Source organism: Cupressus sempervirens, chromosome 3 (genome assembly GCF_028749045.1).
Source record: "Cupressus sempervirens isolate cs-2001-9-10 chromosome 3, ASM2874904v1, whole genome shotgun sequence".
NCBI classification, from domain to species: domain Eukaryota; kingdom Viridiplantae; phylum Streptophyta; class Pinopsida; order Cupressales; family Cupressaceae; genus Cupressus; species Cupressus sempervirens.
Window position 1 is genome coordinate 234,929,185 of NC_143120.1, and position 144,179 is coordinate 235,073,363.

Sequence of the window (144,179 nt, forward strand, 5' to 3'; positions counted from 1 at the left end):
AAGCATCATGCACCAGATTAGATCATTGGAGATAAATTAGAAGGAAAAATGACAAGAAGTAAGTTGAAAGGCACTTGTTTACTTGCTAATTGTGAACTTAGAAATGTCAAGATGCATTAGAAAATGAAAGTTGGACTGAAGCCATGAATGAAGAGATAGAAAAAATAGAGAAAAAAAAAAACATGGACTCTTATACCTAGACCTAAAGACAAAAATGTAATTGGAACTAAGTGGGTATTTAGAAACAAGTTAAATGAAGATGGTAAGGTGTCAAGGAACAAAGCTAGACTAGTATGCAAAGGATACTCTCAAGAAGAAAGTGTAGACTATGGTGAGACTTTTGCTCCTATTGCAAGATTGGAAGGTGTTAGAACCTTACTTGCATATGCTGCATACAAAGGATTCAAAGTTTATCAAATGGATGTCAAGTCAACATTTCTCAATGGCATATTGGATGAAGAGGTTTACATTGAAGAGCTTGAAGGTTTTGTTGATCCAAACAAGAAGGACATGGTCTATAAACTGCATAAAGAATTATATGGTCTGAAATAAGCCCCTAGAGCATGGTATGAAAGATTGCATAAGTATCTTATTCAGATTGGTTTTCAAAGAACTAATGATAACAGTAGTTTGTACATAAAGGAAGGACCAGATAATAAGATTGTTTTAGTAGGGATATTTGTAGATGATACTTTGTTTACAAGAAATGATGATCTTTGCAAAAAAAAATAGAACAAATGAACAAGGAATTTGAAATGTCAATGTTTGGTGAAATCAAATTCTTTGTTGGTCTTCAAATTCAATAGAGTAAGAATGACATCTACATGACTCAATCTAAATACATCAAGGAGATACTAAATTTTTTTGGTATAGAAGACTGCAAACTAGTTGGGACTCCTATGTGTGCTAGATTGAAACTTACCAAAGATGATGAATCAAAGGAAGTGGATCAAACACTGTATAGATCTATGATTGGAAAGTTGCAATATGTAGTGTGTACAAGACTAGACATTGCCCTTGCAGTAGGAATTGTGGCAAGATTCTCAGAAAAACCAAAAGAAAATCACATGATGGAAATCAAAAGGATCATGAGATATTTAAAAGGAACTAAAGATTATGGATTATGGTATAGACTTGGAGAAAATATAGATTTAAAAGTGTTCACTGAGGCAAATTGGGCAGGGAATGTTGATGACAAAAAAAGTACAATTAGAGGAGCTTTATTTCTTGGAAAGAGGTTGGTTTCTTGGACAAGTAAAAAGTAGAACTATACATCCCAGTCCATAGTAGAGGCCGAATATGTTGCAGCAACAATAAACTGCTCAAACATTGTGTGGTTCAAACAATTATTGGAAGGTATAAAGCAAGAAATCAAAGAACCTACTGTTATATTTTGTGACAACACAAGTGCAATCAACATATCCAAGAATCCAGTGATGCATTCAAAAACCAAGCATATTGCTATAAAGTATCACTTTGTTAGAGAATTGGTCCAAGAAAAGGAAATCGGATTGGAATATGTCCATACAAAGGAGAAAATTGCTAACATATTCACAAAGCCTTTACCTAAGGATGCATTCTTGTATCTAAGAGGTAAGCTAGGGGTCATTCCCCTATCTAAAGCTCACTAAAATATAGTTTTAGTGATGCATCAATAGGAATAGAATTGAAGATCTATCAGTTGATGCAGCAAAGTAATGAAGACATTGCATATGAATCAATACATCAGGTACAATGATATTCATTTGATTTGTGTTGTCTTTGGCATGTATTGTCAAAGAGGGAGATTATACTGTCATATCTTTCTGAAATTTGCAAGAAAATGAGAGCTTGTGTAGGAGGGAGAGATTATTATGAAAGAGGGAGATTTTTATAAAGTAAATATCTGCTTAGACCCATTTTCAAATTTCATTCTGTTATGACATGTTGTGTTGCCATCAATGCCAAAGAGGAAGATTGTTGAATACAATTGTTCAATTGTGTGTTGTCTTTGATGTTACACAAATGTCATATCAGTTATCAGTCAGAGCCTACTAAGCTTAGATTGTTAGTAAGGCAAAAGACAAAGGTTACCAAGTTTAGAAGGTTAGCAAAGAAGGTTTATAGTGTCCACCGAGCATTCTTAGGCTTTACCTTGCATAGGCAGTTGCTACTGAGCTTTTAAGGTTTAGCAAAGGAAATTTAGTTGTTACCAAGCTCACTCGATCATCAAGAGAAAATAATGTAGGAAATAGTTACTATCAAGCTTTCAAGGTTTAGCAAAGGAAATTTAGTTGTTACCGAGCTCACTCGATCATCAAGAGAAAAATAATGTAGGAAACAGTTCTAATTGAGCTTTCATGGACAGTGAAGGAAATATAGGGCTTACCCAGTTCACTCGGTAGCCAAAGGATTTTGCAAAAATTGAAGTGTTAACCGAGTTGAGTCAGTTAACTCAGGAAATTATTTTTGGATGTAGTATTTACCAAGCAGGGTTGACTAGTGAAGGATTCCATTATTTTGTGAAATAAAGTTTATTTGTTTAATATAATATTTGTAGCCGACTGATATATGTTGTATTGGTAAATGTAGCTTGTGAATGAGCCAACTTAATAATCTAAATGGTATATATATGAGGTCAAGCTGTGAATTCTAAGTGTGTGATGTGTGTGAATAAGAAGGGCTAAGAGAAAATTTTGAAGGATGATCATAGATCATTGAGGAGCAACAAAGCTATATTTGATCGAGAAGGATCTAATAGTGCAAAATGGAGATCTGTTATCAGAAAAATTTTTTGCATCTTATTTAGGTCAATTCATTGTTACTTTCTAACCATTGTAGTAGTGATTTCAAATCTCTTAATAGAGTTGGTTTAACAGCCATTTTGTGAATCCCCTAACAAGGTGACAGTTCAGTTGAATTGTTCTAAAGACCTCTAGCAAGGCCACTCCAAATAGGGTGATTAAAATCCTCTAACAGGATCACACCTAACAGTGTGTATTGTAACCTTTAACAGGGTTGGCTCCTAATAGGGCTCACTTCAAAACAATGAAAAATTGGTAGCTAGTTACTTGGTGGTTTTTCCCATATTGGGTTTCCACGTTAAATTTGGTGTCTCTTGTGTTCATTTTATTTACTTTTGCATGCATATTAATAATTATAAATGCTAATGATCAGTAAAAAATTAATCTACTGAGTTACAACATTCTTACAGTATTTATCGAGTATCAGCAGTAACTAGTTGTTTAAGACATCTAAGGGATCTATGGATTTGTTTTTGTGGTAACTGATTCACCCCCCCTCTCAGTTACTCCATCTATAATTCCAACAAATAGATGACTTAGAATAGGATTTTTTTTAATATTAAGAATTAAGTAACTACAATAACATTTCAAAATCTATTACCTTTCACTTTCCTAAATCTACCTTTCCCCCTAAGTACTCCCCTTCAAATTTTTTAATGGAGTCAACATCCACATTGACCTAGGTTGTACAAGTCCACACAATTCAATCTCCTCAACTTGGTGTATGAGGTAGTATTCTTTTGCATTGAAAAAGTTAAAGATAAACACTTTTGCATTTCACACATTAGTAGACAAATTATTTTTTTCCAATATTTTATATCTTCTTTATGTATTTCTTTAGATAAAAAACACCAATGAATTCAAGATACAAAAGAAATATAAATAAGAGATTTTACAATATATTACTTGTTTGATATATTGAACAAATATCACTTCTTACCTTATGTATTTTCCAAGATCATATATCAATTGTTTGATATTATTGTCAAAGTTGTTTGGGAGTGATAGGGGTAGCACATACTGCAACAACTATCAACTGATCATTTCATTCTTTTCTAACGCAATAAAATAAAAATTGAATGTAAATACAAAATACCATGGCTTACCTTGATGAAGGTATGCCAATCATGAGTTTTCAGCCTTGGGCTAGATTCACTTTTCTTTGATATGAGATTATATTCACAGAAAATCATGTAGGAAATCTCATTTTTTGTATGACTTCTTTTATGGCATTACTTTTCTACTTCGTTAATAACCAAGGAAGGGCACTTGAATTAATCTAGTCTCCACTTTTATTGATTCAGTGATATTTTTCTTCCATCCAATATTTTCCATTGTCTCTGTTACATTCTTTCCAATATGCATGGTATCAAACAAATGCACAATTTATAGCTACTCATAGTAGGGAAATCTACTAAATTCTCTAGGATAACATCTTAGTCCCTTTAGAAGGTGATCAATATTGATGTCTTGAAGACCTCAAATTCTATTATATTCCAACTATCATAGGTGAGGTGTCATTCTTTGTGGCTTTGATGTAGTCTCTTATTTCCCATTGAAAAGATTTTTTTTGGCACTTTGATACTTATGTTTCTTGTGGAGGAAGTGCCTATTCTCATTAAACACATACTTTCTTAAACTTTTGGAATTAAAAGATTTCATCTTTGGACCACACATTGGACATGCAAATTTTCCCTTTGTTTGAAAACCTACAAGATAACAATACAATTGGATTAAATATGTTCATTTTTGGAATTAGTATTATTATGTACAACTAGATTTTAGCATAACATACCATAGAAATGTGTCAACCCTAGGGCATCATGAATTATCCACACAAGCATTACATGGAATTAAAATTGCTTTTGTCTAATTGGTCTGGAGATATCATACATGGTGAAATCATTCTACAACACTAGCAACTCGTTGATAAGAAGCACAATATATACATTCATATCTTTCACTTTGTACTTACCTAGTTGAATGAATAACATCAGATAATTATTGTTGGGATTTACAAGTGGGAAGTATAATTTTGAGAGGGGGGGTGAATCATAAGTACTAAACTTTAACCAATAAAAATTTTAACTTTAAATTATTGCATGCATAAATATATGGAAATAACATGTAAAGAAAATGCATCCACATAAACACTTGACACTAGATATGATTACCTAGAAACCCTCTAATGAGAAGGTAAAACTAGGGTGGGGATGACACCAACAACTCTTCACTACTACAGCAATAAAGTTCACCTGTTAAGGTTACATATTTTGACCATTCTCATGATCTACCCTATGAAAGACCTATCCTATTAAAGGCTTACAAGGATTGTTAGATCCTACCCTATTAAAGGATTTTAACACTCTATAAAAATTGTACTTGACTAAAGGATTTACAAAACATTCACTTGGAATGTCACCCTATTAAAGGATTTAATCAATGGCTATTAAACCAACCTATCTTCATAGGATTTCATTCTGTTGTAACATTTTTTAGAGAGTACAATAGAATATTTGATCTGATACACTTACAATCTAATATTGTTGATTTTAGATCCTTGTCTTGTCCAATCTGATCCTCACTAATCTGGTATGAAAATGCTATAACCTTGATCCTTTGTTCTGATAATTGATTCTTCAATTATGTCCTTCTTCTAAGTTAATTCACCCCTTTCACTTCCTTCAAATCTTCACTAACATTATCTCTTTGCATGTATTCTCTCATACACACTCTAAATTATGGGGCTTCTTCTCCTTAAAAAGGTTTTCGTGACTTAGGGTTAGGTATGAATCTATAATTGAGATTCATCCAACTTTCCTACTCAAATCTTTCCATTTTTCTAATTGGTTACATCTTGATTGCATAGGGAATCCAAATAGATTCAATCTTATCTTTAATCCTTCAAGATTTATCCATATGTTAGCTCAAAAATGATTTACATCTTAGTTTGTGAAGGCACAAACTCTTATGTTAATTATGTGTTGCTCAGCAATTACTGATTGCTAATTCTTGACACATACTAAATTATGTCTCACTTGGCACTTGAACTTCCTCAGCATCTATTATTCACTTAGCACATATACTTGCTCAACACTATTTGTTTGCTTGGCAACTAAATGACTTGGCACTTGTTGAATTTCTAGCTCAGTACATATTGCAACTTGACATCTATATTGTAATCGGCATCAACTTAGAAAATCTCTTAAGTGTGTTGACACTCAATTGTTAAAACGAATCTAAGATCAACAATCTCCCCCTTTGACATGAGGGGCAAAAACACTTAACTATGATGAATATAATCTCTTCGAGTATAATATATATTTTGTTTGGCATATATACAAGACTTCAAAATTTGTTCAAAATTTGTTAAGAAATAAATACCTCAAAATTTTGTGTCTCCCCCTGAGTTGATATGCCTTATTCTTGTAACCAAAATTCTCTCTAATTAGAGTGATTTGTCTTTATGTAATGTATCTTGTTATGCCCTATTTCTTGTTTTGCTCTTCTCCTTTCTTTTCTCTATTTATTTTATCACTCCCCCTTTCATTTTAGCTCCCCCTTTCACATGTTTCCCCTTGCAAATTAAATGTCCTTCTAGCTTTTCAATTTCTCCCACTTTGCTTTTAATTTCTCCCCCTTTTTGACACTTATGTCAAAGGGTCTATAAAATAACTAAATATTTGGCCAAGAAGGTCTTGTTCACTTCCATTACAATTCTTAGAGCAGCATCCTAGTTTTGTAATGCAACTTCTAGGGATTTGATTTGTATGGTTGTCTCTGCTGCAAGGTGAACTAAGCCATCTAGTGTTGAAAGATTGGGATCTTTCTTCAATACATTTTCTACATAGGCTAGTTTCTTTTGTAAAATTTCCATGTGAGAGGTTAGGGTGGATTGAATCTGAACTAATTTGGCTCTTGTCTAAGCCTCTTTTGTTGTTAGTACATCTAGTTCTTTCTGTGTATGAAGCATTGTATGAAAATGCTTCTCACTTTGAGTTGGATCTTTAGGTAGTTGCATGCTTGATATTTTTAAATTTCTTTCCAAGCTCATTATTCTTTGGCTAGTTTCCTATGTGAAAATTGATGGATCACACAATTTTTGAGTACAATGAGAAGATATTCTCAAGTACTCTTTTCACCTTTTCAATTTTCTTGGCCATCTCTACCTGTGATAGTGCTATCTAACTAGATATTCTTTCATTTACCTTTGCTTTAAACTTTTTCTCAGACCATTCCATGAGTTTGAAATTTGTCTCTTGGTCTTCATTGGTCACCTGTTCAACTATTTTTGATAGTTGTTCCAATATGGGTTTGGTTTCATTAGGTGCCTACAAGCTAAATACTTCTAGAAAGATGTCTTTTATTTCAATTAGTGCTTGTTTATGTTTATACTCATTTCTAAGTATCTCCTACTTCTTTTTCCTTTCTAGTGCCTCTTGCACTTCATTAATTTGATCAACGTTCATGGTTGCATAGTCATAATTTGGAATGAGCATTTCTTCATCTAGTGTAGGGTCTCCATAGTGAAGTACCCTTGTAACCTTTGTAGAGCTCGAGCGTAGTGAAAAAATTTGAAGTGGTATTGCTTCAGTGCTTGGCTTTTGAGGCATTCTTGTTGGAGTCGTAATGGTTGGAAAATTAACCAAAGTTTGAATTACTTCTTGCTCCTTTTCTTTTGCAGTCTCCTTCTCCTCCTCTAATATTCCTTGGTCAATTACTATTATTTGAGGTGGTTCACCTTGTACTTGTGTAGTAGGAACAGAAGTATCCATCTATCCTATTTGGTCCTTTGTTGGCTCCTCAACAGTTGTAGTGACTTTATCTATGGAATCAACCTTAGCTAATGTATCTTGTGAGGCTTGCTCTTTAGGTTGTCCACTTGTAGCTATAAGGATGATAGAATATGTTTCTTATGTTGCCATCTTATTCCTAGTCAAGTCAGCTACTACTTTTTGCAACTCATCTACACTGACCAACATTGGATTACTACATAATTGGGCTTATAAAGTTGTTTGGTCAAGGATCTTTTTAAGATCCTCTGAAGTCAATGGATTGATGTTCTAACTAGAATTTTTAGGAACATCCTTCACTTTTATTGTTTCTCTAGGTGTAGAAGTAACATGTAGAGGACTTGGAGGTGGCAATTATGTGTCTTGCACACTTTGTTCTATATGTTGCTCTTCAACAATTACCATATTATCTTGCTTTTGTGTTCCCTTCTCCATGGTATCATCTACCTTTTCTTTTTCACCTTCGCCTTCCTTTTCCTTGTCATCCTCTTCTCCATTGTTTGTTCCCTCAAAGGGATCTTCTTCTCCTTCTTTCATAGTTGTTAGGCCATATATCAATTTTCATATTTGAGTGGACTTCTTAACAACATCTTCAACCTTATTTTGAAGAAATCTAAAGGCTCTATATTTGGGTGCAAATTTTCTCCCATGCTTCTTATTGGCCTTGGTTATTTGTCCTTTTGTGATCTCAAGCATTACTTGAGCCAATGTAGACTCTCTTATTTCCTTTTCCATGTTGAGGCAATAATGCCATTTATTTTCAACAATAGAATACAAATCTTTGGGCATTGAATTGTCAAGTTCAAGTGGGGTGTTCTTAAACTTTGCCATCATGATGTAGACTAATTATTCAACCATGTTTTGTTCTTCCCTACTTAACTTATTAAAATCAATTCTCTTTAAGTCAATTAAGTTTGCATTATCTTTAATATTATCACATATATTTTCTAAAGTAGACTTGGTGGTGTGACTTAACACTCTAAATTGGTTGTTGTCATCTAATTTAGCTCTTTCCTCATCAGATTTAGGAGGTGCTACATATTTCTTTCTCAATTTCTTCTTGGTTGGACCTTGCTACTTAGTAGCCTTCTTCTTCTCTTGCTCCTTAGCCTCTTTTGTTGTGGTTCTTGTACTTGCCCTTGAAGTAGGCTTAGCTAGGCTTGGCTTGGCAGTCTTTTTACCCTTGGGTTGAGCTATAGGATATTTTTAAGCTTTTCTCTTTTTGGACTTTGGTTTGTGTCGGCCTCCCAATTAGATCAATAACTTGGTTTACAAACATAACTAACGGATTAGACATCCAAAATGAGCAATTATATTTCTAATAGAGAAGGCTCATTTAAATTGTCAACCCAAGGACGTATACTTGAAACAAGTCTGCAAAGTATATGCACCATAAAAATATCTAAGCCATTCTATCATTTCAAAATAACGATACTGAAAATAAATCTAAATATACAGTAATGGTTGCATGAAACTGCACAGTAGTTGCTGCAGGAACTGTATATTATCTAAACTATTTACATCTCTATGTATGTCTGCATCTCTCTACTTCTCTACATCTAATTCTACCTCTAACAACACTCTAACTACTTAACAAGTTTCCTCCATCATCCTTTTAAATAAGGAAGAGTCTTTTTACAAAAGTAATGACAAAGTGCTGAATTTCAGTTCCACATTTTCAGCAGTCCACTTCAAGTGCATGGTTCTCCTTCACTATTCTGAATTATACCAAACCACTTTACCATGTTATTCTTCTCCTTTTGAAATTTCCAAATCATTTTTAAAATCTTAATTTCATTAAGTAATGTGGAAGTTATGGTCATTTTTCTGAAAGTGATTTTATGCTGCTTGAAAACGTGCCACTTTTTCCTCAACCAACTTCTAGTTTGTGTTGCTCATTAACTGCTTCGAACCAACTCAAACACTCAAAAGGGTTTATGATCCTTCTTCTTAACTTAAAAAAATTATAAGCCATTCTTAATTTTATTAATAATTAAGCAAGATATGCCTATTTTTCTGGAACTGGCTTTTAACTTTTTCTTTATTTCCTGCACTTGTTGAATATTGACAAGTGTCAACTTTCTTTTCCTTCTTTCCAGCTACATGAACGACCCAAATAACTCACATACAACATGTTAACCACCTCAATAATATTATTATTCAATGTTAACCATTTATCACAATAAATCATCATAATCTAGCATCAACTAGCTACACATGCAATTGTTAATCAATACATTATTTATCATAGTTAATGCTTCATAAACCAAGTTAATACGTGGAAATGGCTTGGATATATATTGAAACCATGGGGTAAAGTGTTATAAAAAATGGATATAGATATGACATTTTATAGGCTCATCAGTTTGGTTGGTGCTTCCTCAACTTGGTCTTCCTCCTTGACACCTTCTTCCTCTTCAGCATCTTCTCTCATGCCTTGTGTAAAGGCAAGTGGCTCTTGGCCCTATTCTTCTTCTTCTTAATCTTCATCATCTTCTTCTCCTACTTCTATTATCCCTTCAAAAAAAAATTTCTTAAGCTTCTTGACCAATTTGACCTTTTTCTTTAGATTTGAAGCAGTTTTCAACTCTATTTCTACTTTAGATTTTACAACATCAAAAGTGCCAAAAGGTTTTGCACTTTTATAAATCTCTTCTACAATCAATGTTGTGATTGTTTTTGATGCCTCATCAATGTTAATTTCATATCCTAATGGCCTTAGCCATCTCACCCTTGATACTGCTACTTGGATATAAGTGTAATCAATGTCAATTAAGAAACAAATGTTATTAGTGTGTTGATCCACTAGGGAGACTGGAATCCTTAGTCTTTTCTTCATGGACTTTTTAAAGTCCTCAAAATAGCTTGTCATTAAGGTTTCAAAATTAGCTCCTATCTACTCTATGTACTCATTCACTTGTACTACTACAGACCTATTGATCTTCCAACTTATCTTACCAAAGGAGAGAAATTCATTTTGAACATAGAAAAATATGCATATCAAAATTGATCCAAACTTACATTGAGCACTCTTGGATCTCCCTATTGCTCCCAAATTCTCCATAATTTGTTGTAGTTGCAGTTATGTTAGATCATATGTATGATCCTTCTTGATAAGTTTGTATCCCACATCAACTGCAATGCATGGTACATTGTTTAGTTGACTTGACTGGTAGAATTTATGGGATATAACACTAACTACAAATTCTACAAGTGGATCTCTGATTGTATCAATGGTCATGCCTATTTTGTTCCACTTTGCCCTAGTGTTCTTTTCTATGGCTTCTTTTGAATCAATCCTTAGGGTTTTTAGCCATTCTAGGGTTGGATATCCTATTACCCTATGTATGATTCTCTTTGATAGCTTAATAGGTCCACCCTCCAACCATAGGCATCCATCATGAATCCTACTCAAAACTATTCTTATCCATTCAGTCTTGAAGACTACAAGGAAATTTACAACATGAGTTAAGCCCTTCCTTTCAACAATCTAAAATTTCTCCTTTAGTACCCCATTCTCACAAAGTTTATCACAGGCTTGTCGAATCTCCATGTCACCTATTACTCCAACTTTACAATTAAAATACTTTTTGACATCTTGCACCATTATAACTTTAGGTGGAATTACGGATAGTGCACTAGCAAGATCATTCTTGTATGCAACTTTAGGAATTGATCTAAAATCTGGTTGTTTAACTTCACTACTGACCAACTAAACCTCAAATAGTTCCTTGTCCTTGGAATTCCTAGAGCTAGATGTCATTTCTAAAAACTAGGGTTTCAAGATGTAAAAATTACGTAACTGCATAGCTTAGCACTTGAGTAAATACTTTGAATCGATGATATTGCTCTGAATCATTGTTGGAATCTGCTTGAATTCTTTGTCCTTTCTTGAAATCGCTTATGTGCTCTTCTTGCTCTTTGCTCTATGTTTGCAATGATGAAAAATGATCAAAAACTCAACCTTATACCCTTCATTACATAGAATTTAATGCTTAGTACATATATAGCTATCCACTCAACTCCTTATGCAATATCTATTTCACTCAGCTTCCATTGATTTTTCAACACTTGGCATCCACTAGAGTTTCCCTTACTTTGCTTCAATAAGAATTTCCTTTTACTTGGCATCTACTACTAACTCAGCTTTAACTAACTTTGGTAGAAAACTCGGCATATACTTAGGATTTTACTTGGCATCTAAAAGCAACTTTCCTTACTCAACAATAATGTGAAAATTTTGAAGATTTAACCTTGCATCTTTATTCATGTTGATCTATCATTTTTCAGTACTAGCTTATTCTAAGAACTGATGTATGATAAAGCATTTAAAATATTTGTCCCACATACCTTTTTTTTGCTTACTTTGATGAAGTATGACCACTTGACCCTTTAGGTGAAGTGATCCCTCCATTTGATGTGTTGCATCCATATTTCTTCTTCCATGTCTTGTTCATCTCTCCTCTAATGTGCTCAACATCTACTTTTCTTTTTCCCTTGTTTGAGTCTGAGTTAGGTGCCTTTCATCTTTTTGGGCAATGCTTGTTGATATGACCAGTCTTCAAAAAACTAAAGCATGTAGTTTGGCATAACCATCTACTGTAGCTTCCACTAAAATGTGTTCTTATGCAATTCTCAGGGATGTGTCCATACTCTTGACAATAGTGATAGTTATGTCTTGTATTGTAGTCCCAATTGTAGGAATTTTCATGGCTTCTTTCCTTGTTTCATGACCATGTGGGCTTGGATCAACATTTAAAGTATTTATGTCCATTCTTTTGACAATTTTAGTAGTGTCCTTCAAATCTTGATGCATGTGTAGTCCTAGTTCTGCATTCATGTGCCTGATGACCTTGTTTGTTGCACTTGTAACAATGTGTCATATTATTTGGCTTGGCATTTTGATTACCATTTTTTTTCCTACAAACATTAGTTGTATGTCCTTTCTTTCCACAAAAATGACAAGTGGGTTTAGAATTCTTACCTTTTTCATTCTTTTGTTTAGTAGTCTTGGATGATTCTCCTTCTTCAGTGCTTGTGTAGCCTAAACCTGATGTGCCTTTACTAGATGTAGGGGATTTTAGTAGTTTCTTAAAGTACTTGATGGCTTCATTTATCTTGTTGAAGCTTTCAAAAAATTCCTTTTCTCTTTTTAGGCCATTCTATAGTTGCTTATTTTTCAACTTCAATGTAGTTATCTTAATGTCCTTAACATTTAACTCATAATGGGTATTCATCATTTGGTTTATGGTATCCAATCGCATGTTTGAGATCCTAGACAACTCTACTATTTTTTCTTTCAATCTATTTGAAAAGATTTTTTTGTCTTCTTCAATCATGGCCTTGTCCTCTATGGCCATCTTCTTTTGTTTAGTCACTTCACATAGTAGAATTGCTTGTGATTCTTGCTCCAACTTGAGATTTCTGATCTCTTCAGCTTGTGCTCTATTCTTATCCATGAGATCTACAATTCCTACATCAAACTCACAAGAGTTACCATCTACAAAAAAATTTGTGATGTCAATCTCATTGTATTGGGTGGTATTCTTAGCTATGGCAATTTCTTTCCTTCTCTTTAGCGAACTCCTCAAAGCATTTATGGCTTCATCCAATTGTTGTAGTAAGAGGTGTATCTCAATCTCCTAATTCTCAATGGTCTTTTCCAACTTGTAGACTTCCATCTCAAGATCTTTTATCCAAGTTGTAAGGCTTCTCCTGATGAGAACTTAGCTCTAATACCAATTGTTGGGATTTATAATGGGAAGTATGCTTCTAAGAGAGTAGGTGAATCAAAAGTTCTAAAATTTAACCAATAAAAATTTTAACTTTAAAACATTGCATGCATAAACACATGTAAATAACATGTAAATAAAATGCATCCACATAAACACTTGACACTAGATATGATTACCCAAAAACCCTCTAATGAGAAGGTAAAACTGGGTTGGGGATGACACCCACAACTCTTCATACTGATAAAGTTCACTTGTTAAGGTTACATATTTTGACCATTCTCATGATTTTCACTGTGAAAGGTTTGCCCTATTAAAGGCTTACAAATATTGTTAGATCCTACCCTATTAAAGGATTTTAACACTCTATCAAAAGTGTACCTAGCTAAAGGATTTACAAAACATTCACTTGGAATGTTACCCTGTTAAAGGATTTTATCAATGGTTGTTAAACCAATCTATCTCCATAGGATTTCATTCTACTATAATAATTGTTAGAGAGTACAAAAGAATGTTTGATTTGATACACTTACTATCTGATATTGTTGATTTTAGATCCTTGTCCTATCCAATTTGATCCTCACTGAGTTGGCATGAAAATGTTGTAACCTTGATCCTTTTTTCTAATAACTAATTATGCAATTCTATCCTTCTTCTAAGTCAATTCACCCCTTTCACTTCCTTCAAATCTTTGCTAACATTATCTCTTCACATGTATTCTCACACACACACTCTAAATTTTGGGGCTTCATCTCCTTAAAAAGGTTTTCATGACTTAGGATTAGGTATGATTCTACAATTGAGATTCATCCAACTTTCCTGCTCAAATCTTTCCATTTTTCTGATTGGTTGCATGTTGATTGCATAGAGAATCCAAATAGATTCAATATTATCTTCAATCCTTTGAGATTTATCCATATGTTAGCTCAAAAATGGTTTAAATCTTAGTTTTTGAAGGTAAAAACTCTTATGCCAATTCTATGTTGCTCAGCACTTACTGATTGTTGATGCTCGACACATACTAAATTATGTCTTTCTTGACACTTGAACTTGCTCGGCATATATTGTTCACTTAGGACATATACTTGCTTGACACTATCTATTTTCTCAACATGTGAATGACTCAACACTTGTTGAATTTCTAGCTTAGCACATATTGCAACTCAGCATCTATATTGTACTCAGCATCAACTTAGAAAATTTCTTAAGTGTGTTGACACTCAATTTTTAAACTCAAAACCAATATGAGATCAAAAAATTATTGTGGTCACTTCACTCCAAGACTTATAATTACATGTAGGTAACAATAAAATAATTAAACAACTGGAACAATAATTACCAACATAATTTTCTCCCTCTTTATTGATATCCATGGACGAAGGTTATTTTTTAGAACAAAAATAGGCAAAACCGAGTAAATGGATCTCATCTCTCCATATAAGTTAACATTTTCAGTTGCCAAAGAAAGCCTGATATTTTAAGGTTCTTCTTTAAAGTGTGGACACTTTTCCTCTATGCCCTTAAATGCTGAACCATCCATAGGCATTCAAATAATGTCATCTTGACTTCTATTGTGTGCATGGTAATCCATAAATTATGCCAAGCTACTACACCTAAATAATTGTTTAAGACACAAAATAATGGCAATGTAACAAAGAACCTTACAAGGCACCTTTTTTGTCACTTGATCATCTCAATATCTTCTCATATGGAATTTAGGGCATTCTATTGCATTTTTTTATTCTTTATGATAAATTACAAGATCTTGAGGACAAGCATCTATTGATTGATACTCCATTCCAATATGTTTCATAGTGGAACATAATTCTCAGTACGAGCAAGGGAGAACATTTGATTGTGGTAACAAATAGTCACCTATCAATCTACAACAAAAAAATTACTCATTAGTATAAACAATATAGCATAGAGAAGAGTTGATTGGGATTCTTCATAAAGGGTCATGTTTGCCTTCTCAAGTAGAGCTATATCATGGATGGCCTCAATGTCATCCTCATCATCATCCTCATCATCATCAGTAGCACCACCACCACCACTAGTACCAAATGTTTCATGGATCAATGCATTCATACCATCATCTTCAAATGTGTTTTCTGCACATGATCGCCACCTTCCATGGGATCATGATCTTCTCCTTCAATACTCACACCTCCATATTCACACCTCCATGTTCCACCATATTCACACCTTCATGTTCCTTTGAGATGTGTTGGTCCATATCACATACTACCCTAAGTAGAATGACCTATATATAAATGATGATAATCAAACCCCCATTCTTTGGTTCATATGTATATTAATTGTAAAAACAATATAATAAACAACTTACCAATGGATGATGATCAAACCCCCCTTCAATGTGACCATTCTCCCTACAATGTCTCTTAGTTTTTTTTATTTTGATTCTTCTTGTCTTTAAGTCATTACAATGCTTGCAAGGAAAATAAAAATTTTCATTGCCTACTCTTTGAAAGTTAGACAACAATATAGTGATTGTCTCCCTATTTTGATTAAACTTACCTGTATTATTTGAGATAATCCTTCTTCATGGGAATAACTTATTTGTATACCTTATTGAGCTTGTTGTACTTAATGTTTATATCTGCACATATGGTTTTGAAAGAAACATTTGGTGTAATTAATGTGCATATCTGCAAAAATATTGGACATATTGTACTTAATATTTATATCTACACATATGGTTTTGAAAGAAACATTTGGTGTAATTAATGTGTATATCTACACAAATATTGGACATGTTGTATTTAATGTCTATATCTGCACATATGATTTTGAAAGAAACATTTGGTGTAATTAATGTGTATATCTGCAAAAATATTGGACATGTTGTACTTAATGTTTATATCTGCACATATGGTTTTGAAAGAAACATTTGGTGTAATTGATGTGTATATCTACAAAAATATTGGACATGTTGTACTTAATGTTTATATTTTCACATATAGTTTTGAAAGAAAATTTGGTGTATTTATGCCTCTTCATTTTGATTTTGTTTAAGGATGTCAATGGTAATGGAAAATAAGAATGCATTTTCTAAGAGTTTACAATTGTTCAAAAAAATTAATGTTTTACAAGAAAATGCACCTAAAGAACTATTAGCTCAAAAGCAAGAACATGGTGTTGATATTAGATCTACCTTGCTAACTCTTAATGGGTTGGGATATTATTATTTGTCCCCATGACATTCACTTTTATAGCCATTATAGGGAGGTGATTTCACCTAGTTCATCCTCATGGCTTTGAAGTCCTTAATCATGATCTTGGGTTCTCAAATTAATGTCTAAGATATTTGCACGTTATGGCCCTATTTGATCATCATTTGAAAGGGCCTCAATGTCACCTAAAAAATGTCTCTCAATATGTTTAGAGGTTTAGAGGTAATTTCATTGTGGCAAAGGATTTTGCAAGGGAATGAGCCTCATGATTATGGCATTTATATAGAATAAAAACTTGCTTTTCAACTCCTTTCACTCAACTCTTCACTAAATTTATTCTTCAACATCCTTGGCTTCCATTGTTGGGCCAATGTATCTTAGAAACTGAAGCCATGTGGTTTCAACCATATATAGTGAATATGTTGTAAATAGAAAATTAATCATATTACTATCCAAATCCTTTATCTTAGAAAATAATATTGTATATAAAAAAAACTTCAGATGTAAGGAGAAGTATCTAATGAAAATCAAGATTTTCTATAGGAACAAGTCTATATTAACCCCACTTGTCTGATGCCTGATGTGGACATCAGTTCTTTATTAATTCTAAGTGTCTAATGTAGGACCATCTTGGGTCTTTGAGCAACCTTATATCAACCAAAAATATTTCTTGTTTTTGTACTAGTTTATTGTTTCTGATGTATTCATTATTTTTGTTGGTTTCATGTTGTGTGCAGTTACCATGAGGATGGGGACCCATCCTTGATCCTCCTCCTAAGAGTACAAGCCTTGATTTTTTGAATTTCTTGATTTATGAGTCATTCTTTGTGCTCTTTGTTCCTACATTTTCCTTCTAACATGGAGGGTTGTTTCTTTTGGTGCAATTTCTTATGTTAACATGACATGTTACAAAGTTAGGATCTTTGATGCAGGAACATCTTGGGTGTAAGAGAAATCTTGCATCACCCAAACATACTTTTATTTTCATACTTTTATATTTTAATAAGGACTAGTAGATAGGGCGGTTACTATTTATGGGAGCTTACTATTTTTGGTAAGTTTTTCATATGGGCTGGAGTGTTCTCATTTTCTGCATAAAGGGTCATTTTAGAATTATAAGTCTACCATAAAATCTCATTGCTCCAGGTTATGTATCAGAGAAGTTATTGTGGATTTTCAATGGAAAAATTTGTAGAAAAATCTTTAGGCTCACCTTTGGAGGCCTTAGAGTGCTCAAATGAGGTCTGAAAACTTGATAGAAGGGCACTAACCTAGTTTCAAGCCTATAGATCAGCAGCTAGCATTTTCGAAAAGTGGTTATAATAGCCAATCAGAACAATGGTTCAAGAGTTATGACCTTTTGATGTTAGGCTATCCAAAATTTTCAAAATAAATGTCAAAGATGTATTTGGCCAACTCTATATGTTTCCTTAGGGCTTGTCAGCCCTAGGTATTAAGTTTGAGCATCTAGAACCTTCCCGAGCGACATAAAATTTCCTATTTAAGAAAGGCCCGAACATTCTCTAGGACAGCTTTAGATGATAGTTCACATCATTGTCTAGCAGATAACTATAATGAAGGCACCCATTTAAGTTAGCATATTATAATTGTGAATTATGTAATTTTGCATTTGCAGCCATAATAAGAAGTCCATATTTTGTTCTTGCATTTGCTATTGTTTCTTTATTTCTATTATGTGTTTATGGTATTAAGGGGAGCACACTTCATCAATATTACTCCTATGACACGTGTGGATCCACCTGTGAGTGCTCAATTCTTTATGTCTCATTTAGTGTTAGTTTTGGTTTACTCTTCCTAGGTTGGACCTATAATATAATTAAATGCTTGACTAGTCAACTTGTGGCTTCTTGCTATATAAGAAGCTTGGTTAGAGATAGAAAGTAGTAGAGGATGATATAAAATATATGGAGAAGAAGGATAGGATGCAAATTTTGATTCTAACTTCATGAATTCATTTCATATGGCCAAAACCTAGAAGGCCTCATAGTCAAGAATATTGATAAACTTCTTTTAATTATTATATTGGTGTGGCTGCCAATTGCCTAGTCATACATGGATCTTATTTCCATTGTTTCATGTGATATTTATACTAGTTCTATGCGTAACTATGAGTAGGGCTTGTTCTATGTTTAAATTTGAGTTTTCAATTTTAATATACACTGCCTTTACATCATTTTCTAAATTGCCTAAATACATGTTCTAAAAAATTATCATGCATACAAATTTTATCATGTATTTTTTTCTCCCACCATATAGATCATTGCAACAAAAATTCATGCAATGTCAAAGGGAACTCTTTATTTGTCAAGATTAAAAATGAACTCCTTTCCTGTTTTTTGATAAACTACTCTAAGGACTAAAAAATGTGTAGACAACATTCCTTTGTTATGATTTCTACTATACGCCCATCATATACTATTTCATACATAGGTCCATGAAGCTTAATGATGATTTCCATACCTAGACCTAATTTAAATTGATCCTATATTATACTGATATATCAATTGTATGTTATACCCATATCTTGTCCAAAATGGGGAAAAAAATGTGAAACAAAACCCAAAGAATTAAAAGGTTGAAAGTGAAAATGGATTAATTAGTTTAAATTATACAAGATAGTCCAAACTAACTTTTAAATAAAGTAAAATCATTTCCTAGAAATATGGATGGTTATCCAAGAATCTTAATACACACAATACCTTCATATCTAATGTAGGCTATACAGATAAATAATCTCTATGAGAGAAGTATATTAAAGGAAAAGAAGCATTCCCTTTCTAGCATATATAGAGAGTTTTCACCCTCACAATAGGACAAAAAAAGGGAAAGGTTTCCATTCTAGGATACAAAAATCCCCATGTACTATCCAAATTGGTCTATTATGAAGATTGATCTTTTTATGATTCGGTCAATATGATCCATGATGAAGAAAGGGAAAAACTTAAAGAATAGATTCTATATTATTAAAATAATAATAGAAAACTATCATCTAACTCTAAAAAAATTAGACGTCAAAGAGACTAAACTTAAAATCTATGCCAGAAGATAAGCTAGAAACATAGAAAATTTGACTCTCAGTGAAAGAGAATACATTGAGATATAATGAGAAATATCCAAGGGCAATCATTTCTAGGGAGATAGTTATTTTTGGGAGTACTTGTCTCAAATATACTACATCACTAAACACAATTACCCCTAACTATAATGCACAAGATTATGTTGTTTCTTCTAAATGAAGGAAAGATAATGCTTATCTTAGAAACTGAAGACATGTGGTTTCAACCATATATAAAATTAATCATATTACTATCCAAATCCATTATCTTAGAACATAATAATGTATATAGAAAATTTAATAGATGTAAGGAGTGATATCTCATGAAAATCAAGAGTTTCTATAGGAACAAGTCATGAAGATAAGATTTCTAATCTGAATTGAAGTTTTCTCTATCAATAATAGTATTAATCCTTTGAATTGAGAGTTTCAAATTAGAAATAATTATTTTCCAACTTGAATTAGAATAGAACCTACCAAAAATTAGATTATGTGTTAAAAAAAAATAATACACATTATCTAAATTATGCCCTTTATTGTTTGTTTTATTGTACCTAATCTAATGATAGTTCTACAAGAATTTTTAATCAACCCAGCTTATCAAAAATTAAACCAATTTAACTCGTAGTGACCATACCTAGTACGAAATGTATTCTTAGGGATATCACTATCCACAATTTTCAACTGATGATAACCTAACTTAAGATCAATCTTTGAAAATACTCAGGCACCCTACAACTGATCAAAGAGGTCATCAATCTTAGGAAGAGGGTATCGGTTCTTGATGGTTACTTTGTTCAATTGTCGATAATCAATACACAACCTAAGTGATCCATCCTTCTTCTTTATGAAGATCACTGGTGTGCCCCAAGGTGACACACTAGGTTGAATATGCCCCTTCTCTAAGAGTTCCTCCAATTGAATCTTTAGTTCATTGAGCTCATGAGTAGTCATCCTATAAGGTGCTCCCGATACTGGCTCCAATCCTAGCACAAGATCAATATGAAAATCCACTGCTCTAGGTGGAGGCCTACTAGGGAGCTCTAAAGGGAAAACATCTGCAAATTCTTGCAATATAGGAAAATCATCGAGGGATGGCCCCCTCTCTGAATCTTCCTCCTTGTCACTGATGGTGATAGCGAACAACTGACATCCCTTTCACATGCACCATCTAAGCTACCTAGTGGAAATCATACGAAGGGATATGGGTCTCTTAACCCCAAGGATCACTCTAGAGATACCATCCTCATCAACACATTCCACCCTCTTCTGTCGATAATCCATCTTGGCATTGTGGGAATAAAGCCAATCCATGCCAAGAACAACATCATAAGAACCTAGAGGGGTAATGCATAGATCAGACATCGTGGACATGTCTCCAATCTGAATTGGGCAACTATGCACCATGAAACTAACTAAAACTCTGGCTCCTAAGGCCAACTCTACCTCCCAACTGACATCCTGTCTAACTACCACTAGCCCGCAACGCTCCACAACAAAGGGAGATATAAAAGAGTTAGTAGCTCTAGAGTCAAATAAAATAGTAACCATGCTATCCTATATACTACCTGTAGCCTCAATAACTGTAGCCTGATGCTCATCTTGGCAGTTATCAACCGCTGCAAAAGCTCTGTGGGATCTGCCTACATCAGCAACTGTCAACTCTGAAAATGCCCCTCTTTGACTAGTGGAGGATTGTCCCTAAGGAAACTCTCTTGCTATGTGACCCATCCCACAAAAAGTGTAACATGGTCCTCATGTGTAAGATCGTGTACCCTATGATCCAGACTGCTATGGGCCTCCTGACTTGCTAGATCCACTGAAATCACCACTAGAAGACTACTGAGTCTTCACTGGATGTGACTGTGGGGTTTTTACTTTTTGATCCTGCCTTGGACCCTATGAATGCCACTGCTTGGGCTTGGAGCCCTGATAACCCTGTGAGGGTTTATACTGCTACTGCTGAGGTTTCTGTTGTTGAGACTGTTGGCCCTTAGAGGACCCTGTTGTGTAGTTATGATTCCCTTTCCAAGGGGGTTTCTGCTAGGTAGGGTTTTAGTTCTGAGACCAATCTCATGACTCTTGTCTACCTCAAGTATCCTCTGCAACCAGTGCAACCTCAAATACCTATTTTAAGGTAGTAGGAAAGGTCGTACAAACTAGACCCTGAAGGGAGAAATTTAGGCCCATGATAAATCGATGCACTCATAGTTTCTCATCCTTTGTGTACTTGACATATGGAAGGAGCTCAAGAAACTTGCTTTCATACTGAGCTACGGTGAGACCCCTCTGATGTAGTGAATGAAACTCCTCTATCTACTTCTACCTGAAGTGCTCAGACAGGTACCTCTCCCTAAATCTCTCTAAGAATGACTCCCATGGGAGGGTATCCATGCTCACTCCTCCTATAGTCTCCTCCTGATGCCACCAATTGGAGGAATCTCCACTCAACTGATGAACTGCAGGACGTGCCTTCAAATTACTCCCATAAGGACATAATCCAAAGCATTGTTGGAGACTCTGTAACCATGCCTCTACTATTGTCCCCTCTATGGAACTGGTAAAGAGTGGTGGTCTAAGTCGTATCAACTCCCTGATATCATCTCCTATATGTCTAGGAGGTCTATCAAGTGGTGGTCCTCTCTGATGTATTGACTCACCCTCATGCTCACCCTAACCCTCGACCTACCTCGGTGGAGGAGTCCTACTCCTCTCTCTTTCTCTAGCCCCATCTCCTTCAAGAAGGTGTGCTTCCCCTTCGAGAATCTGCTAACCTGGTTGTACTATAGGTGCTATCCTCTGCTAAACTATGCTAATCAATGCTTGGAGGGCATCCAAAATATCCTGATTTGGATTCAGTGGTGGAGGAGGTGGTGGTGGTGGATCCTCTTGTCCTGCTCTACTACCTCTCACCCTACGACCTCTACCTCATCAGTTGCTTCGAGTAATAGGAGGCATCCTACACAATTAAAGCTTTAGTTAAGTTTAGAAGCATAGTGGTTTTAGGTTCCTAGTGTTGAAACACGGGCTCTAATACCAAAATGTCATGCCCAAAATATATGGGCAAAAACACACACAAATTTTTTTTTAATTAATAATTAAAAATTCATGAAGTTGATATATTTGAAACAACAAGAACATAGGTACATGGCAAGACAACAACGCGGTTCTCCTAACAGTGTCCAAACATTTCTATTCAAGTTTATAATCAACGAGTATGGCTAGGTCATCAAACTTAAATTACATTGTTTAATCGATTAACTAATTTAAACAATCCAATTTCAATTTATTAAAGAATTTATCACATTGTTACTTTTATATACACTTAAAATTTTAATGAACGATGTGTTTAAATCATTCAGATAGCATTAGTTTTTAAAACATTAATTAAGAAAATTATTAAGTAACAATATGATTGGGTCATTTGAATAATTATAAGTTTAATTATTTTGAATTATTGAAATAAAAAGAGCTTCTAATTAATATAACATTTGAGTCCATAATTAAACTTCATTTAAAATTTTAATTCTAATCAAAATTTATTTAGATCAATGAATTAGTATAATGAACATTTCTATTAAAACAACAATATAAATTAAACTAAATATGACTAAATAATAAAGAAAAATAAAATAACATTATCTATCGATATATACTACATTAATGTTATAAAACTAAGTAAATCCAAATCATCACTAACTATAATAAAATAAATAAATTACAATTTAAATTATACTAATACTAAAACTAATTTAGTACAACAAACTATTATCTATTAAACTTAATGTATATAAACTAGCTAACTTAAAAAGATTATCCTACTTTCTAATACCATGAAACATCTACAAATCTAACTAGAGCTTCAATGTTACTCTTAACCAAAATTAAATATAACTTTAAATCCTAACTATTCATTTAAACAAAAATAGCATATCACTACTACTAATCTAAATACTAAACTACTCATCACATTGACAAAAACAATTAACAATTTAAAAATTGAATTACCCCCTCCCTAATCTACTACCTACTTAGGCACCCCCTTCACCATGCAAGTGGGACTATCCACATGGGATAGTGTGTTGCCCACGTACTTGTCTACTGACGCAAGCCTGGCAGCATTGTCCCATACTCATGATGTGTAAGGGGGTGGGTAAGCCCAAGGTTAGCGCATAGAATAAGTAAAATGTGGGTGGGTGGTATGATAAGGGTTATATATATATAGTTTTAAAGAACTCACCTTGCTTTCCCCATTGACATGATGTGTCATTAGTGGGATGAATGACCACTGAACCCCCTGCCACACCTAGCCTTAGATAGGAGAGTGGAAGAAAATATAAGAGATAGGAATATTAATTTTAGTGGGTGTGATTTAGATTTAGATTTATTTTTTTGATTAATTAAGTAAATGGAAATGATGGCCTAGGCAAGTACCCTGCCCCCTTAGCCACTAGGAGATTAATGCAAAAGTTTTGTTGTTGAGATATGTCAACAAGATGTCCAAATAAATATTTTAAATTTTAAATGCATTTAATTTGTATCTCCTTTTAAAGGATTTAATATTGATTTTTTTGGTTGCAACACAAAGAATAATTTAGGGAATATTTTCTGTGACTTAGGGGGGAATTAAAATTTTCCCCATATATTTTCCAGAGAGGTTTTTCACTCCTGGAGATGCACATTTTATTTTGAAACCAATTTTCTAAGTGATGATATATCTTGTTTCTTGCTATATTTATTTATTTATTTATTGAATGCATTCTAGCCTAATGACAACATAGATTCCTATGAACAATATACTAATACAAAGATGTGAATAAGGTCATTCTTTTCTTCTCTCCTATAATTTATGTTTTATCAATCATCATATATAAGGTGTATGTTCCTTTATATTCATAATTCAAGGTGATGCATAATTCTTAATCAAATTGATTTTGACAATTATGAAACTTAAGAAGGAGAGAGATAGCTTTGTGATCACAATGTAGGAATTTTATTTCATCTTAATGCTTCAACATCGAATTGGAAACTTCAACATATCAAATAGCTTCTCATTAACATAATTGAAAACTTGAACATTCATAATTCAAAGATGTTATCTATCATTCTATTATCTCACATACATATGCATAATTTGAAATCACATAAGAGCGATACAAGGAGGTTTTCATAATCTTTTTCTTTCTCTATTATTCATCCTAGTTCAAGGATCCACCGAGAAAGAACCAGTAAGAAAACTCGACGTCTTTACCAAATACATCAAAATTTAAAATACATTTTTACAAATATTACAATTCAATTGAATTTTCTTCAAGGGCTTTCACCAGAGAACTTTTCCAATGTCTTCAATGCATCAAGGAAATCATGGGAGAGACAAGAGCCAACATGGAGGTAAACCAACACAATAACATGAACAATTCAAGCATGCATTCCCAACCCGGTTTTGCACAATTGGTTCAACAATGAACCAAAATAGGGGGGAGGTGGATTTTCTCAATAGGAGATGTCAATCACCATAACATAGCCCTTCGTGGCCAACATTCAAGAACTTCCATTCTTTGATAAATGCCCTTTTAGGGCCAATATAACAAGGGTATTCATTTCTTCCCTTATTCAAGAATTCACAAAACTTTCATACAAGGTATGGGATGACAAGTAGGGGCCCATATACCCTACCCTCTTTCTCTCCTCCCACCATGAGAGGAGACTCTACACTACTGAGGTCCAACTAAGGCCCTTCCCCCATACATGGCCACTTCTTCCCTATCCAAGGGTGAGTGTTGCCAAAACAATCCCCATGAAATCCTCTCAAAACACAAAACATCAAAGCAAGCTAAGAATAACATCCAAGGAAAGACAAGTTAAGATCCCTCCCAACCAACCCAAACACACAAGCAAGCAATACAAAAAACAACACAATTCCTTATGCATGATTCAAGAAAGATTCAAGCATGAACACATGAAGAAACAATTCAAAAGAGTGAAGAACTCCTACCTTCACCAAAAGACTTATGGCAAAAATGATGGTTTGAGAAGAGCTTATCCTTTTCTTCCTTCAATCTTCAAACTTTCTCCAAAACTAGAGATTGGGTAACAACTCCAAAATGCCTCTAAGTATGATCCTTAACTCAACTAGACTTCAAGTAACCTCAAGATGGAGTTTTGGGTCACCAATTCAAGTAAAGAGACAATCCATTTTCGCAATCAACCAAAAGTAGGGTTTTTGAGTGACCCTAAAAGTCAACCACGGAGGCTAAAGGGGTGGAAAGTACTCCCCACCCATACCCTTACCCCTAGGGTACTTAAATTTAATGTTTTTAGGCCTTAAGGACTTAATAGGAACAATTAAAAGCTAGGAGAATAGTAAGACCAAATAACAACCTTTAAAGAATTACAATACAAAGATAGCACAAAATTAACAAGTGGTTTAGTTTCGTCTTTCCATTGAGTTTTCTTGGCTAATTTTCCTACACACTCATTGCACACATCAGTAGATCAAGAAATCACATGCATTATGTAAATTATGTATCAGAAAAATCATATAAATTAAAGCATCCATTTTCTAAAAATCAATTGTTTATCTAATTTTACTCATATTTCCGACCATTAGAGTTGCATAATAAAAGTGCTAGTTTTGTATTCATTTACTTCATCATTACACATGTTCATAAAGCATTAAATGAAAAAATCAAATAACTGAAGTAAAGCATCACACAATGTAAAATAGCATAATAATGTTTAGTGCATCAAATAATTTTCTGACATATCGAGTCATGAGTATCAAAATAATAATGTATCATCGGTGCTAGGATGGGTTGGGGCGAGGCCTCACAACTACACATTTTCCAAATTTTTCCAATTTGGCTAGAATCTCTATTTAGTTTAATTGGAAACCATAAAAGTGGGATCGATCAATAGTGAAGTATAGACATGATTTTTCTAGCTTTTATTCTACATTTAGGTCCGTGGGCAGCCTTAAGATTTGTTAATGCAATTATTTCATAACATTAAAAATTGTAGAGAAGAATATACATTTTGGCTATAAAGTGAAATAAAAAATTCTAAAATTTATTGGTCTTGTTGCCAACTTTTAGTCTTACCCTTGTAAGACTGAAAATCATTGGTATTTAAGTAAATTTTTATTCAAGTGTGATGTCTAATTATCCTTTAGGTTACTTACTTTTCCTTTTTCTCAAGTACCTTACTTTCTATATTTAATGGGTATCCTTGCATCCCCTTTACCCATCATTCTATGTGGGTTTTCTATTTTTTTGATGTGCAAAGGGCATAGGTGATCTAGGTATGGTTGGGATATGTTTCAGCATCCTCCCAATGAGAAATGGGTTGTCTATGGTTAACTATCTTCTATATTTCCTCAACATGCTTTTTCCTCTGGATTCTGTGCAATTGAACTAGTTTACATCTTTGGTGAACTTAATTAAGTGTGTATACTAAGGTTGAAGCCATGATAGTGATTAACAAATTGTATATATGATAATCCCATGATGGAAAGACCCACAAGGCTATGAATTGAAGCTAGGAAGAGGTTCATTCATGTTGTAGGGGTAGGTTCTACTTATAAAAGGAAGAAGAAGTCTATGGGTTTTCCATTGCACACTAATGGAAGAAAATTTATTTTGTTTTATTTTCAGAGTTACCATGAATCATGCCAAATCTAATATATTCTATATCCAAATAGTTTAAAATAATTACATTGTGGGGGGACATGCTCGAGATCTATATTTGAAGCCATCAGATTGAGATAAAGGAATGAGTGTTGTATGCTTTACTTCATTCTAGGGAATGTTGTTAAAAGAGGGGTTTTTCATCTCTAGGTAGCAAAAAAGGATACTTCTCCAAAGGCTTTAAAAATAGAAACACAAGCAACTTTAAAGTGTGAATATTTTGTAGAGATGATTAGAAGATACTTCTTGAAAGGATAATGGTGAAGATGTGGCCTTGACTTAATAAAAGTAAGTGTTAAATGCTTAGGGGAAAAAGTGCAAAAATCAAGTGCACAAGCTATCAAAGGATCACTTCCTACACTACAATTACAAATGGAGGGAAAATGGGTTTTTGAAAAAGCTAAGATTCTCTCTCTTCCCTGTATATGCTAATATTATCAAGTATTTTTGCATTCCATATTTTGAAGCAAAATGAGGCACTTCCTATGAAACTTAAGCACTTATTTGTTAAAGTGTTTTTTGGCAATATGAATTTACTTCAAGTAAAGTAATAGAGCTTTTAGGAATTTAAGTTTTTATATGCAAATGAATAAAAATTTTAAATAGTCATTGATCATGGAATCAAATGAAAATCCTACCATTATGATCATTGGTTGAACTTAATTTCATTCATGTGGCACCAATGTTCAAATTCCTATACCTATTTCATCAAAATTGCTAGAAATTAATTTCCCTAAGTATTTTAAAATGGCTATTTATCAAGAACTACATCCTATGTAATCATAGAAAATGACAATCAGAGTTGTTGGTGTTGGAATTATTCAAGATATAACAGTTTACTGAGAGGGGAGGGGTGAATCAGTAAACATAAAATCTTAAATCAATTCATATTAACCAGTAAAATATTTAATCACCTAATTCTGCAGTATGTAGACATTCATAACACATAAGCACAGAGATTTTGGTGACCCAGAAACCTTCCAAAATAGAAAGTAAAACTGGGGTGGGGATGAAACCCACAAATCCTCTTTACTGCAGTAGGAAGTTAGCCGGTTAAGGCATACAATGATCACTTCTGGTGATCTGCCCTGTTAGGAGCATAAAGGATTGTTATATCCACCTTGTTAAAGGATTTGAAACATACTTCATAAGTATGCACTCTGTTAGGAGATTTAGTACAAAGACTGTTAAGTCTACCCTGTTAAATGATTTATAAAAACTGATTTACCTGTTAGAATGAAACAGTGGATCTGAATACAACTGATTGCTGATAAGATCTGCTACGCTCTGATTGTCCTTGATATGACATATAAAACATTTCTGCTCCAATGCTGACCTTGCTGAAAACCTTCAAAATTCAGCTTACATGCTTTCGCACACATTCTTCACATACTTCATATATTTCACATACTTTTAGAATGATACAATACATGACATATATATACCATCCAAGTTAAAATTACATGCAATGGTCGGCTGAATAAAAGTAGACAAAATTTAACTGAGTCGGCCAAATAGCAAAACAAACTCGGTAGAACAAACTTCTTTGTTTACCGACTGAGCTCGGTTAACACTGAGTCCTATGTTAACCGACCGAACTCGGTTAACACTGCATCCATCTTTACTCGGTTAATATTGAGTTCTTAATTAACCGACCGAACTCGAAATATGCTGAGTTCTTAGTTAACCGACTGAACTCGATTAATACTAAGTTCTATGTTAACTGACTGAACTCGGTTAACACTGAGTTCTTCTTTACTCGGTTAATACTGTGAGAAAAGTGTTGTCACTAATGGAAAATAACTTTATGCCAACAATCTCCCCCTTTGGCATTAGTGACAAAAACAATTATGTATCAAAGTTTATGTACAGAAATTGACATACATTTCAAAAAGTTTCCAAAATTGTAGATCTTATTAGATGTATGTCTCCCCCATACAATATGCACAATATTTACAGATCAATACATATATCTTTGCACGGATAGCTCTGAAGTTCTGAAGTTTTGTCTCCCCCTTTTTGACAATAATGCCAAATAACATATATTTACACTGAGATTTCAAAATGAGAGAGAAATTCTGAATGTACCTTGAGAATAAGAGCCAAAGTCTTATCCCAATTTTCTTGCAAAATTTTGCTGGAGGAGAGTGCAATTTGAATTTCTGCAGAAAGTTCAATCATATGATCTGCAACTGAGAAATTGTTGTCATGAATCAATGTTCTGGAATGAGCAATATGCTTTTGCATTGAAGTCATGACAGGAAGAATCATATTCTGGATATCTATGAGAGTAGACCTGATTCTTGCTTCCTCTCTCAGCAATTCTGCCTGTTTCTCCGACAAAAATCTTATTTTATGATGATGGGATGAACTTGTACTGAGGTCAGATTGCAGCACTTGGGCACTGACCTTCATATCCTCATCAATTTTATTCAACTTTTCTTTTATATCTTTGGTATACTTAGTAACATCACAGAGTTTTCCAAAAAGTGAAGTTACATTATTAAAAGAATTCTCAAAATTATTCAAAATTGTAGACAATTCTACCTGATTTAATGCAATATGCTGAGCAATGTGCTCAAGCACCTTATTGTCAAATTTCTTCTCTGCCTTTTCAATCAACTTTTCTTGGCCGGAGGTATCCTCATTGAATTTGTTTACAGCCTCTTCCAACTGAATCAAAATGTGTTGAGTAGAATCTACTTCAACACCTATAGCCTCTGTTATAATATTTTTAGCACTCTCAATGATGCTATATTCCAGATCTCTTTCATGCCGTAGTTGTTTCTGCCTAGCCTTCTGCTCTAATAGCTGACTGAGCATTCTCATTTCATCAACTGATGTTGTATCAAGATCTATTTTAGGAAGGATAATGTCTTTATCCAAATCAATTTCCTCATCCAGTGTCTTCCTGGAAAACATGTATCTTTTTGCTTTTCCAGCAAAGACTTCATCGTGACCCTTGTGAATTGAGATGATAGTTGATGAGGCAGGGCTGGCTGATAAGACTGGAATAGGACTATGTAAAGGAAGACTAAGAGATGTGCAAATGGTATCAAAAATTGATGTTGTTGTACAGGATGGAGTGGAAGAGCTAATAGTTGCCAAAATTTGATTAAGAGAAGTCAAAATTGTAGTATCTGTAGGTACACTTATTATACATTCTGCAGTAGAGGTTGATGTGCATGATGAACTTATTGCAGAGACTGATGGAGACTCGATTAATGAAGGTGGCTGCAGCTCAGTTAATGAAGTGATTGGCACTTGCATAGATGGTACACGGAGCTGAGAGGACTTACCAGTAGAAGCTATTTCCATAGTTGATGTAACTATTTTGGATGGAGAGTGTGGAAGAGATGCAATGACTTCAGCTGCAATTTGTACTGGATCTTCTTCCACCTTTTCTTGTTCTTTCTCCTCCATTTCTTTTTTAGCTTCTTCTTCCTCTAATTCTTTCTTAGCCTCTTCTTCCACTTCTAACATGATTGAATGAAGATCCTCTGGAATATCTTCAATATCATCATCATCTTCATCATCATCACTGTTGTCAATGTCCTTGATTTCAACAGTATCATCACTGGATTTGTGTAGATGATAGATGTTTTTCCACATGTTTGTTGCATCATTTACCACATGCTCAATGTCTTTGACAAGTATCAAACAGGTGTGGAATCTAATCATCATATTGCCTTCGTGATCTTTCAGTGATGCTTTCACTTCAGCATTAGTGAAACTCGGCAGGAGATTCTTCAGTGTCTGCTCATAGATGTCTTTTATAGTCTTGGTTGCAGCTTCCCATCTGATTTGCAACCTCTCCAATAGTTCTTTGGAGATCTGGGAGGCTATCTGGTCCGGTGAGTATTTCCATTTACCCATCTTGTTCAGTACCAGTTCCTCAATCTGCAACTTTTCTTGTTCTGTTCTGGTTTCAAACTTCAATGCTTTGAAGTTTGTGAAGCTAGCACCTGCTTCTAATTGCTTCAATCTATCGTCAAATGTGAGTGGAGGCTTAACAAGTACAGGTTCTTTCTTTCCTTGTCTTGTTCTCCTGGAGAAGACTGCAGAGGCTTGCCTTTTAGGTTTGGTGATGATCACCTTGCCTTTCTTTTGTTGAGGCTCCTTTTCCTTGTCTGACTCGATTTCCTCTTCTTCTTCTTCGTCTTCTCCTTTGCCTTCTGTTATCATAAGAGAGCCATCTTCCGTCTTCAGTTGGGTTATCCTTCTCTTTCCTTTGCTAATGGCCTGAGGGATTTTAATTTGGAGCTCAATTCTGGCCTTAGCTTGATCATATGTTCCAAAAATTGGTTTCCTTGGGTCTACTGGTTCATTCACCAGTGCTTCTATGATATCCCTGGCTTCGTCAATTTTTACCTCATAGGGAAGAGGTTTCACCCATGCTACTCGAGGCTTGGCTGCCTGAATGTATACCTTGTCGCAATCTACCATGAAGCATATGTCTTCCTTGTATTCTTCAACCAATTTGGGTGGAATTTGGAACCTATGATTCATCTTTTCCTTAAATTCTTCAAAATAGTTATCCAAAATACTATCAAAATTTTCACCTAGTTCTGCAATGAACTTGTTTATCTGATAAAGAATTGGTATATCTTTTCTCCATACTACTGATCCCTTTGATGGAAAAGATTTCTGAATATAGAAGAATAAACAAATCAAAAGCGAACCGAATTTGCAGGAATTGTTCTTGGAGGTTCTAATGCTTTCCATATTCTTATTGAATTGGGATAAAAGTAATTCTGATAAATCAAATTCTAAATTCTTCTTCACTATTTTGTATGCCAGATCCACAGCTTCACAGGGTACACTGTTTGGATGGCTTGAACTATAGATTTTGTGAGCAATGACGTGAATGCCAAATCTCAATTCGACGTTAGCTACAGTATTCAGCTTAAGTCCCCTACCATCCCATTCTGCTTGGGTCAGTTTCTGCAATTCCTCCCGACCTAGGGTTTTGGTAGACTTGGCTTTGCTCAGCATGGGGAGTCCAGTAATTTTGTTAATCATTTTCTTTGTGATGAGCACTGGTTGCTCTAACCACAATTGGCCATTGTGAACTCGACTGAGTACATACCTAACCCATTTAACTTGAAATTTCCTTGGCAAGTGCGAAATGTGGGTTAACCCTTTTGTTTCAAGATGCTTATTTTCGGGTTTTAGGTTTCCATCTATGCTCATTTCACCTAGGGCATTGTCAATTTCTAGGTTTCCAAGTTCTTGAATAGAGCATTTAAAATGAGATCTTATATCATTGACAAGAAGTACCTTTGAAGGAATTTGAGATTGGGCACCATTAGGGTCCAATGATTCTGCAATAGCTGGTGCTAATTTGAAGTTCGGCGCCTTCCATTCCTCTCCTCTAACCAGCATTTTTGAGCCTTTCTTAGTCTTAGAGCTTCCACTTCCGGATGCCATTGTTACTTGGTAGGTGTAGAAAAATTCTGAATTGATTCTTTCGCTCTTTTGAAAAATTCGCTCGGAAATGTCTTAAGCTCGCTCTGAAATTGTAGAAAATACCTTAGCTCTTTGTTCGCAGTAAAAATTTAGATCAAATTTTGCCCCTTTTGATAACAAATTTGTCATAAATGTTTTGGTACGATGGCTAAAGAAATGACAGGTTGTCATCCACTAGCTCGGTAGATATTATCAACTCGGCTATCGAAAGAAAATATTGAAGTACCGACCTTACTCGGTTAGGTCACGAACCGACCTTGCTCGGTTGACACAACATGGTCAATGAAACTTAGTTGTGATCGACCGAACTCAGCAAAGTCTCTTACCGACTCAACTCGGTAACTGCTACTCGGTTAATGAAGCTTTGTTACATCCAACCAAACTTGGTAAAGTATTGAACCGTCCTGGAGTCAGAGTGTATCTACAATACTAATTTGATCCATCTTCTTCCTTTGGAGCTGCATAGGATAAATCTTGGAAGATGCAGTTCCAATGTTTCTTATATGAATACTAATTGGAAATGGTAGAGTCACCCACCTCTTGAGTGACACTCCTATCTGACTTATCTTGTTCGATAGATTTTGGAATCCATTGCTGCTTCATTTGCTTTCGAATGTTATCTGCTTTGATTTTCTTTTCATCTTCAATTCTTTTGATATTCATGCAATTTTTGGCTATATGACCGAGTTCTGTACATGTATAGCACCTTACAGTTGTGTCCTTTTTCCTTAGGTGATGTCTGGCACAATTCATGCCAGTATGTCCATACTCTCCACAATAGTGACATCTGCACCAGGTGTTGTAGTCCCATCCGAATATGGCTTTGACAAGTTGTTCAGCTAGATTGAATGATTTGGATTTGCACTGGAATGCCTTGTGACCATGCTTTTTGCATTTGTAACAATTGCCTTCAAATTTTGGTTTTTCTTTACACTCATTTGCCTTGTGACCATGCTGATTGCAGTTGAAGCACTTACCATTGAATTTTGCTTTCCCATTGCTCCAGCATTTGTTTGATGTATGACCTATCTTGCCACAATGATTACAAGTGGATCTTTTATTCCTTTGTTCACCTTGCTTGGAGGATTCACCAGCTTCTTTGTATCCAAGACCAGCTTTGCTTGTTTGTCTTTGAAGATTCTGCTCATTCAATTGATTTACGTCTACCTGAGATTTCATCATCCTTTCATTGACTTGCCTTTAAGAGATTAGGTCATTTTTCAAGCTTTCATTGATTTGTCTTTCTGATCTCAAGTTATTCTGTAGACTTTCATTGATTTGCTTTTCAATGTTCAAATCATTCCTTATTCTTTCATTTTGTGCTCTGAGAATCCTGATTTCTTCATTTGTATTGGTGAGTTGGTCTATGAGATCTTCATACTGATGAGTTTGATTGCGGATTTCATGACTTCTATCTTCCAGTTCTTCTTGTGCTTTGTTTCTTTGATCCAAAGCTTCACATAGCCTGATTGACTGTATTTCTTGTTCTCTCTTAAGCTTTCTTACCTCTTCTTGCAGAGATCCATTCTTTTCTAGAAGTTCTTTGATTGCTTGGTCAGCTTCTTCTAAATTGCTTGATGGTAACAGGTCTTCAATCTTCACTTCAACATACTGATGATCATTCATTTGTTTTGCAAGATCCTTTCTTCTTTTTAGGGATTGAGAAAGATGTTCCTTTGCTTCTTTAAGTTGAACCATGGCCATTTCAAGATCTAACTTTTCATTTTCTATAACTTTCTCCAATCTGAATATCTCCATTGACTTTGATCTTTGCTCAAGCTGTCAAGCTTTGTCCTGAGAACCAAGTTAGCTCTGATACCAATTGTTGGAAATATTCAAGATATAACAGTTTACTGAGAGGGGAGGGGTGAATCAGTAAACATAAAATCTTAAATCAATTCATATTAACTAGTAAAATATTTAATCACCTAATTCTGCAGTATGTAGACATTCATAACACATAAGCACAGAGATTTTGGTGACCCAGAAACCTTCCAAAATAGAAAGTAAAACTGGGGTGGGGATGAAACCCACAAATCTTCTTTACTGCAGTAGGAAGTTAGCCGGTTAAGGCATACAATGATCACTTCTGGTGATCTGCCCTGTTAGGAGCATAAAGGATTGTTATATCCACCTTGTTAAAGGATTTGAAACATACTTCATAAGTATGCACTCTGTTAGGAGATTTAGTACAAAGACTGTTAAGTCTACCCTGTTAAAGGATTTATAAAACTGATTTACCTGTTAGAATGAAACAGTGGATCTAAATACAACTGATTGCTGATAAGATCCGCTACGCTCTGATTGTCCTTGATATGACATATAAAACATTTCTGCTCCAATGCTGACCTTGCTGAAAACCTTCAAAATTCAGCTTACATGCTTTCGCACACATTCTTCACATACTTCATATATTTCACATACTTTTAGAATCATACAATACATTACATATATATACCATCCAAGTTAAAATTACATGCAATGGTCGGCTGAATAAAAGTAGACAAAATTTAACTGAGTCGGCCAAATAGCAAAACAAACTCGGTAGAACAAACTTCTTTGTTTACCGTCTGAGCTCGGTTAACACTGAGTCCTATGTTAACCGACCGAACTCGGTTAATGCTGGGTTCTTAGTTAACCGACTGAACTCGGTTAATACTAAGTTCTATGTTAACCGACTGAACTCGGTTAACACTGAGTTCTTCTTTACTCGGTTAATACTGTGAGAAAAGTGTTGTCACTAATGGCAAATAACTTTATGCCAACAGTTGGTTATGATAAGTTAATAGGCCTAGAGAGTGAGTTGAGGGAGTTAACAGATACATTATTTAAATTCTACAATTTTGATGATCTCCATAGGAGACTCAATTCTCAACCTATTCACTTGATCACTCAAAAGCTTAAAGAGAGTGGATTGGTTGTTGTAGCCAATTTTCAAATGGAAATACATGCACTAGAGCTTGTGAGGGAATAAATCAACAGATAAGACCCAAAAATAAAGTAGATTTTGTTTCCTGACCAATCTATTCTCATCTTGATCAACAAGGCACTAATGCAGTCCTCATTTGGTAATCTTGTGAAATAGGAGTATTGTGATATTGACTTTGGCTCTTCTACATCTATGTTCAATGAGAAGAAGACCCTAATATGGGTTGACATGTAGAGGACATGGTTCCAGAATTCTTTCTCAAAGAAGAGAAAAATGCCAAAGACCTTGTTCGACACAAATTTGAAGAGAAAGATAGTAGATATTCTTGCTCTACTACTCAAACTCAAAGGAAAAGAGGAGATCTTAGACCTCATTAAGAACCATTTCTTCCTAGTGCAAGCTATTTGTGTTGAAGGTATTTTAATTGATTGGGTGCAAATCATTTTTTATGAGCTTGCCTTATGGATGAATTCGGCCAAAGGATTCAATCAATTTTACATGTCCTCCTACCTAATTTATGCCTTGGCTACTCACCACTTGTGGATCGGCCTCCCCAGCATATAGAACTATGATGAGTGCACTGAGGTTTATGAGTTCTACCTACATTTGCAACTACGAAAAAAAATTTGAGGAGTTTGTGGCCGTAAATGATGCCTTCACAATGAGACTATGTCGAGAATTGCAAGGATGTCCTAAAAGGAGATTCTCACAAAAATAAATCTAACTCATATGCTCATTCATCCAATATCTAAGCTTTTCATATCTACAAATAGGTTCCTTTGATCGTTTTCCCAAGAGGTTGCCCAGGTACCTAGAGGACAAGGTGGTTTTGGTCAAGTTATGTCAAAAAATTCTTGAAGTGAACATCATTTTTCTAATGTAAAGAAAATAGCTAGGATTCCCTTCCCCATAGTGGCTAGACCCTATTCTTGTGCTTCTAGGTCTAATGCTCAAAATATCATTAAGAGTCTTGAGAGAAGAATCAAATTAGTGGACTATGAGGTACTCAAGCCTCAATATGATCCAATCAAATTTGTAAGGGATCACTTGAAGTTGGGATATGCCTATAGGAATGTTATAGATATTGAGGACTTCTAGGTCAAGTGTCTTAATGAATACTACACTGGGGATAAATTTTGATCATGACTAAAAATTGATGAGATCAAATTATATAATGATTATGTTGATGTTTCTAACCTTGCAGATGATGAAGCCTACATCCACCCCACATCCTACAAGAAGATCAAAGAAACTCCAATTTTTTCTAACCCACCTACAAGTCTTGTCATAGACACCATGGAGGTCCTCATGCATGGAATAATCAAAATAATAGATAAGTGGATAGAGTGGATCCGAGTGAGGAAGAAGAGGATTAGGAGCATTGGTTCAATAGGTGGATTATCTTTTGGAGCCACCTAGTCAACTGCAGTAGCCACCACCACAACTACTACTTCAACCTCTAAAGGCTCATTAAAATCTATTGGTCAAGGTGGAGACCAACCTCCAAAGAAGAATGTGCCAATCCCTCCTACTTGTAAAGGTGGCTCTCTTCCAAACACCAAAAAAATTGGGGAGAAGGGGGGAGACAAGGAAAAAGGGAAATAGCAAGAGAAATCAATGGCCAATCTTACTTCGCCTATCTAAGTCATCAATTTGGATGGCAACAACAACCCCATGGATGGCCAAGAAAAAGAGACATCTCAACAGGGGGATACCTTATCTCTCTCAATGACTAAGGTTGGTGCATTCCCTATTTCTTCCCAGAGAAAGCAAACTCCCCTAATGTTGAGGAAGTTATTAGATACTAATGCATTGCACTCAACTATCAATGTGCTCTCTACAGAGTCATGGATCGAAGAGACCATTGATGGGAAGAAGAGGAGATATGAAGAAGTGGATCCATTGAAGGACTTGATCACACAAGCCACCTCTTCTTAGGAATCCAAGAAGATGAAGAACCAAAAGATGATTGTTGCATTAGCTATTGATTTAACTATTGGCCACATATTGGTAGAGATTATTGAGCTACAAAAGGAAGGAAATTTTCATGAGCTTTCTAAAGATGACTTCCAGATTAGAATGGTGGATCTTGGTATCCCTATTCACAACTCCATGGTGAACATCTGGAAGTCCACCAAAAATAAAATTGAAGATAAGTTGGAAGAGCTTGGAGAAAAAAAGAAAACCATAAAGGAACTAGACAAAGTAACTAAGGCCATGAAAGCCTATAGAGCCAAAGTAGTTACTCCTAAGAAGGTATGATGTTCTAATGCTTTTCAATACATCTATCATTCTCCGTCTTCTTTCTCTTTTTGGAGTCATTTTGGCATTTTTTCAGTCTTTGTAATAGACAATGATCCAAGATTGTCCTATTTTTAGTTTATTTTGTTTAGAGATGCTCTATGAAGCAATCATCTAGTGTAACTCCCCATTTTGAGAAGGCTTATATATGTAAATTTTTTAAAAGTTAATAAGATCATAAAAATTGTTTTTGGGAAAACCCCTATAGCTGGGACTATTGTGTGTGACTTTTGAGTCCAATTTTAATTCTATTGTTCATTTAGTTTTAGTATAGTATTTGGAATGAACTAGCTTTTGTCAAAAATTGAATGAATACTAATGAAATAGGATTTATTCCCTTCATTCAATAGATTGTATGCCTTACTTTCTTTAGCATAAGTTTTCCTTTGTTATTTTTGCTATATGGCATAGTTCATGTGTTTAGTGTAGTTTTTTAAATAAAGAGGCTAGAAAATGGGCAGATGGAGTGACTAAGAGATAGGCAATCCAGGTATTGCAAAAACATCAGTTAACTTTGTAATCTAAGAATTACCTATTCTTTCATCTTTTATTTTTCTCCTTCTATTGTAGTTTATTATGCATGTTTCCATTTCTTGAATTATGATTAGAATAGATTACATGTTGTGATTTAGTCCCCATTTTCTTTTGCCTAGGTTGTTTAAGCTGTTGAGCAATTTGATATTTGCCTCTTTTTCTCTCTAGTTAAGAGCATACCCTCAAAACTTGAAAAATAAAATTCATTGCAAATTTAGCATGTTAAAGGGAGTTGTACCTTTTAATTTAGGGGTCTTTGATAGATTACTATAGTGACCCTTTCCATTGTTAACTTCTTTTTCCTCCATAAACCATTGGGTAGTTTAAGAGTCAAGGTATAAACCGAAAAGATAAGGAAGATAAACTATTAACCAATAGGTCACAAGTGTAACATTATAAAGAAATATTATTCAAGTGCACACATAGATATTTCTTAGTTGAAAAAGTTAAAATATATACAATCTGAATTGTTGAGAGAGTTGGAAGTAAAACCAAAGAAATAGTTATAAAATTAAACTATCTAAAATACTAATTTACCTTACTAATAAAATAAATAGTCTATACAATTATTAATTATTCCCACCTTAATCTAAAGGTATATATGTCATGTCAAATAGTATTCTAAAGTGCTCAAATTATACATGTCTAAGTGGTTTGGTAAAGAGATCAACAATGTTCTCTTCACTGGAACAATTTTTCATCTATATGGCTCTAGCCTCAATATGATGTTGAATCAAGTGATAATTGGTATCAAGTTATGCTTAGTATGATAATGAAATTTAGAATCCTTGGCCAATTGTATTACAAAATTGTTACCAACAAATAAAGGTGCTAGAGTCACCTATTTCTCCTACAAATTGTCAAGGATTTTCTTGAAGCATACAACTTCTTTCATAGCTTGAGTCGATGTTATATATTCTCCTTCCCTTGTAGAGTCAAAAATAATTTTATCTTTTGGTGATATCCAAGTGATAGAAGTTGATCCTAGAGTCATTAAATAATCAGAAGTAGATACCCCATTCTCTTTGTCACTATCAAAATCTGAATCAAAATAGATAGTATGATGGAAATCTAAAAATTTTGAATATTTTATGTAGGATCTTAAGTTCCTTTTAAATACTTCAAATCTCATGTGTTTCAATCCAATGCCCTTCACATGGTTTATGCATAATTTAAAAAAAAAATTCCCATCCCAAAGGTAATATCATGATGAATATCAATGAGATAAATCAAACTTTAAAAAAGATGCTTATACTTGGTTGGATCTTCAAAAAAATTTGATTCATTGGATTAAATCTTTAGATTCCTCTCCATTGGAGTGGAAACATAATTGTAATCTTCCATGCAGAATCTGCATAATAACTCTCCAATATTTTGTTCCTCAAAAGAAAAAAATGAACTTAGGATTTTGAATGGCTTCAATACCTAAGTAATAACAAAGTAATCCTAAGTCAACCACATCAAAAAATGTTTTTAACTCTCTCTTAATAGATAATATATAATCATCATTATTTCATGTAATGAGATAGTCGTCAATATATACAACTAGAAATGCAACTAATCTACAAACTTCCTTAACAAAAAGAGATGCATCTTCTAGATTTAAGTTCCTTTAGTTTAATTTTAGGAGGTTCTAAGTTAACTTTTTATATCAAGCACATTGTTTCTTTCTTCAAACAATACAAAGCTTTTATCAATTTAAATACCTTATGTTCTTGACCATTGATAACAAAACCTTCAAGTTGCATCATATAGACATCTTCTTTCAAATATTCATTCAAGAAGGTTGTATTAACATCTATATGAAGTGTATTCCATCCTTCTTATGCTTATAAAGAAAACAAAGTTTGAATAGTACCCCAATTTTTTGTAGGAGGAAACATTTCAATGTAGTCAACACCTTCTTTCTGAGCATATCCTTTTTCTACAAGTATTATTTTGTGTCTGTCAAGTGATCCATTAGCTTTATATTTATTCTTATATCTACCCACTTGTAACCAATAGTTTATCTTCCACTCAAAGGGTCCACCAATTTCCAAGTTCATTTTTTTATGACAACATCAAACTTTCTTTGCATTGCACTTCTCCATGCATCACTAATTACTTATTCTTGAAATGAAGAAGTTTCATCAACAAAAATTAAAAATTAACTCAAAATAATGATACATTTATGGAATTGTCTTGGTTTGTATTGATCTACAAACTGATTTCTTTGATTTATTCTCAATTTAAAAAGTCTTTAAATTAGAATCTTTACGAGGTGGTTCACATTATTTTACAACATGTTCTTCACAAGCTATTTGAGATTCTTTAGAATTGTTCTCTTTTGGATTTTCCTCATTATCTATAGCTTCCAAATATTTACCTAGACAAGGAATCCCCCTTTAAGAGTTGGAAGGTAATTATCCCATTCATCATACAATATTTTTGAGTGAAGTCTATCAAGATGAGAAAGTTGTTTTTCAATAGTGAGTATGTATTTTTTAATTCAAGAAATATAACATCTCTTGAAATAATGATAAATATTCCTCAACATTTAGACAATAATTTTTGGTAGTAGAATATCCCAAAAAAAACATTTTCTAGTCATGACTTCCAAGTTATTTCTTAATTGTTTAGGATAATAGGTGGAACCAAAAACCCTAAAATACTTGACACTTGGAAGATGCCCATGCCATATTTCATAAGAATTCTTTTTTTTTAATGCAAGGACTTCTATTCTTTATGTTGACATCAAAAAGAGTTGCTTCTCCCCAAAAAATTAATTTAAAATTCTCAAACAATCATAGATCTTACCATATTCAACAATATTTTATTTATACATTCTAGCACACCATTATATTGTACATTATAAGGAATGATCATTTTATGCTATGGATATTTTTCAAAGTCTTTAGAGGTCCACTCACCACCATTATCAATTGTAAGGGTTCCAATACTGAGTTGGGTTTCATCTTTTATCCACAAATGAAATTTTTTTAAGGTATCAAAAGCTTGAGCTTGTCCATTTAATAAATAAAACCAACACATCCTAGTATAGTCATAAAAAATCATTAAATATTTATTAACATTCAAAATATTTCAATCTCTAAATGAGAATCATATAGGTCTTTAAGTTTCTTTAATACTAGAAATGTAGTCTTACAAGAGATTAATTGTCTACTTACATCTTTAGTGTATAAGCTATTTTTGTCTCTACTCTTCCAAATGATGAATTGTTTTTCATTGGTAGGTTTCTTTGGGTCTTTCTTTGACTCTTCCATGTCATCATTCCTTTCACAAACATCATCCCATAAGTCATTAAAAATAAGAGTATTCTTAAATTTCCAAAACCATTCATGGTAATTAACTTTACCAAAAAAATTATTCCAATGATTGAAATTAAAGAATGCATTGAAATTTACTGCTCAATCAAAATTCTATTTTTATTCAATACTATGTTGAAGAAAAAATTTTGAAATCATTTACTTCACAATTACAACTAAAGCATCAGAGACCATAGTGTTTCCCTGGGTTCTACAAATTGACTTTGATACCACTTCAATATGCCCAAAAGAAATAATATTCAAGTGCACACACAAAAATTATTATTAGAAAGACTTAAAAACATATGCAATCCAAACTATTGAGGCAGATGAAACAAAAAGTGAAGAAATAGTTATAAAATTAAACTACTCAAAAACTTCTTTAGGTAACTAATTAAATAAATATCCCATAGAATTAGTTATCAAAAAGTTGTGATTGAACTCAGAGTGAAAAATATCTATTAATTTTGAGTGGACTATATTAAAAAATCTCATTAAAAAGATGCACAATCATTTTCATAAAAATTGCATCCATCTAATTATTTAGTACAATAGCACTCTAAATATTAAGTAAAACCACAATGCTCACTTTACTCAAATCTTGGATTTTATAAATTAAACATATAGTATAGAGAGATTAAGCATTTATTGAAAAATCATATATTGGGCAAAAAATTACCTTCAATTATTGTTCCATAAGTATTGCCTTTGTTAGGAATTGCCTATAATGGCTCACATTGTCACATGAAAAGCATCAATCATGTTACTGTATACTTTTCCTTGTGAAAAGAAACAGCATAGGGTTTTCTACTTACAAGCACACTATTACAAGCCATAGGTGAATAAATACTCAAAAATAATTTGGTGATTAAACATTACCATGCACTAGGGAGTACATTTCTCTAGGGAAAAATCCAAATTATAGAGCTCATCACATCAAAGACCACTCGATGATTTTGATGGTAGAATCTCCCTAATATGGACTCATCACTATTGACATAATTTTAAGGGAAAAATACAAATCATAGCACAAATCTATCTCTCTATTAGGGGATTAAATGTATTTTATAGGGAAATATTACTTGAGGGAGGATAAGAAGGAGAAGTTGTTAATGTGTAAAGGCCAAAAATCATATTTTCTTTTTGGCTCTAATTACATGTCTCTTAGTTTTCAAGACTCTTCATAATTACATGTTACTAGAGTGTTTATATATGTTTCTCCTACATAATTTTTAATCAACTTATTTTTAATTAATACAATACTTTACTCAATGTGGACATAGCCACAAGTTGGGGTGAACCATGATAAATCTAGTGTATTGTTTATTGTTTTTTCTCTTATTTAAATTGATTTTTCATCTATTGTTTTCATTTTTTTCATTTAAAAAAATTTAATTGGTATTAGAGAACATGTGACACAAGGGAGGTTGGGTAATGAGGGCCATAGGAACACCTAGCTATCAAACCACCTTTCGAAGTAAACACAAGTAAAGCAAAAAAAAGAGAACAATAATAAGGAGAGAGAATAAATAATATCTTATTGATTTATCAAATGATCCTCAAACATGCCTAGGTGTGAAGCCTTCCAAGTTATGACCTATACAATGATCAGATATACATCAAAATGTATCCAACATGATATATTTATGATAAAATATCATGACTCTAACTTGATAATTTTTGAAATTCTTGTACTTGATATCCTCTCTCAAAATGCACATATAGACTCTCTACTTGTACTTTCCAAAATGGATTATGAAATATTCTAGATCACCATATAGAGAAGGTCGACCATATAATGGTCTACATGCATCCGAATGCACAATTCCTAACATTAAGTGCACAACTTAAAATAAATAAACAAGTAATCTCACATAAGAACTAACACATAGAGAGACTCAACCAAAGGACCTAGACACGATTGAGCATTAGGTGGAATGAATGTCAAACAAGCTCTGCCAAAATAGCACTTGGTGAATACTAACACTTGACACACACTAGAACTTGGCCAAAACTAGAACTCAACCAAAAATGGAGCTCAAACTTGGTAAAAGTTACAACTTGGCCAACACTAAAACTCAACAAAAAAATAAAGACAAGTAGGATAGAAAATCCACTTAGGTGTGCCTCTGGCCCTAATTACCTAGCTTCCCTTATGTTAGGTGGTATCAGGGTGAGGTTCATCCTTATGGATATTGGATTGTATACAACCCTAGTTAATCTTGGTTGTACGGTGACAAATATAAGTCTAAACTATAAGTTGTAGAGGGTTACTATCTTGCAAGAGACTATTCAAAATGGTTTGAGGTAGAGGAAATATTGACAATGCTTTCATGGACATATTGAGAAAAATTACAGTCGAAATAGATATTGTGGAGATAGCCCAAAGGAGAGGATTACATCTTGATAAGGTTAGTCATGACAAAGGAGCATCATATCCTAATCTTAAACCTAATTTAGAATTTGATGAGGAAAGGTTCTTGTGAGTTTTATCTGGGGTACATCTAAAGCCTATTGTTGAAGTGACTAGTTATGATGGAAGATTGGACAAAAATTCTTTGTTGAATGTGATCTTTAAGATGTAGAAATTATTTGAATTTGAAGGCACACCTAATAATAGGAGGGTGAAGATAGCTATTTCTGATTTGAAAGGATGTGCATTATGGTGGTGGGAGAATTTACAAATTGATAGACAAAGGTAGGGCAGAGAAAAGATTGTGTTCATTCATGCAAGAGGAGATTGTCTATTTGTGATTTTTGATTTCACCTAATGGTTTGAAGATGGATCTTGAGAAGTTAACTTTAGAAATTCTTGAATGGCCTACACCTGAGAATATGGGAGAGCTAAAATCATTTCATGGTTTGGCTAGTTTAAGAAATTTCAATTATGTTTTTAATGCTATGACTAAAACAATGGGAGGAGATAAAAAAATATTTCAAATGGACACATGGAGCTAATAAGAGTTTTGAGACTTTAAAAAAAAGGTTTCTAAGCTACCTATATTGGCTTTACCTAATTTCAATTAGGTATTTCAAGTTGAATGTGATGCAAGTGATAGTGAAAAAGGTGTTGTGTTGAGTTAAGAAGGTAAATTTATTGCTTTCTTTGGTGATAAGTTCAATGATGCTGAGAGAAAATATTATATGTATGATCAAGAGTTACATGCTATTGTTCAAGCTTTGAAGTGTTAGATTAGGTGAAAAACTAATCTTCCAAGAACACCTGCATGCATAACCCTTTCACATGGATGAAGCAAAGAATAGAGGCAAGGAAAAATCAAGGAGGCCAAAAAGCCAGATCCATCTTATGGACATGCAAAGAGCAATATCTCATATAATCCAATAAGTGAATAATAAATACAAAGAAGTGAATCCTTATAAAGGAATCACGAAACCCAAAAAGGGAAACTAAATCCTAAAAAAGCTAGGGTTGCACAATATAATTAATAAAATATTAATTATATGCACCTACAAGATAGCTTAAGAAAACTAGAGTAATAGGCAACTTAATTAATTAAATCAAAGTGATTTAATTAATAAGTTAGAACAAATAATTACTCTAACATGAAGAATTTGAGACATTATTTTCTTCCTAAATATTTTTTGTTACATAATGATCATAAGGATTTACAGTACTTGGGAAGTCAACATAAGTTGAATCAAAGACATATGAAGTGGGTTGAGTACTTGTATAGTTTCACATTTGTGATAAAGCATAAGAGTGGAGTGACTAAAAAAGTTGTAGATGCATTGAGCAGAAAATGTTCTTTTTTGATTAAGATGAATGGCTAATCAGATTAATACTTTAGTAACAAAGGATTAGAAATCCTTTCATAGTGACTCCATGATTAGACAGAATCATGTGTTTTCCTATAATAACATACTAACTTCATTTTATTTTCTCAACCTAGGAGCATAAGCTTGAGAGGGTGGCTACAAAGTATATGTTATAATTTTTCTTGAAGTCATTACAACTAAAACAAAAGAAATGTTAAAGGAGACTTAAGCTAGAAATTGAAACAACATCTTAACTTAAGCTTAAAGCAATGTTGCAAACAGTAAACCTATCTATGCACCTATGTTGCAGGAATAGTTTGTTGATTCTATTATCAATGGTTGTAAGAATAGCAGAATTCTAACTTGTAAAGAAACAAACAAGGAAATGAAATCTATTCTAACAAGGTAGTTCACTCACCAAGTGGGCCCCCTTGGATGAGAGAATAGAAAAGACAATCAAGATGGAAGATGTAAACTTGGGCTTTGTATTCTATTCATTCATGGTAAGAGATTACATCTGATTAAAAACAAGATTACACGCTATGTAATGCTTCACCCTGATATCCTTGGAAACAAGGATGAAAAACTAGCAAGATTAAAAAAAAATGAAAACCAATGTAAATGCACAAAATTCACAATATATATGGATAACAAAGTTCACAACGGAAGACTGAACCACCATCCTGGCAACCAAAAAATCTCCAAATGCCACTACTAACCAAAAAGATCGAAAACAAAAGATGCATAACTGAATTCAAATTGAACACATCCCAAATGCAAAATGTGACACCAAAGGGTTGAAGAACATCAAAGAGGGTATCCAAATCAACTCCCAAAAAGTTTGGATCAAGTTGAAAAGTGCCCATTGCTCGCCAACACAAGTTTTTACAAAACCTAGGTGATACTTTAATATAGCACTAGAAAGTATCACACAACATTCCTAAAGAAAGAGGGTGACACTTTTAGGGATTGGGCGATACTTCTCTCAAAGGTGTATGATACTTTAAGAGTATCGTATGATAGTTCTTACAAGGAGGTGAGATACTGGAATGTATTGTAAGATATTTCTCCAAGAAGCATGTGATAGAAATAGGGGATGCATGATACAATTTCTAAGGGTGTGCGATAAATTTTTATGTCACACCATGCTAATAAATGATTTCCCAAGAAACTTAAGAAACACTTAAGTAGAACACAAAAGGAGAAAAATAGAGAATAAAACCTCCACACTGGGGAGTACTAGATCCACATTTTGAGGCAAGAACACTTGAACTGAATATGAAATACAAAAAGAACAACTTCTAACCATCTCAGAGATAAGAGTAAAAGTATGGAAAGGAAACATCATAGTAACTAAAATAACATCACAATGTATAGTGCAATCAACTAAGTACACTGATCCTCCCAACCATCAATGGCATCATAAGACCATCGTGGACCCTAGCCATTCCTTGCATGTAACATCCCAAGCCACAAATCAGATCATCGGTACTATCGTGATAGGGAAGTCACTACTAACATGCTACAATATATGCATAATGAAATCCAACATGCTAGTAGTAAAGTAGAAGATAATCCTACAAAGTAGATAACATCACCTACATCATGCTAATCATCATAATAAGGAATGCATTAAAACTAACATCATCTAAACATGATAAAAAACATCCCAATGAAAGCATAAATCATAAGAAAGCATACTCTGTAAACTAAAGTACCAAGTGAAAACCTCTAGCAATTGATGTAGTAGGGTACAAGACCATCTCTATACACTAGTCCCTAGCAGTGCTGAAGGTAGCTATGCCTCCCAACCATGTGGTACCCACAGGTCCACACCCATTGTGCTAATGGAGATAATGATCCAACCACAAACATGCAAAACAACATCCATGGCTAACACACATGCCAAGCAGTATGATGATTGAATCCAAGATATAGACAATGCATAAACTACAATTCATGGTCAAACATCTCAATGGGCTACTATGTAGGGACTAACATCATGGAGAGTCACTTGGCATCCAGAAGCCCAAGCTAGGATCACGTGTGGAAACACTCTCAAGGTACTCCCTTGGAGGCCATCACATGAATGCAGACACTCACTCAAGGTACTCCCTTAAAGGCCAATGCATAGAACTTTTTCATTATCTTAAGTTTTATTACCACCCAATGTTTTATTTAATTATCACTTACTTAAAACTTCTTTACGCCAACCGTATGGGACAAGGTTACCAAGTTGTGAGATAGAATCCCCCTCCATATGCTACCCTACCCTACCCATGCTCATCCAACAAAGAATGCCCTAAGGCATGTAAATACCCAACCCAACCCCAATAATCATAACTTTTGGAAATACCACAAAAGGTCAAGACCCATAAGTCCTCTGAAAATCGTATATGCATGTACTCATGTGTGGTGCACCACCATCATGAAGATCATAACACAAGGACTGGATGAGAACATAAACATAAAGTCACTCAACCAAAATAGACTCAAGAGGATGAATGCAACATGCATCCCAAAGCAACACAAAGTGAAAAAGTGGTCTAATGGATATCCAAATAGATCATCCTAGTCCATGACCCACATTATGCCAAGAAAACTCAAGAAAATAGGGTGGCATGCAAAACGAGGCAAAACCCAAATTTTGAAAAAAAATTGAAATTAAAACCCATTTGGCCTTTGGGTAAAAAAACTCCAAAAATCAAAAAATAAATGAAATTAGACACCGTATGCAAAAATGGCCAGCATAATGGCTCAAAACCCCAAACCCCCATTTCAAAAATAGGGAAAATGTTCATACCTAACCAACTGGGCAAAACTAGCATACAAAAATGGAGGGGAACACTAGTTCTCAACCTCCTAACATATTGAAATAGAAGCTAAAATAGAGCAAAAATAATAAAATGAGAAAGCCCTACCTAATAGAAAAAGGAGCAAAAACTGTAAATCGCACAATAAAATAAATCACTCGCCGAATCTATCAAAACTCATGGCAAAGCACAGTCTACCTAAGTTGAATCCAATGAGACCAAGCTCATGAAGATCCCACACTCACAGCTCCTAGAATGAACAAAAAGCCAATCCTTCAGAAGAGGATTTCCAAAAATGCTCTCCAAATTCTATTTCTAAAATGTGAGAAGTGAATAATGAATTCACTTTTCCAATACTTATTCACTTTTCAAGTGAATAGTCAATTATGGAAAATAGCTAGCTAGAGTAGCTAAACTCTAAATTGACCCAAATGAAAAAAAGTTATTATCCATAATGAAAATTCACCTAAGGCAAAGCTGCCAAAAATTAAATCCAAAAAGATTAAAAACCCAAAAACCCAGAGTTACAGAAAATCACATAACATTTTTTGTGACAATGAGAACCTCTAAACGTACAAACATGCTCACTGGTCTAGTCACATAATGCAGATGAGTTTGTATTTACTAATCACCAAAAGGTTTTAATTAAAAAAAACTAAATAAGGATACGTCAACCATACAGGGATGACATTGGCAAAATATGAATAGTTGAATCACTAACTCCATGTGTCACTACCAGGGATATAATTTCTGCACACTAAAACACATGATCAAGTGCAATTGCATTTAATATCATAGCTGATGCAACATGTATTAAAAATACCTATTTAATCCATTTACATCACTCACGTTCATGGAAAGTGTAAAGATACAAGAATGAAGTAACCATAGCATTAAATTCATCTCATAACATAACCAACAAATATGTTCAAATAAACCATATAACCAAATATCATCATAGATTTAGTGTCATCTCAAAATAGCATCAACATGCAAATATGATAAACTGAATAGCATAGTAGTAACGCATCTATAGTACTGAGTCAAAGTATAACATCCGACCCTCTGGTCATCATAAGGTACAAAATAAGAGTATCAAGTATCTCTCAAATCAAAATAGACAAGGTACAGACTACAAACATGAGAGGCACTACACGCTATTGTTATGAAAATAAATTTATTGTATCTTTCTTCCAAAAACTTCTTCTTAAAGCTACAACAAGCATTATTTAAAGGGAAACTACAATAACTTCTTAACTCTAAGATGACCCCATCAATGAGGATCAATTAAAAATTCATAAAGTTTGCAACAGAAATATCATTAATCATAATTAAATCCTCCAAGAATATAGTAGGTTAAGGGAGCTATATTCATGATCTACCATAATAAAAATCATATAATCACTTGCTCATTATGGCAATTCAACAATCTAGTCAACTTTGACTTAGTGATAAAGTGTTGGCTTTGAATACATGTGGCAAGTACCTACAAAATATTGAATGCATACAACTTCCACATACATATATTCATTTCATCATCAATGATAGAAAAGATGTAATGTTCAAACTATCACTCTTTGCAAATCCTATGGCTACATGAAGGAATCTACCCTAAACATAGCATGGATGAGGAAACATTTATCAGCATGTAACATTCCTACATTATACCATAGAAGTCCATAGATTCAAGGAAATATAGCATATTTGAACTATCCACACTTCTATTTCATGTCTTAACATATAAATAACATATTCATAAAAACATAAGTTCATTTACTTAAAACCATAGAGTCATGACTATTTTTGCAAGATAAGTGTCTAAAAACAAGATAAAAGGATCTCAAAATAATATCCTTTTAGAGGCCCATAATTCCCCCCAACTAAGCTATTGCTAGACCCAAACAACCATGAAGTTCCTAGTTTGGGCCCAAATTCTCCAATCACTAGGTGTCATTTCTCCTAGCTCATTCTTAACATAGTCAAAGTACCCATATTTTCCTTGAGGCTTCTCTAGCACTGCACTTCATATTTCATATCATGATCCTCTGCATTGTCATTTACTACTAGTAGTGGTTGTAGGAGAATGGGAGTTTGATAACTTAATAGAAGCCATTTTTTTCACTAATATCTCCCCAAATCAATATACCAAGGAATCCTAATAGTAGCAAGAGTCAAATTTTGAGGAGAATGGGGTTCTCTTATCTTTAGGTCATGTGGCATCCTTGTCCATTGTTGCCTTGAAGCAACAATTTTTGTCTCAACATCTTGAGAGGAGTGTTGTTCCTAGTAAAGGCTCATTCTCTGACTGAACACACCATGCTAGATCTTGCAGGGTTACCTAGAATAGAAATCCAATCTAGATATGTATGTCTAGAGTGTTAAACTTTTGGTATCATGAGTAGTAGTGTTGTCATTTCACTATCCCTATAAGGTGTAGCTGTATGTTCCCTACTTATCTCATTCTATATCCATGACATCACTACTCTCAACTACACATCCCCTACATATAAAAGTGAGTTCCACTCTATGTCATTAGGTACTGCCATATTATTGAGATATAATTGACACAATAAATTTTTCAAAGGTATGGGAACAAATTGGAATGTGTCATAAAACTCATGTGGAGTAGAAATGGAGGAATTAAGACCTTCTACAATTCTAGTCAGTTTGAAATTTTCAAACTTCTCTTTGAGAAACAAGGCATACATTGGCAATGGTCACCTCCATTCTATTAATTTAGGAATCAATCCTATGATCAATTCAATTCTTCTTTTCAAAACTTCATTCTAGTCTAAGATCTATTTCAACTAATAGCTTTGTTCATTTATAACATGTTTTAGTTTTTCTCATTCCAAATTCCTTTGAGCTCTTTCCCATAAAAACTATTGAAACAAAGTGATTCTTGCAGACAAAGGTGTGGAGAAATTGGTTAGTGGCAATGGTTCTTGGTTAAAAATATCTATCCATTTAGATGTCAAATAAGGAATTTTGTTAACACTCTTTGGTGTGGAGCATTCTCCTCCTTTTATGACAATTGTTGTCACCACATTTTTTCCTTTTCTAGATTTAGTAGATGTTTTAGCTAATGTGTCCAAGCCATCTTAATTGAGTTTTTCCATTACTTCCTCAACAACTTCTTGTATGAATTTTGGGTAGTCCTTTGAAGGAAACTTTGCAAGATTTTTACCAATATCCTACATATTAGGGATTTCCTCAAAGTTCTTAGATACTTCAAGCTTGCCAGACTCCTTATCAATGTCAATAAGCACATACTTAACACTACTATCAACTTTGAGTTGTGGATTCTAGAATTTGTACTCATTCTCACTAGTTATGTTTTGTTGCAATTTTTCCTCTACAAAGGACTCCTTTTCACATTCAGAAAACTCAGGGTTAACTATTGGAATAGAGGCTTTAGGAACCCTATTTCCCTCAAAAAGCCTCACACTTCACCTTGTGGGTGGTGTAGACAAGCATGGAGGATTCTTCTATTTCCTCATGCTTATATTTATTTCCACTGTAGGTGCTTCAAGAGGTTTTTCTAAATATTCCTCCTCTTGTGAATGTAAGGTGTCATTAATTTTACTCTCATTATTTGGTTTTTGTTCTAACTTTTCTTCTTCAAGTTCCACAACTTTATCTTTACCTTCCCTAATAGTAGACCTAGTCTTAATGAACAATGGGGTCTTAGGGGAACTAGCAACTTCTCTTTTTTTGTTTCTCTTTTTTTGTCAATGGAGGCTTTATCTATGTAAATCTTCTTCTTAGTCAGTCTATAACTAGAGGGAGAGGCTTTAGGAACATTTTCATTTCTGGGAACAACCTTACAGAAACTAGTAAATGCTATTTCCCTTTGTCCAACTCCTTCGCCTCCAAGGCTGACCAACCTAGGCTCTACCTCATTTGACAGAAAAAACTCTTCCCATCTATAACAACTAGTTTTCCCATGTCTTAATTAACAACTAACATACTAGAAAAAAAATAGTTATTACCTCATTTTCATAGAAAGACAATTAAGTTAGTTTCATTCATATGAAAGAGATTGACAGTTAGCAATTAGTTAAACAAAATTTCTTAACTAAGAACTGAAAACACCATCAAGGAATTTATTATAGAAATTAAAATCCACATACCATGAAATTTGAACCCAAGAAATCATTGTAGGGATGCTTCTACAACACCCAAGTTAGTCCACATATACCACTATAACAATATCAATAACAATAATCATCCAATATTGCTATATCGAGATCAAATGACGATTATTATTAAATACCACTATATAAAATTAGGGCATCAAAAACCACTATATTAGTCAGGGCATCAATTACCATTAGATCATTTAGGGCTTTAGATACCACTGTATCACTTAGGGCTTTAATTACCACTAGATCATTTAGGGCATTAGACATCACTGTATCAATTAGGGCTTTGGATACCATAGAATTCAATTAGGGATTTAGATACCACTATATCATTTAGGGCTCTAGATACCACTGTATCATTTTCTTTCCTTTTGATTTCTTAACTATGGCAATAACTCAAGATTAGAAGATATGTTCATATTTATTATTTATATAAATGAAAGTTTGATATATCAATTCATCAGATAAATCTATCTCCCACATCTAAATGTAAAATAACTATAACAATGATAAAACTCAATTATTCTTACCTTCATCTTGCATATACATCATAGAAGTAACAACACCTATTTTTGAAAATAATTGAATGTATAGCTTATCTTTGTCTATTATACATTTGACAACATGGGGAGAGGCGAAACATTGTTACGGGCTTAACCACCCAACCTCAGACCATAACTTATCCCCACACAATCTCTAATGAGAAAGGCCCTCCCTACCCAAAATAGATAGGGATTATCTTATTATCCACTGAGCATCCTAGTATCTAAATACACTATTTGACTTGACAGTAGGAGATTACAATAACTAGATCATGAGCTATTAAGTGTTTCATTACTTACCTATTCATAATTGATTTCATTCTTGGTTCTTGCAAGTTAACTCCACCTCTTCACCATTTCAATGGCTTCTTGTTGATGAATCCTAGGTGCCTGAAAGATTGTAATCATTCTATTTTATTTATCTCTTCACCATTTTATGGCTTCATTGTCGATGAATCCTAGGTGTTAGAGAATCTAAGAGTATTTTGATCTTATTTACACCTCTTCACCATTCTATGGTTGAGATTCTATAAGTATTCTGATCATGTTTGGAAATTATGAAGCATGATCATTGATGTTGATTCATACAATTATTCAAGTTTTTATAGCTACCATTTGAATTCATAAATGATGTTTAATCACAAGGATAATTGATGAAGATCTTCATCGAACTCTATATAATGCAGAACTAATAGTAGGATATTATAAATTAATCTTCATCTAACAATGAATAGTCAGCTATGATTGGGCATTCAAATCAAGGAAAGAAGCAGTTATGTATATGAAAACTTATTTACATTATTCTTAGCTCTATCAATATGTAGTCAATAGCAATCAAAGAAGGAAGAAACTATGAAACACAAATGCTTATGTTATATTTCTTGTAGCCGATTATAGTCAGGCATATTCTTAGCAAAGAAAGGAATCCTATGAAATACAATTGCATTTAATCATGACCTATGATTGTGATTATAGTTGGTTTAGACATGGCTTCTCCCATCCTTGGCCAGAACCCCTATTGGCAAGTTGTTTCACCCACTAGCTCTGAGACTTGGGTTACGGAATGTAGAATGTTGGTGGAGCAAGGTACAGAATAGAATGATATGGGTGTACAGACAAAATGAAAGTTTTTGACTGAGAAGGAACTCATGGCTTGAATGATTCACATGACTTAGAAGGAAGACATAGCAAAAAAACATAGAATAGGTTGATTCACAACTTCTCAAAGGCTAGCCAAGACTCCTTGGCTTCTATCAGTTCCAAGATGTCCATTTGAATTCAAAAACATTAATTCGATTTGAAAAAAAAGAGAAAATAAAGAGGGAAAAGAAATAAGGAAGAAAAAGGAGGAGTTGAAGAGTTACAATCTTTATTTTATTATGATAATATGTCCCTATATACATTCACATAAGTAGATTGATGAGGTGACATCATTAGATTATATTATTATATCATTTTTATATTTATGTGTTTGTATGTAAGTGTTTATTGTAATGATATGATAAAAACTAATAAACAATCTCTTAAGGTATGTATTATATTTTAAATTAGATTATTTTATGTTTCTCAAATTATTTAATTCATTTAGGTCCCAAAGATGTATCCTATTTTCAAGTTACTAGGTCTTCAATCCATTTGCTCTCTGATGGTGATGCTCCTGCCTAATTCTTTTCTAACAATGCTTCCACCCCTTCAATGTGCTTCCTATAAAGAAATTCTTTGCAATTAAATTATATTATCATAATAAATTATTTACTCATAAATAATCATAATGTTTAACCATCTTTTCAATCCCATGAATTCATGATAAATGATCAACTAGTATGTTATCTTCACTTAAAATTATAACAACTAACCATCTTACCATTTTGGAAGATTATAAAAAATTAAACTACCAACTAACTTCATGTGAACCTCAATTGCTATATTTTAAATTAGGTCAAAAATTGAGATGTAACATGCCTTTCCCCTTGTGGTTCATCATCCTCAATGAACTTGAAATTGAAATAAACATTATAAAGGAGTATTTAAAATTGGAATGTAAAGTACCATTCCCCTTTGCATTTCATCATCCTCGATGATCTCTGCAAATTAAACACTAAAATAATATTCCAAATGAAAAATGCAAATTATAGAATTTTTAGGGTTCAATAATTGAGAGTAAGATAACTATTCAAAATTGGAATCCTTCAACTAGCAAGTTTAGGTCATAACTTGATCGCAATTTAAATCACTTATACATACCTTTTGGCACATGACACTTATTAATGGGTAGATCATCCTTGCAAACTTATAGATCACCTAAAAAAGATTAATAAATCCATATTTTTCCATTTATGTAACCTTGGCCTTCATGCCCATCATTTCATTAGAATAATCATCTCATGATAGAATATCTCCAAAACAATACATAATAGTTCAATATGTAATGTCAACATCGCATGTGTATTAGACATGTATAACAGTGTGTTAAAGGGTAAAAATGTGATTTACCATGCAAGATCATCATACATCTAATCAAGATAATAAGAATCTGAAACCAATCATTAGATTCTTATCAAGTAGCCCATCATTCATCTATAAATATTTGGAAGTTTATCTTTTCCATTTGTGTGACCTAGGCTTTCATGCCCATCTTGTCAGTGTAATGTTTCAAGGAAAAACTCAAGTCAAAAAAAAGTTTACATCTATAAACAAGCATTGATAGTTCCAATTATGCAAGTGTATTTACTCTATACTGGAGCACAAAATGATCTTGTCATTTAATCAACATCAGAAAGGATCATGGTTCATAATTCAATTTTCCTTCAATTCAAGATCAAAAATAAGTAACAATTTATTTCTACCATTTCATAAGAATACAAATATAATTACATAAAGTAAATGTTGAGAACATTCAACTGAAAAGAATTATTTATCCATCATCATGGATTTTGATAACATTTTATCAAGATTACAGAAATTGTTTTGGATTGCACAAGTTTTGGCCTTGGACCATACTTATTCCACACATTCTAACATATTAGGATGGCTTCCTTGGGATGTTCTTTAGTCTAGCCACTGAGCTATTGAGTGGTTCGAGTGCCCAATCAGTTATACCCATATAACTAATGTCTATAGATATCAAGTGATCATAGAATGGCACATATGCCTATAAATTAACTTGGCCAAGGATTTCTATTTGGTTTCAATGACCTTATCACCACCACTTGACTTGCCAATAATTTCAACTTTTTAATTTTGTTTCATCTTTATGATTTTGTAGTTTATTGATTTTTCCATTTTATATCATCTTAGCCCTTTCTTGGATATTCTAGATGATCTCTTGGCATGAATTTTCTAGTTTGATTTCAATATCCAGTTATGCAAAATTAATCTTTTTCAACATTTACATTTTCAATCTTTAAAATAGTGTTGGGCCCAAGATTTTAGCATTGAACCTAGTGCTCTGATACCATATGTAACAACCAATTTTCTCAAGTCTTAATTAATAACTAACGTACTCAAAGAAAAATAGTTATTACCTCATTTTCATAGGAAGATAGTTAAATCAGTTTCATTTATATGAAGGAGATTGACAATTACCAATTAGTTAAACAAAATTTCTTAAGTAAGAACTTAAAACACCATCAAAGAATTTACTATACAAATTAAAATCCACATACTGTGAAATTCAAACCCAAGAAATCATTATAGGGATGCTTCTACAACCACCCAAGTTAGTCCACATATACCACTATAACAATATCAATAACTACCATCCAATACAACTATGTCAAAATCAAATGATGATTATTATTAAATACCACTATATAAAATTAGGGCATCACAAACCACTATATCAGTTAGGGCATCGATTACCATTGGATCATTGAGGGCTTTAGATACCATTGTATCACTTAGGGCTTCAATTACCAATGGATCAATTAGGGCATCAAATATCATAAAATCATTTAGGACTCTAGATACCACCACATTGTTTTCTTTCCTTCTAATTTCTTAACCATCATAATAACTCAAGATTAGAAGATATGCTCATATTTATTATTCATATAAATGAAAGTTTGATATATCAATTCATTAGATAAATATATCTCTTATATCTAAATGTAAACTAACTATAACAATGATATAACTCAATTATTCTTATCTTCATCTTGCATGTACATCATAGAAGTAACAATACCTATTTTTGAGAACAATTGAATGCATAGCTTATCTTTATCTATTGTATGTCTGACAACTTGGGAAGAGGTGAAACATTTTTAGGGCCTTAACCACCCAACCTCATACCATAACTTATTCCCACACAATCTCTAATGAGAAAGGCCCTCCCTACCTAGAATAGATAGGGATCATCTTATTATTCACTAAAAATTCTAGTATCTTAACACACCATTTGACTTGATAGTAGGAGATTACAATAACAGGATCATGCATGAGCTATTAAGTGTTTCATTAATTAGTTATTCATATCTAATTTCATTCTTGGTTCTTGCAAGTTAACTCCACCTCTTCACCATTTCAATGGCTTCTTGTTAGTGAATCCTAGGTGCCTGAAAGATTATGATCATTCTATTTTGTTTCCACCTCTTCTCCATTTTATCGCTTCATCATTAGTGAATCCTAGGTGTTAGAGAATCTAAGAGTATTCTAATCTTATTTACACCTCTTCACCATTCTATTGCATATTTTTGATAAATTCCTTGGTGTTAGAGATTCTATAAGTATTCTAATCATGTTCAAAAAGTATGATAGCATGCCCATTGATGTCAGTTCATACAATCATTCAAGTTTTTATAGCTACCATTTAAATTCATAAGTGATATTTCATCACAAGGATAATTGATGAAGATCTTCAATGAACTCTATATAATGCAGGGAACCAACAACAAGATATTATAAATTAATCTCAATTTAACAATTCATAGCCAGCTATGGTCGGGCATTAAAATTAGGGAAAGGAGTAATATATGAAAACTTATTTTCATTATTCTTAGCTCTATCAATATTTAGCTGATAGCAATCAAAGAAGGAAGAAACTATGAAATACAAACTCATATGTTATATTTCTTGTAGCTGACTATAGTTGGGCATATGCTTAGCAAAAGAAGGAATCCTATGAAATATGATTGCATTTAATCATGACTTATGATTGTGATTGCAGTTGGTCTGGACATGGCTCCTCCCATCCTTGGCCGGAACCCCTGTTGGCAAGTTGTTTCACTTGCTATCTTTGAGACTTGGGTTGCAAAATGAAAAATATTGGTGGAGCAAGGAATAGAATATAATGATATGGGTGTGCAAACAGAATGAAAGTTTTTGATTGAGAAGGAACTCATGGTTTGAATGATTCACATAGCACAAAAACATGCAATAGGTTGATTCATGGCTACTTAAAGGCTAGTCGAGATTCCTCGGCTTCTATCGGTTTCCAAGATGTCTATTCAAATTCAAAAACATTAATTTAATTTTAAAAAAAGAGAATATAAAGAGGGAAAAGAAATAAGGAAGAAAAAGGAGGAGTTGAAGAGTTATAAAAAAAAAATTTATTATAATATGTTCTTATATACGTTCACATAAGTATATTGATGAGGTGACATCATTAGATTATATTATTATAATTTATTGGTGCCATTTCATTTTTATATTTATGTGTTTGTATGTAAGTGTTTATTGTAATGATATGATAAAAATTAATAAACAATCTCTTAATGTATGTATTATATTTTAAATTAGATTATTTTATGTTTCTCAAATTATTTAATTAAATAGTTCGTGCAGGACCCATAGATGTACCCTATTTTCAAGTCACTATGTCTTCAATCCATTTGCCCAATGATGGTGATGCTCCTGCCTAATTCTTTTTTGACAATGCTTCCACCCCTTCGACATGCTTCCTACAAGGAAATTTTTTGTGGTTAAATTATATTGTCATAATAAATTATTTACTCATAAATAATCATAATGGTTAACCATCTTTTAAATTCCATGAATTCATGATAAATGATCAACTAGCATGTTATCTTTATTTGAAATTATAATGACTAACCATCTTACCATTTCACCAAATTATAAAAATTTAAACTTCCAACTGACTTCATGTGAATCTCAATGGCTATATTTTAAATTAGGTCAAAATTGGGATGTAACACCATGTCCTAATTGATTTCTTATTCAACTCTCTTTCTACAATTAATTTTATTACACAATGGTGAGAGGCAGACTGATCCTTTCCTAATTGCACTAAAGAAGCCTGCTTCCTAACAATGTTAAATAGGAAATTTGGAAGGCTTACCTATCTATAATTATGTCGTAGGTGAGCCAAAGTATTGAAATGTAGGGCATGCAGGTATTTGTAATGACCTTCACAAGTGAAGTATAGGATGATAAACACTACTGGCTAGATAAACTCCATTGGCAAGGATAATCTAGAGGTGCCTTGTTTCTTGTCAATTTCCAGTGGAGGGTCTTAGTTTACACTAAATTATGCCCTAGTTATCCATAGGTCCAAATATTTTTCACAATTTTCTCCTTCCTGGGGTAACTCGGTGACCTTGGCTACCACCTCTTTTGTGTACTCAATTATTAGGCTTTTAACTATTGCAATGCTATCCTTTAAGGTGCTCATGAATTGAAGAGTGACCTCTTCATCAAATCCTTTTAGACCAAGATAGTAATCCAACCATCCCCTTCTTTTAAACATCTCACAACTACTTACATCACCCAAAAAGAACCTAGTGATTTATTGGCTCATACCTCTAGAGACCTCCACCCATTGTTGCCTTCAAAAGAATTTGGCAAAATCATGATGTTTTAGAGCTTGGTAAATTATATTTTTTAATATTATAGCACTAGATATCTTAGAAGAAAAAAATAGTGTGTACTAGAAGAGTTTAATGCATAATATCTCATAATATCCTTCTTGCATCAAGTTTCATAATTTCCACTCATCGCAAAGTATCATTAAAAGTTAAGTGCATGCTTTTAATGTCCTTAATTTCATAATGACACAATTAGATAAGGACAAGTCATCAATATGTGATATTAGTCATTTCAATTACTTTCAGCCATCTCAATTAACTTTTAAACTTTACATGTGATTACAATTTGAAATTTGAAATTTGAAAACAAATATTTAAATGCTTCCCTTCCCCCAACTAAGAAAAGGCATAGGTCCCACCAAGCTAGGATATGCAAGAGTGAATAACTATAAACAAAACCAATTCCTAATAAAGCATGAATAAAATAGAATACATGCAAAGTTATGTGGTATGCACCTAGTAACTATTGCAGGAAAGATGTTCTAGAAAAGATCATCAGAACTGACAAAGTAATGGGATGGAATGGTAAGATGGGAAAGAGAGAAGGTGAAGTGGAGTGAATGGTGAAGAAATTATTTTCAAGAATAAAGTGTTTATTATGAATGTCTTGAACGAAATAAAGAAGTAGCAGGAGTTAGGGTAGGAAGCCCATACTCTTTGGCTATAGGAATGAGAATATCCTCACTATGATGGAACTATTACAGGAACTCCTCATGGCTAACTAGTTTATTGTAAATCTTGAGGTGATGCCCCATTGACAAGTAACTTGAATCAAATAGGATCAATTGTAGACAACTGAACTGCACCATTTGGAAATACAATAAAAATCTCATATGGTCATAACCAATGTGTTTGAAACTTCCCTAGATTGTGTTGGTATTTGGAGTCATAAAGAAGTGCTCAATCTCCTACAATAAACATTTTTTCTTTAATAAACCTATCATCCCACTATTTCCTCTGGTGTTGAATGAGTTCAATGTTATTCAATGTAGATTCCTCCATTCATCAAAACCATTTAAACTTAGCATTTGGTCCTATTGTGCAATAGTGAGTTCCATACCAAGCTCCAAGGAAATCCTCAATGTTTTATATTCAAACTCCATAGGCATTACAGCTGACCTACCATAGATGAGCTCAAAAGGAGTAAAGCTAGTTGTTGATTTCCAAGTGGTTCTATAAGCCCAAAAAGCCTTAGGAATGCATGTGGTCCAATCCTTCATATAGAGTGCTACTATCTTGGTTGGTAACTTCTACTTGACCATTAGCTTATGGATGATAAGGTGACGATTTACCATGCTAGATAGTATATTATTGCATAAGAGCAGTTATCAAATTTGATATAAACTGAGCCCCTTGATCAAATGTCAACTCTTGAGGGACTCCAAACTACGTAAAGATGGATTCATACAAGAACTTGGCCATGTTGGTAACCCTTGGGTGTTTCATGGGTTTAGCCTCTGCCAATTTGGTTACATAGTGTGTGTAAACAAGAATATAGGATTTTCCTTGTGAAGAAGGTTCAATAGGTCCTACAAAGTCAATCCCACATTTATCAAACAATGCAACAAATACATGAGGTTGTAAGAAAATTTTGTCTAATTTATTGAGTCTTTCCATACGTTGACACTTATCATATTTCTTTGTGTACCTAGTTGCATCCTTCTGTAAACTTAGCCAATAATACCTAGTTGTCAAGATTTTGAAAGTTGTTCATTTAGCTATGTTGGTGAACAAATTTGTCACTATAAAAATGGCCCAATAGAGTGTATGTGGCAAACCATTCACAAAAATTGGATAGGCCCTTGGCATGTGACTTTCCTCTATGTTTAGAGGGCCAGCTCCCTCACATGATATAATTTTGAAGTTTTCAAATCAAAATGAAATCAAACTTTAAAAGATGAGAAAGCTCATGATGATGAATGCACCATACGACTACACGGCTTTCTTGAATTAACATAAACTAGCTAATTACAACAATCAAGATCTACACTTGAAGGCTACTATTAGCACAATGTTGATTTGATAATTCATGAACATTCATACAATACCATGAAAACACCCATTACAAAGTAAGGATCAATATTTCAACTTTTAGATATGTAGAAAGAGAACTCAAAATGTGTTTCCTTTTTATTTCCTTGCACCAAGAACATAAAAGAAATTTTTGATCACAAGAACAAGATTTGTACACACTTTCCAAAAATTATCTTTCTACCAAAACTTCAACATAGTGTCCCCTTATTTCCAAATCCAAAAAGTGCCCTACAAAGCAAAAATGACTCCTTATGTACACACAGAGGTAAAGAACTACCTCTTTGTGGTTAATAACTACCTCCAAAATATGTAATTTTGGAGAGGTAATTAACCTCACTAAAATTAACCTATGCAAGAAAAACTCAAAAAACAAAACTTTAGCTAGAATTACTAAGAATGCATACATATCCAATCACTAGTCTTCTAGTTATGAACTCTATCTATCTAATCATGATTAACTTATTCCAAAAAGCCCTATAAGCATTGAGGATGGTCACCATTGAATTATAGTTGGGAATGAACATGTTCTCCATCCTATGTTTGGCTATGAAGTATTTATCTTGGATCTCTTCTGACTCTTGTTAATAGACCATGAAATGTTGCAATCTTCTAGAGTGACTATGACTAGACTGAGCTTCATCATGGTTTCAACATCTGATACTCGATTCTCCATTTCTGAATGAATTTGGATACTAAAGGAATCAAGAAGAAATTAGCAATCAATATGTTGAAGATTATTTACTGCTGCCCCACTTGTGATAGTAGAGACTAGTTCATCCACAACTTTCATTTTCAATTGTTCCCATGAAGCTATTAGTTTTTCAAACTCAATGATCCCTTTTCTGATATTTATCATCTTCCAATTAATTATTTTACTCCAGATACATGTTTGATTCTCAATTGGATCAACAATAATTTTCTTGAGAACTAGGGTGTTTGTATTTAACATGGACATTTCTTGTAATTCATCAACTGCTTTTTTCCAGTGACTTTCTACTCTTTGCTACTTTCTAGCTCTTTAGACATTTCTTGTATCTATTTGATGGCTTTTCCATATATTCCTTTTCCTCCAGTTATGATTTTTGAAGCATCTTCTATCATTCTATTTATCCAAGCTTCAATCATCATACTATATGACTTGTGTTTGTTTACTCTTTCAACAATAGTATGATCAAGAATACCATCAGGTCCTATTAAGGTTGGCAAAGTAACTATTGCCTTCGTATTAGAAGAATTACTAACCAAATTGATGTAAGACACAAACATCTAAACTTGCTCTTTGAGTTGCTCCTTGGATCTTTTCTCTTTCTTCGCTCTTTGTAACATTTGGGGAGCAGTCGCTTCAAAATTCTAAAAATCATTTTCTATAGTAGATGGACCAAGATCAACCTTATTTAGAATGAAATCTGATTTGGATGCTTCATCAACATTCTTCTCTACTATGGGCTTTGTTATTTCTACACACAGATTGCCTAAAGCTTTATCAATGGCCAACTTAGACATCACTTTAGAAGGCTTCTAGAGGAAGTTGGAGATTACATCAAATTGAGGCAGGATCATTTGAACAACTTTCCTCTTCTTTTGAAGATTGGGTTAGAGCCATAAATCTATAGTAGCTAGAAGTGAAACTTGCATGTCACCTATTATATTTTTAGCAATCATCATTAAATCTTCTAAATTAGATAACTAATTATCAAACTATGTGATGTATATTAATGATATTTTAGGAGAGAGGCTCGAAGGAGGAATTACTACATCATGAGAGGATGTAACTACAATGTGGTGTTCAATAGTTTGATGAGTTCTTTGATCCTCCTCATTAGGTTCATTTCCTTCCTGATTCACTCTAGTAGATTTACCTTTCATTTTTGTCCTTCTTTTGACTATAAACTTAGCTGGTTGATTTAGATCTTCATCTTGATCTAGAGCACCTATATCCAATTGCTATATTTTCTCACCAAAAGTTGCCTCCAATGCCATTTGAGATGATTCTCCTTGATTACCTCTCTTCTCTTTTCTTTGAAATTCACTAGTCATCTTTTCTACTTTGATTCTACTGACCCAATCCCTTGTTCTTTTAAGGACATAGGTAGTTCTTTCCTTCAGGCTTTTCAACTCTTCAACTGACCAATCAATAGGAGGAAGATCTAGTAATTCAATTTTCTCATAGTAGAAGGGATCGACAAAAGAAATTTCATCATCATTTATATCTATCATATTGATATCCACCTTGAAGTCTATCACCTACCTTATAGTAAGCTGCATCCAATCTCTCTTCCTGACTTTGAAATCATTTTCGCAATCTTCCTGAAATTCCTCTAGAGCTAGAAAGTGACCAAGGTTGGGAGTTAGCTCTAACTCATTAACTGCATAGCCTTTACTATCATAAGGGAAATACATAGTATAAGGATGTAAATTAATTGTGGTGATGGATCTCTCTATGTTCCTTGCATCTAATGCAGTATCACAACTATAATGTCTAATGCTGATAGGGAAAGGTATTTCATTTATCCTCCTATTCTTGAAAAGCTTATTAATTTGACTAATCTATCTACACATTTCTATCAAGACCAAATTATCATTGACAAATCTAGGTAGCATAAGGGGATACCCATCATAGGAAGCTAACCTAATATAAGTGAACTTTGAGAACTATATGAAAACACTTCCATACTTTTGTACTTTCATTGTTGCTTCTAGTGAAATTTTGAGTCCCATGTTTCCCTAAATTTCTCTCATAGTCAACATCATGAATGCATCATTCACTCTTCTAAAATGGTTCAGGCTATTGTCATACTATATCTAAGGAAGATGATTGTAAATAATAGATGCATCATCATATATACTTTTTTGGTTAAGCCCTAGCCAACTTTTGATGGTTGCAATAGCATAGAAAAGATAAGAAGTCGTGTAGAAATAATCATTTGCCTAAAGTTTTATGAGTTTCCTATGTAGTGAGTCACTGATAATTTTAGCCTAATCAATGTGTTTCTTCCCTTCATAGGCCATGTTAATAAATAGGAACATCCAACCTTTGAACTCATGTGAATCTCAAAGTCCTATTCTTCTTCTCAATAGAGTTACCATATTTTCTATATCTTCTTTCAACAATGATCTATGGATGGACTTGGCTAATTGAGATTTCCCTTTCCTTGGTTGCAAGAGCCACAATTTGGCAATGGTATTTAAACACTGAGTTTGATTTTCCATATAGTACTCCTTGGAAGTTCTTAAATTGATGTTGGCATATTGCACTCTAGCAGGTAATCGAAAAGTAATGGAAATAGAAATAGAATCCAAATGGACAATTACTTTATTATTTGATGAAATGACTTCCCTGGCATTTTGGTGATAGGCTTTCATACACTCCAACACTAGATTAGGGCATTGTGCTAAGATGGGGCACCCTCTTGCTCGAGCTAGCCCACTTTCCAATATCTTTCTAGCTAAAGGTTTCTTTTCCTCACTCTCAAGAGATGATCAAAAATCTTGAAGGCAAACACTTCCTAAAATGGTGTCACCAATGTTGGGGAGTGTACTTTTAAAAATGGGAGCATAATTGGGCCTTTGGTATTTATACTTCATGGTTTGGCTACTGATCCTTCTCTTGATCACACCAAATGTCTTCAAATCCTATGTTGCCTTTTTATTGAGAATAATATCCAACATTGTGTTTTGAGGTCACATCTCAAATATTTCTTTCCTGCGAATTGGAGATAAGTTGTAGGCTTTTTTTCAAACATATCATGTGCTCATGCTAAAGGTAAGATGCAAGTTTGATATTAGCCTTTGAAGAATTTAAACCCTTCCAATCAATGTCTTGACTTTATTGATCCATCAATAATTCAATGTACCATGAGTCTCTTTTCCTAACATACTCATTATTGAGATAGTCCACCATCATAATATTAGTAACTCAACTTTATTGACTTCATCTATGTGTAGGCATAAATGAAATCATGAGCACTTTGATTTGGGCTCACTTTAGTGACCAACCTTCATGAGGGCATCCATTGAATAAGTTACTGATAGAGCAAGGAAGACACTATAGATGTGATGTTATATGAAATGATAGAGGTAATTTTTCAGTCATCATCCCCATGCAAGCTTTCATGAATTGGTTCATAGGCTTCTTTATCAGTATGCCCACCACAATTTTAATGATGTAGATTGGAGGATGGAAATAAGTTTATAAATCAGATCATGTGCCTTGATTATGATAATTTATTCTACATGCATCTTGAAGATGAAGAATTGGGTCAAACAATGTATGCACTTTTCCTATGGTCTTTGCAATTACCACTAATCTCCATGCACATGGATTGGGGAGATTGTAAATGAAAGGCAAGCTTGTCTTATCTAGACATTCTATAAAATAGTTAACATGGCATTCTCCTTTACTATATACTCCACCATTTTGAATACTTGGGCTACGAACAATAATTCATGGATCTTGTGGGTTGTTTATTACTATGAATCCATGCACCTAGACCATATAATCTTCAAGTGCATAGTTAAATAACTTCCATAATGTAGTCCCTTTACCAAATGGCTCCCATGCATCACCTATTTTCCCACAGGATATAATATGGAGAGAAGATAGTGAAACAAATAATTCCTGTCATTGAAAATATGTTTGATGGAAAACAAATCACTCATGTGTCTCCACCAATATCATCTTTGAACTTAGCATTTTGTTAAACAATTAACATACTCTGTCTATGGTCACCACCAAGTGTTGCAAGTTAAGAGAAGAAAAGAAAGTTGTGGCTAGGAGTAGGGATCTTCTACCAAATAGCTCATGTGTTTTTTCTTGGCCTGATGGGAATGAGAGACTCAGATCACATGGCCCTCATGCCCTTTCACTCATGATTTGCTTCTTTTCATTACTATGGCTACCATGTTTTGAATGTCATTGGTTGGGGAGTGCAAATAAACTAGGAAAAAAAATCACTTGCTTGTTGTGGTTTATTCATTCTCCAAATGTGTGTGTTGGGTAGTTGTAACTAGAAAAAATTTGACAAAATATCTCCATCTTTTATGCTTTAATGGATGCTCATAGCCTATTCTATAGTTCCACTTTTGGCATAGGTAGTGAGGGTGTCAATATAAAATGTCAAACTATTCATGTACATCACTTTAGTTCCCATATGTGCATGGATGAATATTTACACCTTATCCTTGTAGAACGTCTTCCCCCAAAAATCTAACTCGCATATAGGCACATTGAGAAGAGTGCAAGGTAGAGTATAAATCTTATTTTCAAATGTTCTACCACAACTTTATTCTTTTAAATGCACTGGCAGTGAACATATAGTTAGGTTTGTGGTTCTATGATTTTGCATTCCTTCAAGCTTTATTTCTCAAGACTTTCTAGTAGATGTCACCATAATTTTTCCATATTTTCACACAGATATGATTCATCTTTCAATCTCCAACCTTTATCAACTTGGTCAGAGAGGTTAATAACCGAACACAAAACACATGTTTTGAATCTCTAACCTTAACCTTTTTGGACGAGAGGTTAAGGATAATGGTTTAGAATTTATATTTTGAAAATTTATCTTAACCTCTTTTGATGGAGAGGTTAAGACTTTGAAGTGAAACACATGTTTTGGACCTCGAACCTTAACCTTTCTAAAGGTTAAGAAGTTAAGGTTAATGGTTTGGATTACATGTTTTAGAATTTTATCTTAACCTCTTTAAAGGTTAATGGTTAAGATTTTGATTGAAAATATGTATTTTGTTTCCCTCCATTAACCTATGACAACTTTTTGATTCAATAGCTAGATTTTAAAAATTTGAAGTGTTGGACAGAGCTAGGATTGAGCCAGAGATATTTGAAGGGAAAAAATTCTCAAAAACTTTGGGGTAAAGTGGCCATTTTAATTCTTAAAATGAGGCATAATTTGAAGATAACCATAGCTCAGAAAGGTGAGTATTGAGGCAATTTTGATATCCGGGCAACAAGTTGCAAAGTGACCTCCATAGAGCTCATCATGACATGCCCTTAAGAAATCATATATTTTATCCTCTCTTATACACTGATGCATTACTTGATTAGGTCTAGTATAAAACATAACTCTAACAATCCATGAATACTTAAAGCTCTTCTCTGCTATTAACTTTCTTGCTTTGGAAAAGAAGTGAACTAGCATTTTACCTATGGTAAGATAGTTAGCAATATCTACATACCATGGATTTTGTGCTAACAACAAAAAAATGTGTTCATCTGGAAAACTATCATTAATGGTAGTAGGATCATCAAGGACATGCAACTGAGAGAGAAAATTAGCTACCACATTGACCTTGCTAGGTTTATCTACTATGGTGATGTCAAATTCTTGCATGATTAACAACCAGTGAGCTAATCTTCCTGATATTGCAAGCTTTTTCACCAAATATTTTATAGAAGAATTTTCAGTATGGATAATATTTCATATCTAGTAATATAATGCCTAAATTTATAGAGGGCATAGATGACTGCAAGTAACTCCTTTTTAGTGACTGTGTAGTTAAACTCTACATCTTGTAATTTTTTATTAATAAAATAAATGACATGTTTAATAGACTCTGCCTTTTGTCCTTGCACAACACCTATAGCATAGTCTAACACATCTGTATGAATGTGAAAAGATAGTCCCTAATTAGGTCCTCTCATAATAGGTGTTGTGGTAAGAACTTCTTTAAGCTACAAGAAAGATATAATACAATAAGAGTCCCAAGAAAATTTAGAATCCTTTTTTAGCAAGTTGTAGTGTTGCAAGTTGATTGAAGTTTTTAATGAATCTTCTATAATATTTAGCATTTCCCAAAAAAAATCATACATCCTTTTGCTTCTCTAGCATAGGCAAGGTACTAATGACTTCAATCTTTGTTGGATCTACTTGGATACCCTTAGATAAAATGAAATGGCCTAACACTACACCTTCCTCCATCATCATAAAATATTTTTTACTATTTGAGGAAAGGCTATAGTCTTGACATCTTTTGAGTACTATTTCTAGATTGGTTTTTGCTTCCTCAAAAGTAGCCCCATAAATAGTAAAATCATCCATGTAGATCTTCATACAGTTAGTAGATATATTCTGAAAAGATACTAATGATAGCTCATTGAAATGTGGCTAGGGCATTGCACAAATCAACAAGTAAGACTGAATAGGAAAATGTTCCCCATGGGTAGGTAAATATTGCTTTTTCTTGATCCTCTGGAGCTATTTGGATCTAATTGTAACCATTGAAACCATCCAAAAAAGAAAAAATACCTTTTTCCAGCTAGGTTGTCAAGGACTTGGTCTATAAATGGCAAGGGAAAATGGTCTTTCTTAGTGGTTGAATTGAGCTCTCTATAATCTACACAAACTTATCATTTTCCTCCCTTCTTAGGTACTATAACTAGGGGTGAGACCCATTGGCTATCAGAGATGGGGTATATAAAACCAACACTTTGTAGTTTCTACAATTCATTCTTAACTATATTTTTTAAAATAGGGTCAAGTCCATTATGAGGTTGTTGGACAAGTTTGAAGTCAGGGCTGATGTAAATCTTGTGAGTGTAGAGCATAGGATCTAGTCCTCTCATGTCCATGTAATCCCAAGTGAATGCTTTTTTAATCTCCTATAGTAACTAAAACATAATATTCTGTTGGGAGCATGATAAGGCATTGTTGACATTCAATTATTTGCCTTTATCAACTTCCATCTTAATAACCTTACCTACCATGAATAATTTGGTAATAGGAGAAGAATCCATCTAATGAGGTAATAATGAGTGGAGAAAATGTGAAACTTCTGAATGATGTGGTGAATCCAAGGATGGTAGTATAGTCTTTAAGGTACATGAAGCTTGAGGACACACTTAAGACTCTGTTCCATATTCATTTAGAATAATAGATGAAATTATTTCATCTTCTTCTCAAGTAGCTATAAATGATTCTCTACCTATCACCATCAATTGATGGATGGAATTGAATTTTGGATCATCATCACCCAAATCTAGCTAGATTACTTGGTCATCTAGTAATAGTGGCTGAGTAGGGGAGTATAAAGTTAGGTTCTCAGTATGAATTCCATTGGATATTGTCATCTTTCTAGATTGGCAAGCTATATAAGCATTAGTAGTGGTCAACCATGGTCATCCTAAAATTAAAGGATACCTCCCATATTAGCCTTTGGGAAGAGGACAACAAAATCAACTAGATACCCCCAAGAGTTTAAGGTGACTATGACATCTTCTATCATCTCATTTGGCTTAATAGTAGAGCTATTGGTAAGATGAAGTATGGTAGGTGTCTTTCTAAGGCCAATGATATGTAGTCAAAATAATACCTCCTTTTTTATGACATTTATAAATGCTCCTAAGTCAGCTAAAGTATTTTGAACTTGGATTCCATGGATAGTGGTTATAACCACAAGACTCCTAGGGTCAGAATATTTAAGTGCAGTTAATGTTTCTAGCATTAAATTAGAAAACTATCCTAGGACATGAATGGTTTTTGGATCTTTCTTCTTCCTTTCTAGTTGTTTAATACATGCTTCCTTAATAGCTTTAGTATAGGCAAGGACTTCCTTGATAGCATCCAATAAGGGTATTTTTACTATCATTTTCTTTAGCTGATTAAGCAAATCAATGACTACATGGTTTTCTGCAAGCTGGCTTTGTTCCATCAACCTATGGGGGAATGAAGTTTCTTTGGTTATAGGAGAGGTATGCTGATTTGACTCATCTATCTGCTTAGTTGAAGAATCTTCAACTTCAGTTATTATAGGCTTTTGGGGGTGAAGGAAGAGTGGTGCTTGACCTTAAGTGAATATCATTCAAGGAGATAGCAAAGCTTTTTTGTTGAGCCTTTTGTTTAGTATTGTTTGGATTAGGATTGGGCTGAATTGGTAGTTGGGCCTTCTTGGGAGGAGTATTAGTGGCTACAAGAGGAGGCATTAAATCTTGTTGTTGAGGTAGTGGAAATAGGGTTGACTAACTAGGTTGGGTATTCCAATTTTGAGGTTGCTACCAACCCTACTGAGGTTGATGGCAACCTTGTTGAGATTGTTTCCAACCCTACTAGGGTTGCTTCCAATCTTGCTGAGGTTGTTACCAACCTTGTTGAGGTTGTTTCCAATTATTATTTCTACTAAAATTAGTACTTTTAGAATTTTGTTATTGATTTTTATCATTATAACTTTGAAGAGGATCTTGTGGCATACCTTGTCTTTGAGCCCATGTCATTTGTTGAGCAACATAAAGAACCTCTCCATTTTCATCAATGACTTTAAACTTAGTAGGCATTGGTTATGTCTCCATACTTTTAATAGACTTACATCTAAAATGACTTTTCTTTTCCCTATAATGTGGACAATATTCAGTTAGCATGGAATCAACTTCATCATTTTCCCTTCATGCCTCTATGGTGTCCAGCTAAGTTCTCCATAAAAAAGTAGAAGTAATGAGATTGAGATATATAGAGAGAGGGGGGTGAAGGAGATACAAGGGATGAGTTGGAGATAAAGGGAGATAAGGAGAGAGAGAGAGAGAGAGAGAGAGAGAGAGAGAGAGAGAGAGAGAGAGAGAGAGAGATGTTGATCTCTAAGCCTATGTTGTCTATTAGTGTCCAAACACTTAGTCATTTACTAGGAAAGATTACACAATCATCACTATGACCAAGTTATCTAGTAAAGGTTGAGTATTCAAAGCTCATACTTTGTAGGATAGTGATTCCCAAGTATTTAGTTGAGACTGAGCACATGTATGCACCAAGAAATATAGTTGGAATTGAGCACATTGATAAGTTAATGATGGTCATGAAAGTAGGTATAATGAAGCCAAGTGTAGTATCAATGAGTAATTATGACTGAGCATCAAAATATTTAAGTGTTAAGCATTTATTTTTTTACATATGAGTTTGTAATAGCACAAACACATATGTAAACCATTTTGGCTAACTTCTTTATAACATTTAATACTTATAGAGCCAACTAAGGAGGTAATTGCATGTCATTACAAGAGATGGTGATCCCAAAGTATGCAATTCAACTAATCATAAAATTAGATAGAAATTAAAAAAGATGATGGATTGTAAATCATTGATTAAGATCTAAAAATTTCATAGGGCATCTATTTAAGAAGGATTCTAACCCTAGAATTAGGATGAATGAGAAAATGCATGGTTGAAGGAATGAGTGAATGAAGAAGTGAGTATGTGCATATCAAGAAAAAGACTAAGTCTAGAAGTAGATCAAGATGAATCAAAGTAGTGAAGGATTGATTAGAGATATCAAATTAGGAGATCAGATCATAGACATTGAAAGGAGGAGACACAATATTATCTTACAAAGCAAACCAAGGGTCAAGTACTAAATCAATTTGATGTAGGAGCATCCTAGAGTAGTTGGCTATCTTGCATGATTAAGGGATTTTAGTGGGATTGATTGTACCTATTTGGGTCTTGGGTAATTAATTTTGATGTATTTAATAAGTATTGTAAGCCTTTAAAGGCATTTGGTATTTAATTTCTATTGGAGGCCGACTTATGGCTCTTCAAGTAGTTAATGTAAGGGATATTTTTGGACATGAACAATTGTCATGTGTTGCATGGTAGACTTTGGCAATATGATTGCAAGGTTGTGCATGATTTTGTCAAGAATGTGTTTACAATTGAGAAAGGTGTTGGGAAGTATTCCCTGATTCCTTTGCAAAATGAAGATGTTAGTAAAAGGAACTTGAGTATTGGCAACCAAGTTGAGTTGGTAGATTCTAAAAGGGTTAGTGATCATTGTGGATAGAAAACTAGTGGAACACCAAGGATGGAGGTGAAGAAGTAGAAGAAGAGCAAGGGAAAGAGCATACAAGTTGAAGACTTGGAAGACATGTATCTGAAGAACTAGTTTGGGATTTTTGTGTTGAATCATAAGAGATGTTCTTCCAGCTACTAAGAACATCTTTTTGTATGTGGGGATTCTAATGCAAGAGAATCCTGGGGTAGTTGGATATCCTGCATGATTAAGGGATTTTGGTGGGGTTGAGTGGACCTATTTGGGTCTTGGGTAATTAATTTTGATGTACTTAATAAGTATTGTAAGCCTTTAAAGGAATTTGGTATTTAATTTATGTTGGAGGTTGACTTGTGGCTCTTCAAGTAGTGAAAGTAAGGGATATTTGATTTGTAGCTTATTGGGGTGACTTGTCTCTTAGTTGGGTATAAGTAGGGGTTTTGATGAAGTCTTTAGTCATTATTCATCGATCTTGGAGAAGAGGATGTGGTTGAGGAGAAAATTTTGAGAAAGGCTAGTAGTTGATGCTTAGGAAAGAAGGAGATTGCTTGGTGGGCTTGTGAGTACTAGTTGGATCTTCCTTGGAGGTTTCTACAATAGTGTGAATCTGGACTAGCTAGGGTTTGGATTAGATCTTAAGGGCTTGCAAAGCTATTACTTTCTTTGTATTTAGTCATAACTAATAAGGCATTATATCCTGACACATTGCATGTAATTAGTTAAATCTATGAATAAATTATTGTGACTTGGCTTTGAATCTTGTATTGTTATTTATCTTTCATTGTGTGGTTAATTTTTGGGGGCTAGGACATCTCCTTTGGGGATTCTGCTACCTTGCACTACATCATAGTTACAATTAATTGACTTAAGGTAAATCTCTTAACAAAGTGGTGTTAACATATCTATATAATCCTAATAGAGTCCTTACTTCATTATAAGTGTAAGATCCTTTAACAAGGTGAGACCTAACATTCTAAAGCTTTTAACAAGGAAAACCTCTCACAAGGTAGATCATGTCTTATGATCAAACATTGTAATCCTAATAGGTTAACTTTATTGTTGCAATAGTGAAGATTTGTGGGTTTCATCCCCACCCTAGTTTTACCTTCATGTTGACGTGTTTCTAGGTTACCAAATCATTGTGTATGTGTTGAAGTTTTCATGGAATATTATGTTATAGCTTTACTATTTATATTTTTTTAGTTAAAGATATGAGATGTTATAGGTGTAAAATAAGTAATTTGACTTTATATCAATAATTTTAAGAACTTGATTCAACCCCTTACCTCTCATTATCTTGTTTCCCATTAATCTTCCAAAATTTGGTATTGGACCTCAGTTCTCTTGCCAGGAATCCTAATAGCTTAAGAAGATCAAATCATGGAGATGGAAATGTATAAGATAGGAAAATCATTGAGAACTAGATGATTGAAATCTAGATCATATTGCAACAATTAGAAGCAACAAAAGAAGAATTAAATGAATCCTTGGAGAGAAGGAAAGATATAGCCATTTATAAAAATGAAAAATAATACAAAGTTGACACAAAAGGATTTCTTAACAATGGAAAGGCTAGCAGTGACAATGAAGAATTAAGAGAACTACTGGAGAAGAATAGTGCCCTAACTAAAGAAGAAAAGGAGCTCAAGAGAGAATAGGAAATCCAATCAGTCACACTACATGAATCATTGGAGAAAAAGAAGAAAATTTCATGGATGAAGAAGACAAAAAATAGATGGCTATAAAACTTGAAGAGATATCATTTGAAGTATAGAAGCTCACAAACAACTAGTTGGACATGATAAATCAATAAATAGTTTCCAATTAAGAAGCAAATAGAAATGACTTGGAGATAACAAACCTAAGGTCATGCAATGAGCAATGAAAAAGTGAATTGAGGCATGAAAAGGAACATATGAAAAGAATGAAAAAACCAAGTGAAGATGTCAAACACTTTGACAAACTATTGAGGTCACCTAGACTAAATGACACCTCTAGACTTGGATACAACAAGAAATTTTCATCTACTGAAGTAGGACAATCATCAAATAGTGGAAAACAAAGGAATGCTAAATCCAAAGGCAAACCTACATGTCATTAGTGTGGTAAACTTGGATACACAACAAACACTTGTAGGAGTAAGAATGGTATTCAAACCTCTAAACCTAAGTCTACTATTAATTTTTATAAATGCAAGAAGGTAGGACATCAAGCACATGAATGTAGATCAAAGAAAAATGATTTATTTACTACATTTAAAGGACAGTGCTATAACTATCAAAAATATAGACATAGATCTTATGAGTGAAATTTCAAGACAAAACCCAAGTGCATATCTAAGAATTAGGTTCATGCATCAAGAAAAGGAAATTCCTACAATTGAGATTATAATACATGGTATAGTTGTCACTATTGTGGAGAGTATGGAGATATTCTAAAAAATTGCATCAAAACATATTTCAGAGGAAATTACAAGAAGTGGTTAAATGGAGAAATGGTATTCTTCAACTATCTCAAAGTTTGACATATCAATAGAAACTATAAAAATAGAGCACTAGCACCAAGTAATGAAATTAAAAAGGTTTAGGGAAAGAAGACATGGATAGAGATATCAAGAGCTAGAAGTAGTGAAGTGGGCCAAGCTAAGATTACCCAATCCAATGGATTGGGTGATCATACCATCTCTTACTAAATAAAGAAGATATGTAGGAACTATATATTCAATGACATATTTTACATTAGTTTCTAGCATATATGCACAAAAGGTTCATATCCACATGAATAAAGATGCATTAAGTGAAGGATTTGAGAAATACAAATCCACAAATCTCGAAGAATACCTACATGCAAGAACTTATCACATAGAAGAAAAAGAAAGAGGAGGAAATAGTTTTGCCCTGAAACTATGCAAATTGTATTATTAGAATGAAAGGAATAATGAGATACTGACAAAAGATCAATCCTTATAGAAGGAGATCAAAAACCTAAAAGAGAAACCCTAAGAGGTAAATGAAATTTAATAATTACTAATTGATTATTAAATGGAAATGAAAAGTGCACAAAGTGAATTCTTAAGAAGGCAATAAAGGTAATTTAATAAATTAAAATAAATTAGCACATTACTCTAACACCCCCCTTTAAGATGAGCAACAATGTAGATACAAAAAATTCAAAAAAAAGAAAGGAAACTACAATGCAATGCTGAAAGAAAACTTGGGTGCCAGCAATGAAGCCTAATGAGGTGTCCAATCACAACCAAATCTCTATAAAATGGATAAATAGAGAAAAATTAGTGGGAAAAATTGTACTCCAAAAAGAGATAGCAAGAAAAGAAGGAAGCAAGGAGTCATCATTGAGACCCTTGAAGGACAACTTCCTTCACGCTAATCATAGAACATAGCTAAATATACCGCAGGGATGCAAAAGGTTTAGTAAAGATGTCTACAACCTTCCCAGTAGTGGGAATGTACTCCAAGCTCAAAGTGCCATCTTGAATTAGATGCCTAATGAAGTGCATGTGAAGCTTAATGTACTTGGTCCACTAATGCTCAACTAGGTTGCAAGGAATGTGTATAGCACTATGATTGCACACCATAGAAAGTTGGGACTATTAGGAGGAAACCCAAACTCTATCATCACTATCAAAGCCACAAAACCTCCTAACTAGCTAGCACAACTTCCCTATACTCTACCTCTATAGATGATCATGTGTGAGAATGTTTCTTCTTGCAAGGCCATGTGATAGATTAGAACCAAGATAGAAGAAAAATCCAAAAGAAGACTTGTGATCATCAATATCACCAGCCTAGCATGAGTCTATGTAACCAACAATCTAAGGATCACCTGATGTGTAGTGAATGACATAACATGTAGTACCCCTAATGTACCTCAAGATACATGTGGAAGCCTGACAATGACTCTTATGTGGATCATGGGAAAATTGAAAGACAAGTCAAACTGCAAAGGAAATATCAAGATGTATTTGCATCAGGCACAATAAACTACCTACAAGTTGTCTATATAAAGTAGAATCCATTGTAGGAGTAGTACAAGTGGTAGATAACACAACATCCAACTAAAAAGGTGTGGGATCAGGCTTGAAATGAAGCATGTAGAATCTTTGAATTAGATCAAGAGTATAGTTTTGCTAGAGTATGGCCATCCCATCCAAAGACTAAACAACCTATAGGCCAAAAAAATAATGTAGAAGTCCAAGGTCTTTCATCTCAAACTACTTTCTCAAGGCTTGTTGAACACTCTATATCATGGAGGATGAGCTATCTATAATGATGAGATCATCTACATAAAGCACAAGTATTAATAAGTCATTTACATGATGTTGAATATAAACTCTAGGATCAGAATGACACCAAGTGAGCTATGAAGCAAGAAAGAAGGAATCCATCTTCTCATACTAAGCCCAAGGGGCCCTTTTGAGACCATATAAAGAAATCTAAAGCATGCACACCAATGAAGAGTCCTACACAAAACCATGACATTTCTCCATATATATCTCCTCATGAAGGTCTCCATGCAAAAAGGCACTCTTCATGCCCATCTAAAAAATTGTACATCTTTGTGAAGTTGCAAGAGAGAGTACAAGGTGAATAGAATTCATCTTGGCAATAGGGGGAAAGTTCTTGGAGTAATCAATACCCTCAACCTATAAAAAACCCTTTGCAACAAGATGGGCCTTCTACCTATCAATAGAACCATTTGAAACATACTTGGTATAGTACACCCACCAACATTGAACCAACTTTATTCCTTTTGGAAGAGGACAAAGATCCCATGTATGGCTCCTCATCAAATAAGAGTACTCCTCATCCATATCCCTATCCCACTCTAATTTTCATATTGCCTATGAAAAAATTTGTGGATTATCTAAAATGGCATGACTCAAGAGTCCAGTACCAGAATTCTGAGCATGAGTGCGATGAGAATCTGTAGGATCACCTTCCATAAGTCTTGTTGTATCAATAGTAAAATGAGCCCACTTGGGAACTCATTGAAAAACTAGTGGAGGTGGTGAAGGGGGTCAATATCAAGATCTTCCTTAGAGGATGCATAATCCTATGGAGGAGTAGAGGAGGTATTGGGTAGTGAGGGAGAAGCTGGTGATGGTGGATCCATCTAAGGATAATGCTCATCAAAATAAACATCTTGTCAAAATAAGACATCTCTAGAATTGGGATTAAACAACATGTATGCCTTCATATCATCATAGTAGCCAAAAAAGATGAGTGGTTGGCTCTTCTTCTCCATGTCTTTCCTCTAGGCATTAGGAATAAATGCCCAAGCCTCCCTACCAAAAATATAGAAAGTAGAAATGTCTAGCTTGACATGAGCCCAAGCCTCCTTAGGAGTCAAGTGTTGTAATACCTTGTGAGGCATCTAATTCTAAATATAATTGGCATAATTGATAGCCTCAACCCAAAATGAAGAACTTGTAGCTTGAGATTGTATCATATAATCAATCGTCTCCCATAATGTCTTGTTCTTTCTCTCTACAACCTCATTCTATGGAGGGGTATGGGGAATTGTGAATTGATGTTGTAAACCATTCTTAGTGCAAAAATATTTAAAAGACTAATTCACATAGTCCCCCTATTTTCAGTGTGTATACACCTAACATAAATGACATAGGAAAAGGATGAATAACTATAGCCAAAGGCTCACCCGGCTATCCAAACCACCCTACAAGAGTTAACACAACGAAAGAAAACACAAGGGACAGCAACCAAAGGAGGAGAAATGCTTTTATTGATTCATCAAAACATCTTCATACATGCCCAGCTATAAGGCCTTCTGGGTTACAACCAATTACAAATACATTCATATTCGAAGATCCAATTGCAAATTTACACTTTTAGTTCTGCTCTCTAATCTTCTTTTCCAAAAGCTTGCCTAACTCTAAGCCTAAACACTATAAATATATTTTCCAAAATGCCTTGTAGATTATTCTATAACATTACATAAGAGGAGGGTTGACCCAAAAATGGTCTAGACACATCCTAAGAAAAGATCTTAACATAAATGTCATGATCAAAAATAAATTTTGCAAGTTGGCTCGCAGAAATCATGTCCAAATAATGACACTTAGCATACACTGGGTAACTTGGCACATGAAGAAACACTCGGTATACATTGGGTAACTCGTCACATGAAGAGTCACTTGGCATACACTAGGTAACTCGGCACATGAAGGACTGCTAGGCACATGAAGGACTATTAGGCACATGAAGGATTGCTAGGCACATGAAGGAACTACTAGGCACATGAAGGACTACTAGGCACATAAAAGACTATTAGGCACATGAAGGAACTGCTAGGCACATGAAGGACTACTAGGCACATCAAGGACTGCTAGGCAAATGAAGGAATGCTAGGCACATGAAGGGCTGCTAGGCACATGAAGGACTGTTAAGCAAATAAAGGAACTGCTAAGCACATGAAGCACTACTAGGCACATGAAGGACTTGCTAGGCACCAACTTGTAGAATGAACAAAAATGAGTACGATAACAAGGCAACCCAAGTTGCTCCTACATCAAGCAACTAGGGTTGAAAGAAATGATTCTCCTGAATCATTGAGATGTCACAACCTAAGATGACTCCAACTCAAATTAAGAAATCCATGAAGCATCTTCAATAGGTTTGTTCTTCCACTTCACCAAATATTCATAGTAGTCTTTTCCTCTTGTGCTCTTGCCAACTCTTTGATCTAATATCTGTTCAACTTCTTCAATCTACTTCTTAGGATAATCATCTGATACAACAACTTCATCCTCTGACTCATAATACTTATACAAATCATCAATATTGAATATAGGAGATATATCCATGTCATCAGGTAACTCAACTTCATAAGAATTACCACTATCAAACTTCTTCAAGACCTTACAAGGTCCAAATTTCTTCATCTTCAACTTACTATATGTTCCAATTGGGAATCTTCCTTTCTTTACATGAACCATCACTTAATCACCAGCTTGAAAATTATGGTGTCTTCTAGACTGATCAACATTCTCCTTAAACTTTTGATTACTTTGTTCCAACCTCAACTTCACTTCCTTATACAAATACTCCATAAAATCAGAAAATTCTTCTCCTATAGCGCTTCTCTTTTCTTCACTAGTAACATCTCTCAAATCTAATATACCTCTAAGATGCATTCTAGTAACAATCTCAAAAGGTGTCTTCCCTATATTCCTATTCACAAAATTATTATATGAAAATTTAGCTTGTGCCAATACCATCTCCTAATTACTTGGCTTATTCCCAACTAAATATCTTAGCAAATTGCTAAAGCTTCTATTCACAACCTCTGTTTGTCCATATGTTTGTGGATGGAATGTAGAATTGAACTTGAGCTTAGTACCCATCTTCTTCCACAAATTCTTCCAAAAATAATCAACAAACTTATTGTCTCTGTCTAAAATAATACTTCTTGGTAATCCATGCAATCTCACAATCTCTTTAAAGAAAAGTTCAGCAACATGCTCAACGTCTGATGTCTTCTTACATGGTATGAAATGAGCCATGTTAGAAAATATTTCCACTACAACAAATATGGAAACATACCCTTTCACTATTTTAGGCAATCCAGGAACAAAATGCATACTAATGTTAGTCCAAGGTTTCTTAGGAATAAAAATAGGTGTATATAAACTAGTATTTTGACTCAGTCCCTTTGCAACTTGACAAACTCCACAACTCTTTACAAATTTCTGAACATCCTTATACATTTGTGGCCAATAATACTTCTCTTTTAGGAAACTCAATGTCTTATCAATTCCAAAATGTCCAGCCAATCCATCACTATGTTTTTCCTTAATTAGATTCAACCTCATAGAACTTCTAGGAATACACAATTGAATACCTTTGAACAACATACCTTCTTGAATTAAATAATCAGCATTCTTACTTATGTGATCTATCAGATTTGGTGCTCTACACTCTCTCTATGCCTCAAAAAAATTAGGATCAGCATCATACAACTCTTTCATTTCATCAAAACCAAGAAATTCAACCTTCATTTATGCCAGTAAGGAATGTCTTCTCCTTAATGCATCAACAACTCTGTTAGTAACTCCACTCTTATGCTTAATGACAAATGTAAAACTCTAAAAATACTTAACCCACTTCATATGTCTTTGATTCAATTTATGTTGACTTCCCAAGTATTGTAAAGCTTTATGGAATCAAATAATGTCTCCACTTCTTCAATGCTTGAACAATGGCATAAAATTCTTGATCATACATAGAATACTTCCTTTTTAGTATCATTCAACTTTTCACTAAAGAAAGAAACAAGCATACCTTCTTGACTTAATACAGCTCCTATTGCATTACCACTTGCATCACATTCAACTTGAAATACTTTGTTAAAATTAGGTGAAGCTAATATAGGTAATTCAGTAACCTTTTGTTTCAAAGTCTCAAAACTCTTATCAGCTCTGTGCGTCCACTTGAATTCTTTTTTATCTCCCCTCATTCTCTCAGTCATAGCATTACAAATAGCACTGAAATTCTTTATAAACTTTCTATAAAAACTAGCCAAACCATGAAATGATCTTACCTCACCCACATTCTTAGGTGTAGGCCATTCCAAAATTGCTTTAACCTTCTTAAGATCCATCTTCAATCCTTCAGCTGAAATCACAAATCCCAAATACACAATCTCCTCTTGCATAAAAATAACACTTTTTTCAAATTAATCAAAAAATTTTCCTATTTCATGCTTTGCAATACTTGTCTAATATGCTCAAGATGTTATTCCTTAGTCTCACTAAATATCAAAATCTCATCCAAATAAACAATCACAAACTTACCCAAAAATCTTTTCAGAACCTCATTCATCAACCTCATGAAAGTACTAGGTGCATTAGTCAAACCAAAAGGCATAACCAACCATTCATACAACCATCTTTTGTCTTGAAAGAAGTCTTCCATTCATCACCTTCTTTGATTTTGATCTAATGATAGCCACTCTTCAAATTAATCTTGGTAAAATACTTTGCTCCACTCAAACAATCCATTATGTCATCCATCCTTAGCATAGAAAACCTATATTTCACTGTTATCTTGTTAATAGCTCTGAAATCAATACACATTCTCCATTCTCCATTCTTTTTAGGTGCTAACATAGTAGCTATAGCACATGGACTCAAGCTTTCCCTAATCAAACCTTTTAGCAACAACTCATGCACTTGTCTGTTAAGTTCTTCATTCTCCGTACGTGTAAATCTATATGGTGCTTTGTTTGGCAAACTAGCTCCAAGAATCAAATCCATACAATGACTTATGCTCCTTACTAGAGGTAAACGATCAAGAATATCATCTGCAATAATGTCTTTATACTCATTTAGCAATTCTATAATTTCTACTAGTACTTAGCTATCACTATCTACTATCACTTGGTCATTACTAGCTTTTGCTTCTCGGCCATTACTACCAACACTCGGTCCTCTAAGAACTATGGCAAAATAGACTTGATTCCTTTTCATTTCCTTTTTAAATTGTCTCCCATTAACCATGCAAATTTTTATAGTAGTACAATTAACCTCATATGGACTTTCAATCGAAGGCAGCAATGTTTGTTTCTTCCCATTTATCCAAAGAGTATATTGATTTAATCTTCCATCATATACAGCATATCTATCATATTGCCAAGGTCTACCCAAAAAAATATGACAAAAATCCATGGGCATAATATAACACAACTTCATCAAAGTAATGTCTAATTTTGAATTTCACAAGGCATTGTTCACTTACCAATATCTTATGCTCATCCTTGATCCATGAAACATGATAAGGTTTGGGATGTTTCGACCTCTGCAACTACAAATTGGTAACCAGCTCTTTTGATGCTAGATTTTTAGAACTTCCACTAACAATGATCACTTTGTAGCATTTTCTAGCCATCTTACATCTTTTCTTGAAAAGACTTCTCCTTAAAATAGGTTCCTCGTCACTTCCCTTATTACATAAGGTTCTTCTCACCATTAGATTTTCTCAAGCCTTAGGTCCACTTGGTGAACCCTCATCATCTTCTTGAATCACAATATTTTTGTTACCTTGCCTACTTTCAAAGGATCTACATTCAAAAGATCCATGTCCCTCTTTACCACATCTAAAACAATTACCATGAAATCCACCTCTAGAATAGGAATTACCTCTTCCATGGTAATAATTAGTGCCTCCTCAATAAGAATTACCCCTTTTCCATTCAGTCTTGCCTTTGTCATCATTCTGCCATTCAAATTTTCCTTTATCCTACATAGAACTATCAGATCTGCCACTTTCTCCATAAGATCTACCTTTGTCTCTCTAGAATCTACCACCTCTACCTCTTTGTCTTTATTCATGCTTCTTTGTCAAGATTTCCTCAGCTTTCAAGGTATATTGATATGCTTCTTCTACACTTTCCAACTTCACAAAACTTATTTCATTTTGAATTCTAGATCTCAATCCATTAATGTACCTTGCAATTTTCTCAACATCATCATCCACATGTCCAAATCGAATGTCCAATCTTTAGAATTCCTCAATATATTCTTTCATAGTCATGTCCTTTTGTTTCAAATTTTGCATCTTTCTCAACAGGCTAACTCGGTAATCAACAGGGAGGAATTTGTTCTTTACCTTGTTCACTATCTTTGTCCAAGTTTTGATCTTCTCTTTTCCTCTCCTTTGTCTATCAGTTTGCAAGTGCTCCCACCATAGTGATGCATGACCTTTCAACCTAGTGACTACAATCTTCACCTTTCTATTATCAGGAGTTTTTTCATACTCAAAGAACTTATCCATACCAAAGATCCAATCCAACACAACATTGGTATCCAATTTTCCATCATAAGGAACAACTTCTATAGTAGGCTTTGAATTTTCCCTAGACAACACTCGCAACAATCTTTGCTCATCTTGATCTTCTTTAGGTTTTGGATTATGGCTTGGTGTTGTTACTTCATCATCACTTACACCATCAAGATGTGCCCCTCTCCTCTAGGCTCTCTACAGCATCTAATCTAGCTGCAATTTGTCTCAATTGATCCAATATAGAATCATCAACATTTCTTCTACCACAAACTATCTTTACAAATCAAGTTCCTGCAAGATTGTAACCCTCTACAAGTTATAGGTCAAATTCATAGATCTGCCACACTACAGAAAATTCCAAATTAGGGTTCTACACAATCCAATCTCTACAAGGATGAATCTCAAGCTCTGATACCAACTGACACAAGAAAAGGATGAATAACTAAGGCCAAAGGCTCACCAGCTATCCAAACCACCCTGCAAGAGTTAACACAATGAAAGAAAATGCAAGGGAAAACAAACAAAGGAGGAAAAATACTTTTATTGATTAATCAAAACATCTTCATATATGCCCAACTATAAAGCCTTCTAGGTTATGGCCAATCAAAAATACATTCACATTTGAGGATCCAACTACAAAGTTGCACTTTCAGTTCTATTGTCCAATATTCTTTTCCAAAAACTTGACTAACTCTAAGCCTAAACACTCTATATATACTTGTCAAAATAGCTTACAGATTATTCTAGAACATTACATAAGAGGAGGGCTGACCCAAAAATGGTCTGGACACATCCCAAGAAAATATCTTAACATAAATATCATGATCAAAAATAAATCCTACAAGTCAGCTCGCAGAAATCACATCCAAATGCTGACACTCAGCATACACTAGGTAACTTGGCACACGAAGAAACACTTGGCATACACTGGGTAACCTAGCACATGAAGAGTCACTCAACATACACTAGGTAACTTGGCACATTAAGGAATTGCTATAGTAACTCGGTACATGAAGGATTTCTAGGCACATGAAGGATTTCTAGATACATGAAAGAACTGCTAGGCACATGAAGGACTGCTAGGCACATGAAGGAACTGCTAGGCACATGAAGGAACTATTAGGGACATGAAGGAACTACTAGGCACATGAAGGACTGCTAGGCACATGAAGGACTAATAGGCACATGAAGGACTACTATGCACATGAAGGAACTACTAGGCACATGAAGGACTACTAGGAACTTGAAGGACATGCTAGGCACCAACTTGCAGAATGAAGAAAAATGAGTAGGATAAAAAGGCAACCTAAGATGCTCCTACATCAAGAAAGACTACACTACTTCTCTAAAAATGTCTTAAAGATTCAAAATAAATTAAAAACATTAGACTTGTACTTCAAAAAGTACACCTTGTGCATCTAAAGAAGTTATCTATGAAGGTGAGTACATATCTAACACTTGAAAAAGATGGAGTGGGAAATGACATAAGATCACTATGTATCAACTCCAATGGTGCCTTCACTCATGTGGATTTACCTTTCAAAAATGGATCTCTATGATATTTTCCAAGTGCACAACCTTGACACACACCATCAGCACAAGAGATCTGAGGTATCCCAATCACTAGCTCCTATGTACTGATATATTGTAGATATTTGTAGTTGACATGGCCAAAATGCTCATGCCAAAGCTTTCTCACTATGTCTACATGAGGAATGAGAGAAACATCTATATAATTAGAGTTGTCAAAACTATCAAACTAATATAAGTGAGACTAAAGATCAAAACTCCCAGTAGAAACAACCACATTAGGATCATGGCGATCTCAAATAACCACATCATTTGGTGAAAACACAACTATGTTACCAGAGTTAGAATGAAAATTTTGAAAGATAGATAGGAGGTTCATAAAAATGGTAGAAACCAAGAGAACATCCTATAGTGAACCACCTTCTAAAGATATAGTTCCTAAATCTATGATTGAAAGCTATACAGAATAACCAACTACAATCTATGTAGTAATACTTTGAGAAAGTGAGGTAACCAAATCAAGTGAGTGTGTCATATGGTGTGAAGCCCCTAAATCAAGAGTCCAAGTAGTTGTAGAAGACAATGCTCATGCAGAAAGAACATTTCCTTTTCTTGAAGGAGGAGGTGGTAGCTTTGAAGAAGCAATACTATATTGCTACATGGCCTCCTTTAAAGCCTCAAGACATTTCCAACACCTAGAAACTGAATTTCCTTCCTTGCCACAAAAACTACAAGGATTGCATGTGTACTTCTTAGTCTTGGAGGAAGACTCACCAAACTTAGAAGATTTGACCTTTTGAGAGGTTTTACAAGCATCTAATTTAGAAGTAGGCTTGGAAGAAGTCTTATTACCTATTGAATATGTCTTGTACTTCAATTCCTACTTTGACTTCCCTATAGATGTCTGAGCAATCAATGCCTATGTCTTTGAGTCAATGATAGTATCCAACTACTTAAGCTTCTACTACTCTATAGTCAAGCAATCAAAAAAGAGCTCAAAAGTAGGCATGAAAAATTTGGGACCCAAGGCATCTATAGTGGAATGGAAGGTAGAAGAGAAAATCTAAAAGATTCCTTGAATCTTTGAGAGAATCAAATAAATGCACTCCTTATATGTCTTCTATTTCCCACATCCCTGCAACAAAGTCCTATACAATTTGAACCTCACAAGAAAGTCCTCAATAGAGAGGAAATAATTGGGCACAAGAGAAGTAAGATCTACCTCAATTTGAAGTGATCTAAACTTGTGATTGTACCAAACAAGTCATTAAACTTGGCCCACATTTCTTGAGGAGTAGAACACTCATCAAGATGAAACTCTAAGGTATCTAAAACACTCAAAGAAATTAGACTCATGGCTTCATCCATATTATTCATGTGCTAAAAAGTCTAGTTTTGACTCTAAAATATTGGCTACATTGTATCTAGATAAGACCACAAACTCTTTGAACAAAGAAGTCGCTACATATGAGACTTCTATGTGTGATAGTTGTGTGGGTTTAGAAGTACTAGACAAGATGAGGTCTTGGTCATTGTTTTAAGAAGGATTTTTGAATTTTTTTAATATGTTAATATTATAACCTAAACTAATATAAAAACACCCCCCACAATGTAGAAAATTGAACCCCAATTTGTAGAAGGAATGCATATACAACAATAGAGGAAAAAAGCTTCAGATGTGTATCACAAATACTTAGTATAAAATACTAGAAAGATGATAGAGAAACTAGAAAATTCTTGAGAAGATATTTTTAGCACTTTTTATGGATCAAAAAATGGAGCTATAATGAACAAGTTATGCCCACTGGAAGATGGAAGAATTTATCAAACTTCAAGTTCAATAACAGGTACCAAACTAGCAAAAAATCCAAAAAATACTTGCACCATTGTCTCCATCTTTGAATCATATTTTTGGTGCTTCTTTTGGATAGAAAAAATACCCCCATATGCTCAAGTTAGAAGCAAAAAGAAGATAGGGCCCCTATTATATTAAAAACAATTGCAAAGCCCTTTAAAAAATTGAACATGGGCTTAAAAATTGGTCCTCAGCCTCCCATGTGACCGTGGGTTGGGTGGGTAGGTGTTGAGAGTCCCAACGGTAGAGCCACCAGTAGAGTATAGGAAGAGGTAGACTGGGAGCAGAGTGGTAGTGGTAGGAATGGTGGTGTGGGAGGTACTCTATGGTGGCACTGGGTGAGGTGGTCAGAGAATGGCACTATGAGAAAAGGTGGTGCATGGGCCGCAGAGAGGTGGAGCATAGGCGAGCTGCAGGTGGTGTAGTGGTGGCCTCTCCACCTAGTGGTGGTATAGTTTTTTAAACCGCAAGTATTTATTTTAACATTATTTTTATATTTTTTGAACTTTTTTGAAAATTTGCATCGAAATACATGCCAAAGGTTGTACAACCCTATTATGCAACAAAGTTTGCCTCCCAGGTCAACGTTGTTCAAAATCAAAAAACTTTATATGAAAATGGGCGTGTTGATGCCTTCTAAATCCAACCGTGAGGTCTATTTTGCCTTAAGGTGCTCTGAAAATTAGACCCCTATTTTCACAAAAAAAAAACTTGAAAAATGCCAAATCTATTATGTCAAACCCTCATGCTTTTTTTTCTCTAATACTAAACAAGCTACAATAGGTCTGGCTCTAATACCATGAGGGATTTGAGATATACAAATCCACAAAGATCAAAGAATACCTACATATAAGATCTTGTCACAGAAAAGAAAAAGCAAGGAGGAGGCAAGGGTTTTTCTTCAAAAATATACAAACTATATTATCATAATGAAAACAATAATGAGATATTTACAAAAGATCAATCCTTATAAAAGGAGATAGAAAACCTAAAAGGGAAACCCTAAGAGGTAAATGAAATTTAATAATTACAAATTAATTATTAAATGGAAATACAAAGTGAATAAGGTGAAATCTTAAAAAGAGAGTAAAGGTAATTTAATAAATGAAATTAAATTAGCACTTTACTCTAACACTAAGATCAGATTTGTAGAAAAAAAAAAGAGAAAATCATAGAGTACCAAGTATCAGTGGTATAGTCTATATTAACTGAGCTTTGTAGTATAAATTGAGTGATCAAGGAATTTGATGTATTGACCGAATGAATTAGAGTTGGCCAGGTGAGGTAACTTTGACTGAGCAAGTATGGAGACTGAGCCAGGTGTCATAAACCAATCAAGTACGAAGGAATTTATTGTAGACATAAAATAAAAATTTGAAGGTATATATCAAATTTAGGTATTCATTTTCATTCACAAGGAAATAAAAATCTCATGAGAAACTTTAAGGAGATCACAACAATTTTAGCAACTAGTGGGAGAGAATCATAGCAAAGTACTAGTGAATTTACAAAGTAAGTACTACTCTCAGTGTCGACTTACTTACTCAATGGAGATATTGTAACAAAGATTTGTTACAAAAAAATCCTAGTTCATAATGGCATTTGGAAGCAAACTGTTGAAGGATAGCAATGCATAAATTGTAAGGAATGACAAAAGTCCTCCACCTAAATTCAAAAATTATGTAAACCTTGAAAACATTGTTGATTATATTGGAGATTTATCATCAATTCCACCTAGAACATTGACTGTTTGAGATGTAAGATCATGTTATTTTTGCAATGTTGGAGAAATTTGAGATTTTGAGATTAGATCATCATATGAGAAGCTATGTATTGATGGAGTTTTGAAGGACAAATACAAGATAGTTGTTGAGACAAGGCTTTCCCTAGGCATTTTAAAGGTCTTTATGTTGGTATCTCTAACTATTGTTGTCTATTATTATCAAACACTTAGTCATTTACTAGGCAGAGTTAGACAGTCATCATTGTGACTGAGCTACTTTATATAAGCCAAGTCATGTACACAAGTATGTGTGTACTAAACTCTATAGGAGCTAAGTAAGCATATAGTCACTGAGTATTTTCCATACAGGTCAATCTCAACACCTACCAAGCAGTTTCAAGCATACAAGTGCAAAGTTACATAGTATGTGCCAAGAACAATACAAATTGAGCAACAATAATGTAAACTATAAAAAAACAATAAGTGTTGAGCAATGTAAAGTTTACATGAAAGTTAGGAATGATACAAATTTTGAGTCATTTTTAAGCTAACATGGAGGGGACATTTAATATATGTAGATGTTGTTATAGAGAGTTTTATGCATTAATTACATGGGTCCCTATGTTCTTTTATCAAAGATTTAGATTAAGAGTTTAATTATGGAAGCATCTAGAAAACACTTTACGATACTCTTTAAATAGAGAAGATCTTAACCTAGATCACAGTGAAGATGAAAGGAGAAGTGTGTGTGTGTGTGTGTGTGTACACACACGAACAAGGAGAAATATGAAAATGGTGAAGTGAAAGATCAAGATTAGATTAGAAGTCAGTAAATGTGTTTTGTTATCTTAATAGAGAAAGTGACCTAATCAAAGTAGTGAAGGGGAAGAAAATTATTATCATATCAGAAGATAGGATTAGTTAGCAAGGAAAAGACTCCAAATCAACTTATAGAGCATACTAAGAATTAGGTATTGAATCATTTCTAGCCAACTTGAATTAGGGTAAATCTCTTAATAGAGTGTTCTAAACATATCTCTGTAAATATCCTAACAAAGTCCTTAGTTTATTGTAGGTGTTAAATCCTCTAACAAGGTGAGACTTAGCAATCTCAAATGCTTTTAACAGTGAAGACCCCTCACAAGGTAGATCATATATTATGATCAAACATTGTAACTCTAACAAGTTAATTTTATTACTGTAGTAGTGAAGATTTGTTGGTGTCTTCCCCGCCCTAGTTTTACCTTCATCTTGGAGGTTTTCTAGGTAATGTAATGCCTACCCCTAGGTTACTTTTCATGTTATATTTCTAAATTCTTTTAGGCTAGTTTTATGGTTATGTTCTATGACTAGCGACAATTGGTTCCCCGATTTGATTTGGATATTATTTCATACTCAGTTGATATATTTGATGAGCAACTTAATACTCATTTATTTCATGTGTTCATGATTATTCTTTCAATGATGATACTTATATGTTCAATAGATTTTAGTTAATTCATGATAATAGTTAGATGAATGATATATATGTAGTTTCTATGGATACTTACCCCATACTTGCATGTGTATGGTGTACATGTATGTTTTACTTTATGTTTGACATTTCTAATATGGTTGAGGGAGGGAGTCGTAGTCACCTGCTAGTTGGGATCTACACAATGCACCACTCCCTACCACTATATGTTTAATTTAGATTTATATGTATATATACATGCACAAATTTTATGCAGATTGTGGTTACCAAGCATCGACTTCCCTAAATTGCTAGGATGAGCATGTTCTATCATGGTATCTCAATGGTAGAGGGGAGATCATTCTTGAGTCCAAATCTTAAACCTAAGCCATTTTCCTAGAAAGTAGGACAAGTATCTGAATTATTTACCCTTTCAAATTTGTCTAGTGATGTGAATTCAGGATTTTGACCCTTAAGTTTGATTTAGTACTGTGTCCTTTATAATGGGTTTTCTTATTTAATTTTGTGGGTTTGTTGTGATTTTTAGTTATAACTAAATCAAATAAAAAGATTATTAAATGATTTAATTTAACAAAAAAATTATAAAGAAAAATCAATATTTAATTATATTTAATTAATTAAATAAAAGAGTTAAATTTAAAAGATTTAATTAAATTTATAATTTTGGCATAATTATATTTATTTAATTTAATAATAATTTATTTATGAGTTTTATTTTCATACTAAACTCTAAATATTATTATTAGTTAAATTAATAAATGTATTATTAAATACGTCTTGTGATTTAATAATAGAGAGAGAATAAATTTAATAAAGTTTATTTTAATTAAAATGCAAAAAGTTTGCACATGAAATTAAAATAAAATAAAATAATAAAGAAAAAGGTTTCTCATGATTGCAAAACTAAAACCCTAATTGGAGAAAGCTCTTGATTAAGAAATTAGAGCTCATTTCTACACACAGGTTTGGAGGAGCCAATTTCTAAGAAAGAGGGTTTTCGAAAGGAAGAAAATTTTCTTACAAACTTTGAGCATCCGATCGGTTAGCATCAAATCAAGGTAGGATCTTGTTGACTTTTGCGCAGTAATTTCCTCTTTGAAATCTCTTTGTCTTCTCCGTGTTTGAGTAGATCTATTTTTAGAACTTAATTCAGATTGAAACCCTTGTGTTGAAATTTATCATTCTTGAAAACATCTGTAGATGAATTTGATATTGGAAACCCTTGTTTGATAGTTTTGGAGATTCGTAATTTGATTGTTTGGATTTGGGATGGGGCTTTAGAAAGAAAAAAAAATTATTAAATTTTGATTATTTCTTTTTCATTACCCTATCAGATCTATTTTGGAAAATTATAAATATATATATTAATATAATTACCACATTAATTTATAATTACTATGATAATTATAAAACTATAATAAAAATAAAAACAATTTTTGTGAGAGGCTTGCTTTTATTTATTTTTTATGTATAAAATAAATTTAAATATATATATTCAATGTTTGAAGGGGAGGCAGGGGCCACCACATCCCCACCCCAGTCACGGCTCGCAATTGCTCTAAGCAAGCCGCACGATAGCTATTGGTGTTGTAGCAACATGTACTACCATAAGATAGTATGCTACTATTGTTGTTGCAGCACTACTGCATACAGTAAGCCTGCTGGCTTTAAAAGAATGAAGGTAGGTTATTTTTGTTTGTTTTCTTACTTTATCAATATATTTAATATATATTATTTTTAAGATATTAAATATTACTTATTATAGATACTATTACTATTAATAATTAATAATGTTTTATTAATAGATTTAATAATTATTTTATTATTAATTTAATATAAACTATTTTATTAATAATTTATAATTTATTATTCATCGTTGAAATTTTTAATAATATTTATTTGAAATTTTTATTAATTATTTTATTATTTAAAATATATTTATAAAGTAAATTGATAATTTGGAAGTCAACTTGGAAAATGGCATGTTTTTAATAAACTCGAATTTTGCTTGATAGTTCAGTTTTATATGGAAATAACTTCTAATTCTATTATGTCTTTTGAAAATTCAAAAACCTTAACAAATATGACACTTTAGAAATGAAAACTAAAACCCTATTTTGTATAACAAACCCTTGTGTTTTGAAAACTAAATGAACTATGAAAAACACTTGTTAAATTTCTTGATGAGATGTATGTTGTATTTCATGTTGGGATTTGGGTTTGACTTAGTACGTTGACTAGTTAGGATGTTTACCAGAGGCTTGGTGGTTTTTGTTCTGTGATGATGTTATAGTTATATTTTGGTCATGATCTTCTATACCCAACCATGGTGATGTATTCACATATTTCTATGATGAGTTTTGAGTAGATATTTGTTAGTGCTTTCAAATTGCTTGTGTAGAATTGAGGTGAATGGTATGATTTTCTTGGTGTAGCCTTTTGGGTTTCGATCAGTTAATTTTGATGCTTTCTAGTTGCTTGTATAAGACTGAGATGAATATTTTGATTTATCTTTAGGTGCTTTCCAATTGCTTGCATAAGACTGAGGTGAATATTGGGTTTCATTTATAGGTGCTTTCTAGTTGCTTGTAAAGGACTAAGGTGACAATTGTGACTTTATGAGTTGTACTTTTCATGAGCTTAGGGTAGAAAATGTGTACATTAGGAAGTGGTTTGCAATGGAGGTCAAAGCCCTAAAGAGGATGCCAAAGTAACACATTATAAGTTGTTTTAATAAGTGATAGCATTCCATTAAATGGATTTAAAATAAATTAATAAGAGTTAGTATTTTTCCTCACTCATGCCTTAAGTGCCAGTACAGGCTAGGATGGGAGTAGAGAGGATGCTTGGTTGTGACCTTGCTTTGTTAGTATGCCTTCTCTGTACAAAAGGATACTAATGCTACATAGAGACACTAGAGGGTCAAATTCTAGAGAGACTACCAAGGTAACCTTAGAGTTGGCTCATGTGATAGCACTTTCCCACTTGCATATTATATTTCTTATGTGTCTTTGTTTCCTCTAGGTTTAGATTTTATTTGTGTCTTGGTACCTTTGAGATAGATTGTTGTCAAGTTTTCCTTAACCTAAATGTTGATTATGACTTGTGGATTGATATTTGTATGGGACTTGAGATTATCTCCTCAACATACTGTTAGTGAGCAATTTAGGTTCCATGAGGTTGGGTGGTAGTGTTTCTTATACCATTGAGATCTAACAATTGGATGTCATTGATGGATATACTTGTGCAGTTGTTCCTTTCCTTTTGATCTTGTGTTCTAATTGATGGTTATATTCTTTTATATTGTATTTGATTATTAGAGATCATATGAAATGATATATTTGTTCATGATGTATATTCTTGGAGCTTTTAACACCTTGTCACTTATACAGTGGATGATTATGCATTCTAGTTATGCCAAGTGGCTTCTTATGTAATTATGTATTATTTAAATGGATTTGTGCTTGTGGTTTATCTATGATGTGATTATTGGTTATGTATCAATTTTATTATTAATGAAACTTAAATAAATATGATTCAGTGTCATGTGATCCTTAAGAGATGCAATTTGTTTATGGTTGGTTGTATGTATGTGAGTTATTGCTTCTACTATGTTATCTCTTGTTGTTATAATCCTTCAAAATAAAAATGTTAAGAAAACTTAGTGAAACTTTAGGTTAATTTCTTTTGGGCTCCCTAGTGGAGCATTATAGGTAACAAATATTGTGCTATGTGTTTATTTTCATACATGTGATAGATCAAATTTTTATATTACAACAAGTTTATTATTACAAGTTTTACATGCACAAGATAACTGGTGAATGTGTGAATGAATTGTTGAAAAGTAAAAGTGCTTAAGATTTTGATTCACCCCCCTCCTAGTATCTTGTTATCCTATTTATACTTCCATCAATCAACACTTTAAGGTCAAATGGATAAAGATTATGCTTAGCCACATTCATGATATGAAAATATGGTTAGAAGGTGTGCCAATCAAGATAAACAAGGCCATCATTCATAGGGTAATTGGGTACCCTACCTTAGATTGACAAAAAAGTATAAGGTGTGCAATAAAGAATGAGATTGAAAATTTGACCAAAGAAAAATGGAATGGTTGAGGAATGTCAATTGATTGAATTGAGAACCCTATAATTGAATTTTATTTTTATGTGATTGCACACAAGTTTTATCAGTCTAGTAGGCTAAATGGTGTACCATGTGTACCAATGGATTTGGGCTTCAAGATTGTGAAGAAAGATGATACCTATGATCTTGCCGAGCTGCAACTTCACCAACATAAAAAAAATTTAGAGGCAATAAGGAAAGAAAAGAATACCTCTTGTAAGTTTAGATCTTTATTAGTTTGTATATTTTTTTTTATAAAGATTATTTTCCTACCATTCGAACAATTTCATGGGATAAGAGGTGACCTGGCATGGAGGAGATAAGTGATTTAATTGGCAAATTGGGAGAAAATTTTGAAGCAATAATGGACAATTATTTTGAAGAATTCAAAATGAAGATGTAGAATAGAATGAGGATACCCAAATCTATTGTAGATAGGTATTATGATGAAGTATGTTTTTTTGTAGATATAGATTTTGTTCATGCACAAGCAATTTTGCCAAGGGTAGCATGGCTAAGGTTGATGCCTTATGAAGAAAATTTAGATGACATAACTGCACTAAATACCTTCTCTCACTACTTGAGCTACTAGTAGATGGTGAGTATTCATCATCATCATCATCATCATCATCATCTAACATAGGTTCACATGTATATCTTACTTTTTTCCTTTATTTCTTTCCCTTATCTATCTCCTCAGGTCATTATCTATAACTTTTGTCATGGGTCCAAGACGTTCTTCCCACTCTTTTCCATTAACCAAATAGGCTTTATCTCTTAATATTGAGTAATTTGTTAATAGTTTCATTCTTAATAGAATTTATAACTAGATTCTCCATAGCTAGTTTTCTTTTTTATCGCTACAATATTTTCTCCTCAACTGAACATTTTGTAATCAATTGATATGCAATCATAGTTTTCTCTTGGCCAATCCTTTAGGCATATGATTGAGCTTTTAGATCTATAAAAGAGTTTAAATCTAGATATTTTAATATTTTTTATTTATAAAAAATAATTATCTATTTAATTAATTAAAAAACTTTATATACTGAATTTAAGATTATACTAGTGGTAAAATAAATGGGATTCAAAACAAAAATGAATGATGCTTCTAATAAAGAGGAGGATAAAACTCTAGAATCTATAATAAGTGATAAATAATACCCATAAAAAAAGTGATAAAATAATGTAAGAGCTACAAGATGATAAGGAAGTGTTAGTTTGTGGTAAATGATCAGAAAAGTATTATAAATACTTCATAAATTCTTTGGGTAAAAAAATTTTGGGCCATGGTTGACGTATGGCCGACATGAAAGTGGCATAACAATATTTGTATAAAAGGGCTTAGGGTTAGGGATTGTTTCATTGTGGTGGCGTGAAAATTGGTTCTTGTGGTAGTATTGAACTGTAAGGGATTACATATTGTAATCAAGTTGTAATCACTAGTTTGTAATAATATCAAACTTGCTATTTGGTGGATGTAGCCCAAGGATTGAGTGAACCACATTAAATCTTGGTGCCTTGTATTTTTTTTGTGTGATCTATTATTTTTTGTTACTAGTTATATTTGCATGTAATTGTTATTTATGTTTGTGGTTTAATCCTAACAAGTGGTATTAGAGTGAGGTTGTTTTTTGAGTTATCCTCTACAAGAAAGTCTCACAGTTGAGTGAGAGTCTAACAATTGAGTGGGAGTGATGGCAGATGAGGGTAAGCTAAGGGTTGATAGGTTTAATGGGCAGTACTTCCAGTTATGGAAGATGCAAATGGAAGACTATCTTTATCAAAAGGATTTATGAAACTCATTAGAAGGCAAAGCCAAGAATCAGGAATCTATCTCAAATGATTAATGGGACCATTGGTGGAATTTAATATTACAAAAATGAAGACAATAGAAGAGTTAATGAAAACCCTAGTGACACTGTATGAAAACCCCTTCACTTCAAACAAGGTATTTCTCATGAAGCGTTTGTTTAATATGAAAATGGTAGAAGGTGGATCTATTGTAGATCATTTAAATGAGTTCAATACTATTACTAGTTAGTTATCTTCTATGGGTATCAATTTTGAAAAAGAAATTAGGGCTCTCTTGATTTTGTGTTCTTTGCCTGAAAGCTGGAATGGCTTGGTAATAGTTGTGAGTAATTATGTTCCTAGATCTAGTACCCTAAAATATGATGATGTGATCAGTTTATTTTGAGTGATCCTTAGGTGGATCTACATCAAGAAGTGCTTTGAATGAACAAAGCAAGGGCAGAATGACTGAGAGAGAAAGTAATTCTAGAAATCATGGGAAATCAAGAGGAAAGTTAAAGGGGAGGAGGTCTCAATTGAGAGGACCAAACAACTGTTGGTACTATGGGAAACTAGGTCATAAAAAGAAAGATTGTTGGAATTGAAAGAAAAATGAAAGAGATAAACCAAATGAAGACAAGGAGGAAAATGCGGTAAGTAACAAATCTGAAGAGGATGTTTTGCTTCTATCTTTAGAAAGTGTTGATGATTCATGGATTTTAGATTATGGTGCTTCATTTCATGCTACACCTCATAGAGATTATTTCATTGATTATGTCCAAGGGAATTTTGGGCTTGTTTATTTGGGGGATAATGAACCCTATCAAATTGTTGGAAAGGGAAAAATTAAGATTAAGTTGCAGAATGGGAATCATTGGCTACTACATGAGGTAAGACATGTTCCAAGGCTGAGTAGAAATTTAATTTCAGCAGGGCAACTCGGTGATGAGGGTTATGTAGTTACTTTTAATGAAAAAAATTGGAAGGTTTCAAAAGGTTCCCTTATAGTAGCAAAAGGTGTGAAAGTAGGCACCTTATATCTTTGTATAGGTCATATTGTTCCTTCTACTTTAATTGATTTAGAGAAAACTGAATGTTCAGGAACAATTGTTGCAATTAAGCAAGGAGAAAAAATAGTTGTTGTAGATTCTGATTCAACACTATGGCACAATAGACTTGGGCACATGAGTGAGAAAGGTATGAAAGTACTTCATTCAAAGAAATTTTGACCAGGTTTGAAATGTGTTAATATGTATTTTTTAAAAAAATTTGTATGGAAAACAAAAGAGAGTGAGTTTTGTAAAGACTGAGAAGGAAAACAAAAAAGGAGAAATTAGAGCTTGTGCACACAGATGTATGGGGACCGGCTCAAGTCTCTTCCCTTGGTGGCTCTCATTATTATGTTACATTTATTGATGAAACAACTAGAAAAGTATGAGTTTATTTTTTTAGACAAAAATTTGACGTATTTCAAACTTTTAAGAAATGGAAATGCTAGGTTGAAAATGAGATTGGTAAGAAATTAAAATGTCTTAGATCTGATAATGGTGGTGAGTATTGTAGTCATGAATTTGAAAATTATTGCTCCACTAATGGTATTCGTAGACAAAAAAACTATTCCAAGGACTCCACAGGAAATGGAGTGGCTAAACACATGAATAGGAAACACATGAATAGGACTATAATGGAGCACGCAAGGAGCATGAGGTTGCATGTTGGGTTGCCCTTACACATGTGGGTGGAGGCTATCAATACTAATGTATATTTGATTAATAAAGGTCCCTCTACTCCTTTGGGCTATGGTGTTCTAGAGGAAGCATGAACCAGTAAGAAGGTGAGTTATTCTTTTCTCAAAACCTTTGGCTATGAAGCATTTTCTCACATAGATTCTGAAAATAGAACCAAGCTAGAAGTTAAGTCAAAGAAATGTGTACTTTTTGGATATGGCATTAATGAATTTGGTTATAGGCTTTGGGATCTTGAAAATCATAAAATTATAAGAAGCAAGGATGTCATATTCAATGAGAAAGTGTTGTACAAAGATCTATTGCAGCAACATGAGAAGAAAGAAGATGATTATGTAGTGCTAGATGATACTCCAAAAGCTGATGTTTCAGCCATTCCTCATGATGTGCAACAACCGAAACAATAAATACCACACACACTGATGAATGTTAGATAGTCAACAAGGCATATTAGACCTCCAGAAAGATTCTCTCCCTCTTTGTATTCAATTTTACTTACTGATGCTAGTGAACCTAAATGTTATGATGAAGTTGTGCAAGTGGATACTAAGATTCAGTGGGAGTCTGCAATGAAAGACGAAATGGACTCTTTGATAAAGAATAAGACATGGGATTTATGCAAGTTGCCTGTAGGTAAAAGAGCTTTATAGAAGAAGTGGGTTTATGGGTTGAAAGAAGAGGAAAGAGGTAAGAAAAGATTTAAAGCCAAGTTATTTCTGAAAGGATTTGCATAGAAAAAGGGCATTGATTTTGATGAGATATTTTCTCCTATTGTTAAGATGACTTCTATCTGTACTATTTTAAGTCTTGTGGCTTCTGAAGATTTTTATTTAGAGAAGCTTGATGTTAAAATAGCCTTCCTTCATGATGATTTGGATGAAGAGATATATATGGCTCAGCCAGAGGGATTTGCAATCAAAGGTAAGGAGAACTTAGTGTGCAAATTGAAGAAAGTCTTATATGGCTTGAAACAAGCATCTTGGAAAGTTTATATGGCTTGAAGCAAGCACCTCGGCAATGGTATCTAAAATTTGACAATTTTATGCATGAGCATGGATACAATAGGTATCATTTAGATCATTGTGTTTATTTTAAGAGGTTGGATGATGTTAGCTACATTATTTTATGTTTATATGTTAATGATATGCTTGTAGCTAGGTCTAACATGTATTACATTAAGAGGTTGAAATGCCAATTAGCACATGCATTTTCTATGAAGGATTTGGGGGTAGCAAAACAAATCCTTGGTATGAAGATTTGTAGAGATAAGAAAAATAGAAAATTGATGCTATCTCAGGCTGATTATGTTGAGAAGGTGTTGCAATGTTTCTGTATGGAGAATGCTAAAGCTGTCAGCACACCTTTACTTGGTCATTTGAAGTTGACTAAGGAGATGTGTCCTAAGACACAAGAAGAGGAGGATAAGATGTCCAAGGTACCCTATGCTTCAGTTGTAGGAAGCCTGATGTATGTTATGGTATGAACTATGCCGGATATTGCACATGTAGTGGGAGTCATTAGCAGGTATATGAGTCATCCAAGAAATGAGCATTGGAATGATATCAAATCGATTATCTAATATTTAAGAGGAACATCTAATAAGTATTTACATTTTGGGGGCTCTAATACTAATTTACAAGGCTATGTTGACTCAGATTTGGTAGGGGATATTGATACCAAGTAGAGTACTATAGGTTATATCTTTACTACTGATGGGGCAGCCGTGAGTTGGGTTTCTAGGTTATAGAAGGTTAATGCTTTATCCACTTCAGAGGTAGATTATGTAGCTACTACAAGAGTAGCCAAGGAGATGATATAGCTTAAGTTCTTCTTGAAAGAATTGGGAAACCCTCATAGGGATAATTACTTGTTTATAGATAGTCAAAGTGTCACTCATCTTGCGAAGAATTCAGCTCTACATTCAAAGACCAAACACATATAGTTGTGGTACCATTTCATTCGGTTGATTTTGGAGGATGGACAATTAAAGTTGGATAAGATAAATACAGATGACAATCCAACAGATATGTTTACGAAGGTAGTAACAAGGGAGAAGTTGAACTCCTCTTCTACTTCAGTTGGTCTTCTAGACTGAACAAGAATACAAGAATAGCAGAGTTCAGGGTGGTTTGATCTAGTGGGAGCCCCATGTGGTAGTGGTATAGCTACAAGATCAACCTCTAAGTGGGAGATTGTTGTTTAGTGTGGAGCATGATCAGTCCCCGAGTGGGAGATTGTTAATTTGTGGTGACTAATCAGGAAAGTACTATACATACTTCATAAATTATTTGGGGTTCGAGGCATCACCTCAAAAAAAAAATTGGGTCATGGCCGACATACGACTGACATGTTGTAACCCTAAAGAAGCATAAAAATACTTGTATAAAAGGGCTTAGGGTTAGGGATTGTTTCATTATGGTGATGTGAAAATTGATTCTTGTGGTGGTATTGAGCTGTAGGGGATTATGAATTGTAATCAAGTTGTAATCACTAGATCATAATAATATTGGGCTTGCTGGTTGGTGGACGTAGCCTAGGGGTTGGGTGAGCCACATTAAATCTTGGTGACTTGTATTTTTTCCTATGTGATCTATTATTTTCTATTATTGGTTATAGTTGCATGTAATTTTTATTTTTGTCTGTGGTTTAATCCTAACAGGAAGAAATAGAAGATGTAACAATAGAAAATAATGTACGAAATGCGAGTACTAATATAGACAATTCAGATATTACAAAAAATATAAAAGGTATAGGTTGAGAATTTTTTTAAAGGATTAATGATTTACTTAATGTAGGGAAGGGGGTGACCCTTCCCATAGAGCCATGAAAATTACATCATGGAATGTTAGAGGACCAAGTGCTCCTAACAAGAAGCATTTGCTAAAGTTCAATTTATCATTATTTGAATCAGAAACTATCCTAATACAAGAAACAAAACTAAATAAAGAAGAGGGGGAGAAGCTTAGCAAGAAAATGGGAATTTGGAAAAGTAGAGCAATAGAATTAGTTGGGGTGTTTGGAGGAATTGAAATTATTTAGGGTCCAAGGAATATTGATTACACATCACTAGTAACCAGTAATAATTGGATGGGGGGATCAAAAGTTTCAAAAGTAAAATTCAAGTAATAGTTATATATGTCTATGGACCAATACCAACAAAAGAAAAGAAAAAAATATTGAATGAAATTAATATCTTTATGGAGGCTAATTCAATTGAAAAATATCTTCATAGGAATATATTTCAATTCCATTTAAAACTTGGAAGAAAAACATGGCGGTGTTCGATCAGTAACACGTGTTATGACAGATTTTAGAGAATGGTTTTCAAAATATAATCTGATTGACATCCATGCCTCTGATAGGATATATACATGGAAAAATAGAAGAATAGGTTTCTTCCATATAGTAGAAAGACTAGACAGGTTTATTTATAATGGTGATCTTAGCACATTCAACTTGTCTTTTAACACAACTATACTCCCTAATGCAAGAGCTAGCCATTTCCTAGTTAGGTTAGAACTAGTAGAACACCATAAACTAGCTAGGAATCCCTTTAAATGTGAGAAATAGTGGTTATTAGATGATAGTTTCCTTTAAAATATAGAACAATAGCGGTTGGAGGATAAATTTGAAGGTTCTAAAATGTTCTATTTTTTTGCAAAATCAAAGTTAATAAAAGAAAAAATAATAAAATGGTATAAATAACATTTTAACAATATTTTCAAAGAAAAAATAGAAAATGAAGAAGAATTAAAAAAATTAATGAAGTAATAAAAGATAGAATGGATAATGATAAATATATTAGGATCTACCAAGAAAACAAGAAACATTTTAGCCAAAGAAGAAGTATATTGGAAACAGAAATCATGTGAGACATAGTTAATAGAAGGGGATAGAAACACAAAAAAATTTCCATAACATCATTCTTAATAGAAGGAATATTAATAGAATAGTGAAAATTAAGGAAAATTTTGGAAATCAAATAGATAACCCAAGTCAAATAGAAAATATCTTCGTTGATTACTACACTAACATTTTAAATAATTATGATTCCTCTAATCTAATAGCTTAGAATAAGATAAAAATTACTATTTCCAAATTACTAACCATATGAGAAGATAATAAATATTTAAATAATAAATTCTCCTTGAATGAAATTAAAGAAGCATTGTGTATTCTTAATCCAAACAAGTCTCTTGGACTAGATGGCTTCCAAGCCTTTTTCTTTCAAAAATGTTCGAACATTCTAAGCTACAGTTTATGGGAGGTCATTGAGGCAACCAAAAATTCAAGAAATCTCTTATCTAAAATCAATAATACATTTCTAACATTAATACTAAAAAAAGAATAAGATGAGGTACCATGGGATTTTAGCCTATTGCATTATGTAATACAACTTAGAAAATTCTTACTAAAGCATTAGTTAATAGGATTTAAAAAGTCCAATCAAAACTGATCTCTAAAGAACAAACTAGCTCCATCCTAAGTAGGTCAATATTTGATGGTATGATAATAATCCAAGAACTAATATATTCATCTCAAATTAATCAGGAACCTTGAATCTTAATGAAGTTAAACATTCAAAAATCTTATGATAAGGTTGACTAGCATCTTTATGCAAGATTGTGGAGGCCTTCAATATTTTACATCAATAGATTAACTTGATATATAATTAAATTTTAACTCCCAAAATATTCCTTCTTATTAATGTCATATCTAAAGGTTTCTTCATCATATCTAGAGGTATTACATATGGAAACCTAATATCCCCTTTCATATTTATCATAATGGTAGAAGTATTTGGTAGAGAATTAAAAAAGCTCAGCCTAATGGGAAAATTAAAGGTATATAGAGAAAGTTCCTAAAATAACTCATCAACAATTTGCAAGATTAAAAAAATCCTTCCAAGAGAAAGCACAATGGAGGTTCAAAAATTTAAAAAAATTATTAATAACTATATGGAAGCATCAAGTCAAAAAGTATATCCAAATAAGTTAGAGCTCTTTTTTCTTAACACCTCTCTTGAATTGAAAATAAATATATGTAATACAATAGGGTATAGGAAAGGAAATTTCCCTCGTAAATATCATGGTATCTAATTGAAAAAGGGTGTAAGAGAAATTAAAACATAGAAACTCATATCAAAAAAGATAAATAAAAATTTGGAAAGTTAGAAAAGTAAATGACTAACTATACTTGGAAGAATTACTAAGATTAAATTAGTCTTATCAATTATCCCTACTTATTAGATTTTGTATCTACCTCTCCCAAAAGGAGTAAAAAGGTACTTAGATGGTAGTTTAAGCATGTTAGTTTAGATAGGAATGGAAAGAAGAAAGAAATAAGCCTTAATAAAATGGGATAGAATATGTCATCCCAAAGAGTATGGAGGTCTTGGAATTAAGAATTGAAGTTTGCAAAATGAAATTTTAAAAGGAAAATTCATTTGGAGAAGCTTTCAAGAACATGAAAGTAAATGGGAAAATTTTTATAGCATAAGTATTTGAATAATAAAGATTCATTATGATTATTCAAATTGAGAAACCTTCCAAAAGGATCTAGAACTTGGAATTTCATGATGCAATGTCATCCTCTTATAACCAACAATCTCACTTAGGATTTTGTTCAAGGTTAGGAGGCTCTATTCTGGGAAGATTCATGGGATGGCTTTCACCACCTAATAGTTATAGCCTCCTAGCTAATATTAAAAATAATTTAATTAGCTTGTGGGGTCATCATGTAAGTGATTATAAAAAAGAAATATTGACCAATATAGAGACTAGAAATGGATATCCATTGAAGAAACTAATTTGTAAAATTAGGATGAATAGATTTTTGAAAAAATTCTTAAAAATTGACAAACTAATCATAAAGATAAGGAAAGATAAATTAATTTAAGGCACTTTAAAAAGTAGGAATTTGATGAAAGAGCATCCTAGGTGTAAGAGCAATCTTGCATCAATCAAAAAAGTATTTCATTTTAGCTATTTGAATAAGGGTTCTCTTAATGTATAGTTATTTTCTATGGAGGCTTTCTACTTAGTAAGTTAGTCATACAAGGCTGAAATGTCCTAATTTCAGAAGTGGATGTTCATCTTCGATATATCAACCTACTAGTTTAGGCTCAGTGTCCTATCATGAGTCTTTATGGATTTATTGTGGATTTTGAGTTTACAATTTTCATATAAAAACTTCAAGCTTACTGTTGAAGGTCTAAATGTGCTTGGATGAGGCCCAAAACCTTGACCAATGGGTGCTTGCACAGATTTGAACCAATAGATCGGAGCTAAGGATTCTGAAAAGTGGTTATAATAGCCAATTGGAGCAAAAATTTGAGAGTTGCGGCCTTCCAAGGTTGGGTCAATCAAAACTTCCAAAATAAATGTCAAAAATGTATTTGGCAGACTCTATATGTATTTTTAGAGTCTTTCAATCCTATGTATAAAGATGGAGTGTCTAGAAACTTCCCGAGCCGCATAAAATTGCCTATTTAAGAAATGCCCAAACATTGCCTAGGACAACTCTAGGTTATAGTTCACATCTTTTTCTTGCACATTATAGTAATGAAGGTGCCCATGTGGGTTAGCATATTGTTATTGTGAATTCTATAATTCTACATTTGCGAAAATTATAGGAAGCCCATATTTTGTTCTCACAAATTATTGTTGTTTCATTATTTTTGTTATGTGTTTATGGTATTAAGGGGAGCACCCTTCATCAAGTGGTATCAGAATCAGAGTTCCTGATTGTTTGGAAAAATCATCGACTATAAATTAATTCACACCAGGACCATGGTTTGGGTTGAGCATGTAGATAGATCACCAATTATGAGGTAGTTTTCACTAGGGTTTCAGTGGAAGTATGAAGATGCCTCCATGAAGAGAGTGTAGTGGGAGAGTTGTAGGTGTTACACCTGAGGGTTTTAGATCCCTCTAGAGAAAAATGCAAGCATTGCAAGAAAAAATGCATAGAGGAATGAATATCTCCATAGGAGGTGATGAAAGTGAGGATGAGAAAGAAGAAGGAAATGTTGATCAAGTAGTAGAAGATTATTATGTAGGAGATCCCTGACTATCTCCATAAAATTTTGAGTCTTTTTAGTATGTTTGAAGTCATGATAGGATTAGTGAATTAGTTATTTCACTTTCATGTAAGTATGTGATCAATTAAGCTCATGTAGATCGAGGTCAAGGATCAGTCAAAGTTGGTCAAAGAACCTAAGAGGTATTAAAATGTCATGCAAGGTCACAAATGAATTACACATGTAATTAGTAAGAATTTTTTACGTAGGAACATCCTGGGTATAGGGGCAATCTTGCATCACCCCAAAAAAATTGTTTTCTATCTTCTCTATTTTAATAAGGACTAGTAGACAGGGTGGTTACTATTTATTGGAGCTTTCTATTTTTAGTAATTTTTTCATACGATCTTGGAATGTTCTCATTTTCTACATGAAGGTTCAATTTAGAGTTATAATCCTACCATAAAAATCTCATTGCTCCAGCTTAAGTATTGCAGAAGTTATTGTAGATTTTTGGTGGAAAAAAATTGCAAAAAATCTTTGGACTCACTGTTGGAGGCCTTAGATTGCCCAGATGAGGTCCAAAAACTCGATGGAAGGGTGCTTGTGCAATTTTAAGCATGTAGATCAAGAGCTAGCATTTTTGAAGAGTGGTTATAATAGCCAATTGGAGCAATGGTTTGTGAGTCATGGCTTTTCAAATTTGGGCTACCCAAAATATCTAAAATAATTGTCAAAGATGTATTTGGCCAACTCTATATCTACTTTTAGGGTTCGTTATGTTGATCTCAGATTGGTTTTGACAAGTGAGTGTCAACACACTTAAGTTATTTTCTTAGTTCATGCTGAACTAGTAATGCATGTCAAGCACAACATGTAAATATTAGACCATGCTGAGTCATAGTGAGTGTCAAGCCACTCATGTCCCAAGTCACTCAAGTGCTGAGTAGACAAACCATGTCAAGTGACACAGGAGCCAAGTAAATAGTGGATGTCAAGAAATATAGGTGTCAAGTCATAGTATAAAGATTAGTGTTTGCTGAGCATCAAAAACTTTGGATGTCGAGTGAAATAGTTTGGACATATTTGTTTGTAAAGGCACAAACAACTATGTAAACCATTTTTTATCTAACTTAAGATTGTATTTTGATATTTTGGAGATAAGGATGAATATCTAGTTGGATTCTGTATGCAATTATATGTAGCCAATTAGAAAATGAGAAGGTTTAAGTGGCAAAATAGATGAATCTCAATCATAGATTCATACCTGACCCTAAGTTGCATAGTCTTCTCAGGAGGATGAAACCCTAAACTCACTAATAAGAGTGGAAGGAATTGAAGGAGCGAAGAGATAAGTTTACATGCACAAATAGAGTATTGATGGTGATTTAGAAGTTATGAAGTGAAATTGCATTACAAAATCAGTTAAAGTAGAACAAAGGATAGAGAATTGTATACAACAAAGAGACATTTGATTGACAAGGATTAAGAAGGAAAGTGTTTAGAGGTGATTTATTATCAAGCAAGAAAGTGTTAACTGCAGGATCAATGCTAAGACATTCTAACAAGTGATTTTAGTCAAAATCTCTTAACAGAGTAGTCCTAACATGTTGTATAGAATCCTTTAATAGGGTGCTTACTTAGTTGTAAGTTAAAGTCCTTTAGCAAGGTACACTTCTAATAGGGTGTTGAAATCCTCTAACAAGGTGAGGCATAATAGTCTTTGTAAGCCTTTAATAGGGTAGACCTTTCATAGGGTAGATCATGACTCATGATCAAAACATTGTAACCTTCATTGGATAAATTTTATTACTATAGTAGTGAATATTTGTGGATGTCATCCCCACCCCAGTTTTACCTTCTTACTTGGAAGGTTTCTCGGTAATCATATCTGGTGTTATGTGTGTGAATTCTTACATGTTTACATGATTTAGATGTATATGCTTTATATTTTATTTTAGCTTATCTATCGAATGCATGAGATGGATGTATGGTGAAAGTTTTATGGGTCCAATTTTAAACTACTAATTCACCCCCCACCCTCACAAAAAAAAAATCACCTTTCCTATTGTAATTCCAACAATTGGTATCAAAGCTTTGTTCTTTGAAACAAAAGCTTTGTAGCTTTGAGGAAAGATTTTGAAATGCAAGTCTACAAGTTGGGAAAGACTATTGAGAATCAAGACATTGAAATACATCTCATTATACATCAACTGAATGAAGCAAGAGAAGATTTAAAGAAATTCTTGAAAAGAAGGAAGGAAATTGCTATTGAGGAGAATGACACACAATACAAAGAGATAGACACTACCAAACTATTTGCAGATGGAGACTCCAATGAATTTGATGCAGTAGTTTTAGATCTAATAGAAAAGAATAGAATCCAAGCTGATAAAATTAGAAATCTTAAGTTAGAACAAGAATCACAAGCCATATTGGTATGTGAGGTGACTGAACAAAAGAAGAAAGCCATGGAAGACATGGATTGATATATGTAATGCAATGTATCATATCCAAATAATTGAATGTAAGAAAGTAATGTAATCATTTGAAAAGAGAAAAAGAGCAAATTACAAAGGCTATAGTATTATAAGGACTAGCAAAGATATACCTATCACATCAAGGTAATTTATACACTCAGAGGAATCTCATTCATCAAACCAAGTTGCAGATCAGAGATCAACCATTGCATCATCCTAATAGGTGGATCAGTCAAATCCTTTAACAAGGTAGACCTAACAGTCTTATGTAAATCTCTTTACTGAGTGCATACTTTATTATATATTTGTAAATACTTTCACAAGATGGACCTAGCAGTCCTTATTGCTCGTAACAAGGCAGATCATCAGAAGTGATCATTGTAAGCCTTAATAGGCCAACTTTATATTGTAGTACTAAAGCTTGTGGGTATTATCCCCACCCTAGTTTTACTTTCTATTTGGAAGGTTTTTGGGTCACCAAATCTTGTGTTAAAGTGTTATGTATTCTTTCATATTTTAAGTTTCTCATGCATGCAGTTAAATCAGAATTCACATAAAAGATTAATTGCTAATTGGGATAAAAAATTTATAAGTTACTGATTCACTCCTCCTCTCTCAATAACTTAGCCTATCATAATATTTTCAACAATTGGTATCAGAGCATTATGGTTCTTAGTGAAAAATTTAATAGCTTGAACAAAGATCAAAGACAATGGAGGTATTCAGACTTGACAAGGCTATTGACAATGAAAAATTATATTTGGAATTGGCTATTGGACAACTCAAGAAAGCAAAAGAGCAACTCTCTCAATCCCTAAAAAGAAGAAAAGACCTTGCAATCTAGATGAATGATTTACTCTATATTGAAAAAATAATTGAAGATATCCTTTCAAGAAATTTAGATGAAGCTAAATAAGAAATCAAAGAACTACTAGAGAAAAATACTACTCTTCAAGATGAAGTAAGAAAACTATGAAGAGAGCAAGAAATTTAGTCAATAAGATTGTGTTAAGTCATAGAAGAGAAAAACAAGACAAGAGAAGAGATAGAAGGAAAGAATAATGAAATTCAACACCTATCCCTTTAACAAGTAGATTTCATTAATCATCTCACCAATGACAATGAAGAAATCATGAACCTAAGATCAGAAAATGAAAGATTGTAGAATGATCTAAACATTGAAAGGCAAACCAATGAAAGAATGTTGAAATCCCAAGCAGACATGAATTAGTTGAATGAACAAAGTCATTTTAGATAAAAAGAAAAATTAGGAATTGGATATACAGAAAAAGGTGAAACATTTGAGCAAGGAGCCCAAAGAAATCAAAAACCTACTTGTAGTCACTGTGCTAAGATAGGTCATACTTCAAACAAATGTTGGAGCAATGGAAAAGAAAAATTCAATGGAAAATGCTACAATTTTAATCATCATGGTCATAAAGAAAATGAATGCAAAGAGAAACCAAGATTTGAAGGTAAATTTCACAAGTGTAAGAAGCATGGGAACAAGTCATAGAATTGCAAAACCAAGATATTGAATCTAGAAGAACAATTTGTGAAAGCTATATTTTGTTGGGACTATAACATTTGGTGTAGATGTCATTACTATGGAGAATTTGGACACATTAGAATGAATTGTATAAAACATCACATAAGAAAGAGAGATACTACCAAAATTTATTTCATTTGTACAAAACTTGGTCATCTGGCCAAAAACTATACAAATGCTGGAAGAATTGAAGATGAAAAGAAGGGAAAAGATGATAACATCCAAAAATAAATGAGACAACAACAATGAGTTCCAAAGTCTACTGAGAATGCAAGTCCAAGAAATGATGATCAAGTCACTTAAGAATTGGGTGACTCCACCATTTCCACTTGATTTCCTAGAAGAGAATTGGAACTAGGCTAGTAAAGAAGAAATCTAAATTAGTTCCAGTTGATAGAACAAAAGATCTATATCAGCATTCAAGATGCAGAGTGATCACCAAGTAAGAAGTACTAGTTACTATCAAGTTACCTTCCTTACTAAGTAAGGTTGGGTTAAAAACTCTACCAAATGAGGTTAGGAGTAACCAAGTCTTATGTGGTTATCGAATCACGAAAGACTCCACTAAGTAATCAATGCAAGTGAAGTGGATGATAGTCTATCAATTTGATCTAACATTAATACCAGGCATTTATGGAAAATTTTGATAAAAGGAATGAAATAAAAGTCATTTTCACCATGAATTTTTAAGAGAAAATGGTGCAGAGAAATCTTCAAGAGCATACAAGTGATTTGAGAAAATTCTTACCAAATTTTTTGAATTCTCTCAAACCCTACTAAGAAAAAATGGCAGCCAATAGCAACAAAGTGAAATGAGGCTCAAACATGTTAGTTTTTGATGTAGAATGGAAGGCACCAAATTTTAAGCTCACCCACTCCTATAGTTGCAGAAACCTTAGATCTGAGTGGAGTGTAGTTGCAAATCCCTCCTAATGTACTATTGATCAACGATGTCCATTCTCATTTCAAATGTGTGATTCAAGATATTGGTACACTAGAAATGGATGAATGTTTAAAGGAGCTATGTGTTAATGGCATATTGAAACTTGAACACCAACATCTAGAGGAAAAATGGATAAGATACATCCTCATTCATGTGCATAATAGTTAGTTGTGGTTGGAGCAACCAATTTTGATCACAAAGAAGATTATTCATAGGATCACTAGTCTCTCAATGTTATCAAAAGCAAAAATGACTAAAATCCTAGGTTGGGTCAAACTGGAGAAGAGAACCTTAGCCGAGTGGGATGGTAGGGGAATGAAAATAAGTAGTGTCACTAACATGGAATTGAAGTTTGGTATTCATGTCATTACACACAAAATCTATAGTTCAAGCAGGCCTTATAGTGTGTCATTTGAAGCTATGGACCAAGCATACAAGATAGTCAAGAATAACCTTTCTCTTGACCTTGCCAAGCTACTATTGAATTAGTTCAACAAGAACATGGAGAGCATCAAGACATCAAAGAACACTCCATGTAAGTTTGGCTCACTTTTGACATGTTTATTCTTCTATGTTCATATATTCTTTCCATCAAAAGGTAATGTTGTTTAGAGGAAAGATGTGCTAGTACTTTATCAAATAAATGAATACATTGTTGAGATGGGAGAACATTACACTAGTATTATGGATAATTGTTTTGATGCATTCAAGGAGAAAATGAATAATAGATTTTGAATCCCCAAGAGACTAGTTGAGGACTATAAAGATGATTTTTTTATGGTGGATAGTGATAAACTATACATTTAGGTAGTTAGGCCTAGAATTCCATGGGTGAAACCTCTAGTATATGAGGTAAATATTGATGAGTCAAAAGATATAATTGAGGCATTAATAAATGAGCTAGTTGATCCCAAGGCTACTTACTTTGGCAAATGTGATGAGGCTAAGGCCCGAGTAGAACTGCAAATTAAGCTCCCTCAAGTGGTTAACAAAGGCAAGAAGAGGATTACCAAGTTGAAAACAAGTTCCACTCTCCTGTTGACAAAGGGAAAAGGTGAGATAAAGAAGAAGAGGATGAAGAATCAGAGGAAGAGGAGCCACTGAAGAAAAAGGGCAAGGTAATCATTACTAAGCCTACCAAGACATCCACTACAGTATTCACTAGGAGATCCTCCAGGAAGAAAGCAGACAAAAAATGGGGAGACATAATTTTCAAGAGGTCTCCACCAACATTTGAGGAGAGAATGAAGGAATTGGAATCAAGTTCTAGAATAACAAACTTCAAGGCAATAAAATATGAGAAAAGAATAGTTGATGAACAAAATCAGATTGAAGATATACTGATATCTAAGATGGGTAAATGGAAATACTCACCTAATCAGCTCACTCAACAAATTCACAATGCTTTAATGAACAAAATCAAGCCAAGATGGAAACAAGCAATGAAAAGTACAAAAGATATTTATGAGAAAACATTGAGATAGATCATACCAAATCTAAATGATAAGGAAGTGAAAGAATCTTTAAAGAAAAATTAAGAAAAATTAACTTTAAGATTCAATACTTGCCTTATTTTATTGAATGAAATAGAGCATGTTGTGAAGAATGCAAAAAATACTTGGAAGAATATATATCTTTTTCACAAATTGAGTGATTTTCTAGTTAGTATAAGTGAAAACGATGATGATGATCAAGAAAAAGATGAAGAGAAAGATGATGAAGAAGTAACTCATTTTGATAATGTGGATGATGATGAGGAATAGGAGCAAGAGGCTACTGAGGAAGATACTCAAGATGTTGAGGAAACTGACCCAATTAAAATTGTTGTAGTAGTTATAGCCTCACGCCCTCATTCTCTCACCAAAGCATTGATAACATCAAGTATGGAGACAACCTCAGTAGGATTGATTGTGACTAGTGCAGCAAGCACAAGCATCCAATCAATCTTTGCACTAGTCTAGCTCAACAGATCATTGACTGAAGTACCAAACACTTCATCTATCAAGCTAGAAGTTCTACCCTCTACATCAATTTTGGCTACAACAGGTATTCTTTCTACTATTTCAATGAGTGTAGTATCCATTTTTGTAGCAAGTCCTACTATTTCAACTATTGTTTCTATTTCGAATAAAAAAACAATAAGTGTAAGGAGAGTTGAGACCAAGCCTCAATTGAGCACAAAATTTTTGGGCAAAGGTAAAGAAAAGGAAGAGGAAATAGATATTGATGAGGAGATTGTCGTTCCCAAATGGGGCATCTCCAATCTAACTCTAAATTAGATGCAAACCTTTGGTGAACTTCTACAATAGAAAGCCAAGCACCAAAGGCTAAGAGAAGAAAGTAATAAGGAGTTTGAGATCATTAAGGATGCCAAGAACATTCTAGAAAAGGCTATAGGCATAGAGGTTGATACTTCTCAACCAATTTTGTATCAGTTGGTAGAGGCAGTCCAGAAATACAATGAAGATTTGAATGGACAAAACAAATTATTGCAGAGAGCTGAGAAAAAGTTTGAAAATAAAGTTCTATAACTTATTTCTCAAAAGGTTTCCATTCACCAAGTAGAGTTATCTACTACTTTGGGCTCTCTAGAAACTTCTTAAATCAATGTATCACTACTTTTGGGTAAGTTATATGACACATCAATTTTCACAAAAGAAATAAAAGACAAATTGTCTAAAATTGATGAAGATATGAAGGCAAGTGTACAACAGTTGTAGTTTGACCCAAGTTCTAGCTCTACTCACTTCAAAAAAATTAAATTTCTAACAGATATGCAAGCAGAACTACTCAGAGAAGAGGCCAAAATCAAATCTACATTGATAGATATCTAGAATATGTTTCTCCCTAACATGGATGCACTACAGAAGCATATAGCATATCCAAAAACCCTCATCCATGACAATAATTTCTCTATTGCAGACCACATGATTGAACTATCAATAGAAGTGCAGGTTGCATTGTACACATGCAGGGTCTTGCAAGAGAATTGGGACAAGACTTTGGCACTCATACTAAGGGCACATTCATACTTCTTGTCTCATTTGGGCATTACTATGTAAATACATATCACATAAATCTTTGGCATTAATGTCAAAAAGGGGGAGAAACTATAGGAGAAGCTATAAGGAGATAAAACAAGGAGAATAAGGGGAGAAGATGTGAAATTGAAATAAAATTGCAAATTGTAGAGAAAATATATATTGTATGTATAGTATAGTATCTATTATGTATGGGGGAGCATTACCATGTACAGAAATGTATCCTTTATAAAACCAATTTTGAAAAATCTCAAAATCAATATACTCTATGAGTTGGAGATATAAGGTAATGAATAAAGGTGTTGTTGAACATTTTTGGATTCAGTTTTAACTGATAAGTATTTTTGTCATTAATTCCAAAGGGCGATATTTTTGACATTCTAATCATGTTCGTTATTAGTGAGATACACGTATTCAAATTGTAAGCTTATACCAAGCACATTGTATAGTTAATAAAGCATTTAAGTTGTTATCGATTTCTACAATTGCTACTGAGTTCTTTGGATAGATTTTAGTTTACACTAAGAAGTTCCTATAGAGCTAATGATTAGCAGTATAAATTGAGCATCTCAATGTATGCCAAGTTTACCAGTGCAAACTGAGTTGTGCAGTGCTTACTGAGTTCACAATTGATGTAATGTGAGTCTAGTGTTGACCAATCTACTTAGTGTTAACCAAGAGACTCAATTCATACCAAGCTCATAGTGATAGTGTTTACCATGCTATATAGCATGAATCAAATGATTTAGTTTATATGCCAAGTTTCATAGTATTTTCTAAGTCACCAGTGCAAACTGAGTTCAAGACTACTTGGAAGTGATCAGTATGGACTGAGCTTCTATGTCTACCAAGTGCATGAAAATGCCAAGCATTGATAGTGGATGTCGAGTATTAGAACCTCACCAAGTTAGTCTTTAGAGCTTGAGTTTCTACACTTTGGCCGACTTTGTAATTATGTAAATTGGATTGATATATATGTAATTTATTGTATCACATCCAAATAATCAAATGTAAGGAAGTAGTGTAATCATCTAAAAAGAGGAGAAGAGAGAATTACAAACGCTACAACACTATAAGGAGTAGCAAAGATATACCTATCACAACAAGGTGATTTATACACTCAAAAGAATCTCATTCAACAAACCAAGTTGTAGATTAGAGATTATCCATTGCTTCATCCTAATAGGTGGATCAATAAAATCATTTAACAAGGTAGACCTAATAGTCTTATGTAAATCTCTTTACCGAGTGCATACTTCATTATATGTTTGTAAATCCTTTCACAAGGTGGACCTAGCAGTCCTTATTGCTCTTAACAGGGTAGATCATTAGAAGTGATCACTGTAAGCCTTAACAAGCCAACTATATACTACAATACTAAAACTTGTGGGTATCATCCCCACCCTAGTTTCACTTTCTATTTGGAAGGTTTCTGGGTCACCAAATCTTGTGTTTAAGTGTTATTTATATTTTCATGTTTTTAGTTTCTCATGCATGTAGTTATATCAAAATTCACATAAAGGATTAATTGCTAATTGAGATAAAACTTTTATAAGTTATTGATTTAACCCTCCTCTCTCAATAACCTAGCCTGTCATAATATTTCCAACAATTGAGATCCTCTAGATCTAATAATGATACACCTTGACTGGGATACACAAGCACTAAAGAAGGAGAATCATCCAAAAGTGCAAAAAAAAGGGAACAAAAGAGGTAAGAACTCCAAACCTACTTGTCATAATTGTGATAAGAAAGGACAAACTACTAATGTGTGTAGGAACAAGGCTACAAATTAGAATGTCAAGCCAAAGAACATGGTTCACTACCATAAGTACAACAAGTAAGGTCATTAGGTACATGAATGTAGAACAAAGACCATGCACACACAAAGATTTGAAGGATATTGTCACAACTGTCAGAAGTATGGACATAGAGCTTTAGAATGTAGATCCAAACCCATGTGATCATCAAACAAGAAAATAAAGGTAAGGAACAATGGAAACTCTTATAACTAGGATTACAATACAAGATATAGCTATTATTATTGTCAAGAATTAGGACATGCTCCTAAAAATGGCATTAGGACACACTTTAGTAGTAACTACAAAAAGTGGTTGAGTCAAACCACATGTTTTAGTTGTTTGAAGATTGGTGACATCAATAGATATTGTCCAACTAGGTCAAAGGCACCAATTTTGAATTTGATAAAGGCAAAGGCAAGGCAGATGTTGAACACATCAGAGATGAGATGAATAAGACATGGAAAAAGACGATGATTGTAGCACATCAAATGGAGAAGGGATCACTTCACCTAATGGGTCAAGTGATCACACCTCATCAAACTAAGCAATCAAGAGGTATGTGGGACTAATATTCAAATGTTATATCATACATCAATTCCAAAGGAGATTGTACTAAAAAGATAACATCAACATGAATAAAGATGTAAGATGTTGTTAGGAATTCAAGTTAGATCATTGAGTTTTTCATGTTGTTGTTGAGCATGAAATATTTCTTATGGATGTCGAGCTAGTATTCTGGCTAGCTAATGTTGAGCTTGCAATAGCTTTCAAGTGATGGAAATTTCAATGGATGTTGAGTGAACCTAAAATTTGTTGATGCCAATCTTATAGTTGTGTAAGCGCTCAACATTTATTGCAAGGTTTTCAAAGGGTATTCAAACAATTTTAGCTCATTTTTCATCATTTTGAATTTGAGAAAGAGCAAGTAGAGTAGAAGGAAATTTGGAAATCCATCCAAGCAATTGCAAAAAGATTCTTGCAATGATCTGACAAAAATTCATCTGATTTTCAAAGGTATTTATCAAGAGTTGAGTTATGCAATTTTAATTTTGTAAACCCTAGTTTCTTGTTATGGTGTCTAGTTTGAAGAATATTGAAGGGAATGAAGTTTTGAATGTCCATCTACTGAGTAATGAAGTTAAACAACCTATTTTCAAAGCGATTCCTGACATTGTATATAAGCAAGACCCTTCTCGTGCATTATCAATGATTTTGCCAAATGTAATAATGGTGCAAGATGTTCAAAAATGCTATAACTATAAGATAGGAAGCATTGGGGATATGGAAATTAGATAAGTCTACAACAAACTATGTGATAATAGTGTTTTGAAGGAAGAGTTCAAAATCATAGAGAAGAAGGGATTAAAATGAGCCCTAGATTTTCCAAATGTGTTTAAAATAGAACGGATAAGAATTCTTCTTAGCCGAATCCATGATGGTTCCTTATGGCTGGATAATGGACCTATTAAGATTACTAAGAGAATAATTTGTAGGGTTACTGGTTACCCAACCCTAGATTGGCCTAAGACAATAAGAAGTGATTCTAAGGAAGTGATTGAGAAGAACACTGAAGTTGTTTGGAATAAAAGAGGAATGGCAATAGATACAATCATTGATCCATTGTTAGATTTTGTTATAAGGGTTATATAATACAAATTCTATCAATCTAGTAGATTGAATAGTGTACCCTATATAGTTGTGGATGTGGGATACAAAATTGTAAAGAAAGATTATACATATGATCTAGTAGAGCTACAATTGCAACAATTGATGAATAACCTTGGAATAATCAAGAAAACTAAGAGCGCTCAGTGCAAATTTGGTTCAATTTTTATTTGTATATTCTTTTATGTAAAAAACACTTCCCCTCATTTGGTAATGTAGTATGGAAAACTAATAGATCAGTTTCAATACAGAGTGGTGAGTACATTGAGTAGCTAGCAGAGAATTTTGAATCTCTAATGACAAGCTATTTTGAAGATTTTAAAAAGTCAATGAACGAGAGACTAAGAATACCAGTATCCTTAGTTGAGAGACACTATGATGAAATTTTTTTTCTTGTGGATGTTGATTATACATTTGTGCAAGTTGCTACACCATGGGTGAGATGGTTGAGATCCTTAGGTTATGAAATCAATGTGGATGAAGCCTTTGCAGCCATCATAGCCTTACCCGCAGAAGAGGTAGATAAAACTACAAAGATATTTGGAAATTATGAAGTGAAAAAGTCCAAGATCACCATGGAACTAAAGATTTCTTTAGTTATCAAGAAGAAGGACAAGTTGGTGAAGAAACTAAAAGCTAATTTTGGAGACGGTGTCGAGGAGGAAGAAGAAGAAGAAGAAACTCAAGCACAAGCACCTTTTGCATTAACACAAGGCATGGGAAATGGTCAAGAAGAGGAGGAGACTAAAGGTGTTGAGGGAGAAGAAGCCAAGGAAGCACCTATTCCTACTTAGCCAAAGAAGAGGAAGGCCAAGGCCCAACCTATGGCAAGGGCAAAGAAAATTTTCAAACCTAGCCAAGCCAAGCCCACTGCACCTACCACTAGAGCTAACACACGTGAAACTACCCAAAAGAACAAAGAAAAGACATAAAAAATAGAAAAAGGACTTCAAGAGAAAAAGAGATCAAGAAGGAAGTATGTGGAAAAAGTAGAGTTTGATGAAGAGAGAATAGAATCAGATGAAAATAGCCAATTTAAGGTGGTAAGTCATAATCCTTTGTCAAATTTTGATAATTTATGTGAAAATGTTAGAAATAGTGCAGACATATCAAAGTTTAGTCATGTTGATTTTGATAATTTGGGAAAAGTGGAGAAAAATAAAGTAGAAGAAGCTATATATGCTATGATGGAAAAATTTAAGACAACTCCACTAGAACTTACCACCTCTATGCCAAAGAGTTTATATGAAAAAGTTGAGCATAAATGGCACTATTGCCTAGACTCAGAGAAACATCTTTAGCCCAAGTAATGATTGAACTAACTTAGTCATAGATTGCTAAGGTTGTAAAGAAATATGCAGTTAGGTTCACACCTAAACATACAGCATTCAGCATTTTACAAAATAATATTGACGATGTAGTCAAGAAGTCCACACAAATGTGGAAGCTCACTTATGGGTTGACAACGGTCAAGGAAGGAGAAAAAGCACCCATTGAAGTGAAGGATGATGAAGATGATGATTAAGGTGACCTTATTGAGGGAGGAATAGTAATGGAAGTAGATGACAAGGAAACAACTGAGCCAGAGTAGCCAGAAGAATAAAGTGTGCAAGACACACAATTGTTGAGTGTCAATCCTCCACATGTCACAAGTCAGACTACTAAAACCATAACTATCAAGGATTTTTATGATATATCAACTCAAAACATAAATCCCCTTACTGAAGAAGATTTAAGGAAGATATTAGATCAGTCTACATTGTAAGCCAAACTTTGTGAAAATCCAATTTTGGTCAGTATAGATGAACTACAAAAGACAATGATTGATGTTACAAGGGGAAAGGTGAATCCATAAGAACCACCTTCCATCATCCCTTTAGTCACTAATGTACAACCTTTGGTCCAAATTTCAAATGCTACATCTACCAAAGTTGATACACTTGTCAAGATTGATATTGTTGAGAAGAAGATAGCAGAAGAACAAGCCGCCAATATAGAACAGCAAGAAACAAGTCAGATAGACTTATCTACACCTACAACATAAGGACAAGGTGCAAGTCAAGTCATAGTGGTAGAATAGGGCAAGCCTAAAGAGATAGAGCTAACACCCAAGGTGAAGGAACAAGTTGATATTCAAGAACTAGTAGCCTTACCAGCATCTAGCACTCCTTCCACACAAACTCTTCAAAAAGTTGAGTATAGATGCTACTCCACTATAGATCTTAGTGCCAAGCCCAAGTTCATCAAAGGTAGAAGAAGTGATCCAATATGGAGATGTGAGCCTTGATGAAGAGATTGTTCTACCAAAGTATGATTATGATACAATGACAATAGAACAAATGGGCATATTGTAGTAGGCCCTAGCAAGGAAAAAGCATCAAGAAATGCTTGGGAGAGAGCACAGGGAAAAATAGGCTCTTCAGGACATAAAAGACATATTTTTAGATGCATTTAACCTACCAACTCTGGATGAGACCAAGTCACTACTGGAACAACTGTCAGATATAGTGGAGAAGGTCAATAATGAAGACCTTGATACTAATGTCAAGTTGTTAGAGTGGTTAGAAAAGAAATTCTAGAGCAAGTAAATGAAAAGATATCTGGTGAAATAGCACTAACACAAGTTGCATTGGAAACTAAGGTTGAGGATGTGAAGAAGGTACTTGAGAACATATTCTCATTGTATACCAAATTGTGCAATCCAACACTCTTCACCCAAGAGACCAAAAGTCACATTTTGAGCCTAGAGAGAAACATCAATATATCAAGTACAAGACTAACTCTAAACCTAGCTCAGAGTAAGAAGCATTTCAGGACATTTCTTTAGACACAGAGTTAGTTAGTTGTATTGACAGTAGATGAAGCCAATATAAGGGCCAAACTGACTAGCATACAAGAAACCCTCAACCCCCATATGGAAATATTGCACAAGAATCTAGGCTATGCTGAAACTCTAATGAAGAAAGACCCCAATATTTCTACCTTAGATAGTCTAGTTCACCTTGATGCAGAGCTTGTAATCCAAATTAAGTCATTGGATGTAGCATGTGAGAACTGGGATGCAGTTCTCAAAATAATATTGGATGTCCATAAATCTTTTCTAGACAAACACATAATAATTATATAGCCCATTGACATAAGTGTCAAAAAGGGGGAGAATAAGGAGAATTAGATAAAAGGGGAGACATAAGCATGGGGAAGAGCATCAAAATGAAAAAAGTATCAGATGAAAGTATATAAGCATGAAGTTAAAGTGTATTAGCAGAGACAAATTTACTTAGCAGGAGCACAAAATTTTGATTACAAAATAGATATTAATGTATATTCAAGTGTTTTTGACACTCATGTCAAAGGGGGGAATTGTTGATCTTAGATTAGTTTTGACAAGTGAGTGTAAGTTATTTACTTACTTCATGTTGAACTAGTAATGCATGTCAAGCACAACATGTAAATATTAGACCATGCCAAGTCGTAGGGAGTGTCAAGCCACTCATGTGCTGAGTCACTCAAGTGCTAAGAAAAAAGACCATGATGAGTGATACATGAGCTAAGTATATAGTGGATGTTGAGCTAGATCATCACATTCTAAAGATGTTAAAAGAGGAGAAGTCCTAGTTAATAGAAGAGTCATATTGAATGGTGAGAATGAACCTGATCAAAGAAGGAGTTTGTTTTGCACAAGGTATGGATGTGAAGATAAGTGTTTTGATGTGATCATTGATGGTTGAAGTACTTACAATCTAGTGTCAAAATGACGGTCACAAAGTTGAAGCTGAAGAGACAGAAACACCCACATCCATACCATATTGCTTGGGTGCAAGATGACAAGGTCATGATCAGTGAGTACTGCTCCATGAAGTTCAATATTGAAAGCTACTAGGATTAGTTACTATGTGATATCATTCCTATGGACATATGCCATATGTTGTTGGGTAGGTCATGGCAGTTTGACAAGTATGTTGTACATGATGGGTGAGCAAATACCTATACTCTAAACAAGGATGGAGTGAAGCATAAGTTGAATCCATTGAAGGATAAAGAAGAAAAGGTATGTAGTGTTGCTAGAATATTGTTTGTTGATGGAAAAGAGTTTCTAAAAGGTATGAAGCATGAGCATATGTGTTTTCCTATAATTCCAAAAGATAGTAAAGAAGAAGTAGAAGAGGTGCTTACAAAAGTTGCACATATGTTAGCAGAGTTTTCTAATATTGTATTAGATAATGTACATGATGGATTACCCCCAATGAGGAAGATCAATCACCAGATGGATTTAGTTCTAGGAGCTAGTTTTCCAAATGAGGTAGTGCACAAAATGACACTAGCAAAAAGTGAAGAGTTGACTAGACAAGTTCATGACTTGTCACAAAAGGGGTTGATTCGAGAGATTTTGATTCCATGTGCAATACTAGTTGTATTAGCAACAAAGAAAAATGGAGGATGGAGGATGTGTATAGATTCTCGTGTTATCAACAAGATCATAATCAAGTATAAATTTTCATTACCAAGGATAGATGATATTATGGACTATTTGAGTGGAGCTGAGTATTTCATAAAGATAGATTTGAAGAGTGGGTACCATCAAATTCCTATTAGAGAAGGAGATGAATGGAAGACTACTTTCAAGACAAGGGAAGGGTTGTGCAAGTGGTTAGTCATGTCTTTTGGGCTAACCAATGCACCAATCACTTTCATGAGGATCATGAATGAGGTATTGAAGGAGTTTCTAGGTAGATTTGTCATTGTTTACCTAGATGATATTTTGATCTTTAATAAGAAATTGGAGGAGAATTTGATCCATATTCACAAGGTGTTTGATAAGTTGAAGCAAGAAAAGTTGCTGATAATCTTGAAGAAGCGTAGTTTTTTAAAGGAGTTGGTGTACCTGGGATTTGTAGTCTTAGTCGAAGGTCTAAAAATGGACCTAGAGAAAGTGAAGGCTATCCTTGAATGGCCTACTCCAAGGATTATGATAGAGGTAAGACCTTTTCATGGACTAGATAGCTTTTATAGAAATTTCATAAGAGGTTTTAGCAGTATTTATGGACCCTTGACTAAAACAATGAGAGGGGATAAGAATTTAAGTGGACTATAGGAGCATATAAGAGTTTTAATCTGTTGAAATAGAAAGTTACTAAGCAGCCTGTTTTAGCACTTCTTGATTTTAACAAGGTGTTTTAAGTAGACTATGATGCTAGCGGTACTCTATTTTTGTTTATGGTCAAGAATTTTATGCTATAGTTCAAGCATTGAAGAAGTGAAGACACTATCTTCTTCCTAAGGAGTCTTTTTGTATACTGATCATTAAGCTTTGCAATATTTGTGATGTAGAAGCATCCAGAGGTATAAGGGCAATCTTGTGTCACCCAAAAAATAGATTTACTTAGACTTAGTTTATGTTTCATGTGTTTTCATTTCTAGATACCCATTTGGGTCAAATAAAGGTTCCAACTCTCACAGTTCCACTATCAGTGTTCTAGGATAGAGTATTTGAACACCTTGGGATACATGTAAATGCCAAAAAAATAGGATTATGTAATTGAGCCATAATTTTGGTGAAATAGAAGGTGTAAATTGGCTGGATGAATGTAATTGTAATTTAGAGCATTCCAAAAAAAGAATCAGGTCAAAAGGCCCCATGGTTTGAAAGTTATTGCAGTTTTTTGATTTCTGGAGACCTCCTAAGAATGCTTCAAAGTTAGGTTAGGGGTATTAAATGACCTTGAAAAGGGCCTAAAAATGGGGGATGAGCCAAGCTGTTCCATAGGGCTATAGAACACTTCAAGAGCTTTCCATAAATTTAAACGATTCGTCAATCGGAGCTACGGTTCAAAAGTTATGCCTCTCGAAAGTTTGGTTACCATTTTTGGATTCTTCTAGATTTGTACCAACTTCTAATGTGGCTTCTAGAGCCTTCTACTTGGTGGTGGATTCCTACTAGCACTTTCTAGAATGTACTCCTAGTCCTTAACCCTCTAGGGTCTATTTAAGGACATTACTGGCATTGTAAAAGGCAGTTCAGAGTGGAGTTTGAGAGGAGGTACGAAAAGGAGAAATTATCTCCAATTTTGTGCTATTGTAAGCCCTTAGGGCATGTTTTGAAGTCTATTATCTCTGTACTGAATGTACTATCTTATTTTCATAGTTAATACAATTTCCCTTTTCCTGTTGTGTCCATTCTGTGCTTGGGTTGTGTCCCCATCAAGTGGTATCAGAGCTGGTTTTCCTGAGTGTGTAGAAAGAGCGTCGACTATGAGGCAGTTTGCACCAGGACTGTGTGGTTGTGGGTTTGAGTTAAGAAGATGCCTCCACGAAGAGAGCATGGTGGAAGGGCTGGAGCTATAATCCTGAGGAGGTTAGAGCCCTCCAAAGGCAGATACAAGCATTGCAGGAGGAGCTCCATAGAGGAACAAATATTGCCGCAGGTGACAACAATGAGGATGACAATGAAGAAGAAGAAATTGGACCAGAAGGGGAATTTGATAGGGAAGTTTTGAATTAGGTAAAGGAAAGGCTTTTTAGGGCCATTACTAAATTTGGGAAAAGACCTACAATTGATGTGCGTGTATTTTTAGGAAATCTGAAACTAGATGAGTTGATCGATTGGATCAATGAACTGGAAGAATACTTTGAGTATGAGGATATCAGGGACCCAGATAGGGTTAAGTTTGCAAAGGAAAAACTGAAAGGCCATGCCAAAATTTGGTGGCAAGAGGTTCAATTGGAAAGAAATAGAAGAGGAAAGGAGAAGATCACAAGGTGGGATCGCATGGTGAACAAATTGAAGAAGCAGTTCATTCCTATGGACTACGAGCTTGATTTGTTTAAGAAGATGCATGGGCTAAAGCAAACAGGAAGATCATTCCAAGAATATATAGAGGAGTTTTATCGACTTTTGATTAGAGCAGGGCATGCAAAAGAAAATAAGGAGAAGATTTCTTGTTATATCAGTGGGTTGCAACCTAGCATCCAGGAGGAATTAAGTCTAGTAAGAATGACTAGCATTGAAGAGGCATACCAGTTTTCCCTACGAGTTGAAGAGAAGGTAAATAAGAGGTTTGAAGGGAGACAAAGAGGGCATGGTCAAGGAGGAAGGGGAAGCCGTAGGTCATCTAGAGGCCGAAATGAAACCCAAAAGAAAAATGAAAATGTGGGTACTAGCAAGAACCAGAGGAATGAGGGTTTCAATCACTCTCATGATCAAGACTTTAGAAATTAGAGAGAAAGAGGTAGAGGATGTGGACAAGGAAGAGGAGGCTTTTGTGGTACATGTTTCCATTGCAATGAAGAAGGTCATCATGCCTTTGAATGCCCTCAATGACAAGGAAGGAAAGATAGGAGAGATGAGGGTCAAGCTAGGGTTGCTCATGTGGATGAGGATGCACAGTCATCACATTCAGAGGATGCAGAGAGAGGAGAGACCTTGGTAAATGAAAGGGTCCTACTAAGTGGTGAGATTGAACCAGGACAAAGGAGGAGTTTGTTCTGTACCAAATGCAAGTGTGAGGATAAATGTTGTGATGTGATCATTGATGGTGGTAGCGCTGATAACTTGGTATCAGAGGAGATGGTCTCTAAGCTGAAGCTCAAGAGGGAGAAACATCCCCATCCCTATCGGATTGCTTGGGTGAAAGATGATCATAAGGTCCTGGTAAGTGAACAATGTCTCGTGAAATTCAAAATTGGGAGTTACTATGATGAAGTTCTCTGTGATGTTATTCCAATGGATGTTTGCCATCTATTATTGGGTAGACCATGGCAGTTTGATAGGGATGCAGTACATGATGGTCATGCAAACACATGCTCTCTAACAAAAGATGGAGTTCACCACAAACTGAAGCCCATGAAAAAGGAAGGTGAAAAGGTATGTAGCAATGCTAGGATGTATTGTTGATGGAAGAAACTTTTTAGATGGAATGAAACATCAGTGTATGTGCTATGCTTTGATTCCTAGGAAAGATAAAGAAGGTAGTAGTGAAATACCACTTGAAGTTTCAGATTTACTAGGTGAGTTTGGAGATATTATCTCTAATAATGTTCCAGAAGGATTGCCACCAGTAAGGCAAATCAGTCATCAGATATATTTAATCCCAAGAGCTAGTTTTCCTAACAAGGTTTCTCACAAGATGACTCCTATCAAAATTGAGGAGCTAAATAGAAAGGTTCAGGAACTATTAAGGAAGGGCTTGATTCGAGAGAGCCTGAGTCCATGTGCAGTACCTATAGTACTAGCACCAAAGAAGGATGGAGAGTGGAAGATGTGTACAGACTCTCAAGCTATAAATAGGATAACCATAAAATATCGATTTCCTTTGCCAAGAATGGATGATCTTATGGACTACTTGAGTGGAGCTCAATACTTCACAAAGATAGATATCAAGAGTGGTTATCACTAGATACAGATTCAAGAAGGAGATGAGTGGAAAATGGCCTTCAAAACCAAGGAGGGTCTTTATGAGTGGTTAGTCATGCCCTTTGGACTGACGAACGCCCCAAGCACCTTCATGCGGCTTATGAATGAGGTACTTAAGAAGTTCTTGGAAAAATTTGTTATTGTCTATTTGGATGATATTTTAATTTTCAGCAAGACTTTGGAAGAACATTTATTGCATATTTGTAGTGTCCTTGAAAGGTTAAGGGAAGAGAAACTATTAATTAATTTGAAGAAGTGTATCTTTGCAAAAAGGGAGTTAGTCTATTTGGGGTTTGTTATATCACCTGAAGGTCTCAAAATGGATCCAGAGAAGGTAAAAGCCATCTTGGAATGGCCTACTCCAAGGTCTGCTACTGAGGTGATCATTTCATGGTCTGGTTAGTTTTTATAGGAAGTTTATTAAGAATTTTAGTGGCATATGTGCACCCCTAACTGACACAATAAGAGGGGATAGAAAAGAGTTCAAATGGATTGCAGCAACTGCGAGAAGTTTTGAAATGCTAAAGAAGAAGGTGACAGAACAACCTGTGTTGGCACTTCCAAATTTTAGAAAGGTGTTCCAGGTGGATTTTGATGCTTTTGGCAGCACTATTGGGGCTATATTAAGCCAAGAAGGTAAGCCTATTGCATATTTTAGTGAAAAATTGAATGATGCAAAGAAGAAGTATTCTGTTTATGATCAAGAGTTCTATGCAATAGTTCAGGCCTTAAAGAAATGGAGGCATTATTTATTTCCAAAGGAATTTGTTTTGTATACTGATCATCAGGCATTATAGTACCTAAATAACCAAGGTAAATTGAATCAGAGGCATATGAAGTGGGTAGAGTTCTTGCAGAGCTATACATTTGTGTTGAAACATAGAAGTGAAAAATCTAATAGGGTTGCAAATGCACTAAGCAGGAGACAGTTTTTGCTTACAATAATGCAGATTGAAGTAGTTGGGTTTGATGAACTCAAGAATCTATACCCTAAAGATCCTAATTTTGCTAAAGCATGGAAAGCTTGTAAAGAGCTTGTTGCTATAGATAGAACTAAGTGGTTAGACTATCTGATTCAGGATGGTATGTTATTCAAGGGCAGCCAATTGTGCATTCCAAGGAGTTCCATGAGGAAAAATTTGATTAAAGAGAAACACAGTGGAGGGATGGCAGGACATTTTGGTCGAGATAAGACCATTGCCATTCTTAGAGAACATTATTTTTGGCTTCAAATTTCACAATATGTGAAGAAGTTTGTACAGAGTTGCTAGGTTTGTCAAGTTGCTTAGGGATTTAGCCACAATACTGGACTATATCAGCCATTTCTTGTTCCATCAAAGCCATGGGAGGACATAAGTATGGATTTCGTTCTTGGATTGCCGAGGACACAAAGGGGTAGTGACTCAGTATTTGTGGTGGTTGATAGGTTCTCCAAAATAGCACATTTCATTCCATGCCAAAAAACTCATGATGTTGTCCATATTGTAGACTTGTTTTTCAGAGAGGTGGTAATACTACATGGTCTTCCAAGGAGTATAGTTTCTGACTGAGACACTAAATTTGTGGGGTATTTCTGGAGAATATTGTGGAAAAAGTTGAGAACAGACATGAAATTCAGTTCCACACATCACCCACAGACTGACGGCCAAAAAGAAGTGGTAAACAAAAGTCTGGGCAATTTGTTGAGATGTTTAGTTGGGGATAAGCCCAAGGGGTGGGATTTGATTCTACCACAAGCCAAGTTTTCTTACAATAACTCTGTAAATAGGAGTACTGGTAGATCACCATTCCAAATTGTATATGGAAGTAGCCCAAGGACTGCACCAAAATTGAGGAAGATAGAGCAAGGGGAGAAGACAAGTGCTAAAGCTGAAGAATTTGCTAAACATATCAAGTTTCTACATGAGGAGGTTCAAGCACACATTACCAAGATGAATCAAGAGTATAAAGCTAGGGCTGACCAAAGGAGAAGACATAAGGAATTCCAAGTAGGGGATCTAGTCATGGTACACTTACAAAAAGAAAGATTTCCAACTGGCACTTACAACAAGCTGAAAAATGAAGAAATTTGGCCCCTGCAAAATTCTGAAGAAACATGACTCAGGAAATGCATATGAGATGGAGTTGCCAGATAGTATTCACATTTCTCCTATTTTCAACATTGTAGACTTAACAGAGTATCATGATGATGGTGCAGATGAGGAACTGATGTTAGAGCCATGTCCAATTCCTGCTTCTAAGAAGGAGGAATTAGAAGACATTCTAGATCATCGTGTGGGTAGGAGTACCAGAAATAGGCAATATGAAGAGTATTTGGTCAAGTGGAAAGGACGACCAATAGAGGACTCAACTCGAATTTCAGCAGCTGAGGTTTTCCATTTGGGATTTCCTCTACCATTCATAAAGTGACAGGGTCACTTTTTAATCTACCCTGGGTGTCTGATGTAGGAGCATCTAGAGGTATAAGGGCAATCCTGTGTCACCCAAAAAAAAATTGTACTTAGACTTAGTTTCTGTTTCATGTGTTTTCATTTTTGGATACCCATTTGGGTCAAATAAAGGTTCCAACTCTCACAGTTCCACTATCAGTGTTCTAGGATAGAGTATTTGAACACCTTGGGATACATGTAAATGTCAAAAAAATAGGAGTATGTAATTGAGCCATCATTTTGGTGAACTAGAAGGTGTAATTTGGTTGGATGAATGTAATTGTAATTTAGAGCATTCCAAAAAAAGAATCAGGTCAAAAGGCCCCATGGTTTGAAAGTTATTGCAGTTTTTCAATTTTTGGAGACCTCCTAAGAATGCTTCAAAGTTAGGTTAGGGGCATTAAATGACCTCAAAAAGGGCTGAAAATGGGGGACAAGAAAAACTGGTCCATAGGGCTATAGAGTGCTTCGAGAGCTTTTCGAAAATGTAAACGGTTCGTTAATCAGAGCTACGGTTCAAAATTTATGCCACCCGAAAGTTCAATTACCATTTTTGGATTCTTCTAGATTTGTACCAACTTCTAACGTGGCTTCTGGAGCCTTCTACTTGGTGGTGGATGCCTACTAGCACTTTCTAGAATGTACTCCTAGTCCTTAACCCTCTGGGGTCTATTTAAGGACATTACTGGCATTGTAAAAGGCAGTTCAGAGTGGAGTTTGAGAGGAGGTACCAAAAGGAGAAATTATCTCTAGTTTTGTGCTATTGTAAGCCCTTAGGGCATGTTTTGAAGTCTATTATCTCTGTACTGAATGTACTAGCTTATTTTCATAGTTAATACAATTTCCCTTTTTTCGTTGTGTCAATTATGTGCTTGGGTTGTGTTCCCATCAATTTGAATATTCAAGGAAAATTAAACCAAAGGCATTTGAAGTCAGTTTATTTTTTGCAAATTTATACATTTTTTTTGAAACATAGGAGTGGGAAGTCTAATAAAGTTGTAGATCCTCTTAGTAGGAGACAGTTTTTGTTGAAAGAAATACAGATAAAGGTGGTTGGATTCAAGGAACTTGGTACTTTTTATCCAGATGATCCTAATTTTGGTGAAACATGGAAGGCTTGTACAGAACCTATTACACTTGACAGGAGAAAGTGGTTGGATTTCATGATCCACTATAGTATGTTGTTTAAAGGAAGCTAGTTGTGCATTCCTAGAATTTTAATGAGAGAGAATCTCATCAAGGAGAAGCATAGTGGAGGATTAATTGGACATTTTGGTAGAGATAAAACCATAGCTTTGGTTGCTAAGAATTATTACTAGCCATAGTTGTAGCAAGATGTGAAGAACTTTATATAGAGTTGAAAAGTATGTCAGATGGCAAAAGGAGCGAAGCAAAATATGGGGTTGTATCAGCCATTACCTATACCAGAGAAACCATGGGAGGATGTTAGCATGAACTTTTTTCTTAGATTACCAAGGACACAGTAAGGGCATGATTCTATAGTTGTGGTGGTTGACAGGTTTTCAAAGATGGCACATTTTATTCCTTGCAAGAATACTAGTGACATTGTTCATGTGGTAGATTTGTTTTTCAGAGAAGCAGTAAGACTACATGGTTTGCCAAAGAGTATAGTTTCAAATTGAGATACCAAATTTGTTGGGTATTTCTGGTGTACATTGTGGAAGAAGTTGAAGACAAATTTGAAATTTAGTTCATCACATCATCCACAAACTGATGGAAAAATAGAAGTTGTGAATTGCAGTTTGGGAAACTTGATGAGATGTTTGGTTGGAGACAAGCCAAAAGGATGGAATCTGATTTTACCATAGGAAAAATTTGCATATAATAATTACATGAACAGGAGTATTGGTAAATCACCATTCCAAATTATATATGGGAGTAGTCTTAGAAATGCTTTTGAATTGAGGTAGTTGGATAAGGGAGAGATAAGTAGTGCTGAAGTAGAAGAATTTGATGAACATTTGAGGAACATCCATGAGGAGGTGCGAAAACACATCATACAAATGAATACACAGTATAAAGCTAGGGAAGATGTGAAAAGGAGGTATCATGAATTTCAAATTGGAGATGAAATCATGGTTCATTTGAGAAAAGAGCATTTTCCAATGGGTACATATAATAAGTTGAAAATGAAGAAGTTTGGACCATGCAAGATAGTGAAAAGGCATGATTTTGGAAATGCCTATGAAGTAGAGTTACCTATTGAATTGAATATTACACCAGTATTTAATATTTCAAATTTGATAGATTATTATGAAGGAGGTGATAGAGATGAAGTTGTAGAAGTGCAGTGGAGTATTCCAGTAGCTAGTTCGGCTACAAAGGAGATTGAGGAGATGTTGGATAGTCATGTTGAAAAAAGTACAAGGAATAGTACTTATGAGAAATACCTAGTCAAATGGAAAGAGAGACCACTAGAGGATTCATCATGGCTAACAAGGGAGGAGGTTCAACATCTTGGTTTTCCTCTGAACACCTGAGATGTGACAGAGTCAGTTCTCAAATTAGTCTAGGTCTCTGATGTAGGAGCATCCTAGGTGTAAGGGCAATCTTGCATCACCCCAAAAAAAAATTTATTTTTAGTCTTTTCTATTTTAATAAAGACTAGTAGATAGGGCAGTTACTATTTATGGGAGCTTGCTATTTTTAGTAAGTTTGTCATATGAGTTTAGAATGTTCTTATTTTCCACATGAAGGTTTATTTTAGAGTTATAAGCCTACCATAAAAATCTTATTTCTCTAGCTTAGGTATCAAAGAAGTTATTGTGGATTTTCTATGGAAAAAAATTGTAAAAAAATCTTTAGGCTCACCATTGAAGGCCTTAGAGTGCCCGGATGAGGTCTATAGACTCGATGCATGGGTGCTTGTGTAGTTTTGAGCATGTAGATCAGGAGTTGGCATTTCTAAAAAGTGGCTATAATAGCCAATTAGAGCAACTATTTGTGACTTATGGCCTTACAAAGTTGGGATACCCGAAATATCTAAAATAATTGTCAAAGATGTATTTGGCCGACTCTATATGATTGTTAGGGTCTGTCGGCCCTAGGTATTAAGTTTCAATGTCTAGAACCTTCTCGAGTGACATAAAATTGCCTATTTAAAAAAGGCCCAAACATTTTCTAGGGTATCTCTGGGTGATAGTTCACAGCTTGTCTTGCAAATTATTGTAATGAAGGCACCCGTGTGGGTTAACATATTGTACTTGTGAATTCTGTAATTTCACATTTGTTGTGCAAATAAGAAGTCCAAATTTTGTTCTCACATTTTTTGTTGTTTCTTTTCTTTTTGTTATGGTTTATGGTGTTAAGGGGAGCACCATTTATCACCTTTGAACCTATATATGGCTCCAAATAGGCATGAGTTAGAAAAAGAGGTAAATTAACAAAAATGTTGTAGAAAAAGTAAAGTTGTAAAAAATTTTGTTGTCAACATTTTTACAAAATGATAGTTTTTGGAAGATGGAAGGTCAACCATCTTGGACTAACTCTTTGGGGATTTGAAAGGTCATTTTATTACATAAGAAATGCAATCTCATGTAGAGGATAGATAATGAGTTGTGGAGAAGGAAAGTGAAGGGTATGGTGTATGGTTTTGAATAATAAAATCAATTTTTTTGTGAAATTTTCTTGTGTACTGCTATTTAACTATAGTCCTAGTACCTTCTCCTTACCTTTTGGATTTGATTATTTATAAGCTTTCTATATAGGGGAATACTTCTAGAACTAATTTTGATGTTAAATGTGTGCCTAGTGTCACTGGGTTATTACCAAGATCTCACTACTCATTGTTTAGACAAGTTCATGAGTTGTTGCAAAAGGGATTGATTCGAGAGAGATTGAGTCCATGTGTTTTACCAGAAGTATTAGCACCAAAAAAGAATGGAGAATGGAGGATGTGCATAGATTCATGGGCTATCAACAAGATCACAATCAAGTACAAATTTTCATTGCCAAGGATGGATGATATTATGGACTATTTGAGTGGGGTTGTGTATTTCACAAAGATAGATCTAAAGAGTGGATACCATTAGATTCACATCATAGAAGGAGATGAGTAGAAGACTTCCTTCAATAAAAGGGAAGGATTGTATGAGTGGTCAGTCATGCCTTTTGGGCTAACTAATGCACTAAGCACTTTTATGCAGCTCATGAATGAGGTACTGAAGGATTTTTTGGGTAAGTTTGTCATTGTTTACCTAGATGATATATTGATATTTAGTAATAAATTGGAGGAGAATTTGATGCATATTCAAAAGGTATTTGATAAGTTGAGGGAAGAGAAGTTGTTGATAAACCTGAAGAAGTGTAGTTTTTTGAAGGAGTTTGTGTACCTAGGATTTGTAGTGTCAGCAGAAGGTTTGAAAATAGACCTAGAGAAAGTGAAGGCTATCCTTAAATGGCCTACTCCAAAGAGTGCCATGGAGGTAAGACCTTTTCATGGATTGGCTAGTTTTTATAGAAAGTTCATAAGAGGTTTTAGCAGTATTTGTTGACCCTTGACTAAAACAATCAAAGGAGATAGGAAATAATTTAAGTGGAATATAGGAGCAAATAAGAGTTTCAATTTGTTGAAACATGATGTTATAGAGCATCCTATTTTAGCACTTCTTTATTTTAACAAGGTGTTTCAAGTTGATTGTGATGCTAGTGGTATTGCAATAGGAGTTTTTTTGAGCCAAGAAGGTAGACCTATTGCTTCTTTCAGTGAAAATTTGAATGATACCAAAAGGAAAAAAAAAGTTATGATCAAGAATTTTATGCTATAGTTTAGGCATTGAAGAAGTGGAGACACAATCTTCTTCCTAAGGATTTTGTTTTGTATACTAATCATCAAGCTTTGCAATATTTGAATAGTTAAGAAAAATTAAACCAAAGGCATTTTAAGTGGGTTGAGTTTTTGCAGAGTTAAACATTTATTTTGAAACACAAGAGTGGGAAGTCTAACAAAGGTGTAGATGCTCTAAGAAGAAGACAAATTTTGCTGACAAAAATGTAGATTGAGGTGGTTGGGTTCAAGGAACTTAGTAATTTATATTCAAAGGATCTTGATTTTGGTAAAGTGTGGAAGTCTTGTATAGAACCTGTTACTCTTGATAGGACAAAGTGGTTGGATTTCATAATCCAAGATAGTATGTTGTTCAAAGGAATCCTAGAATTTAAGTGGATTGTAGGAGTAGATAAGAGTTTCAATTTGTTGAAACAGAAAGTTATAAAGTATCATATTTTAGCACTTCTTAATTTTAACAAGGTGTTTCAAGTAGATTGTGATGCTAGTGGTATTACAATAGGAGTTTTTTTAATCCAAGAAGGTAGACCTATTTCTTATTTCAATGAAAAGTTGAATGATGACAAAAGGAAAAAAAAAAATTTATGATTGGGAATTTTATGCTATAGTTTAGGCATTAAAGAAGTGGAGATTCAATCTTCTTCCTAAGGAGTTTGTTTTGTATATTGATCATCAAGCTTTGCAATATTTGAATAGTCAAGAAAAATTAAACCAAAGGCATTTAAAGTGGGTTGAGTTTTTGCAGAGATATGCATTTATTTTGAAATGCACAAGTGGGAAGTCTAACAGAGTTGTACATCCTCTAAGAAGAAGACAAATTTTGCTAACAGGAATACTGGTTGAGGTGGTTGTGTACAAGGAACTCAATAATTTGTATCTAGAGGATCCTAATTTTGGTAAAGTTTGGAAGTATTGTACAAAACTTGTTACTCTTGACAGGACAAAGTGGTTGGATTTCATAATCCAAGATAGTATGTTGTTCAAAGGAATCAAGTTGTGCATTCCAAGAAGTTCAATGAGAGATAACCTCATCAAGGAGATGCATCGTGGAGGATTGGTTGGAAACTTTGGTAGAGATAAAACCATTTCTTTGGTTGCTGAGAACTATTATTGACCATAATTGTAGTAAGATGTAAAGAAGTTTGTGCAGAGTTGCAAAGTATATCAGATGGCAAAACGAGTGAAGTAGAATATGGGGTCGTATCATCCATTACCTATACTAGAAAAGTTGTGGGAGGATGTCAACATGGACTTTGTTCTTGGATTACCAAGGACTCAATGAGGGCATGATTCTATTTTTGTGGTGGTTGACATGTTTTCAAAGATGTTACATTTAATTCCCTGTAAGAAGACTAGTGATGATGTTTATGTGGCAAAGTTGTTTTCTAAAGAAGTGATGAGACTACATAGTTTACCAAAGAGTATAGTTTCAAATCATGATACCAGGTTTTTTGGGTACTTTTGGCATAAGTTGTGGAAGAAATTGAAGATAGATCTAAATTTTAGTTCATCACATCATCCATAGACTGATGAACAGACAGAAGTTGTGAATCACATTTTGGAAAACTTGTTGAGATGTTCGGTTGGAGATAAACCAAAAGGATGGGATCTAATTTTACTGCAGGTAGAATTTGCATATAATAATGGATTACTCATAAATCACCATTCCAAATTGTATATGGGAATAGTCCCAAAAATGCTTCTAAATTCAGGCAATTGGATAAAGGAGAAATAGGTAGTGTTGAAGAAGAAGAATTTGTTGAACATTTGAAGAATATCCATGAGGAGGTGAGGAAACATTATAAAGATGAATACATAGTACAAGGCTAAGGAAGATGTGAACAATACATATGAGAAATTTCAAATTGCAAATGGTCATGGTTCATCTGAGAAAGGATTGTTTTCCAATGGGTACATTTAATAAGTTGAAAATGAAAAAGTTTGGACCATGTAAGATAGTGGAAAGGCATGGTTTTCAAAATGCCTATGAAGTGGAGTTGCCTTTTGAATTGAATATTTTACTAGTATTTAACATTTTAAAGTTGATAAAGTATTATGAAAGAGGTGGTGGAGATGAAGTTACAGAAGTATAGTGGAGCATTCTAGCAGGTAGTTCAGCTACAAAGGAGATATTGAATAGTTGTGTTGGAAAAAGTACAAGGAACAAAACTTATGAAGAATGCTTGGTCAAATGGAAAGGGAGGCAAGTAGAATATTCATCGTGGCTAGTAATGGAGAAGGTTAAGAATTTTGGTTTTCATCTAAATACCTAAGACATGATGGGGTCACTTCTCAAATTACTCTAGGTGTTTGATGCAAGAGCATCCTGGGTGTAAGAGCAATCTTGCATCAGCCAAAAAATTATTTCATTTTAGTTGTTTGAATAAGGTTTGTCTTAATGTTGATTTTTTTTCTATGGAGACTTGATACTTATTAAGTTAGTCATATCAGCTTGAAATTTCCTAATTTCAGAGGTAGATGTTCATCTTATATATATCTACCTACTAGTTGAGGCCTAGTGCCATATCATGAGTATTCATGGATTTATTGTGGATTTTTGGTTTGTGAATTTGGTATAAAACTTCAGGCTCACCATTAAAGGCCTAAATGTGCCCAGATGAGGCCCAAAAATCTGATGGGTGGGCACTTATGCTGATTTGAGCCTACAAATCAAGAGTTAGGGATTTAGAAAAGTGTTTATAATAGACAATCAGAGCAATGGTTTGAGAGTTATGGCCTTCCAAAGCTAGGCTGACCAAAACTTCCAAAATAAATGTCAAAAACGTATTTGGCTAACTCTATATATACTTTTAGGCTCTGTCATCCCTAGGTATTAAGTTTGAATGTGTAGAACCTTCTTGGATGGCATAAAATTCCTTATTTGAGAAATGCTCGAACATTGTCTAGGACAGCTATGGGTGCTGGTTCATAGATTTTTCATGTAGATTACTGTAATGAAGGCATCCGTGTGGGTTAGCATATTGTAATTGTGAATTCTATAATTCTTCATTTGCGGTGATAATAAGAAGCCCATACTTTGTTCTCACAAATTGTTGTTGTTTCATTGTTTATGTTATGTGTTTATGGTATTAAGGGGAGCACCCTTCATCAAAATTATAGTGTTCAAATGGGATATGAAATGATTATTAACTACCAACAATGAGAAAAGATAGATATCCCTCTAAATATTTTTTGGGATGCACCATGTCTACCCAAGGCTGGAATTTTTCTTTAGGCAGTTCTACAAGTGAGAATCCTAATGGTAGACAGGTTTACCAAGATGGGATTTGAGGTACCTTCAAGATGTTCTTTATGTGAAAATGAATCTAAGGTGGCTAAATATTTGGTGTTCCAATGTCCCTTTGCAAGGAATTGTTGGAAATGATTTTGCCAAAAACTTAATTGGTCAATTGCCTTAGACAATTTAAGAAATTTTTTAATTAGTTGACCTAAAAATGGGCGTTCTAGGGTCTACAATAATTTATGGAAAATATCTCCATCCATACTTATATGGGAAATTCAAAAGGAAACAAATAGAATAATATTTATAAGTGAAAGAATTTACTTAACTCTATTTCTCAGTAAAGTAGAAGCATGCTCTATAGAAATAGAAAATAATAAATTGAGAAATTCTAACAATGAAGAAGGCTTTTTTTTCTGTGTGGGATTTAGAAATGCACAAAAAATAGTTTATCTCATTAACCCACCTATGACCTATTCAAAAGTTAATAAATAAGCTAGGGTTTTATGCAAATAGGAGCCCCTCCAAAAGGATGGGCTAAACTTAATTTTGATGGAGCCTCAAGAGGCAATCTTATCCACTCTTATAAAGGCTTGTGGATGATAAAATGATCCAATCCTCTAGGGGTGCATTCAAATGATCTAACATAATTAGAGGCTCTAATCAAAGGATTAATCCTTTTGGAATTGGGTTTAATCAAGCGAGTTATTGAGGGAGATTCACTAATCCTTCTAAATGCACTAAGGAAAAGAAGTATACCAAATTGGATATTAAATTCTAAACTTGAATGTGTTAAAGATAGTTGACAAATTTGAAGAAACAGACATAAGACACATATATTGAGAAGGAAATAAGGAAGAAGATACATTAGCAAACAAAGGAGCAGATGGTGAAGATTATCTAATAAAGAACAAACAAATTAGCCAATAGTCCAATAACTGCAAAATTCCTCGATCAATAATATAAGATAAAATCTCTAGGATCAAATATATTTTACATCTAGATTTGATAATAGGGTACATTAATATTCTCTTAGTTTACTTATCCCACTGAGATGAACAATTCTTTCATAGGTTCTATGTGATAAGTAGGTTTTTGTTGTCTTGACTTAATCTTTTCAAAAAACTTTATATAGATAATAGGACTTTAATTGTTAGGCCTAATACTTATTTTGTAGATTCTAAGATATTATAAAATATAAGTTATTAAAGATAATATTTGTTACAAAGAAAGGAATGTTAGGGGCTAGGATAAAATATAAAATTCTAGAAGTTTATTATAAATCAAAGAAATACATTAGTCTTCTTAAGACACGATAGCAATTCACATTTAAAATTAAAGAAAATAGAAAAAACATATAATCAAAATAATTAAATTGATTAACTTTACCCTTAGTAAACAAACTCTATAAGTAAAATTTATATGTTGAGGTCTATCTTTTCTATGTCTAACTGAAAGGTCTAAGAAATTTAATACCTTGATCTAGAAATACTATTCAACTAAAATTAATGGTAGGAGGGACATAAACAGGAGAAGTGTATAGATGGTTTTTTCTTTAGACTAACATAGTATTACAAATATAACAAAATTTCCTTGTAAAATGTCCCTGATAAAACTAGTATATTTGTAGGCCTAAACATAGGTAGTAAGGAAATACTCAATAGAGTTAATTCAACATAATTGCTCAAGGTAAGTTTAAAGTAAAAATCAAAATTTTATAATAATTCTTAGTTAGAAATTTAGAATAGAAAATTATACTACTAAGGATATTGGATTAAAAGAGAATAAAATACATTATTAATAAACAAATAAGATTTCAAATTTTACTCTATCATAAAATAAATTCATATTTCAAAAGTTGCTAAAGAAAAAATATTATTTTTTCTATTTATTAGGAAAAAAATTTACAAGAAATATTTTTTGATTCAATTTGTATTATGATTCGCTATTACTAACAAGGATCTTAGCCAAACAAAAGTATGCATGAAAAAATATTTGATGACTTGAATTTTGAACTTTAGAATCATGAGGACATAATAAAGAGGGAAATTTAAAAAATAATCAAGTTTCAAAAAGAAGTTTAATAATGAGAATGCAAGTCAAATTTTAGTAATGTGGAAAGGAGATAGATCGAAGATGAAATAATGATGTACTAAGTTTTGTCTCTTATGTAAGAAAAGGTATGTCTTCTCAAAGCCATTTGTTAAAAAATAGAGGCAGTTGTATCATAAAATAGACAAGACATTCGCATCTTGAGCTAGACTAAGGGTTTTCTACCCTATTATTTTTCCCCAAGTGTTTGCACTTTGAATGGGAATAAACAACAATATAACAAATTTAAAATTATATATTGGCATCAAAACTTTAAAACAAATTAAAATTAAGTTTTATATTAAAAATTAAATAAATATTTTCTTAATGTTTCTATTTTCATTAAAAAACCATCTATTTAATTTATTCAAAGATATTACATAAAAATTTAAATAAATAATATTCCTAAATCTCTATAATGATAAATAAAACAGATGTGTATTAATTGAAAAAAACAAATATAATTTTAAAAAATTACAATAAAATTCAAAAAATCTTGTTATCTATTTTTATTAATTAAAATAATTAACAAAAAAAAAAATTTTGATTAAATAAAAATACCAATATTAAAATAAATCACAATAAGATTGCTAATTTTCTAGAATAATAAATAAAATAGTTTTGTATTATTAAAAAAATATATTTTAAATTTTAATAATTGTTGGTGTAATAAATAAATAAATTTATCTTTACTCTCTTCTTAAGATTTATTTTTTATGCACTTGCATTATTCACTTAGTAATAAAATATTAATTATTAAATCTATTTTACCTCTTACAATTTCCCTTTTAGGATTTACAAACTCATTTTATAAGGGTGTATCTCTCTTTGTAACATTCATTCATTCAATACAATTGCAATCTCTTTTTTGCACATCAACAATATTTCATCTTTTGAGGATTTCTGAATTCTAACCTCCATAACTTTGCTTCTCTCTTTCTGTGATAGGTGTTTGTATGCAATAATTTTTGAGAGTTGTGGGGTTGAGCTTTCATCAACTTCAACATGGTATCATAGCTTTAGACTTCCATGCCTATGTTCTCTTTATGAGAGTTTTAGCTTTAATCTTTAGATCTATTATTTTCAAGAGGTTTTTTATATTAGATTTGAAGGGTCATTTTTTTGGTACACTCTAAGCCCAAACGGACCTCATAGATAGATTCATAATGCCCAAAAACCCCTATTTCTATATAAAGTTTGCCCAATTTGGACATAGTTGATTGGTGAGACAATAAAAATTGCCCCAAACTATATGACCTATGCAAGATTCTTGAGAAGAAAAAATTTATTTTTTTCAAAAAAAAATATATTAAAAAACAAGGATTTCACTTTTTTGGAAAAAAAATTCATCCAAAAAGAAAGCACTTATTAAAGTGCATGATATTCTTTTTATTCAAATAAAGGTAAAGAACTTTTTTTTTTAAGTACACACCTTCATGTGAAGGGCTTTTTCATAACAAAGTATGCCTGCATCAGTGCCTATGTTCGTGCATGAGTCATCACCTCCATTATTGTCCATTTGATGTGCCACATCAATACCTAGGGCACACCTTAGCGCCTAGTCACCTCGGGTCCACATGCCACTTTGATGACACATCAACAAGTCTTTTTTCTTGTGACATTCATATGACCATCAAATTTAGGCCACCATTTTTTATGATGTCATCTGTGCATGTGCACTTTCAAGCCTTTTGGCCCTTTTGACCTACCTATAGTTTTTTGGTTGTAACTTACCCATACAGACTTATATTTTAACAAATGAGATACCATAGGAAAGCTAGTTTCAAGCCCATCATGATGGTATTAGTATTTTTAAATTTTAATACATTTTTTATAGATCTTGTTGCAATCAAAATTAGGAGTTCTTTTTTGCACTCTAGGACACATATCTTGAGGATCTGATCTCTGATTTGGGAATTCTTTATATCTCTAGAAATTTATTTCTATGCTCTTTCAAGTGATTCTAGTTGTTTTTCCAAATTCTACTCCAAGAACATTCTATTCAATTTTTTGCATTTTTGCATTCTGGTGATATCTTAGTGTTTTTAGGTTCGGGAATCAATTTTGTTGCTTTAGATGATTTGTCAGTAGTTGTACTAACTATTGTATCAGCCTTATTCTCTTCTAGTTTTTGTAGACATCTTTTGTAGTATCTTTTTGTAAATGCACTGAGATAAATTGTCACTCTATTGCATTTCAAGATCTTACATATCTTTGTGTTTTGTTGCACTTGCACTACATTATAAAGTGCCTTGGGAGGTTTTATGTTGGCCATATTCACCGTCTTCATTTTTCAAGTGAGTGTTCCTTCCATGATATTAATCTTGTGATGTGTTGATGATACACGTCATTATAGGTGTTTATAATTCTTTTGCACTCTTCATGTTCGTGGTTCTTTTTTATGCAGAAGATTATGCATTCAGTTTCATTGTTCATGTCTTACGTCTCAACATTATGGGGGTTATGTTGATTCCATTACTTTCTTGGTTTGATGGAGTGAGCTATGTATTCACTATTTGTTCCTATGTACTTTGCGAATGAAGTGGCTGAATAACTATGCATTTCGGTGAGATGGATCATGTACCATATAGATACTCTTCCATTCCTACTCTTGGAGGCCATGAAGATATCTTCCATCTTCAATTGATCGTCTCTTTAGACTTTGTCTTCTCTACTTGGTCATGTTCTATTTGGTGGAGTTTCTTTTGATCAGTAGTTTGATAGCATTTGTAGCTTCATGCTTTAGTGGTGTTCTTCATTATCATCCTTTTTGTTCCTATCTTCATAGACATTATTTTCATCTATTTTTGGAGTAGGGTTTTTCCCATGTGGTTTCCTTTATTTCTTCACTTTAAAAAGATTTGGTTGTGATTGGGTACCTCATTAGGTCATGTTTCTAAGACCCAAGTTTTATTTCAACATAGTAATTTCCTTATTTTTTCTTGCATTATTTGTAGTTGCATTATTGCTCATCTTAAGGGGGTGTTAGAGTAAATAATTAATTTAAATCAAATGATTAAATTATCTTTACTTCCTTCTTAAAATTTATCTTTATTCACTTTCATAAGTCATTAAATAATTAATAATTAATTATTATATATCTTTTATCTCTTATCTCTTAGAATTTCTCTTTTAGGTTTTACGGTCTCCTTTTATAATGATGTATCTCTTGGGAAAACCATTTCCCTCTAACGGTCAAACCTTGGCATAAGAACTTTTAACCCTTCTACTATATCTTTTTGTAAAATTTCTGTATGGACTCGACCTCCTAATCTCCCCCTTCATCTATGACATGGCTTTGTGCTGGAGGATGTTGGGGAGGATTTAGGTGATTTCTTAATGGTAGACTCGAAATCCTCTAATGCAATGCACTCTACTTATGGAAGGATATTAGTTGATATTGATGCTTCTAAAGGCCTTTTGGTGGAGGTTAAAGCTTTGTAGCCCTATTGGTTCTTGGATTCAACCTTTAGATTATGAGGGCCTCTTGTTTAGATGCATGAAATGTTTTAATATCGAGCATGTTGCAAAAAAAGTGTGAGGTTGAAAAGATCAAATCTAAGAAACCCTCTTGGTGGATGGGGGCTTTAAGGAAACATTATACACTGGTCCCCCATATTCTTCAAGATTCTAGTGTTGTTCCCTCTACTACTTTGGATGATGCAATTGTTCTTAAGGATGTTGAGATAGCTCCCCCTATGATTGACTTTGTCAATCGAGTTTCTATTATTTCTATTGATCAAATTATGAATGATATTATTTTTCCAACCCAACATGTTGGTTTTGCCAGAAGTGGTTGCATTGTGGCTACTATGGATAAGATAAATGTAGTCAACCATATTCATTTAGGCTCTAACATGGGTGGTACTTGTTTTGTTGGTGTTTCTTCCATTGTATTTATCAGAGTTGATGTTGGGTTTGATGGTGTTGATAGGTCTATTGATTTTTTGGTCTAGCATCCTATGGTAACCAAGATTGAAGAGGGTTGGATCGCAATTAAAGGAAAATATTCAAAGAAGTTTTACCTCATCCTAAACTCCTCATGAGGGGCTATTCAAAAATCTTGAATTCTGATGTCTAGTTGGGTGGTTCGATTATAAATCTTACTCTTCCCTTGACCACCATCTTGTTTTGTGGGGTTTGTGAGTTTTTTGGAACTCCCTATTATGTTTGAGCTTTGTTGTGTTTATATCTCGTGTATCTTTGTTGAGTGTAATGATGGTCTTTCGAGTTTGTTGTGCAGATGTTTAGTTTTATATTTGTTTTGTATCCATGTTTCAAGGTCCCTTCAAAACCTATTTTCTTAATTAAAAATATGCATTCAATCAATACAATTGCAATCTCTTTTTTGCACATCAAGAATGTTTCATCTTCTATGGATCTATGAATTCCAACCTCCATACCTTTGCTTCTCTCTTTCTGTGAAAGGTTTGCATGCATTGATTCTTGGAAATTGTGTGGTTGAGATTTCATCAACTTCAACAATAATAATTAAAATAATCAATATAAATTATTTTTGTATTAAATGAAAATATGAAAATTAAAATAAATAATAACAAGATATCTAAATACCTAAAATAATAAACAAAATATATTTGAGTTAATTGAAAAATAATAATAATAAATTTATTTTTTATGATAAATAAATAAAATGTGTTTGTTTTTTGAATATTTGAAATTTCCCAAAAAAAATGCATAAATCTATTTTTGATAATAGATATAGGGTCAAGGTAGTTTAAAGAACCACAAATTTGAGAAAACTCACACACTTAAAGGTACTTGACATATCCATATGAATGAGGTTCAAATTAGATTTTTAAATGTCAATATTTTGATAGTTATCTATTTTGTATAGTGTTAATTGCCTATTATTCATTTAATATACTAACTATTTTTGTTGCTACCTTTTTCTATATAGAAAGGGTGTGCATTTAGTGTTTCAAACTAGATGAGTTAAAGACACAAAGAGGTATCTATTTTTTATTCAATCTTTAGAGAAAAATTTTCTTTTGTCATTTTGTTATTTCAAATATGTCCTATACATATATATATATATATATATATATATATATATATATATATATATATATATATATATATATATATATATATATATATATATATATATATATATATATATATATATATATATATAAACTAGTTCAAAAAGAGATCTCAAAATAAGAATCAAAGAAAAACTTTGGTCATTTTCTAATACAAAAAAGAATACAGAAGAAAAAATATTGCATTCTGAGAGAGTATTAAACACTGTGAACCTCAAATGTAAATCCCAACTTACATCAATGCTCCAAGGGGAGAGAGCTAATCAAATATATAGTCCACTGATATAACTGAGAGGGGGGAAGGGGGAGGGGGTGAATAAGTTATCCAACTAATATCAAAATTAAAAACTTTAAATAATCTTAACCATATGACTAATGTGATCTAAAAGCACAACAAGATACTCATACACAACAACACTAGATATGTTAACTAAAGAAACCCTTCATTAGAGGGAAAACCCCAATGGGGATGATACCCACAAGATGATGTACCAATATAAATATTCCTTGTTAGAGGATAAACTTTGTTAGGAGTTAGTTACAACATTCAATACATATAATTCCCTGCTAGGAGACTTTGAATCCTTGTTAGAAGATTTCAACCCTATTAGGAGTTGTGAAAGACAACTGGACCCACTACCCAAATAGCTTCAAGATCAAGATCATGGAACCCACTATCTAGATTATCTCTATATTATTCCTTTTAAAATAATAGAACTGAATTGTACTTCCTTCCTCTATCTATGTCTTGTCAACCAAACTTCTACTCCTTCAGATCTTGTAACCAGATCATGAACTATGCATCCAATAATCCCTTGGATCACTTGCGTGCATTTAGTAAGCACTCTACTCTTTTTTTTCACTTCACACTTCTTACATCAATAGATACACAAATACTTTCTTCTCTAATTAAGGAAAACATCTTTCCTTTACACCATATCCTCATAATAATTTCTTGAGTCAGCCTTGAAGATTTTCTAATTAATTAAAATAAGATAATTAATTAATTACAATTACAATAGCATTGTCGGCTCACAGTCTATACAAAATTCACATGTGCGATACTAAGGCTTGCACACTCACTAATGTCATCACCCAATTGTCCTCTATCACTACTTGCCTGCACATCACTTCATTACATCTCAAATGAAAGATAGCCAACAAACATAAGGAATTGCTTTCCCAATACTCTATTTCTAAACTTCTCCATGTAAATTAGGTACAACATCTATATGTTTTCAACTCAAGCTCTATGCACTTAACCACATCAATAGGACATTGTGTTGTACATGTCCATAACTATGCATACCCAAAAATTCAAACCATTGTCTGTACCATCAAGATCTTTGTCCTACTTCTTTGTCAGTCTTTACAGAAACCATGCTATGTTGACATCAATGACAAACATACTCATGAATGCAACATATCAATACTCTCCAATGCTCAGGATACTCCTTCAATTTAGTGTCATCAACATTAATGCTAACAATCTCCCCTTTTGGCATTGATGGAAACATAGATGAAAAATATCCAAGTTCCAAGAATACCAAATAGTGTTTTGTTGTTGTTGCTAACCAGCATCAGTTGTCCACACGCTAAAAAGAATCTCAAAACAACAGGTGCATGCTTTCATCTCCAAGTTCCAAGAATACCAAATAGTGTTTTGTTGTTGTTGCTAACCAGCATCAGTTGTCCACACGCTAAAAAGAATCTCAAAACAACAAGTGCATACTCCTTCTTAGACATCAATTGTTTACTTCACACTAAACAATTCACAATACACCAGATGCACTTTCATGCTTCCTTTTATGAATCTTTCTAAATCTTTCTAAAGAAATATCACTCCTCCATTAATTAGAATTTCTTCC